General features: G+C 45.8%; 2 protein-coding genes and 1 non-coding gene across 5 annotated transcripts; 2 read left to right on the top strand and 1 right to left on the bottom strand.

Annotated features, from left to right (window-relative positions):
• The first annotated feature begins 10,594 nt into the window (after window positions 1-10,594).
• DAO (D-amino acid oxidase) lies at window positions 10,595-29,541 on the top strand. Of its 3 annotated transcripts, XM_015475491.3 has the most exons (12): window positions 10,595-10,785; window positions 13,986-14,106; window positions 14,623-14,825; window positions 16,816-16,930; window positions 17,938-18,014; window positions 19,068-19,133; window positions 20,771-20,825; window positions 22,306-22,410; window positions 23,316-23,398; window positions 25,152-25,269; window positions 25,926-26,024; window positions 27,175-29,541. In XM_015475491.3, exons 2-12 carry the CDS (start codon window positions 14,104-14,106, stop codon window positions 27,304-27,306), a joined length of 1,056 nt encoding a protein of 351 aa, XP_015330977.1. In that variant the 5' UTR covers window positions 10,595-10,785; window positions 13,986-14,103; the 3' UTR covers window positions 27,307-29,541. The 3 variants fall into 3 exon arrangements, with proteins under 3 accessions (XP_015330977.1, XP_015330978.1, NP_001193154.1); XM_015475492.3 differs by lacking the exon at window positions 13,986-14,106; NM_001206225.1 differs by lacking the exons at window positions 10,595-10,785; window positions 13,986-14,106 and having other exon boundaries at window positions 14,632-14,825; window positions 27,175-27,306.
• Window positions 29,542-32,519: 2,978 nt separating this feature from the next.
• On the bottom strand, window positions 32,520-105,554 carry SVOP (SV2 related protein). The gene is given in 16 exon segments (NM_001075441.1): window positions 32,520-34,156; window positions 35,818-35,907; window positions 37,936-38,017; window positions 38,955-39,066; window positions 40,330-40,437; window positions 45,648-45,724; window positions 49,590-49,663; window positions 50,723-50,851; window positions 52,807-52,932; window positions 54,306-54,369; window positions 68,188-68,312; window positions 75,811-75,882; window positions 79,276-79,374; window positions 81,050-81,135; window positions 83,666-83,826; window positions 105,335-105,554. Coding segments are annotated over 16 exon segments (1,647 nt in total). The 5' UTR covers window positions 105,370-105,554; the 3' UTR covers window positions 32,520-33,949.
• TRNAG-UCC (transfer RNA glycine (anticodon UCC)) lies at window positions 74,734-74,806 on the top strand. Its single transcript has one exon. It is a non-coding gene; the product is annotated as a tRNA-Gly (tRNA).
• Window positions 105,555-106,993: the final 1,439 nt, after the last annotated feature.

Below are 106,993 nucleotides of genomic sequence, written 5' to 3'. Positions count from 1 at the left end.
GAACCTCGAGGAGGGGTGTGCATAAATTCGTATGTTCGTTCATTCATTCGTTTATGAAATATTTATTGAGCACTTACTAAGTACCCCGCATGGAGTATTCGACAGTGAACAACACAGAATTGACCTGCCCTAGGGGATTTGATGAAGGTAAATTAAATTGCTAGAAACTCACTTTGCCCGTCTTTTTATATGAATTCCTACCATGTGTCCAGAAACCCAGCTAACACCTTGGGAAGTTAGGGAGAGCGTCTCCGAAAAGGGGGCATTTGCTCTCAGACCTGACGGATGAGCAGGATTAACGGGTGAGGGTGGGAGTTGACTGCTGGGCGTGACCTCCGGGGGACAGCCTGCACAGTGGCCGGAAACGGAAAGATTTCCATCAGCCGCTGGAGCCTAGGGATGGGGAAGAGGGAGTCAGGGTGCTCTCTAGAAAGCTCTGGCTAAGGCTTGGAGAATGGACTGTTGAACAGAGGCGTGAAGGGAGGCCAGGGATGGGCTGCTCTTGTTGTCCTGGGGGGAGGTGACCAGTATAGGGAGGGGAGAGAGAGACATGGAGGAAGATACTAAAAGGGTGGCTTGATTTAGCGTCAGTTTCACCCAAATCCCCTACTTCTCTTCTTTCACCCAGCCCCAGCACGCACGCATCTGCACATTTACTGGTCCAGTCCTTGCCCCGTGCATCTCACTGCCAAACCAGCAACACAGGCAGCCTGGGCGATACTCCCGCTCTTTCCCCTAGATCCAGGGGCTGGGACCTCCTCCATATTCCCTCAGTATCATTCTTCTCAACGGGGTTTGTGGCGGGTGGGGGGTGGTTAGGACTATTTTTTTTTTTTTTAATGTGACGTCTTAGTTCCCCCACCAGGGATGAACCCATGCCCCCTGCAGTGGAAGAAGGGAGTCTTAACTGGACTGCCAAGGAAGTCCTCCTCCCCTCTCCCCACTTTATTTTCTTTTTAAATTTGTGTGAATATTTTTGAATGTCTTGGCAGATGGGGAGAGCTGTTGGTGGTTCTGGCGTTTAGAGGGCAGGAGCTGGAAATGCTAAAAATGCCGAAAGTCCTGCAGTTCACTGGACAGTGCCCTCCACCCTTCCCAACTCCCAAGAAGAACTGCTCAATTCCCATAAGACTCCTGTGTGGGCGAAAGCACCGTTCATAATTATCTGACTCCATTTGATAAGTCAACACAAAGTATTTTTCACTGAATTTTCAGAAACGCAACTATGTTTAAACAGAGGGCAGAATATACTTTGTTTTGTTTGAGAGTTTTGTCAGGAGCTATTCACTATTTGGGAAACAGAGTTTATGGAGGGAAACATAACTCCTAATATTGGAGAAGCTGACCCAACACATTGGCATCTTGGTAGACAGACTGCTCTATTTATTTAGCACCTATTTTTAAATGTCAAGCATGAGACAAAATTATGGGCAGTATTCAATTGACTGATGACTATCTTACTTCTCAATTCTGAACACATTCATTTGAAAACAGATACACGTGGGACTTCCCTGGCAGTCCAGTGTTTAAGACCCTGAGCTTCCACTTCAGAGGGCACAAGTTTGATCCCTCGTGATTGAACTAGGATCCCACATGCCATGTGGCCTAGATAAATAAATAAATAAAAATTTAACAAACCCAGACACTTCTACACAACATTGTAAATTGACTATATTTCAAAAGAAGAAAAAAAAAATAAAAGACAGACATACTACTGAGACTTCCTGTGTCCTCCAGGGATGTTATTTCATCATAATGAATTTTCCTTATATGTTAGGGCATTATCAGTCAGTCCGGTTGCTCAGTCATGTCCGACTCTTTTCGACCCCATGGACTGCAGCACGCCAGGCTTCCCTGTCCATCACCAATGCCTGGAGCCTGCTCAAACTCATGTCCATTGAGTTGGTGATGCCATCCAACCATCTTACGCTGTGTATATATCTTACCCTCTGTATACATATACACAGTGAAATACTACTCAGCCATGAAAAAGAATGAAATAATGCTATTTGCAACAACACAGTTGCAAGTAGAGATTATCGTAGTGAAGTAAGTCAGAAAGACAAATACCATATGATATTACTTATATATGGAGTCTAAAATATGACACAAATGATGCAGTCTATGAAACAGAAAGGGAATCATGGACAGAGTGAATAGACTGGTGGTTGTCAAGGAGGAAGGGGTTGGGAGAGGGGTGGAGTGGGAGATGGGAGTTAGCAGATGTATGCTTTTATATAGAGAATGGGTGAACAACAAAGTCCTACTGTGTAGCACAGATATTCTGTATCCTATGATAAACTGTAATGGAAAAGAATATTTTAAAACAATGTATATATGTGTGTGTCTGTGTGTATGTGTGCACGTGTGTGTGTGTGCTCAGTCATGTCTGACTCTTTGAGACCCCATGGACTGTAGCCCACCAGTCTTCTCTGTCTATGGAATTTTCCAAGAATACTGACATGGGTTGCCTTTTCCTATTCCAGGGGATCTTCCTGATCTAGGAATCAAATCCTGAGTCTCTTGCATCTCCTGCATTGGTAAACGGATTCTTCACCACTGTGCTGCCTCTGAGGCCCATACATGTATATGTGTGTGTGTGTGTGTGTGTGTATAATTGAATCACTTTGTTGTACAGCAGAAATTAACACAACATTGTAAATCAACTATATACTACAATTAAAAAAAAAAACAAAAAACACCTAAACCTTAACTTTCTACCCTGGCCTTGCTTACCTCTCTACCCACACCCACTGATCCAGAGGCCATCCCCACCCATTCTCACTTCCTCTTACAGCTGAGGGGCCCTCTTCCCTCCCACATTAACTCTTGCCAGACACCACCTCCAAAAATCCCTCCCTGCTCCCTAGACTGGACTCAGCACTTTCCCAGGATGTCACATCTCCCCTCACCTACCCCCAGGCACATGGCAAGTTCTCTTAACATTGTCACAACTGTCTGTCTTGTCACATGTTTCTAAGAAAAACCTCAGGAACTGGGCTGGGACCAGGGTGAGAACCCAAAAGGTAAAGGGCAACCAAAACAACAACAACAAAAATTCAACCAAGAGAAAGACTACATACTTTTTTTCTTCTTTCCCACCTTTTTTGGCCACACTGCACGGCTTGTGGGATCTGTTTCCTGACCAGGGTTTGAACCCCGGGCCTTGGTGGTGAGAGCACAAGTCCTAACCACTGGACTACCAGGGAATATCAGAGAAAGGTTATAGTTTCAGGAATCAAACGTATGCCACAAATCTTCAATGAACAAAATGTCAGCGTTTTGAATGGGATGGGGACTGTATTACTGGGTTTTCCCGTTGCCTCAGGCTCCAATACGGCACTTTCACTGATCCTGTCTTCATCTGACCCTGTCTGTATTTAAAATTTTGATCATTCTGAACACTTCTATGAAAATCCAGCTCTGAAAAGACCTGTGGGCTTGTCTTGTGGCCTGTAAGGAGATGGGGCAGGGAGAAAAAAAAGTGAGAGCTCCCTGGTCTAGGCTTCAGGGAATCCCAGGAGCGGAGGAGGAGAACCTTGTGGAAGACCCAGCTCCAAAGTTTTCTTGCATCCAGTAGAGTCTTTTCCACTCAGTATCATAATTATTTTTTTCATCATACTTTACTTAATTATCATAAACCTTGTAGTCTCAGTTTTGCAACTATTATAAATAGCCAGTTAATGAGTTATTTGCTGTATGCTAGGTGGTAGGCAAAGTGATTTGCAAATGTGTTGGGGACAGGGGTTTTTTATGTGAATGTCCCCCATTAACCCCCCAGAGCCACCTCCTCCAGGAAGCCTTCCCTGACCTGAGTCCAGATTAGGTACCCCTTATCAAGGCTCCTGCAGCCTCTGCTTTGTCCCGGCTTGAACCCCTTTGCTTATTTCTCGTCACACGGTTGTGGTTCTCCTTTCATGGCTGAGGAAGCTGATGCACAGGGTGGTTTAGTCGCACGCCCGTGGTCACAGAGCTAGGGCGTGGTGAAGCTGGTTACTTGGACACTTGTTTTTCTACTTTAGAACTCAGACAAGAGACAGAGGTTCTTCCAGGATAGCCTAGGAGGGGAGAAGGGAAGAGAATGCTACTGATAATTCCATTTTCAGAGCAACTGACTTGCAATTCACAAGTATTAAATAACAAAGCTCTGGTACACTGAATCATGGCTCCCCAAAGATGTCCATGTGCACCTGTAATGTGTTACCTGATATGGTAAGACGGACTTTGCAACTGTGATTAAGTTAAGGGTGTTGAGGTAGAGAGATTATCCTGAGTTATCTGAGTGGGCCTGATACAAACCCAAAGATCTTTATAAGAAGGAGGAAGAAGGATCAGAGTGAGAAGTAGGAGATATGATAACACAAGAGGTTGGGGTGATGTGAGGAAGGCCATGAACCGAGGGATCAGGTGGCTGCTAGAAGCAGAAAAAGACCGAGGAGTGAATTCCCTCCTCATCATCTTCAGAAAGAACACAGACTTGCCATCATCTTGATTTTAGACTTCTGACCTCTGGTTATTGTTGTTCAGTCACTAAGTCGTGTCCAACTCTGCAACCCCCTGGACTGCAGCACACCAGGCTTCCCTGTCCTTTGCCATCTCCTGGAGCTTGCTCAAACTTATGTCCATTGAGTCGGTGATTCTATCTAACCTATTCTTCCTCTGTTGCCTGCTTCTCCTTTTGCCTTTAATCTTTCCCATCATCAGGGTCTTTTCCAATGAGTCAGCTCTTCACATCAGGTATCCGAAATGTTGGAGCTTCAGCTTCAGCATCAGCCCTTCCAGTGAATATGCAGGGTTGGTTTCCTTTAGGATTGACTGATTTGATCTCCTTACAGTCCTCTAGAAATACAAGAAAATAAATTCCTGTTGTTTTAAGCCACTGAGTTTCTAGTAATTGGTTGTAGGAGCTATAGAAAATGAATATAAAACAATACATATATACTGCATTAAAAAAAAAAAAAACAAAAACAGACCCCAAATGGAGTCACTTGTGCTGTTGACTTTTTTTAAAAAGGCACATCAGAGTTGTGAGTTACATTTTATTTGGGGCAAAATGAGGACTATTTAGCTCAAGGGACAGCATCTTGTATGGTTCTGAGAACTACTCCCAAGAGGTGGGGGGAAAGCCAGCACATACGTGATTTTGGTGAAGGGGAAGTACGTGCAATCAAGCACATATTTTTTTTGCGGAAGGTTTCTGCTGGTCATGAGGAGCAATCATCACCATGAAAGATTTCAGTGCTTTTCTAGGTATGAGGAAATGGAAGAACTGGGTCCATAAAATCAGCTCCTGAAAAAATCTATCTGAAGACCTGTTCCGTCAGGTTTTCCCAGAGCACAGAGGGTCTTATTTCTGCCCTCCACCCTGAACTCCTTTCAAGGGGTGTTGAAAGTCAGCAGCTGTTACAGTACATGATATAATCCTTATAGAGGTAGCAAGTCCTAATAGCAAGTGCCAATTTGTAGTTGACCAGGCTAAACCCCACATCAGCAAACCAAGACTTAATATCTAGCCTAATTGCAGTTACAACGTCCTCCAGGAACGTAGTCTTAACTGGTCACTCTGGAATTTTCTGGTCAGTACCAATGAGGTAATCTGCCACACAGCCCCCTTCTGTCCCTCATAGGTAGGTTTCCTAAGCCTGAAACAATTCATTCTTTTCCCCTTTCTGCTATAAAAGGCTTCCTTTTTGTCCAGCTCCTCAGAGCGTCTTTCTACTTGTTGGATGGCATTCTACCCATTTGTGAATCATTCGTGAATCATTCAATTAAGTCAATTAGATCTTAAAATTTTACTCAGTTAAAATTGTGTTATTTAACAACTATTAAAAAGTTATTAGAATGTCATAATACAATATGTTGCAGCCAATTCTTGGGCACTCTATCATTTTCACATTCACTCAATTCATTAGACAACAATTTACAGAGTGCCTATGCAACCCACTCCAGTATTCTTGACTGGAAAATTCCACGGACAGAGGAACCTGGCAGTCTATGGTCCATGGGGTTGCAAAGAGCTGGACATGACTGAGCATGCGTGCATCCTCCGCTGAGCACCAATCTGGGAATTTGGAGTCCTTCAGGGAACAAGCAGAGGACTCACTGTCCTTGGTGGAGTCCAATCAGGTGGGAGATAAAGCCAAACAGCTTGTGAGTGAATAGATTTGCCATAACACATGTTAACATATGCATATAATATATGACTACTTAAATACATCATTTTTAAGTGAATCAATTTCAGTAAAGTTCTTAGAACATGACATGTACAGATGAGTGTCAGATAAATAAAATATGATACCAACTAGTAAAAAAGAGTTTGAGAGAAGGACTTCCCTGGTGGTCCAGTAGTTAAGACGTCATCTTACGATGCAGGGGATGTGGGTTCAATCCCTGGGCGGGGAATTAAGATCCCACATGTCTCACTGCCAAAAAGCAAAACATAAAACAGAAGTAATACTGTAACAAGTTCTATAAAGACTTTAAAAATTGTCCACATCAAAAAAAAACCTTATAAGAAAGAAAGGGCTGGAGAGAGAAACAGAGCAGTCTTGGGGACATGGTGACGGAGGCGGCTGTTTAAGTGGTCAGGGAAACCTCTGGCCAGGGTGACATTTGAGCAGAGGAGTCACTCAGCGATTTCCCCCAGTTTGTCTGTTGTCATACAAGAGCTGTTAAAGCTTTTGGGGGCAGCAACATGGATGGATTCAAGAGATTATCAAGCTTTGTACGACAGACAAAGTTTTACATCCTGGCACTCCTGGTGATCCAGTGGCTAAGACTCCGCACTCCCCATGAAGGGGGCTCCGGGGTCGATCCGTGGTCCAGGAGCTAGATCCCATATGCCACAACTAAGACCTGATACAGCCAAACAAACAAACAAACACTAAGACCAAACTCCATGAAAAAAATTGTTGTATCTACATACAATGGCAACCTGCCTGAAACGGATTCTCCTGGTCTACAGTCCTATGGAAGGGTGTTCAAGATATGCCATATTGATAACAGAATGGGAGTAAAAAAAGCCTCATAATGTTTTAACATGTTAAAATGTTGTTTTAACATTTGGGGACATTCACGCAAAATGTTAATGGCCCGTATTCTTGGTGGTGGGATTAGTGGTGGGGAGTAACTAGTACTTTCTACCATCAGCGTTATACACATTTATAAGGGATATGATGATGCTAATACTTAGAAAAGTTCTAATAAAACTAATTTCATCTGAGAGAGTGTGTGTGGGTGTGTGAGGTTAACTGGTTATTCTGTAAATTCACCTTGCCCACAGAGTTCAACCTCCTGCAGAGAACTCTCCTGGCCAAGGATCCTTTTGCCCTGGCCTGAGTATATTTCAGAGCTGCTAGAAGTCCATGTTGTTATCAGCCAGCCAATGGGTCAGAAGAATCTTCAACAGCTCCAGCCACATAGACAGAAATTGCTTCCAAAGGTCCTTTGGGGGCCTCCTGGAGTCTCCTATCAGTATGATCAGTGAACTTTGGACTTCAGAGTAGTTTCTCAATGTCCTTGTGATCAGCAGACCAAGTAAGCCCTATACCCCTGCAGGAAGAAGCGCACTTCCCTCCTGCTCTCTGGCCTCAGTTTACCCAACCATAAAATGGGCAGATTCAACCAGCTCAGTGTCTTTCAACACTTTTTTTCTTTTTTAAAAAAACAGAACTCATACCCCCTTCTGATAAAGACAAAAATCTCACATCCTTTCTGGGGGATATAGTAAATACTGAATTTTCTTTTTGCCCACAGCCCAGGACTCTGAAGACATGGCCAGCCTCCCATGCTAGGGGGGTGGGAGGGGTGGGGAGCCCTGGGTGCCTAGTGCCTTTCTCAACTCTCAGTAAAACTCTCCAGGGTGGTGGCTGCATGTTCCAGCTCTGGATACAGACTGCCTGGGTGAGAGTCACTGGACATAACACAGGTGTCCTGTTTTTTTTTTTCCCCCGATGGCAGATTTTCTGGTACACACAGTAAAGAAAGAAAGCGAAGTCGCTCAGTCGTGTCCAACTCTTTGCAACCCCATGAACTGTAGCCTAGCAGGCTCCTCAGTCCATGGAATTTTCCGGGCAAGAGTACTGGAGTGGGTTGCCATTTCCTTCTCCAGGGGATCTTCCCAACCTAGGGATCGAACCTGGGTCTCCTGCATTGCAGGCAGACCCTTTACCGTCTGAGCCACCAGGAAAGTCCTACTAGAAAAATTATAAAAAAAAACTGTAACACTTATTTTTATTTGTTGGATCTGGGAACACTAGGCTGGGTTCAAATTTGAGCCTCTGCTTGTAGGCTGTGTTACTATGGGCAAGTTCTCTCTTCTCTCTTTCTCCCTCCCTCACTCCTGCCTTTCTCATACTTGCTCCTTTTTCCTTCCTTCCCTTCTTTCTTTTTATTCCCTCTCTCCCCACCACTTTCTTTTCCATGTCAAGTCCTTTCATCTTAATCTTAAATGTGCAGCTTGATGGCTTTTCCCGTATGCATTATTGTTGTTCAGTCGCTCAGTCATGTCCGACTCTTTGCGACCACATGGACTGCAGCACACCATGCCTCCCTGTCCATCACCAATTCCTGGAGCTTGCTCAAACTCATGTCGATCGAGTCGGTGATGCCATCCAACCATCTCATCCTCTGTCGCCCCCTTCTCCAGCCTTCACTCTTTCCCAGCATCAGGGTCTTTTTCAATGAGTCAGCTCTTCGCATCAGGTGGCCAAAGTATTGGAGCTTCAGCATCAGTCCTTCCAATGAATATGACACACTCCCACAACCACCACCCAGAAAGGGACATGCTTCTAGCATCCCAAGAAGAATTCCTTGTGCCCCAGAAGTAAGCGTGTTTCCCACACCCTCAATCGCCACCTACTACTTTCACCTGTTCTGCGTTGTGTGGGCCCTGCCCACCCTCTTCCACTAACAAATTGACTATGAGATTCACCCAGCTGTTGTGTGTGGCAGCATTGCATTTCCTCATTGCTGTGTAATATTCCATGGTGTGCATTGTCTGAAAACGTCACAGTTTGTTTACCCATTCTCTAGCTGATAGGCGTTTTGGTTGTTTCTGCTTTGGGGCTCTGAATGTTCTTGTACCGGCCTTTTGGGTGGAGTTTGTCTTCATTTCTCTTGGATATGTACGTAAAAGGAGGGTTGCTGGGTTTTAAGATAGACATATGTTTAGCTATAGTGGATACTGGGAGCAAGTTTTTGAATTTCAACTATGAAGAGAAAGTTGATCATGACCCTACTTACCCTAACCCTAACCCAACCCTAACCTACTATTAGGGTTGCTGCGAGATTAAATGAGATAATCTAGGCAAAATATTTAGAACTGGCACATTGAAATTCACAAAACCCAAATCATTGTTGGAATGGGGAGGGCACAAAGATATCTAGCTGACTTCTGCTAACTTTTAAGTGTTCCCACAATGAATTAGAGGCACAAGCAATTTCCTAAGGTTGTGAGATATAATAGTGATACATGGGACTTCCCAGTGGTTAAGAATCCACCTGCCAGTGCAGGGGACGTGGGTTCAATCCCTGGTCCAGGAGGATTCCACATTCCTTGGGGCAATTAAGGCCTAGAACCCATGCTCTGCAAGAAGACCAGCCACCGCAATGAGAAGCCTGCGCACCACAATTAGAGAGTAGCTCCCATTCACTGTGACTAGAGAAAGCCTGTGCGAAGCAACAAAGACCCAGTGCAGCCATAAATAAATAAATGTGACCCATGACATTTGTTTTAAAAATTCAAATAAAATGGAATCATATAAGTAAACGGCAGAGTTCACCCCATCTTCTTTATTATTCAAGAAAAATAGAATGCACTAGTCTTTTGCAGGCATTTTCTTATGTCATCTGCACATTGTTATTTGAGGGTGCTGAAGGTAGGGGGTTAGAGGTTGGACTTTCAAAGCCAACCCAAACGATGACTCATCTAGGGCTGGTTGGTCCCTGTCCCTGGGCCTCAGTCTCTCCATCTATACAATGAGGTGCCTGATGCTCTCGGGGCTCTAATAATCACTGCTCCAGGTCCATTTCTGGCAAAGGAGGGACCTGGCGTCCAGCCACACCTGTGTCTGGGATAGAGGAGCAAAGACCTACCCATCTTTTGGCCCTGAGTCTCATCCACCCAGCATCCCAGAGTGCATTAGGCTGGCTGGCTGGCCCCAGGAGCTCTTGTCCTGTACCTCTGACCTCCCCTCAGGGGCCGCCAGCCTGACCACTCCCCCACCCCCTCAGGCCAGATGCACAGTGGTTCAGCAAGCCGCCGTCCCCTCCCCCAGGGTGGCAACAGGAAGAGGGAAGAAAGAGGATCGTCTCCAGCTGGCCCAGGAGACAGATCTCCTTGTGCCCATCAGCCCTCCAAGAACCCCCCTTCTTCCTCCCTTCCTCTCCGAGGCCTGTCCACGGGGACTTGGGGTCAGCCAGAAAAGTCAGGCAACTTCTCAGGGACTGGAGCAAGGGGAGGTGAGGTCTCCCAACCTGGCCGGGATTCAGCCCCTGCGAGCTGCGGCGGGTGCCCAGCCCCACCCCTCGTGCCCTGTCCGTCCCTTCAGACTTTGACCCTGAGCTCCAGTCCGGGCCGAGGACAGGATGCCCCAGAATCGGGAGCCTCCCTTCAGGAGATAGGACCCTGGGCCCACAGCAGCTGCCTCTTTGCTGCAGAGATTTGGCACGCCAGGTGACTGGGGGCAGGGGTCGGGGCACAAAAGATCTGAGCGTCCCTCCGGTGTCGGCAGAGAAGGTCCACGCTAGAGCCCGACGCAGGGGACAACCTTGCAGGGACCACAGGTAAGTGCCTTCACCTCTCCAAGCCTCAGTGTCCTCATCTAGAACATAGGGATCATAACTCACCTCTTCCAGGGTTAACCTGGATATTAAAAGAGGTGATAACTACAGAGGGCTTAGCACAGAACTCGGCACGAAGCAAGTACTCAATAAAAGGTTAATTATTATTTGGGAGGCTGGGAGCGGTGGCCTGGTTATCCAGCATTGATAGTATATGTTTCATTTTAAAAATAAACTCTGAAACTTTATAAGAGGTAGCCATAGGGAGCTAATTATATTTATTCAGATAACTCACCTGTGACTTGATTTAAAAACAAAACAAGTCTTTCCTGTTTTTTACACATGTAGCCATCAAAGGCATGAGCTGCTGCAAGGTCTGTTTTAGGGACAAGGGAGGTTATAAGTAAACTATTAGAAGACTGGAAAGTAAACACACTGTCATATGCCAATTTCTTAATGGCTGCCTAAGAGATCTATGGTGCAGCCCAGGAAGCTCAGACAGAACTGGGTCCAGATCTAAACTCTGTGCCACACTGGCTATGTGACTTTAGGGGAGTGACTTCCTCTCTCTGAACCTCAGTCCCCAGTCTGTAGAACCTCTCAGAGCAGTTGCGAGGATAAAGTAAAAGGATGTCTGTACTGCTTCTGTGTGTGTCTGGCAAGTGGCATACGGCCAGAATTCCCTTCATGCTCCACGGATAGGTAGACATTATAATTATACACACACACACACACACACACAAATGTAATAACCCCAGCTGTTTGTGTCTTGCTGAATGTACACTCCAAGCATGTTTGGTTAAACTAACAGCATAAAGCAGAAAACAGCAACACTAATAGAAACATCAGTAACAATAAGAAAATGGTTGAAGGATAACAGAGCTGTGTGCAAACCGAGTCAAGGACCTAATTACCCACATGCATAAATGGTTTCACCCAAGGCTGGCTCTGTTAGATCCTACAGTCTGACTGCCGATTCTGATAAGGACCTTATCCATTTACGTTCCACTTTAATACATGCAGAAACACTCAGTTGCTGCAACTAGTATCAAATCTGACTCATTTATTCGATTGAGATAATTGATTTAGGACACATTTTCTGTGCCTACCACCAACACACTAAAAATTCCTACACTCATTGAATTTCATGTTTGGTTTTTTTTTATGCAGAAAAAAAAAAAAAAAAAACCAGAAGCTTTGGCTGTTATTCTTCACCTGCTTGATTTCATGTTTTTTAAATCGTGGGATTAACACATAGCCCTGTGAGTCAGGTCAGCCTGAGCTCTGCTTCTTACCAGCAGGTGCCTGAACCTCAGTAGCCTCATCTGTAAAATGGGCATGATGACAACCCTGAGGATTGTTAGAAGATTAAAGGAGATAATGCATGTTAAGTTCTTAGCACAATGAGTAACACATACTAAGAGTTGAAAAGCTCGCAGCTGCTACTGTTTCTCCACATTGCCAGGTTTTTCCTTTCACAGAGACTTTTTAACTCCAAAACTCTACAAATCTTTTGATCACAAATGTGTGAGTTTGGCTGAATGGACCCTCTTCTGTGAGCCTTAGTTTCTTCTTCTGCATGATGCTATCATGCTTATCTTTAAGATTTTAGACACTGGAGAAACTGAGCTCCATGCTATTACCTGTCTCTCTTTGCAATGGCCAGTAGGTTTTAGAACTTGCTCTGGGTCCTGCCTCATGTTCTTCTCTTGGGCATCTGCCTTCAATTCCAACCAGAGGCTTTGCCATCCCTGAGCAGCCTTGTTACTGGAGACATGCCACGTGACTGCTTTGGTCTGAAGTCCCTTTCTCCCTGCCCAGAGATCTCTCACTCAGTCAAGTGAAGTGACTTATCCAGGGTCACACAGAAGGTGTGTGCCAGGCTGCCCAACCCCCAGCCTGGGCTGTCACTGGCACCCCTCCACACCACAACACCTCCCTCATTACAGGGAATTTTGGAAAATACAGGAAAAGCCTCTATTCCAGGCTTCTTATTGTCAAGGTACGAAAGTGGTCAAATCTCCAGAGCCTATGTAGAGACAGAAAGCCCAGAGAGGGGAAGTAACTTGGCCAAGGTCACACAGCAAGCCAGCAGTGAAGCCAGATCTGACTCCCCTTGCTGTCTTTTCCTCCAGACCCAGTGTTCTTTCTCTTGTTATTCTCAAGGTGCTGGGGGACAGAAAGAGGTCACTGCAGATTGAGGCCAGGTCCCATACCAGGAACTTTCACCAGGCTAGTTATTCAATCTTCAGGCTGACCCAGGAGATGGGGGTTAACCCTATTTCACAGCTGAAGAGATTGGATCTCCTGAGGCAAGGGGTGGAGGAGACAGTGAGGGGGTCCCTGAGCAGGTCCCCCTGCCACCAAAACCAGGCTCGCGGCTGGAAGGAGAATCACCCAGAGGACAATGCTTTTCCGTTTTTTGGTTTTATCTCCAACTTGGCTGCGGAAACCCCAGCAGAGTCCAGTTCTTGTGGGCTGGAGCCATTTTCTCCTTTATAAAACTAGGCCATATTGAGAATGTCCTGCCGTTCAGGGCCTCGGGCCGCAGTTGCCAGGAGGCAAGGTCCGTGGGAGGAGAGTTGTGAGCAAAGAGGAGGGAAAGTTGAATTTGGCCCTTCTGGGCACAAAAAGTCCCCTTGTTCTGCCTTAGCAGGAGCCGGCAAAATATTTCCCTGCTGTGCACGGACCAAGCAGCTTCAAGGTCAAAAGCTGCTAGGTCTTCTAAATTTCTGAGGACACCCAGCAGCCCAGTATCCCCAGGGAGGCCTGGAGGTGATGCACTCTGAAGGTCTGAGTTCTGAGGCCAAAAAATGCATCCCAGATACTCACAGCTGCCAGCCTGGCACACAGTAGGTGTGCAGTAAATGTGTATCGAGTTTACTTGAATTAAAATGAAATCCTGGCAGCACCATTTACTGGCTGTGTGACCTTCTGTAAGATACTCCACCTCTCTGAGTCTTTGTTTCCTTATCTGTAGAATGGGATCAATAACACCAGCCCCTAACTCTTAATGTGGGAGATTTAGGTGCAGTGACGCACAAGAAGTGTTTAGCACAGGGCTGGCCCACAGTAGGTGCTCCAGAAATGTCAGGAAATCGCTTCTTTTGCCCTGGACACTGTGTTAAGCTTTTTACATCTGCTGCCTTGTGAAAACTTCCATCTACTCTCTGAGGCATGAATTCGTTTTCTCATTTCTCCAGAGAAAGAATTTGAGTCTTGAGAGGCATCTTACCCAAGGTCATGGCCAGCAGACAGCAGAGCTGAGACCTGAGATTTGAAGCCCACTGTCCTAACCACTGGACTTTCCTGGTAGCTCAGATGGTAAAGAGTCAGCCTGCAGTGTGCGAGGCCCGGGGTTCAATTCCAAGGTTGGCAAGATCCCCGCTGCCCCCGGAGAAGTGAATGACTACCCACTCCAGTATTCTTGCCTGGAGAATTCCACGGACAGAGGAGCCTTGAGGGCTACAGTTCATGGGGTTGCAAAGAGTCAGACACGATTTATAGACTAAACACACACACACACTATCCTAACCACTAGACTACCTAGCCAACAGCTGGGCTAGGCACTCTGCTGTGTACTTTTTATTCTCCCAGCCTGGGGACAGGATACTCGAGGAGGCTCCCCAGAGAAAGCTGCATCATTTACTGGCTGTGTGGCCTCAGGCAAGTGGCTTTGCCTCTCTGGGCCTCAGTTTTCCCCTGGGTAAGGGTCAACACAAGGCTCAAGTATAAAAAGGGCTGGGCAGTGTCAGGCATCTTCTAAGCCATCAGTGGATGGTGTTGATAACGATGAAGGTGACGGTGAGGGTGGCCCACCTCAACCCTTCCTTCCCGCAGGCTGGCACGATGCGCGTGGTCGTGATCGGAGCGGGCGTCATCGGGCTGTCCACCGCCCTCTGCATCCATGAGCGCTATCGCTCGGTCCTGAAGTCGCTGGATGTGATGGTCTATGCAGACCGCTTCACCCCACTCACCACCACCGACGTGGCTGCCGGCCTCTGGCAGCCCTACCTCTCGGAGCCCAGCAACCCACAGGAGGCGTGAGTGAGGGTCCTAGCGGGTGGTCGGGGCAGAGCCTGCAGAGAGGATGTCCCTTCTCAGGGTTCCTGTCCCCAAGAATGACTCTTCCTTGAGGCTTTGTCCTGACGTGCTGTAAAGACAATACTAGCACACATTAAGTCCTTGCTGTGTGCCAGACAGATGCTACACTTGACCGTGGCCGAAAGGCCAAGAGGCCATGTGTGTCAGACAGATGAAGGTTTTGTCTCCATCTCTTCCTTAAACTGGGTGGCAGTCAGTGCCCAGTGCATCCGGCTATCAGGAAGACGTCTAAGTGGGTGGACTGATGTTCAAGTTTAGCAAAGAAGTGGCAGAGGTCATTGTTTCAGTTTAGAAACTGCCGACTGCTTCAACACAGGAACCCTCAAATGAATACTGGCTCGATTAGAAGTTTCATCTTCATGCCCATAAATTATGAAACCAATATTCCTGATCAGTGGGTGGCATTTCAGGGGCCTGACCTCCTTCCATCTCATGGCTCTGTCATCCTGCTCGTGGCTTTCAATGTTGCCAGGAGCCAGTGAATGACTGTGGAAGGAGAGAGCATGAGGGCCACCAGGGAGGAGTCTTTAGAGTCCATTGGCCAGAATGCGGCCACATGGCTGCAGCCACCCCTAACTGCAAGGGAGTCTAGGAAACGTGGTCGAGCTGTGTGCCCAGGAGAAAGATAAAGCGTTTGGAAGCAGTGAGCGATGTCTGGGCGTTTATGGGGGGTGAAGTGGGTGGAGAATTCCCAGAGAGAGAGCCTGAACCACGGGACTCACAGTCCCTAAAGCAGTCAAAGCTTTCATTTAAACTGGCAGCTACATGATCCCAAGCTGGAAGTGGGCTCCAAATATTCGTAGTTGTGATGGAACATTCTTTTTTTGCTTTTTTTTGCCACTTAATTTTTTTAATTAAAGGATATTTGCTTTACAGAATTTTGCAGTTTTTCTGTCATACATCAACAAGAATCAGCCATAGGTACACCTGTGTCCCCTGCCTCCTGAACCTCCCTTCCATCTCCGTATCCATCTCTCCCTTCTAGATTGTCACAGGGCCTGTGTTTGAGTTCCCTGAGTCACACAGTAAATTCCCACTGGCTGTCTATTTTACATATGGTACTTAAATTTCCATGTTACTCTCTCCATACATCTCACTGTCTCCCTGCTCACCTTCTGCTGTGTCCTTCGGTCTGTTTTCTATGTCCGTTTCTCCATTTCTGCCCTGAAAATTGGAGCATTTTTAAAAAAAATTTTTAATTGAAGTATAGTTGATTACAATATTGTTTTAATTTCTGCTGTACAGCAAAGTGATTCAGTTATGTATTTATATAATCTATATATATTCTTTTTTGAAAGTATTCCTTTCCATTATGGCTTATCATAGGATACTGAGTATAGTGGGTGTGGTGCTCATGGTAAAGAACCTGCCTGCCAATGCAGATGACATAAGAGATGCGGGTTCGATCCCCAGGTCAGGAAGACCTCCTGGAGGAAAGCATGACAACCCACTCCAGTATTCTTGCCTGGAGAATCCCACGGACAGAGGGGTCTGGCAGGCTATGGTCCATAGCGTTGCAAAAAGTAGGACACAACTGAAGTGACTTAGCACGCGCATATGAGTATATTGTAGTTCCCCATGCCATACAGTAGGACTTTGCTGTTTATCCACTCTACATATAATAGCTTACATTTGCCACCCCCAGCCTCCCAGTCCACCCCTCCCCCAGCCCCTCTCCCTTGACAACCACAAGCCTGTTCTCTGTGGTGGTGGAGAATCCTTTGTCCCTCCTCTTCTCTGTTAATGTCGAAATATGAAAAAGGTTATGGGGGGTGACTAGCACTTGAGTCACTGCAGAGTGAATGGGGTGAATTTCTGGATTTGGACACACCCTACCAGCCTGAGAATGATCCTGTGCAAGCCGACCCTGGGAGCTCTCTTGTCCAGCTCAGGGCATTAGGTGACCAAGACTCTGGGGGATCCTTTCAGGCACTGGAACCAGCAGACCTTCAACTATCTCCTGAGCCTCATCGGTTCTCCCAATGCTGCAAACATGGGCCTGGCCCCGGTCTCAGGCTACAACCTCTTCCGTGAAGCTGTTCCGGTGAGTGAGACGTCTTTGGCCATGAACCGTACAGAGAGCAGAGTCTGGATCACAGATCAAGGCGTGCCCAGGCAGGGTGGGAGGAGGGGGAGGTCCTTCAAGGCCCTTAGGCAGACTCCTGCCTTCAAAACAGGTTTGCTTTAAGTTCTATCTTTGTGGGACTTCCCTGGTGATCCAGCGGTTAAGACTTCGCCTCCCAAAGCAGGAGGTGTGGGTTTGATCCCTGGTTGGGAAGCTAAGATACCACATGCCTCCTAGCCAAAAAACTACAACATAAAAGAGAAGCAATATTGTAACAAATTCAATAAAGACTTGAAAAAACAAACGGTTCCCATTAAAAAAAAAAAGTCTTGAAAAAAAGGAGAAAGAAATAACTAAAGTTTAAAAAAGTTCTATTTTTGCTTTAAAAATTATTTTTGTTTTCCATTTTATTATTAAACTGCCTTCTAAGAGTGATTATTAAAAAAAAGAGAGAGAGTGACTATTAACTCCATTATACAGACAAGAAAACTGAGTCTCAGAGAATTCAAGGTGGTCAGTGGTGAGGCCAAAATCTCCCCCTACTGGGTTGTCTGAGCCTTCCCTCTGCAACTTCCCACTCTCATCCCTTGGTGACCTTCACTGTCGCCCCTTTTTTTTCCTCCCCTATTTATGACCCTACCATATCATTCATCCTCAGCCTTATTCTTACCCTCACGTAGCACCATGGTTAAGAACGTGGACTATGAAGCCCCACTGTGTGGGTTCAAATCTCAGTGCCACTGTTTATTAGCTGGGTGACCACAGACAACTTATTTAAACTCTCTGAGCCTGAATGGGCCCATCTGTAAAATGGGACTAAAAATAGCATCTACCTCAATGGGTTGTTGTGAAGATTGAATGGATTGGTATGAGTAAAATGCTTGGCACAGTGCCTTACACATGGTAAACATTACGTAAGTCTTTGTTATTATCACTCTTGTTGATGTTCATCCATCTCTGTGCCGCCTTCTCTTCTTCCTCTAAAGGACCCTTACTGGAAGGATATAGTTCTGGGATTTCGGAAGCTGACTCTCAGAGAGCTAGACATGTTTCCTGATTACAGGTAAGATTATTGTCATGGGTGAAGGAGCTGAGGCCACACAATTCAGATAGACTTATAGGGAATATTGTTTAATTGCTAAGCTGTGTCTGACCCTTGTGACCTCATGGACTGAAGTCCTACAGGCTCCTCTGTCCATGAGATTTTCCAGGCAAGAATACTGGAATGAGTTGCCATTCCCTTCTCCAGGGGATCTTTCCAACCCAGGGATCCAACTCTGGCTTCCTGCATCGGAGGCAGATTCTTTACTGACTGATCTACCAGGGAAGCCCAAATTTCCTGTTCCATCCCAGGCCTAGAGCCCCTGGGACTCTGATCTCTCAGTGTTCTGTCCAACTCCTTCTGGAAACCCACCTCTCCAAACTGTGCCTTAGACTATGGAGGTAGGGAATATGGATACAGATCTCAAGCCCAGAAGTTCCATTTGTTGTTGCTAAGTCTTGTCTGACTCTTTTATGATCCCATGGACTGTAGCCTCCCAGGCTCCACTGTCCATGAGATTTTCCAGTCAAGAATACTGGAGTGGGTTGCCATTTCCCTCTCTAGGGGATCTTCCTGACTCAGGGATTGAACCCACATCTCCTGCATTGGCAGGTGGATTCTTTACCACCCAGCCACCAGGGAAGCCCCTGGAAGTTCCATACCACTATCCTGTTTTGTAGATGAGGAAACTGAGCTTCAGAAAGACCAAGTCACTTCCCCAGGTCACACAGCAAAGTGACCACAATAGGATTCCAACTCTGTCCAAACCCCTCTATTCTTTTCTCTACAGCATGATGCTTCTATGATCCTCTCCTCACCTCGCTCCATGTCTGAATCTTCTCTACAGATTCACATCCATTTCCACTTGCACGCCCCAATGTCAAGGAGAGCTTTTATAGAAAATATTTCCTTGCTTTGAGCTGAAAATCGCTTTCCCCTTGAATGTCACCTGATTGTCCCCACTCCACCCCTTTATGGGCCCAGAGAATGTGACAGCCACCCCTATTTGATAGCCTTCAAATACAGCTCTGATTCCAATCCTCTCTTCCCACATTTTGCTGCCTGTGACTCTAGCTATGGCTGGTTCAACACAAGCCTGATTCTGGAGGGGAGGAAGTATCTGCAGTGGCTGACTGAAAGGTGAGATTTGCAGCTTTATTTTGAAGAAAGCAGCTCCCAGGAACCAGGGTTGTAGTGAATGACAGTTCATGGGGTTTATCTTTGTACTGCGTGCATGCTCAGTCACTCAGTCATGTCTGACTCTTTGCGACCTCGTGGAGTGTATAGCCTGCCAGGCTCCTCTGTCCATGAGATTTCCCAGGCAAGAATACTGGAGCAGATTGCCATTTCCTTCTCCAGGGGATCTTTCCAACCCAGGGATTGAACCCGTATCTCCTGTGTCTCTTGCAGGCAGTTTCTTTACCCCTGCGCCACCTGGTAAGCCCTAAATGTTGATGAAAACCTTTAGGTTTGGTGGGAGCTATCCTTGGTCCTGACCACCTCTGTGCAGTAGGACAGTGCTTTCCACACCTGGTTGAAACCACTTGAGAAGCTTTTTACATGTGGTATTTATCGTCAGCCTCACCAAAATCTGTGATGTTAGTGTAATAGTTTTAAATATATTCTCCTAAGTTTTTCCAGATATATAGACACCATCATCGAGCATAAGTTGGCTTTTATTTTTATACCTCACATTTGTTTTTTGTCTGACTGCTCTGGCCAGTACCTCCAGAACAACACTAACGAATGCAGATGATAGTGGATGTCCCTGTCTTGCTCCTTTTGTTGATAAGAATCCTGTAGTATTCTCAATTAGCAAACATTAGCTTGAGAGGTATATCTGTATCTATATTCATCAACATTCATATTAAGGAAGATTCCATAAATTTCCTGTATGTTATTATCTTATTAATATTTAAAAATCTGGAATGGATGGTGACTTTCCTCAAATGACTTGGGAAGGTTTTAAAAATATAAATTTCGGGGCCCCACTTTATAGCTACTGATCAGATTCTCTGGGGTGGGGCTCAGAAATTTATATTTTAAAAAGTCCTCTGAGTGACTGTAATCATCAGCTAGGTTTGGAAATCATTGTATCAAAACATGGTTACATCTCCTAACCTTAGCACACTCATGGCTCCTGTCCAGCCTTTCCAGGGAAGAGTGTCCCCAGTTTTTCTACTGATATCTTGAGGAAACTATGAGGGTAAAGTAATTATGAGATTGTGCTTCAGCTTGTACAGTGTTTTACTTCCTATTCTCCTAATGTTTCTACTATATTCCTAATAGTGACATACATTTTTTTCCTCTGTGAAATTTAAGGGGAGAGGTGGGTGTCCCCAGCCCACCTCCTTCCTCACGCTCTGCTGCTGACAAAGGAGCATGCGGTATTGATCCAACGCTGCCTGTCCTCCACTCCGCATCTCATCCCCTTTGATAATACAGAGTAGCATCTCGGGTAGTAAGAGTTTCGGTTTCAATTGCGTTTCGGTCCCAATCCCATCACTGACTCATGCTACGACCTTCAACAAGGCCCTTCTCCCATCTCCATCTGCTCAACGAGGGGCGTGGACTGTCTCAGGTTTCCCAAGGGACATTTCAGAGGCTGTTGGTCCACCAAGGTGCTAATGAACCGACTGGACTATATAGTCATATTCTCAAGGAGCATCTTGTAGGACTAACATCCTCAAAAGGTTCTTTGGGAAATATCCGCCCCCTGCCCCCGCTGTCCTCAGAGAACTGAATGCTTGACTTTTGGATGTGTTTGATCATCCCAGGTTAACTGAGAGAGGAGTGAAATTCTTCCTGTGGAAGGTGGAGTCTTTTGAGGAGGTGAGCTGAAGGGCCGGAAGGGGCTGGGTGTGGGAGAGAGGAAAAGAAGGGAGGCCTTTGCTTCCTGTTACAGGGTTGGGGAAGGCCTTCTCAGGCTCCCAGGGTTCCTGTGAGGCCTGTCCCAGACTTTAGGCCTATTTTTAATCCCAGAAGGACTCAGGCATTCTGCCTTGATGTGGGTGGCAGAAGCAAAGGAACAGTAGAACCATGGTGGCCATGGTGGCCATTAGGGGCTAATCTGTGTCTGGGCCTCAGTGGAATTTAGGGCCAGAGAGCTGGCTGCCTCTTCTTGCTATCAGCCACAGCCCACTCCTCAAGATCTAGATGTTTGGCTGCTTCTTATCAACATCTGGGGTGATGCTGATACAAAACAAAGTGACTTAGGTCCAGAGTGACACCACCATCCGTAATAATGATAGTAGCATGCACCATTAGCAGGCCCTGGCTATGTACCAGGAGCTTTGCTGTATCACTCGGTCCCAGCACCCAGAAAAGTGCTTAGCACATGGGAGACTCTTGGTACTTGCATGCGTGCATACTTAGTCGTGTCCACAACTCTTTGCGATCCCATGGACTGTAGCCCACCAGGCTCCTCTGTCCATGGGATTTTCCAGTCAAGAATACTGGAGTGGGTTGCCCTTTCCTCCTCCAGGGAATCCCCTGGAGGAGGGTGTTGCAACCTGGGTCGAGGGGATCTTTCCAACCCAGGGATTGAACCCACGTCTCCTGCTTTGGCAGGTGGATTCTTTACCACTGAGCAACCAAGGAAGCCCCCTTGGTACCTACTAAAATAAAAGAGCATCTGCTCTAGGTCAAGCCCTGATGGGCACTTGGAATGCATACTTGAATTAGACACAGCTCTCATTCCCAAGGGGCTCAGAGTCCAGTGTGGCAAATACTAGCTTGTGAACAATACCAGTGTGTTTCAGGAGTGACCTGTAAGGAGAGTCACTGGGGCTGGGCTGGGAGTTTGGGTACCCATGATGCTACATCTTTGAGTTATGGAGCATCGAATACAAATGCATGGAGCTAGGGCTTCCAACGTGCCTTCTGCAGATGTCTTGGCAGAGAAGGAGGCAAGAGAATGAAATAAAAAGGAGGCAGAAGGAGGGAGAAAACTATCTCTGCATCCTTTCTGACTTCTTCTGGAAGGTTCCAAGAAGGTTTCCCCCTTCTGTAGTACTCCTTTCCAAACACATTACAGCATTTATATCACACTGGAACCAGCAGCCTATGAACAGATAGTACCAGCCCCAATTAATAGCTAAGGAAGCTGAACCTTGTGGAGGGGATGGGGCATTTCTGAGGTCACACAGTAGGTAAATGGCAGGGCAGTATTGGAGGCAGATCTATGGATTCCTCATTGAGCCCCACTCCCTAGCTGTTCCACAGGGAGCAGGGAGCTGCAGGGTGGAAGAAGCCAAGGGATCCTAGGGTCCTCAAGCCCTTTCAACCCACCTGCCCTGTTGATTGCTACCAGGTGGTAAGAGAAGGCGCCGATGTGATTATCAACTGCACTGGGGTGTGGGCTGGGGCGCTGCAACCAGATCCCCTGCTGCAGCCAGGCCGAGGGCAGATCATTAAGGTAAGTCTGAAGGTGAGGGATAAGCTATTGCTGATAGATTGGTTCTGCCTGCTTTTTTCATTTGTAAAGATAGAGGCTGAATCTGGAACTTCTGAGAGAGGAACCCCCACCCAGTCTTCAGGGAATTTGCATGTTAAAGAAACAAGAACCAAGAACACAACCCTCCCAAACATACTCTTTTTTTTGGCAGAGTTCTTAATAGTAAAGCATGTATATGTGTGTGTTTGTTCGTATATGGGAGCGGCATACACCGGTATCAAAATAAAAAGAGCGTATGTTTATGAAATGTCTGCTAAATGCCAAACACAGACCCAAGCACTTCATCGTGTTAATTAATTTGACCCTCACAGGAACCTTTTGAGATGGGTACTATCACATCACCATTACCATCTTACAGATGGGAAAACTGAGGCATGGAGGGATTAAGTAACACGTACAAGTCCATACATATCATAGTAATTAGTGGAACTGGTATTAGAACCCAGGCGCCTGAGTGTGTAAGCATTGTTCCACCCCACCTCTCACTGTGTACATCTGTCTATGTGTGAGGCATGCCTATTTGTGAGTATGTGTGCTTATGCGTGCCCATGTGAGCATACACGAGTGCGTTCATAGGTACGTGCGTTCCCAAGGTGAGCGAACATGTGTGTGCATTTACACATGTGTGTTGGGCTTCTCTGTGGATGAGAATGTGTGATGCTTTGGGGACCAGGGGTGACTCTCCATTAGGACAGCTCTTCCTGCAAAAGTAAGCAGTCAAGTGCAGACGTGGGACAGAGGGGTCATGGGAGGGCCAAGGGCTGACTGTGCCACTCCTGCCAGGACATGTGGTCATAAAGGGACCAGGGGAAGGGAGCCCACTGATCTGACTCTCCTGATGAGACTTCTCTGTCCTCAATCAACAGGTGGATGCGCCATGGTTGAAACACTTCGTTATCACCCATGACCCTGAGAGAGGCATCTACAAGTCTCCATACATCATCCCAGGGTAAAAAAAAACCTGACATTGTAGGGCGAAGGAGGGAGAGTACCTTCCTGCTCTTTTTATGCCCTGCTCCTTGGCCCAGGGCTCTTGCTTAATCTTTTCAGGTTTTTTTCCCTCCAATGTTTTTAAGTGAGGCTGAGCAAAAATTCAATCCCTGAGAAGGCAGGACTCAGCCTTACCTGGGCTCTATCTTGAACCTGATTTGGGACGACAGTAGCTATGAGACTGGAGACAAAGGTAGCGGATGCAGATGGCAGTGACACGAGCAGCGTTGTGAATGGCCATAAAGGGAGTGGTGGTGGGGCTGATGATGATAGTATTGTCGATGGAGGAATGGTGGGAGCAGGGATCAGTCCAGTTCAGTTGCTCAGTCGTATCCGACTCTTTGCGACCTCACAGACTGCAGCACGCCAGGCTTCCCTGTCCATCACCAACTCCTGGAGCTTGCTCAAACTCACATCCATTGAGTCGGTGATGCCATCCAACCATCTCGTCCTCTGTCGTCCCCTTTTCCTCCTGCCTTCAATCTTTCCCAGCATCAAGGTCATGTTATAGATGAGGAGACCAGTGTGGATGATGGATGGTAGTGAGTGGGAATTGGGGGTGGTAGTTGGTGCTGATGTAGATGACACTATTCATGTTGACTTTTAATAGTGTTGCAGGGACTTCCCTGGTGGTCCAGTGGCTAAGATTCTGTGCTCCCAATGCAAGGGGGTGGACTTTGATCCCTGGTTGGGGAACAAGATTCTGCATGCCACAACAAAGATCCCATGTGCTGACTGCCTCAATGGCAATTTTAGTGGTGTGGCAGAGATGATAGTGTTCATGCAATGCTAATGGTGGTGGCAGAGATGGTGAAAGGAGTTGATGGTGATGACATGTTAATGGTAGCAAGGAAGGCAGTAGCGAAGATGATGTTGTTGATGGAGAAGACAGTATTTTCCCCAATATTGCTGAGATGTCATTGACATATAACATTGTGTACGTTTAAGATGTACAACATGATGATGCGATCTATGTATGTACCGTGAAATGATTACCACAATAAGGTTAGTTGACACATTCATCACATCACAATTATAGTTTTGTGTATGTAAGCAGATACATACATATGTATGTAGGTCTTGGTGAGAACATTTAAGATCTACTCTCTTAGCAACACTCAAGGATATAATACAGTATTGTTGACTATCATTATCATGCTGTGCATTAGAAGGGATGACAATAAAGACAGTGATGCTAACGGTGAGGGTGGAGGTGGTGGCAGTTGACGGTGATGCCAATGGCAATTGTAGTGATGTTGGTGTTATTAGTAGGGATGATAATGTTTGGGGTTTTTTGAGTTTTTATATTTAATATTTTAGTTTTATTGAGTCTAGTTGATTTACAACATTGTGTTCGTTTCAGGGGTACAGCAAAGCGATTCAGTTATACTTACACATATATTCATTCTTTTTTAGGCTCTTTCCTCATTTATTTTAACACAGAATATTGAGCAGAGTTGCCTGTGCTACACAATAGGGCCTTCTTGGTTATCTATCTTATAGTGTGTGTATGTGTGTTCATTCCAAGCTCCTGATTTATGCCTTCCCCTCCATTTCCCCTTTGGTAACCATAAGTTTGTTTTCAATATCTGTGGGATTATAATGTTGATCTAGGTAAACACAGGAATAAGGGTGAGCATGGCAATGACTCCTCCCCCCTTATCTCAAAGGCTTCGTTTTCCTTCATCTTTGACCTTGTTCACTTTATCCAGGCTCCAGGCAATAACCCTTGGCGGCATCTTCCAGCTGGGGAACTGGAGTGAGACAAGTAATATCCCAGACCACAACACCATTTGGGAAGGCTGCTGCAGACTGGAGCCCACACTGAAGGTAAGGTGGGGAGAGATTCTTGCTCTAGACCAGGATCTAGCAGCTTGATGATCATAAGGAAACTTGAGGGGGGGAAGATACTGTGACTGGGACAATTGAGCAAAAGAATTCCAAGAAGGGACTGACAATGGAAGTCCTGCTGTGGGCCAATGAAACCCGTCCAGTCATGGCTAAGAGTAGCTCTCTCTTGAGGTGACATCCCACCCCCCAGACACCGTAGGCTGTCTTCGCATGGAGCAGATGTACTTGTTGCAGAAATCTGTTTTCACATTTGTCTGCCGGTGGTGACAGTGGTGACAGTGGTGAGGGTGGGGATGGAGTGGTTGGTGCTGGCGGAGAGGGAAGCACATGGGACTCCCCCGGCAGTCTGGTGCCTGGGACTCCACACTTCCACTGCAGGTGTGTGGGTTCTGTCCCTAGTCAGGGGACTAGGATCCTGCATGAAGTATGGCCTGGCCAAAAGAAAAACAAATCTGAACGTGGTGATAATGATGGGGATGAGACCATACTATGGTGGTGGCTGGTGGTGATGGTGGCTAATAAAAAACCATGACTGGTGGTGGTGGTGAGGTTCCAAAGCTGTCTCGACCACCTACAAATGGCAACAGGGGAAAAAAAAAAATCCAGAGTTGAATTACCAATGCTTTTTTTTCCAGGATGCAAAAATTATCGGTGAATGGTCTGGCTTCCGGCCAGTACGCCCCCAGGTTCGACTAGAAAGAGAACAGCTTCGCTTTGGATCGTCAAACACAGAGGTATGTTTTCTTGGCAAGGAAAGCAATACTCTCTCCTGACACCTAAGAATGCACTGGCATTCTGAGGACTAGTCATACTGACTTCAGGCAGGGGCCATAATGGCTAATAGCCCCTCCTCTATAAATGGGGAACTGAGGCCCAGCGATGGTAGAGGACATGCCCAAGGTCATACAGAGGGCAGTGCTCTCACCTGCTAAAGTCTGTGTGAAGTGGAAGGAAAAGGGGACGTTTATTGAGCATCTACTTTGTGTCCACAACAAGAACGACCCAATTGAATCTCCCCTACAGCTCTCTGGGACATGGACGGTTGTCCCCATGCTTCAGATGGCAAACTGGGGTTCCCAGACCTGGAATTCACTGGCCTCCATCACACCAGTGGTGAGGGCAAGGCTGGGAAGTAGTCTGAATTCGAGTCCAGTGCCATTTCTCAGATGTCCATATTGGGTTGCCCATCATCTCTTTAGGGCCCCCCTCATCTCCTCTTTCATGGGGTGGGAACTGGGCTTACCAAAAAAGTGAGAATTGTCTGGGGTTGAAGAAATCTGGGTCACCCTTCCTCCTTTATCCCGGTCATATGGTGTGTGTGTGTGTGTGTAGAACAGTTTTGTGTATATATGTGTGCAGAGAATTGTGTGTCCATCTGTAAGAGAAGTTGTCTGTGCAGGGGTGGGGTAGGGGAGTTATGGGGAGAGTCACATATAGAATGTAACTCCTTGTTAACGGTTTCAGCTTTGAAAAAGGCCTCTGGGGTCTAACCTCTCCCGAGTTCACCTGTACGGTACCCCTGCTTTTCTTTCCTCCCAAGGTGGGTAGGAGGTTCAGCTGTCAGGAGCAGTATGGGAATGAGGAAAGTGATATAGGGAACTTCAAATAATTTGATGTGGGGGTGAAGGAAATCTCTGATCAAGTTCTAGATGATTCAACTTTTTCTGTGCTGAGTGCTCAAAGCAGGTCCACTTCCTAAGTAGAAAAGTCTAGAATGTTGAACTCCAGTTCCCCAAACACCCGCCCCTTACTGCTCTTCCTGGGGTCTGCCATCCCACCATGGTACCAAGAGAAGTTCTGATACCATCAGGCTTGGCCCAGGATTCTTCAGGAAGCTCCTGAATCTTCCAGGGCAGCCCAGAACTTCTCTCTTGCCTCTCCCAGGTCATCCACAACTATGGCCATGGAGGCTTCGGGCTCACCATCCACTGGGGCTGTGCCCAAGAGGTGGCCAAGCTCTTTGGGAAAATTCTGGAAGAAAGGAATTTGCTCAGGATACCACCATCCCACCTCTAAGATGCCAGTGACCACCGCCTCGCCTCAATAGCTCCCTGCTCCTCTCAGTCACTAAAAACTGTGCTCTATCACTTGCCCCAGTCCACCCCACCCCTGACTTCTTTCTGCAAGAAGCACAAGGTGAGAGGAAACCACAAGGTCAATTCCAAGAAGTGAGTATGGCTCTTCCGGTGGCTGAGGTATCTCTCTTGAGTCCACTTATATGGTGTCATTGCTTCCTTTTTCCTCCTAAGGTGGGTAGCAGAATCTATTAACATAGGTGGGCCACCTGTCTGGAGCAGGACAGCAGACATTAAGAAGTACAGCCAGAACTGTTACCCAATGCATTCGCAGAGGAAGGAACGCTCAGAAAATCCAAGTGGTGAGACAGCTCTGAGTGAGGAGGGTTGAGGAAGCTTTGAGTGAGGAAGCTCTGAGTGAGGAAGCTCTGAGTGAGGAGGGTATGAAGAAGTTCAGTGTGAGGGAGGGCGTGAGGAAGCTCTGAGTGAGGAGGATGTGAGGAAGCTCTGAGTGAGGAGGGTGTGAGGAAGCTCTGAGTGAGGAAGCTGAGTGAGGAAGCTCTGAGTGAGGAAGTTCTGAGTGAGGAGGGTATGAGGAAGTTCAGTGTGAGGGAGGGTGTGAGGAAGCTCTGAGTGAGGAGGGTATGAGGAAGCTCTGAGTGAGATGGGTTGAGGAAGCTTTGAGTGAGGAAGCTCTAAGTGAGGAAGCTCTGAGTGAGGAGGGTATGAAGAAGTTCAGTGTGAGGGAGGGCGTGAGGAAGCTCTGAGTGAGGAGGATGTGAGGAAGCTCTGAGTGAGGAGGGTGTGAGGAAGCTCTGAGTGAGGAAGCTGAGTGAGGAAGCTCTGAGTGAGGAAGCTCTGAGTGAGGAGGGTATGAGGAAGTTCAGTGTGAGGGAGGGTGTGAGGAAGCTCTGAGTGAGGAGGGTATGAGGAAGTTCAGTGTGATGGAGGGTGTGAGGAAGCTCTTAGTGAGGAGGGTATGAGGAAGTTCAGTGTGATGGAGGGTGTGAGGAAGCTCTGAGTGAGGAGGGTATGAGGAAGTTCAGTGTGAGGGAGGGTGTGAGGAAGTGCTCAGTGAGGAGGGTTGAGGAAGTGCCGAGTGAGGGAGGATGAGGAAGCTCTGAGTCAGGGAAAATGTGAAGAAATGCTGAGTAAGGAAGGATGTGAGGAAGCGCTGAGGAAGGGAGCTTGTGAAAAAATGCTGTGTGAGGGAGGGTCTGAGGAAGCCCTGAGTGAGGAAGCTCTGAGTGAGGAGGCTCTGAGTGAGGAGGGTTAAGGAAGCAGTGAGTGAGGAGGGTATGAAGAAACACTGAGTGAGGAGGGTATGAGGATGGCTGAGGGAGGGACGGTGTGAGGAAGCGCTGCATGAAGAGGGAGAGTGAAAGTGGGAGTGTTTCCCAGTTTCCCAACACTCAGGAAGCTCTGAGTGTTGGAGGGTAGAAGTGCTGAGTGCGGGAGCTCTGAGTGTGGTAGGCGTGAGGCACCTTTGAGTATGGCAGGGTGTGCGGTAGCTCTGAGGGAGGGAGCTCTATGTTAGGGAGTGGAAGCTCTAGGGAGGAGGCTCTGAGTGAGGAAGGTTGTAGAGGCTGTTAGTGAGGGAGAGGGTGTGGAAAGCCTGAGTGTGGGGAGTCCTGAGTAAGGGTTAATGTGATGCAGCTCTGAGCGAGTGAGGATGTCCCAACCTTGGTGCAGTAAGGCCACAGAAGGCACTTGAGGGAGCGCTGTAACAGATTTCATGGCAGGAGGAGGCCAAAGAGGTGAGACATTGAACAACATGTAACGCCTGTTCCACACCCATGCTAGAACCATGCCATCTTGATTACTTGTAGCTTTGTAGTAAGTTTTAAAATCCCAGCTGGGATTTTTGATAGGGATTTTGTTAAATTTATGAGGTCAATTTTAGGAGTTCTGATATGGACACCTTAACAGTTTTAAATCTTCAGATTCATGGTCATGGAATGTCTCTATTTTTTAGATCTTTGATTTATTTCAGGATTGTTTTATAGTTTGTAAATGTCTTGGACTCTTGTTAAATTTATTCTGTTTTATCCATTTTGATGCTATTGCAAGTCAAATTGTTTAATTCAGGAAGTGCTCTGTTTTCTGGCATGTAGGGACAGGAATATTTGAAGTGGTTCATCATCAAATATTCTTGATTAATGGAGAATGATTATATGTGATGTATCTAGATGTTCAAATGTCAAGGAATCAGAATACAGTAAAATACCAACAGTGACTAAGTCTGACTGTAATCATGGAATCTGGACTGTAATCATGAGGAGCCAGAAGGGACTTCAGAATGTTCTAGAGCTTTGGGATTGGCCTCCTGTGTGCCTCCCATAGCACTCTGCATTCCTCCATTAATGCCCGTATGGCTCTGTGTCCCACTGTGTAGTGTTTTCTCCACACTACACTATGAGTTCATGAAGGATCATGTCTTAATTCTTTTCTGCATCCTCAGTGCTGAATATCATACCAATATATGGTGGATATTCCATATGCCACGACATAAGGCGTAACAGTTACAATGAACAGACCTGAGAGTTTACCTATGCGTTGCTACGGGTTCCAGGCATACCGGTAATGTCGTGACCAAAGCTGCCATGTTTGTACCTCTTGAGCCCACCCCTCCCTGACCCAAGCAATTGGACCAATGCTGAACTGGACCCATCAACTTCCTCTCTTGACATTTTGAAAGTGGGACACTGATCAGCTGAGTCAGCTATGTTTGCAGAGCTGAACCCTGGTGAGTGGAAGCCATATGCAAGGTTAGGTACATGCAGCAGCCACGAGGGGGCAGAAGGAAGCCAGTCTGCAGAGAGGGACAGAAACCAGGGCCTCAGATTTGGAGAGGGCTGCCTCCAGCCCAGTGGCTATTTTGCAGTTCCATTTATTTCAGAGAACTTTCCAAGGCTGCAAACGGGTCGCCCATCAACCATACCTGGCCTACAGATGAATTTTATTAGACTCACACATTTAAAATTTTTTAACAATCCAACACACTAAAGTTAAAAAAAATTTTTTTTTGATCTAGCATTCAATATTTTGGAGATTTCACATAAGAATCCAGATTCTTGTCTTGAAAATCAGGTGACCTCATGATACAACAATATCAGCTGGAGCTGAGTAGCAGCCACTGCCTTTGGACAGGGCTCATGTCCTGTACTCTGCCACAATCTTCCTCTCTTCCTGTTGTTCCTTACACTTCTGTTTCCCATATTTATATTCCCCAGGAAATTAACTACTGTTCCCAGTCTTATTTTAAAGTTTTAGTTAAAGTTGTTCTGTTCCTTGCAACTGTAACAGCCTTCATGAGAACTCTATGTCAAGGTTTCTCTTGGCTATCTCCCATCCCACCATCACTGCCTTCCTTCTCTGTACTAACAGAATCTCAATTTTGTGTTCAAGAGTCTCTGGGTATCCCTTGATCCAGTGGGAGGTAGGCCCTTCCTTCCCCAACTAGGGGAGAGCTCATGCTGGGATTGGCATGTGACCCAGGTCTGACTAATGCAAAGCAATAGTAAATCTGTAGGACTTCTCTTTCCAGCCAAAACAACAGACTCTTTAGAAAGAAAACCTGTTGTGACTGCTCCTTCCCCATTCTACCTCTTTTGAAAAAAAAACTTGATGCCTGGCACATTGGCAACCATTTTGCCACCATGAGGTTTCACACTTTGGGTCAATGGCTGACATGCAGAAGAAGGTTGGGAGGGAAAACAAACAAAAAAAAAGCTGGGTCCTTGATGACACTGTTGAGCTACGGAACCTTCCCTGGAACTGTCTGACTCTGGGCTTGTTGTTAAATGAACAATTAATATTCTAAAGGGTTAAACTACTATTGGTTGGTTTTGCTGTTACTGACAGCTCAAGGTTATTCTAGTCCTTTGATGTTTATTGTCATAACCAAGGAAGACTTCTGATATCATCTTTCAAGGCTCTATGTTGCTTGCTGCTGCTAAGTCGCTTCAGTTGTGTCCGACTCTGTGCGACCCAATGGATGGCAGCCCACCAGGCTCCCCCGTCCCTGAGATTCTCCAGGCAAGAACACTGGAGTGGGTTGCCATTTTCTTCTCCAATGCATGAAAGTGAAAAGTGAAAGTGAAGTTGCTCAGTCGTGTCCGACCCTCAGTGACCCCATGGACTGCAGCCTTCCAGGCTCCTCTGTCCATGGGAGTTTCCAGGCAAGAGTACTGGAGTGGGGTGCCATTGCCTTCTCCGTTGCTTACCATTGTTTAAAAATAATACATATCCATATTCAAAGTCCATCTCTAAGATACTCTTTTTTTCTCACTGCCAACACATCTTATGTATGTATTCCTGAGCATACTTGAAGTAAGGGAAAGAAAGAAACCATGTAATCCTGGCTACATTGAACATTCTTTACCATTTTCTAGTCTTTCCTAACACTGAGAGAGACAGATGACATTTCCATTAATGGAAAGGGAAGCATTTGGATGGCTCAAAATTAGACACAAAGGTTTTCAGCTAAAGGTCTCATGTGTTTCAGAGGCTTGCACAATGTTTGCGGCAGCTCTTATTTCATTCAATAATATCGATTTTATAAAAGGGCATGCAATTTAGAAAACCAAGAGTGTTCACCTTTCATTTTCTCGAGAAAACCCACAATTACCAGCTTCTTTACTCCAGCCCCTGGAATACATCTACGCCCACCAAGTTCTCCTTCCACACTATAGTCCCCAGTTACTCCAGGTTATTTGAGGGTGAAGAGAGTGGACTTTCTCATCTGGCAGTGTCTGCTCAGCTGGAAGGCAAAAAAGACAAGCAAAGGTTCTTTGTTACCCAGCAGAGCTCAGCAGACCAGAAATAACTAGAGCTTTAGCCACTCGTGGTCCAAAGAAATGTGGGTGACAGAGAGAGGAAGCTCTGCCAAACTGCCCCCTCTGACTGCCTGGGCCTCGGGGGTGCTGCAGACCGTACATCCAGGGACATGGGATCATTTGCATTTGATCTAGAGCCTGGGCCTGAAGAAGCTGACCACTGTGATCTCTACACCATTAGCAGAGAGTGTTGCTTCCAAACAGACTCAAAGTCAGCAGCCAACTGTGCACCTTTTCCCCCTTATTGGAAAGATCATCATATTAAAGCATACAAAAGCATCAAACTTACCCTGAATGGACAAAGCTGGCAAGACCGTTAAGTTGAACCATCCCTAGGACATTATGACAGACAGACAAACTTAAACCCTTTCAATGTCCATCACCAACATGTTTTAATAAAGATGAACGTACACATTTGGCTTCCTCGAAATGTTCACTTCAAGCAGACATCTCCAAGCAGAAGGTCAGCCTTCTCTGGCCTTTGATGGGATCTGTAAGCTTCCGCCCTCCTTCCCTAGGTTTCTGCCTCATGATAGGGAAAAGGCTCATAGAAACCAAACCCCGGCATGGATGTCGTCTGCTGAGAACAGCATCTGCCCTTCCTCTGGAGGCCAACCCCCAAACCTGGTTGACCTCCTTGCTCTTTCTTTGGAAATGCACATTTCATACATCTGGGATTCCCATTCCTCCTCTGCACAGCGTCTCTGCCATGTGGTCCATCACCGGAACCCAAGGAGTTGCCTCTATGGAAAGACCAAGCCAGCCCTTGACTGCAGGGGTGGCAGAGAATCCAGGGAGGAAGGGATCCTGGTCCCCTGACCCTGATGGGAGTGGGTGGTTGGGGGAGCCTCTTTCTGCTTCCCTAGTCACATACCACACTCAACTCCCAAATGCTGAAACCTGACTTAACTGTTTTCTTGCCCCAAGAGTCACCAGTCAGCCCGACTGAGGAGGCGGCCAGAAAAGAAGCCCCCCGGAGTGGCCTTTTCTACTTCCGAAGGGGAGGCCCCTGCTTCAGCTGTGGGCTTGGTTCTCACTTCTGTTTCACCTCCACCCCCAATTCCTGGAGGTAACAACTCTCTGAGGTTGTCATCTGGTGCAAGCCTAGCTGTTCTAGTGGTCACATTTGGATCCCCTGGAATCAGAGACAGTGACTCCAAGAAGGGGCCAGGTAGAAGCATGCAAGAGACTCAAGTTCAAATGCATGTCCATCTTCCAGAGTCTCTGCTACTCAAGCCCTGGGGATGCAAACTAAGGGGCCCTTTCCCCAGGAGCATTTCTCAGACCCAAGAAAAAGCTGCTCAGGCCACACCCAGGTCCCTTGCTTTCAAAGAAGAAAGCCTGGGGCTGGGGATGCAGGAGAAACCTAAGAACAGATTCAGTGGGTGGCTGGCACGTGTCATCTTACTGGACGGCAGATCCCACATGGGTCCGTCCGGGCCGGGACTGTATCTACAAAGATCTTTTGGTCGTTGTTCACCAAGGGTGTGACCGGCTGACTCTGGATGGTGTCCGGCTGACTACTGGTGTCACTGGGCACTCCTGAGGTGGCAGTTTTCCCATGCAGATCCATAGGTTATTAACAGACCTCCACACACACAGAGAACCCCCCAAAGCAAAGGCCTTCCCATTCCTGGGTGGATCTCGATGAATATGAGCAAACAGTCAAGACACAAAACCTTGTTGGTCTGGGTGGTACCCTTGGATGAGTTCTTGATGTGGGCAGTGACGATTGGTGCCCCCACTGGGCTCCACCAGCTCCTCATGCTCTACAGCCTCAAAGACCAGTGCAGCCCCCATCGGTCACTACTCCTGAGAGCCCGAGTTCGACCTGGCGACACCTGTGCCGTGTGCCCCTCGGCCAACCATCTCCTGCCCCCATTCCCGGTGGCTGGACTCCTGCAGTCCGCGGCCTTTGGTCTCGATAGGCAAAAAGCAGGAGGCCAGGGCAGCCAGGAGGCAGCAGCCACTGTAAACGGCCAGCGTCAGGTACACGGATGATTCCAGCATCACCTGGGGGAGGGAGACACACGCTGGTGAGAGTGTCCCTAACGACACACAGGCACTGCCAATCATACAGATGATACTAGAATGCCAGGTCCTCCTGTGAGCCCTCTTTGTCACCGGACTCCCACGGAGTCCTCATGACAGCTTTATGAGGTACATACTCCAACCCCACTTTGCAGAAGGAAAAACTGAGGCTCAAAAAGGATTAAGGAACATACCCGAGTTCACACAAAGACCAAGGATGGGGCTGGGATTTGAACCCATATCCTATCAGACTCGAGAGTCTGGTTTTTTTTTTTTGGCCACACCAGGAGACATGTGGGATCTTAGTTCCCTGATGAGGGATCAAACCCATGCTCCTTGCATTGGAAGTGTGGAGTCTTAACCACCAGACCACCAGAGAAGTCCTTCAAGAGTCTGTTTATTTCCTCTCAAAACAGTACATCTGCTGGCTTCCTATCTTCATGACCCAGGCAAATCACGCAGCAGGCCTAAACCTCATTTCTTCAGCTGCCAAACGGGTAGGAGGGCAGAGGTCACCTCCCAGTGAGAAGATGCCTCACTTGGCACCACGCAGGCACTGGGCAAGCTGTCAACCAGTGCTAGTTACTAGTGTTCTACAATGTTCAAACACAACGGTATCGGGACAGAACAACTTGGCCAAAACACATATTAGGATTCTATTTACACAGAAGATTCAGAAGAGAAAAAATTCACGCAGACAGAATGCATACCAGTGGTTGCCAGGGGCTGGAGGGGCTGGAGCTGGGAAGTACTTGTTTAATGGATACGGAGGTTTATTTGGGGGCAAGGAAAATGCTTTGGAACTGGATCAAGGTGGTGGTTCCCGACATCATGAAAGTGCTACAGGCCAGTGAATCATTCACTTTCTTTTTAAAATTTTTTTTATTTGGCTGCACCACGTGGCTTGTGGTATCTTAGTTCCCCAACCAGAGATCGAACCTGGGCCCTGGCATTAGAAATGCCAAGTCCTTGGAGAAGGAAATGGCAACCCACTCCAGTATTCTTGCCTAGGAAATCTCATGGACAGCCGAGCCTGGCAGGCTGCAGTCCACAAAAAAAAAAAAAAAAAAGAAATGCCAAGTCCTCACCACAGGATTGACAAGGGAAGTCCTCAAATTAAAATGGTTAATTTGATGTTACGTGACTTTTACCTCAATTTTTAAAAATATTATTAAAAACTGGAAAAAAATGAATTGGATATTAAAAAAGCAAAAAGACTCCAATAAAATAAGACTCCCCCCAAATAGACAGAAATGCTTCAAGATACAAAGACCTGAAAAAAACTGCAAGGACATTGAATCATCCAAATCAGAAACTGGGAACTGGGACATTAGTTTCCCTCTAAGGCGTGGTGGCCTGTTTATTCTAATCCAAACTGTCCTTGGCCAAATCATCAGAAAGACCGGAGTTTGACTCCCAGCTCCTCTACCTCCCAGCTGTGTGACCTTGGACAAGTCCCGTGACTCTTCTGAGCCTCGGTTTCCTCATTTGCATACAATATGGCTGCTTTCGTAGGGCGATTGCTAACGCGAGATCAGGTCATGCACACACACCAAAGGCCAAGCAGAGGCTCAGCGTCTGGTAACGGCTTGCCACCACTGGCCTTGGTCACGCCCCCCCTCTGTATTTGGGGTGACACCTACCTGAGCAATGAACGGGGTGATGAGGGCGCCCACCCTCGCCATGCCGCTGCAGGTGCCCAGGCCCAGCGCTCGGGTCGCCGTGGGGTAGACCTGAAACACAGCCGCCCAAGTGGCTGCCTTGAGAAAATGCAGGCCCCTCCCTCCTCACTGGCTCAGGAATGGTGGAATTCACCCTATGGGCGGGCCTGAGTTAGGGTCAATCCTGCGAGGGCGGGGTGGGGAGTCTCACCCCAAAGGGGCCAGGAAACTCCACTAAGAAGGCAGGAAGCCAACCTGGCGGTGGGAACCTAGGAACGGGGTCCTCTCTGCCCTGCGTGCTGTGCATTTTCAGTCACTCAGTCACGTCTGACTCTTTGCGACCCCATGGACTGCAGCCCACCAGGCTCCTCTGTCCCAGGGATTTTCCAGGCAAGAATGCTGGAGTGAGTTGCCATTTCCTCCAGGGCATTTTTCCGACCCAGGGACTGAACCAGGGTCTCCTGAATTGGCAGGCAATTTCTTTACTGCTGAACCATCTGAGAAGCCTCTGCCCTGGGTGGTTATAGCTAAATAAATAAGTATGAAATTCCTATTTTTTTTTCCTATCATAGAGAATTTCAAGCACAGACTAAAGTAGAATGATGGAATCAATCATCTAGGACCAAGCACAGTGGCCTGTGTTGGGTTTTTTGTTTTTGCTTTTTAAAAATTTTTTGGCCACACTTCACAGCATGTGGGCTCTTAGTTCCCAGACCAGGGATCAAACCTGTGCCCCTGCACTTGAAGCACAGAGTCTTAACCCCTGGACTGCCAGGAAAGTCCTGCCTGTGTTAGTTTCAATCACATTCATTTCCTTTCCCTCCTAAATTACGATAAGGCAAATCCTAGAGGGGATATAGTTTTATCCACTAGCTATTTCTGTATATGCCACTTTGAAGATTTTTCTTTTTCCTCGTAGAAAAAGACTGCGGACATCTCTGATGTCCATATTTGGTCTTCTCCAGTGTGTGATTTTTAATGGCTGCATAGAATTCTATCATTTGGATCAATCATCCTTCATTTAACTAATTCTTCCTTGGGCCTAGCCAGCTGGAATAGCTTAAGCTAGGAGTCAGCAAACTTTTTCTTAAAGGGACAGAGAGTAAATAATCTGAGCTCTGGGGGCCAGCTGGTCTCCAGCAACTACTCAGCTCCTATAACACAAAAGCAGTTGTGGACAACAGTACAGGAAGGGCTGTGGCTTGTTCTGACAATGCTTTATTAATGAACACTGACACATGAATTCCATATAATTTTCACATGTCAAGAAATATCGTTTTGATCTGGCATTCAACTGTTTAAAAACATAAAAACCACTCTTAACTCTTGGACTAGACAAGAACAGGCAGCAGGTTGAATATGGCCCATAGTTTGCTGATCCCTGGTATTTGCCATTGTAGACACCGGGCCTCCCAATCCCTGCAGGCCCAGCAGCCTTCTCCTGATTCCCTTCTGCGAGCCTCCAGTAATCAATCCACAAGCCTCTGATGAGGGGACACTAGGCCAGACGAGAGTCAAAGCGAAGGAGACCCAGGCCCTGTCCACAGGGAGCCTTAGTAGGAGTCTCCTTGGGGGACAGGCCATGTGGCAGGACTAAAAATACCAAAGCGGGGCACAGGCAGTGAGGGTAAAATGAAGTCAGGGGAGGGGGGATATCCTGGAGGGCTTCCTGGAGGAGGCAGGGTTGGTGCTGGGCCTGGAAGGTGGTGTGGAGGTATCAGGACTTAGGATGATGACTCAGAGTGAGGGCTCTGGAGAGCTGTGCAGACCTGAGCTGGGGGAGGGGGGTCCTTCTCTCAGCATAGCATCTGATACATAGTCTTCTTTCCCTCCCTTTGCCCCTATCTAAAATAAGGTGAGATAAAATAAAATAAATATAAAACGAATAACCCATCATCCCTGAGTGTGGGAAAACAGACACGCTGTCACATGGAGTGTAAGTTCAGGCAATATTTTAGAGGGTGGTGTGCTTTTTCAGTCTTTCTCAAGGACAAATTTCAGTCAGAGGAGCCCAGGCTTCGTGTTTGTGGAAGTAGAGCTTCCCCCTCCATCTGCCCCCTCCCCACCACTGCTCCCAGGCATCCCTTCCCACCCTCCTACCTCAGGTGTGTAAACGTAGGCTGCTTGGAAGCCTCCAGAAATAAATGCTCTTGCAATGAAGAGTAACAGAGTGAGCATATTTCTAGGAAGAGGAAAAAAAAAAAAAGCAGATGAGCAAGTATTAACTTTTTTTTTTCTGACAGTTTCTTTCAGTAGTCTTCTCTGCCCAGGTAGAATTTACGCCCTAGGAATTGGCAAAGCCCACCTTACCCAACACACATTCAGGGAGGCATGCAGACACACACCCCAGTGGTCTCTCTGAAGGCCGGCTTTTATAAGTTTATCGTTCTCCAAAGTTCCAGGCTGAGATGGAAACATCAGTGGTGCCCAGGGTGGGGGTGAGGTTGGGGACAAGTGATATAAATCATCCAAAGTCCAGGTAGGACCTAGTGGGGACAGGAATTGAGCTAGGAACCAGCTGAACCAGAGATAGTAAACTTCTCTTCAGTATTTTGAGAACAATCCTGATCCCCAACCCCCTGTTCCACTGTTCCCACAATGTCTTTGAATATCAGCATTCCCAGATCTAATCTACATCTCCAGACTGTTCACAGATCTCTCATCTGCAGGTTGGTCTGGGGTCTCTCCAAGGTCAGCACAGGCCAGTTCTACCTTTGGAAGCTCTTGATAGATGGAAAAAATGGAGCAATGCAAAAGCAGATTATAAAACAGGACCTTGTAATAGTGCCATGGAACAAATGAACCCTTAAAACCCATATATGAATTAAACAGCTAAATGCATGCGCTCACTGGGAGATGATGTCAAACGTCTAAATGTGACGGTGACGGAGCAAACTTTGGACCAAAGTGCCCTCCTACCCTCACCTCCATCAGAGGCCCCAGCTTTAAGCAGGGGGCAGTTATGAGGCAGCCAACAGACTCAGTCCTAGTGAGGGGTTGGAGGGATCTTTCAGATGACCCCCAGAGGGTGTAATCCACAGCCCGCAGGTCCAAAGAGCCACTGACCACCGGCTGAGAAATAAGCCAGCTGGCCACAGAGAGCTGGTGCCATGACCTACCTTCCAACACAGATAAACAGCAGGAGGCTGCAAAAGGAGAAGACGACGAAACACAGGGCCATGGTCTTCTTGCGGCCCAGGCGGTCAATGATCCAGAGAGTCACCAGGACACCTGCAAGGGAGCAGGGTGCCAGGGAGGCGGCGTCCGACCCGGCCCCGCAACCCCCACCTCCCGGTCTGTACTCCCCTCCCCTCGAGAGCGGGCTAGGCCTCACGACCCACTTCTAACGACTAGAACATGGCCGAAGTGATGCAATGTCACTTCTCTTTTTTGAGCCAAAAAATTATATATGGGGAATTCGCTGGAGGCCTAGTGGTTAGGACTCGTGCTTTTGCTGTGGAGGGTGTGGGTTCAAACCCTGGCTGGGGAACTAAGATCCCACAAACCACATGGAATAGGCAGAAATTATTTTATATCAATATTTGATTATGATAAAAAGACTTACAAAAGTGTAAAAACAATCACTTAAAATTGTACTTTCCGTAAATGTCATTAATGTTGCTAGACGTCGACAGTCTGCTTTAAAACGCGTTGAGTTATTCAGAAACAAAAGTGATTCCTCCTGGGAAATTGAATGAGGGGTGGGAGGCGCTAGGCTAGTAGACTATGGTTTCATTATAATCCCTAGTACAATTGTTTTTTCCATGTGTGTGATTACTGTGATGAAATGCTTTAAAATAATGATATTTTAATAAAGCGAGAATGGCCTACAATTCAGAGTGCGTGTACAGGCACAATAAAAAGCTGGTGCTTAAATTTTTTAAAAAATGCAGTGCATTATATGTCTCCAGTTCAGTTCAGTTCAGTTGCTCAGTCATGTCCAACTCTTTGCAACCCCATGGATGGCAGCATGCCAGGCTTTCCTGTCCATCAGCAACTCCCAGAGCCTACTCAAATTCATCACGTCGGTTATATGTCTCCTACAAAGTATATCTGTGAATCTTGGGCAGGGATTAAGATTATAGCTTTTTAAAATTAACTTTATGCCAGAAGTGACCTCCCTAGTGACAAGTGGACATATGTCCGTAAGACTGGTGTAGGACTGACAATCCCTGGTCGTCCAGTGGTTAGAATTCAGCACTTTTACTGCCATGGGCTCATGTTCAATCCCTGGTTGGGGAACTAAGATCCCACATCCCGTGAGGTGCAGCCAAAAAAAAAAAAAAGATGACGGAAAAAGATAGATCACCTTTGCTTTCTGTGACGCATACAGTAAAATGTCAGCCCCTTCACCATTCTTGACAACTTGTAGCTACGGTTTGAAAACAAATCCCCGGCTTTTTTTAGAAATGGGATTTGCTTCCAGCTGGCATGAGGTTACAGCCACGTTCCCAGGCTGCACTGTCCCAGCCCCACCCGGCGCAGGTCCCTCACCTGGGAACTCAGACAGGGTGGTCCACAGCAGGTCCATGTAGTCCTCCTCACTCAGGTACTCGCAGGCCAGGCTGCACTTTGCCTCTACTGCCTTCTTCCGGCTGGAGACTGGGAGGTGGAGAGAGAGAGAAAGAGGAAGAGGCACCCACAGTGTTGAATTGCGTCCTCCCATTCCCCATGTCTCGTTCCTTGGGTTACGATTCGGCTGGGATGCTGCGGAAGGTGCGCAGGCTCAGGACTCAGACCAACTCAGGGTGCCTCCCTCCCACCAGCAGTGTCAGAGCTCCATCTCTTTAAGCCCCAGCTTCCTGACAATCTGGGGGCTAATAAACCCTCAGGGGTAAAATGATTGAGAGGCTGGAAGCAGGCTGTGTACATGAATGTGCTTAGACCAGAACTGGGGCTTCCCAGGCAGCACAGTTGTAAAGAATCCACCTGCCAGTGCAGGAGAGGTAGGAGATGTGGGTTCAATCCCTGGGTCGGGAAGATCCCCTGGAGGAGGAAATGGCAACCCCCTCCAGTATTCTTGCCTGAGAAATCCCGTGGGCAGGGGAGCCTGGCGGGCTGCAGTCCATGTTAGCACAGGGCACACAACTGAAGTGACTTAGCACACACCCTGGCTAATTTACTCACCTCTTTCAAGTCTTCCTTTAAATCCCACCTGCTCACTGAGGCCATCTTGACCACCCCGTTTAAAACTCTGACTAACCCATGGCCCCTTCCTCTGCCCCACACTCCTGACCTCCCTTACCTTGTGTGATTTTTTGCCCTCATGTCGTCTGTCAGGAAATAGAGTGAAGGACTTCGAAATGGCATAGCATCCTGTCCTGTGAATCCTTACAGGTCACCTCACCGTTCACATCCTCAAGCTCTTTCACAACTCCACATGGTACAATACTAACACTAATGCCAATGATTCTTGTCCACAAAAATGCAAGCTGCGTCTGGCAGTGATGCAATCGATTATAGGCCTCCACACACTGTGCTAACCTGGGAAGGGAGGGGCTGCAGAAACAAGGGAGGAGTCGTCAAGACACACTTGTGCAGCCTGGTTTCTCTCAAGGAATACACATCAGAACATCTTTTGAGTTCTGTAGGCACTAAGGTCCCCTCCCGGAAGGAGGGTGGCACCTCCAGACTGAGCACAAGATTCCTGGGACATCACCCAGTTACCTCAGTTCAGTTCAGTTCAGTTCATTTCAGTCGCTCAGTCGTGTCCGGCTCTTTGCAACCCCATGAATCGCAGCACACCAGGCCTCCCTGTCCATCACAACTCCCGGAGTCCACTCAGACTCACGTCCATCGAGTCAGTGATGCCATCCAGCCATCTCATCCTCTGTCGTCCCCTTCTCCTGCCCCCAATCCCTCCCAACATCAGAGTCTTTTCCAATGAGTCAACTCTTCGCATGAGGTGGCCAAAGTACTGGAGTTTCAGCTTTAGCATCATTCCTTCCAAAGAAATCCCAGGGCTGAGCTCCTTTAGAATGGACTGGTTGGATCTCCTTGCAGTCCAAGGGACTCTCAAGAGTCTTCTCCAACACCATAGTTCAAAAGCATCAATTCTTCGGCACTCAGCCTTCTTCACAGTCCAACTCTCACATCCATACATGACCACTGGAAAAACCATAGCCTTGACTAGACGGACCTTTGTTGGCAAAGTAATGTCTCTGCTTTTCAATATGCTATCTAGGTTAGTCATAACTTTCCTTCCAAGGAGTAAGCATCTTTTAATTTCATGGCTGCAGTCACCATCTGCAGTGATTTTGGAGCCCAGAAGAATAAAGTCTGACACTGTTTCCACTGTTTCCCCATCTATTTCCCATGAAGTGATAGGACCAGATGCCATGATCTTCGTTTTCTGAATGTTGAGCTTTAAGCCAACTTTTTCACTCTCCACTTTCACTTTCATCAAGAGGCTTTTTAGATCCTCTTCACTTTCTGCCATAAGGGTGGTGTCATCTGAATATCTGAGGTTATTGATCTTTCTCCCGGCAATCTTGATTCCAGCTTGTGCTTCTTCCAGCCCAGCGTTTCTCATGATGTACTCTGCATATAAGTTAAATAAGCAGGGTGACAATATACAGCCTTGACGTACTCCTTTTCCTATTTGGAACCAGTCTGTTGTTCCATGTCCAGTTCTAACTGTTGCTTCCTGACCTGCATATAGGTTTCTCAAGAAGCAGGTCAGATGGTCTGGTATTCCCATCTCTTTCAGAATTTTCCACAGTTTATTGTGATCCACACAGTCAAAGGCTTTGGCATAGTCAATAAAGCAGAAATAGATGTTTTTCTGGAACTCTCTTGCTTTTTCCATGATCCAGCGGATGTTGGCAATTTGGTCTCTGGTTCCTCTGCCTTTTCTAAAACCAGCTTGAACATCCGGAAGTTCATGGGTCATGTATTGCTGAAGCCTGTCTTGGAGAATTTTGAGCATTACTTTACTAGCGTATGAGATGAGTGCGATTGTGTGGTAGTTTGAGCATTCTTTGGCATTGCCTTTCTTTGGGACTGGAATGAAAACGGACCTTTTCCAGTCCTGTGGCCACTGTTGAGTTTTTCAAATTTGCTGGCATATTGAGTGCAGCACTTTCACAGCATCATCTTTCAGGATTTGAAATAGCTCAACTGGAATTCCATCACCTCTATTAGCTTTGTTCGTAGTGATGCTTTCTAAGGCCCACTTGACTTCACATTCCAGATGTCTGGCTCTAGGTGAGTGATCACACCATCGTGATTATCTTGGTCATGAAGATCTTTTTTGTACAGTTCTTCTGTGTATTCCTGCCATCTCTTCTTAATATCTTCTGCTTCTGTTAGCTCCATACCATATCTGTCCTTTATCAAGCCCATCTTTGCATGAAATGTTCCCTTGGTATCTCTAATTTTCTTGAAGAGATCTCTAGTCTTTCCCATTCTGTTGTTTTCCTCTATTTCTTTGCACTGATCGCTGAGGAAGGCTTTCTTATCTCTTCTTGCTTTTCTTTGGAACTCTGCATTCAGATGCTTATATCTTTCCTTTTCTCCTTTGCTTTTCACAGCTATTTGTAAGGCCTCCTCAGACAGCCATTTTGCTTTTTTGCATTTCTTTTCCATGGGGATGGTCCTGATCCCTGTCTCCTGTACAATGTCACGAACCTCCGTCCATAGTTCATCCGGCACTCTATCAGATCTAGTCCCTTAAATCTATTTCTCACTTCCACTGTATAATCATAAGGACAGAATGTGGTCCACTGGAGAAGGGAATGGCAAGCCACTTCAGTATTCTTGCCTTGAGAACCCCATGAACAGTATGAAAAGGCAAAATGATAGGATACTGAAAGAGGAACTCCCCAGGTCAGTAGGTGCCCAATATGCTACTGGAGATCAGTGGAGAAATAACTCCAGAAAGAATGAAGGGATGAAGCCAAAGCAAAAACAATACCCAGTTGTGGATGTGACTGTGATAGAAGCAAGGTCCGATGCTGTAAAGAGCAATACTGCATAGAAACCTGGAATGTTAGGTCCATGAATCAAGGCAAATTGTAAGTGGTCAAACAGGAGATGGCAAGAGTGAACATTGACGTTCTAGGAATCAGGGAACTAAAATGGAACAGAATGGGTGAATTTAACTCAGATGACCATTATATCTACTACTGTGCGCAGGAATCCCTTAGAAGGAATGGAGTAGCCCTCATGGTCAACAAGAGTCCAAAATGCAGTACTTGGATGCAATCTCAAAAACAACAGAATGATCTCTGTTCATTTCCAAGGCAAACCATTCAATATCACAGTAATCCAAGTCTATGCCCCAACCAGTAACGCTGAAGAAGCTGAAGTTGAATGGTTCTATGAAGACCTACAAGACCTTTTAGAACTAACACCCAAAAAAGATGTCCTTTTCATTATAGGGGACTGGAATGCAAAAGTAGGAAGTCAAGAAACACCTGAAGTAACAGGCAAATTTGGCCTTGGAATATGGAATGAAGCAGGGCAAAGACTAATAGAGTTTTGCCAAGAAAATGCACTGGTCATAGCAAACACCCTCTTCCAACAACACAAGAGAAGACTCTACACATGGACATCACCAGATGGTCAACACCGAAATCAGATTGATTATATTCTTTGCAGCCAAAGATGGAGAAGCTCTATACAGTCAACAAAAACAAGACCAGGAGCTGACTATGGTTCAGATCATGAACTCCTGGATACTGCCAAATTCAGACTGAAATTGAAGAAAGTAGGGAAAACCACTAGACCATTCAGGTGTGACCTAAATCAAACCCAGTTACCTTACCACCAACCAATCAGAAGAAAGCCACACAACCTGCAGCTCTCCTCCACCACCACCAAATTCTGCCTATAAAACCTCCCCCCAAACCATCGGGGAGTTCAGGATTTTTGAGCATGAGTCAACAACCCATTCTCCTTGCCTGGCCTTGCAACACACCTTTCTCTGCTCCAAACTCCAGCGATTTGGTTTGTTTGGCTTCACTGTGAGTCAGGCACATGAACTTGTATTCCATCACGGGCGCAAAGGATTTAGGCTTAAATCAATACTAAACCCCGAATTTATAACTGAACTGCTTCCTCAGGGCAATTCATTTAAGACTCTCTCACACTCCCCCAGCAAGATGGGACTCTGCTATCCCATTAATAATACCAATTCTCATACCAACAAACAAAACAATTAACTCAGATTAAGAACGCGTCATTTGAAAAAGATAACTGGACAAATCCTGCAAACAGACAAGAACTCCATCCCTTTGTCTCCCATCCTGAGTTCAAAGCCCAGACATCTATATATAGATTTTCCTTGTTATTCATTCCTCTTGTCCAGTGGGTCCCATCTCCAGCTCCACAATAGAATCACCTGGGGAGCTTTAAAAACCGACTCCGGCCTGGGCCACACCCCCAAAGATGCTGATTAAATTGCCCGAGGCATTGTTTAAATGGCATGGCCTTGTTTAAAAGCTCCCCCAGGTGATTCTGTTGTGCAGCCAGGATTGAGCTCCAACCTAGTTCTCAGACTTAACACACACACAGGATGGGTCCACAGGGTCACGGCCGTAACACTCAGGGATGGACTTCAGGGACCTCTTCAGGGGATGTAAGAGGATTCTGCTCTAAGGTCATGTCTAGCATGATAAGATTGTCCAGGTTTCTACAGAAGATCTCAGAAACCACAACCCAGCTCTTTCATATTTAGATTTTGCAGAAACTTGCTTCCGGGAGTCTGTGCAAGGCCAGGCCCTGTGAGGGCAGGACCCGGGCTGGGAGTGTGTGTATGACCTTGTGTGTTGGGTGGAGGGTGTGAACTGCTAGAGGGCTGTGATACTCACTGCTACAGACATCTCCTGCTTGGAAGAGCTCGGTGGTGAGCAGGACTAATCCGTAGTAAGAAAACGCATTGGAAAACCTGCCAGGAAGCAAGCAAGAAGCATAAGAAATGATGGGAGAAATGCAAGCCCCCATTCCCATTCCATTGCGAAGGACTTCCACCTATAGCAGCAGAGACTAGGCTTTGGGCTCAGGCCATACTGGGCCTTTGGGGGTTTTCCTGGACTGCTTGAGCAAGAAGCTGGCGGGTACAAAACATACTGATGGACTAAAAGGAAGTGATCCTGTGTCCTTTGAAAGATCAAGAAAATTGAATTATAGGGACTTCCCTGGCAGTCCAGTGGTTAAGATAAATGCAGGGGGCATGAGTTTGCTCCCTGATCAGGGGACTAAGATCCCACATGCTGCACAGCGCAGCCAAAAAAAAAAAAAAATTCAAAACACCAAAGAACTGAATTATATCACAAACAAGCCACCCCCAAGCTGTTCACTCAACTGGCAAAAGGAGGGGGGAAAAGATGGGGAAACCAAAATTTGGTAGAAAACAGTCATTTTGACAGATGTCAACAGACGTTAGAGCTTTTGGGTTGAGCTGAATAGGGAAGAGAAGGGAGATATATTTAATAATATAGGTATTCCCCACTTTCTGAAAGCTTGCTTCGCTATGTCACTTTTACGAAATCTATATTAGTACCTGTTTTTGCTCACCGAAAGATATCCCAAGAGGATTTTCACTTTACAAAAATAGGAGGGAAAGCAAAAATAGCATCCAGTGTTTATTTTATAGAGGCAACTCTCGCCCCAAGCAGCGACAGTGGCGCCACCAAGCTCCTTCCCCGAGAACTACGCTCAGCATCAGCATCAAGCTGCCATTAGCTTTTTAAAAAAATTACTTTACTGAAGTATAGTTGATTTACAATGTTGCATTAATTTCTGCTGTGCAGCCAAGTGATTCAGTTATACATAAAACTACACTCCTTTTCAGATTCAAGCTGAGAGAGCTTTCATTGGAACACTCTACTTTTGTAACATTTTAATTTACTTATTTTTAATTGAAGGATAATTGCTTTACAATATTGTGTTGGTTTCTGCCATATATCAACATGAATCAGCCTTAGGTATACACATGCTCCCTCCCTCTTAAACCTCCCTCCCGCCTCCCACCCGATCCCACCCCTCTAGGTGGTCACAGAGCCCCAGTTTGAACTCCCTGGGTCATACGGCCAATTCCCACTGGCCACCCATCTTACATACGGTAGCGTATATGTTTCCGTGTTCTCTCTCCATTCATCCCACCCACTCCTTCCCCAGTCTGTGTCCACAAGCCTATTCCCTATGTCTGCATCCCCACTGCTGCCCTACAAATAGGTTCATCAATACCGTCTTTCTAGATTCCGTGTATGCGCGTTAGTATATGATATTTGTTTTTCTTTTTCTGACTTACTTCACTCTGTATAATAGGTTCTAGGTTCATCTACCTCATTAAGGGAAAATAAAAGTCACTCAGTCATCTCCAGCTCTTTGCGACCCCATGGAATTCTCCAGGACAGAATACTGTTCCCTTCCCCAGGGGATCTTCTCAACCCAGGGATCGAACCCAGGTCTCCTGCATTATAGTCATTAGAACTGACTCAAATGTGGAATACTCTACTTTTGAATAGCAGGGGTGAGGAAACTACAGAGCTCTGTCTCTGTGTTCAACGGAATCACTTCACCAAGCATTTATTAAACACCTGCTCTGTGCCCAGTCAAGTATGGAGTCTGCAGACTTCATGGGCATTTCAGATCAGAATGATGCAGTTAAATTCCAACTGTCCCAGGAACCAGAGTTCTCAAGTCTGTAGGGTCAGAATATCGTGTCCTATAGTATAGCTACGTGGGAGCTCAGTCATTATCAGAAGCCGATGATCAATGTCCTCGCCTTACAATATGTGCTCCCAAATGTGATTTCTATAGTATTCTAAAATTAGGCTGTAATCAATTGCTTAGGATTTAAGTAGTGTCCATCCAACAGAATCACATGCACTCAAAGATAGATACTCTCAGTTCTGTTTCCCCACCTTTTAAAATATCCTGCCAGCTCCATACGTGGACTGGGCACACAGCAGGTGTTAAAGCCTTGGTGAGCTGATTCAGTTCTTGGCGGACATTAGGGCAGAGCTGGAACCTGGTGCTGTATATCATCAAAGCTTTCCCCCCACCCCCTGCTACACTCCACCCCTCTACTCCGCTGCAACTGCCCTTTTTGAGGACACTCCCCTGCTCATTAGCACCTCTGCTCAAAGGTGAATAGGAAAAGTGAGAACTGGTGAAAACAGGTCACAAAGCCTCACCCGGGCTAATTTTCTGCACTGTTAACGCTGTAGAAATTACACAGTTGGAAGAGTTGAGAGAATGGCTGAAATTTGACTAGCTGTGGGGTGAAAGGTGAGTACTCACTACAAATGCCCTCCAGTCAATGCCATGGTTGTTATTTAAGAAAAACTGGAACTAGATAAAAATTGAAAGTTCTGAGAATGCCCATGTTGATCAAATCAGGGGTTCCCAAAATATGGGCCCTGTGCTGGGTGGTACCCAAGGTAATATAAATGGAGAGTGGGCTGGATACAGCAAGAGTAATATAAATGGAGAGTGGATTGGATACAGCAAAAGAATCTCTTTGTGAAAAAAAGATTCCCCTAAGTTTCCTTTTGATTCTTTAATCATATCTCAGTCTTACTTATGTGCTAACAAGTCCCTAACACCTCTCCTCTCTGTCTGTCTCTTAAGCACAGAGGCTTCGTGCCTCCCGCCTTGGTAAACCATCAATTTAGCTGCTTTTTACCATATAGTCATCCCTCAGGATCCGTGGGGGATGGGTTCCAGGGCCCCTGCGGACACCAGAATCTTTGGATGCTCAAGTCCATTATATACAATGATGCCGTGTGTGCACATAACCTACACGTGTGTGCACATAACCTACACATGTGTGTGCACATAACCGACACGTGTGTGTGCGTACGTGCGCAGTGGCGTCTGACTCTTTGCAGGCCCATGGACTATAGCCCACCAGGCTCCTCTGTCCATGGAATTTTTCAGGCAAGAATACTGGAGTGGGTTGCCATTTCCTCCTCCAGGGGATCTTCCTGACCCAGGGATCGAACCCTGGACTCCTGCATTGCCTCTTTACCACTGAGCCACCTGGGAATCCCACATATTCTCCTGTATACTTCAAATCATCTCTGGATTACTTATAATACCATATACAATGTAAGTGCTGTGTAAAGGATTGTAACTACAATGTAAATGCTATGTAAATAGTTGCCAATGCACAGCAATTTCAAGTTTTGCTTTTTAGAACTTCCTGGAATTTTTTTTTTTCTATTACTTTTCATCTATAGTTGGCTGAATCCTTGAGTGAAGCCTGCGGCTAGGGAGGGCTGACCATATTTATCTTTAAAAGCGACTTCTGTCTATGGTCTGCAATTACAGTTTTTCCTTAAAGCAGTTATACACAGTTTCCTTTTAAAAGACATTTATCTGTCCTGCTGTATAGCACAGGCAATTACAGTCAGTGTCCTGGGATAAACCACAACAAAAAGAAGATAAAAAGAATGTATACATGTATACACATGTGTATAAATATATCAAAAGAATATTAAAAGAATGTATACATATATATGTATAATTGAGTCACTTTGCTATACAGCAGAAATTAACACAGCATTGTAAGTCAACTATACTTCAATTTTTAAAAAATTAGCAGAGTAAAAAGTGAGTCAAATAAAAGAAGACTAAGCAAACAAGAGTACAGGGGATACCTGAATAACACAGAGGTCAGGAAAGTGATGCTCAGTTTTGCAAATGTTGCCCAAGATGGAAGAGTTTTCACTGCATCGAGTTCAAACAAAACCGCAAACAGGGTGCAGATGAGAGGGACCCAGGCATGAACAAACAGCTCTTACCATATAAACCACAGCAACAAGGTTGTCCATCTAAAATGGGGTGTGAAAAGGTCCCTCATTTTGCCTCGGTCTTCCTGTTTCAAGACAAAGAATGCCATTTACTCTCTTCCCCTGCAGATGTGTGGGCAGTGGCCATGTACCTACCCCAGAAGGAAATATCCACCCCCCCAAAAAAATACTCGTTCCCAGGTACTCTGGAACACAGGGAGGCCCCTGTGGCAGCCGCTCCTTTCCAGAGAGAAGCCCACCACTGGAACATCCAGTCTTGTCACTTTCACTTTGCAACACACATTGGAAATTACTGTATACTTTCTCCATCCAGAGCATCTTCATACAGAAGGGAGTGGGGAGAACGCAGTCTCTCCCTAAAGGCAACTAAATGAACCTCCTGCCCCCCAGGCTCTTTGGGAGGCCCCCCTGCCCCACCCCTGTGCTTCCCAAAGCAAATCTGGGGTATGTCCTTGGCTTCCATGCTGTCAGACCCAGCCTAATACTTCCTCTAGAGCTGGCGAAATTCCATTCAGTTCTTTTCACCCAACATAGAAACAATCAGAAATATAATTTTATTTTAAAAAATAATTTCCTCGTAAGCTCTTGTTGTTTGCTTAAGGGTATTTGTGATGTTTGTATAAGCTGCAGGGTTGATTCTTGAGGGCGGGGACTGCAGCCTTCAAATCTTGCTCCTTTTCCCCCCTTGCACCTGGGTAGGTTAGGTGCTCAGCTGCTTGTACTGTGGTGGACTCCCTGACGGTATTGCCGTGGGGAGCGATGCACCGTCCATTAAGGACGTCTACACGGGCGCGGTGTAGTGCCCTGGATATAAGTCTATCACGACACTTCTTAATGTGGTTTTATTGTCGAGCAACCACATCTGCTAATCAGACTTCCTGGGTGCTCAAAGATAAAATCGAAGCAAGAGTAGTTACAGGACCCATGAGGGGACATTATAGGACATTTCTCTAGTCACTGGCTAAACGCTCCAGGTGGCACTTTTAAGACTTGGCAATGAAAATACACAGATTGAAGTTGCCAAATTCCCCTCGCGGGCCCTGTCCACTGCAGCCCCACCCTCTCACTACACAAGCTCCCCAGCTCGCATGGAAACAGGTGCGGTCTGTCCGCCTGGCACTGACCTGTCTGGAAATGATGAGTTTCCCCAGAGGCATGGGAGCTCCGTTTTCCGTGGCTATTCTCTTTAAGGTGGCGATGGCCTTCTCCTGGTTCCCGGACAGCACATCATACCTCGCACTCTCCGGCAGCCACTATGGGGACAGGAGACAGAGATGTGGTCGGTTGCAGTGGAACACAACCCTTGGTCCCAACCACACGCTCTCACCTGTGTGTGAAGTCCTTAAGGCCGGAGGCTCTGGGGCCAGAAGCCCGGCTTCAGGTCCCAGTGCTGCCATTGATTTAATGGCTTTGTGACTTTAAACAATAACTTGACCTCTCTGTGCCTCCATTTCCTCATCCATCAAATGGGGATAATAATAGATCCCCCCTCTTAGGATTGTTGAGAGGATCAGATGGGATTATCCTAAGTGCTCAGCACAGTGCTGGGAATGGTTGATATAGCTGCCACTGTGGTTGTTGCTATGACTATAATTTGGTGCTTCTGAGTTCCAGGTGATGGCTGAATTAAGACTGCTGCCAAAAAAAGTTTCACCTCTCTCAACACCATCATCATTACCTCTACCTCTCAAGAAACTACACCTCACCTGTGTTTAGCATCATCTTGAAAACTCAATCTAAGAGATAGAAAGAAACCAGAAATACCTTTAGGCCTAATAGAGTCCCAACCTCACGTGACTAGATAAAGGTATCTCCATAAAACAAAGTAACAGTCATCTGTGAAATAAGAGTGTATGAGACTTGGAGTCAGAAGATCTGGTTCAAGTGATTTCTGTTACTTATTAGTTGTGTTTTTTGACAAGTCAATCAACCTCTCTGGGCCTCAGTTTCCTCATCAGTAAAATGAGAATGTAGCAGAGATTAAAATTCATGCTTCCCTTTCCATAGTATAGAGTTGTCTTCAGATATGGCTACCCAGTCAGAAACTACATTTCCCAGCACCTCTTGCACCTAGGCAAGGCCATGTGACATGCTTTCACCAATGGCGTATAAGCAGAATATTCCTGGCCAAGTTATGCCCTTCTTCAGTCTATGTGTGCTGCTGCTGCTAAGTCGCTTCAGTCATGTCCGATTGTGCGACCCCATAGACGGCAGCCCACCAGGCTTCCCCATCCCTGGGATTCTCCAGGCAAGAACACTGGAGTGGGTTGCCATTTCCTTCTCCAATGCATGAAAGTGAAAAGTGAAAGTGAAGTTGCTCAGTTGTGTCCGACTCTAGCGACCCCATGGACTACAGCCTACCAGGCTCCTCCGTCCATGGGATTTTCCAGGCAAAAGTACTGGAGTGGGGTGCCATTGCCTTCTCCGATATGTGTAGAAGATCCCAAAGGCTTCCCTGGTGGCTCATCAGTAAAGGATCCACCTGCCGTTGGATCCACCCAGGAGACATGGGTTCTGTCTCTGGGTCAGGAAGAGCCCTTGGAGAAGGAAAAGGCAACCCACTCAAGTATTTTTGCCCAGAAAATCCCATAGATGGAGGAGCCTGGCAGGCTACAGTCCATGGGGTTGCAAAGTGTTGGACGTGAGTTGGTGACTAAACAACAATGGAAGATTCCAAAGCCCTACACAAGAGCAGAGCTACGAGCTAGAAGGAAGCTGGGCCCAGAATCACACTTGTCAAACAGAAGCACCCATTCTGGACTGTTCTGTGAATGAGAAATAAACTCCTAGCGTGTTAAGTTACTGAATATGCAGGCTTTTCTTGTTACAGAAGCATCCAGCCATGCTTGAAGCCAGATATTTAAAATTCTATCATATGGGTTGAATTGGGTTTTGTCACTTGCAACTGAAGAATACGAGCTGTTCCAAACACACTCCCCTTAAGTGTAGATCCTGCATGGGGGGATGGAGCAAGAGATCTCCCACCCCCTTGATATCTCCCTCAAGGACATCCCAGCAGAGTCTGTCTGGAGGAAACCTGACGCCCTATACCGGGCCTACCCCTGGCCCTGTTCCTTTGTCTCATTTCCTGATCAAGAGAAATAATCTTAAAGTGGCTTTGGTGCCCTCCTCCACACCCTCCCCACTGAAATACAGTGAATGGCAAGAGACCAAAAGCAAAGGCTGAGGTCCCTCAAAGGATACCTACAAAACACAGGACCGCAAAGAGGAGGAGTGGGACAGCTGAGAGGATGAGCAGCCAGCGCCAGCCCAGGCTGGGCATCACAAACACAGCCAGGACGACCTCGAACACTGTCCCGATGGCCCAGAACACCTGGCAGGGGAGAACGGGGGTCAGTCACGGTGCAGCTCTGGTCCACACAGTGTGCAATTCCAGGGCCGCTGTAGACAAGGTTCTCCATGTGGGTGAGAGGATCCTTGAGGTCAGGAAGGTAAGAATGGCCGTCCCTTTTCCTGTGGTCCATATGGGTGGGCCAGGGCCTCCACGCCACCCACATTATAATATTTGCATGGCACCCACTGGAGTGTGCACTGTGGCAGCTCTAGTTACGGAGATCAAAACAATCAATATTGTGTGAGGCCAACAGAGAAGTGGACACATTGGTTTTTGTCTACTGATATTCACCTTCCTTGCCCAAGAGTGCCCTGGTCTCCTTTATCAGAACTGTCACTCCCGTGGAGCTGAACATCTTCTGTCTGCTTCTCTGAGTCACTCCATGCTTTTCCACCTGCTCTTTGTATGGACCTCATCCACAGATTCCCTGTCCTCTGGCTTTACATTGGGTGCAGCCAATGGGGGAACCCCATAGGAGATGAGAGCAAAGACAGACCGGGGTGTTTACTCCACCAGGATGGGCATGGGCTGGCTGCACCCTTCAGCTGAAGGTCCTCAGAAAGGACAGGGAGCAGGCAATGAGGGCCACTCAGGGTTCAGGATCAGCAGCAGATGCATTTCAGTATTTAGACTGGTTCATCCATACCAGTGTGGACCAGCTGACCACCACCAGTCAGGACCGTTGGGCAGTGGGGTCAGTGTGATCAATACTATCATGTGAAAAAAAAATACTATCTTGTGGTCATGGTGATTAGGAAGGATTCTGACTCAGTGTCCAGCAGGGACAAATAGAATTACCACTGCATGGAGGAGGGCCATTAGGCAGTTGCAAATTTGTCCTGAGGGCTTCCAGATGGTAGTTGGAAAACAGGTCATAGGACCCTGGCAGAGGGAGGGCTTGAGAGGGACTGACTGGTCCAGGAGATTTTTAAGGCAGTCTACTGGTCACAGAGGTGGCCGTGAATGGGGATCTCACATATGACACGAGTGAGTCTGGATACAAACAGAGGTAATGAATGATGACGGGTGAAGGGCAGGGGTTTGGTCCACTCAAGCTACACTATTCAAAACCAACTCTCAGATAAAAGTCATTTCTAGTTCAGGAAGGATGTTCTACCTGCCTGCCACCAGTTTTTTTTTTTCCAGGAATGGCAGACTGATTTTGCTTGTTGTTGGAGGAATTTATGCATATTGCCAAACCACCATGTTGAAATCAACATAACTGATTCATTTTAATCCGTGCGTATTGCATTTTTCTTAAATTCCACATTCTTCATCCTGTGGCTCAAGACACAGGAAATCTGCTGCTCAGAGACCAAGTATTCTTCAGACTCCCAGACCGTCCTCCTTACCTCAATCAGCAAAATACATTTAGCTCTGGCTTTCATGGGAAGGAACTCAGCATACAGTGTGACCCTGGGAAAGCAAAAGAGAGAGAGGGAATTAATGTCAGGGCTGAGTGGGCAGATTGCTGTGGTTTTCTGGATTTTTTCAGCCAAAGAAAAAGTCAATGTCATTTAGTCTTACTTCTCAGTGTATTTCAGTAAGTCTCTCCCTGTTTTGGTGTTCTCTCTCTTTGATCTCTCCATCTCTCTGCTTGAAACCCTAGCTGAGACCATAAGAATACTGAACCCAGCACTTCTTTGGCGGTCCAGTAGGTTAGACGCCATGCTTCCACTGCCGGGAGCATGGGTTCTGTCCCTGGTGAGGGGACTAAGATCCTGCATGCCACATGGCCAAAAAAAAAATCTCTGTGCCCTGTTTTTATTGAATATATAAATAGTATTTCTGAGCTACTTTAATAGTATTTCCATGTCATTTATCCTCTTACACACATATATTCCACCATATTCATGGGCCATATTTTCCTTAATAATAGCTACCTGTTATTGAGGACCTACCATATGCCAAATGTTTTCCTAGATGACCTACATGAATTATCTCACTCAATAAACGACAAACATGGAGAATCAACAGGGTAGGTAATTATAATTCCCACTGTGTGTGTGTGTGTGTATCTTTAGCTCCTATTTTCATCTCTGTATCTGCGTCGAGTGAGTGAAGACTCTTTGCAACTGTATAGTCCATGGAATTCGCCAGGCCAGAATAATGGAGTGGGTAGCTGTTGCATCCTCCAGGGGATCTTCCCAATCCAGTGATCAAACCCAGGTCTCCTGCATTGTGGGCAGATTCTTTACCAGCTGAGCCACCAGGGAAGCCCAAGAATACTGAAGTGTGTAGCCTACCCCTTCTCCAGTGGATCTTCCCAACCCAGGAATCGAACCAGGGTCTCCTGCATTGCAGGTGGATTCTTTACCTACTGAGCTACCAGGGAAGCCGGTCAGATAAGTTGTTATTTGACTAGGATCACATAGCTAGTAAATTAGCAAGTAGAAGAGCCATACTTTTAATCCAGGTCTGTCTATATTATGCACCCCTTCATTCACTTCCCTATTTAGGTGGTTTCACAATTATAAACAATACTTCAACAAGCATCTCTCATCTTAAATCTTTGTTCACATGTGTTTTCCTTAGGATGGATTCTTATAGTAGAATTTGAGTCAAAGGGTATGCATATTTTAAGGCTTTCAATAAATATTACCAAAGTGGTTCCCAAAAATGTTGTTTCAATTTATATTCTTCCTACAAATACCTCTCTCAACACAAACCATTAGGAATTTCATTAACTCAGCTTTGAGAATGGAGACCAATTGCCGGCATTGTAAAAGATGACAGTGATTATCATGAATGACTTTGAAATTTTATTAATATTCTCCAAGTGGTGTTCCTGTATTATTTTTAAAAATCAATAATAGTGAAATAAGAAGTGTGTTTACATTTTTCTCTACCAAATTAAAGTCAAGTTACTAACCATGAAAAAATGTGCTATAGTATATTCTGAGGACAAAGCTAATCCTTAGATGTCAAGGATTTGTTTGGACATGCTATAGTGAACGGGAGAAGGCAATGGCACCCCACTCCAGTACTCTTGCCTGGAAAATCCCATGGATGGAGGAGCCTGGAAGGCTGCAGTCCATGGGGTCGCTGAGGTTCGGGCACGACTGAACGACTTCACTTTCACTTTTCACTTTCCTGCATTGGAGAGGGAAATGGCAACCCACTCCAGTGTTCTTGCCTGGAGAATCCCAGGGACGGGGGAGCCTGGTGGGCTACCATCTATGGGGTTGCACAGAGTCGGACACAACTGAAGTGACTTAGCAGCAGCAGCTATAATGAACTTAGAGCATGCAACCTTTTTATTTTAGGTATATAAGTGGTACACGAATGCATTCTCATTGTGAATAATCTAGCAATACGCAAGAATACAAAGTATCTGAAGAATCTTCCTCTTCCCACTTCCCCCTGCTTCCATTCCCCTGCCCCAAAGCCATGACTAATAGCTGTTTGCTTTGCAAACTTCCAGCCCCTTCTCTATGTAAATGAACATATAAATTTAAAACAACATTTTCCCAAAGAAGACATAACAGATGGTAACAGGCACATGAAAAGATGTTCAACATCACAAATCATCAGGGAAATGCAAATCAAAACCACCAGGAACTATCACCTCACACCTGTCAGAATGGTCATTATCAAAAAGACAACAAATAACAAGCATTGAGGAGGATGCGGAGAGAAAAGAACCCTCATGCAGCGTTGGTGGCAGTGTAAATTGGTGCAGTCACTATAGTAAACATTATGGGGGTGCCTCAAAAATTAAAAAGAGAACTATCATATGATCCAGCAATTCCACTCCTGGGTATTGATCTGAAAAAATGAAAACACTGATTCAAAAAGATATATGCACCTCTGTGTTCACCGCAGCATTATTTACAATAGGCAAGGTTCAGAAGCAACCTGTGTCCAACAACAGACAAATGGATAAGGAAGATGTGGCTATAAACATATATATATACACATACACACATACATTTATATATACACAATAGAATATTAAACACTAAAAAAGAATTAAATCTTATCATTTGCAACAACATGGATGAACCTGGAGTGCTATACTAAGAGAAGTCAGTCAGACAGAGAAAGACAAATGCTGTGTGTTTCACTTATATGTGAGATCTCAAAAACAGAACAAGTAAATAAACATAGCAAGCAGAAATAGAGTCATAGATACACAACAGACAGGTGGTTGCGGGGGCAAAGCGACAACCAGGTGACGGACGTGAAGAGGTAAAAACTTCCAGCTGCAAAATAAATGAGTCATGGGTATGAAATGCACGCTGTGAGGTCTATACGCTGGGATTAATTACATAATAATAGTAGTAATTGGGCTTTCCATGGGGGCACTAGTGGTAAAGAATCTGCCTGCCAACTCAGGAGATGGCAGAGACGTGGGTTTGATCCCTGGGTCGGGAAGACCTCCTGGAGGAGGAAATGATTACCCGCTCCAGTATTCTTGCCTGAAACATTCCATAGACAGAGGAGCCTGGTGGGCCACAGTCCATGGAGCAACAAACTCAGACATGTGCTGAGTTCATGTGCTCAGACACGACTGAGCACAATAGTAATAATAAATTTAACCACGACATCTTTTTTCTTCCCTTCCCTTCTCCTTCCTTCGCACACATGCAGTGTATGGCCAGTGTTCCATTCATACAAATGGCCCCATTCTTACCACTTCTGGCTATGCCAGCCCAACTCGCAACTGTCAGCACCTGTAAGTCTCCCCGGAGTTCTTTCCCTGGTCATTAAAGCTTGCTTTGCCAACCCGTGTGGCAGACCAGAAGTGCCAAGGAATTTAACTTCCCAGGAGCAGCTCTCAACAAACCACAGTTCGCTCGTCTCTTGACCAGGACAATCTGGAGAATGTGTTGCAGTCTCCCAGAGGAAAGTCCTTGCTCCTGAGTGCCTATGTCAGGATCTGCTCCTGATAAGACAGTTTGGAAGTCTTTCCATAATAATCTATATCGATCTACCAGATTATTTTTTAACAGCTGCAATCCTATCGATGAACTTAGATTGTTTTCAATTTCTTGTTTTCGTAGCCTATGCCACAAGGAACATCTCTTCTTGTAATTGTGCCCCGCATCTGACCATTATTTATAGCAGTTCATTATGAAAAAGAGTAATTTGGGATTCATTCAAAGTAGGGGGATTACTGCAATCAGGTTAAAGACTCAAAGAACGAGCAATGAAATTAGCAACGCCAATAAGCAAATGATACAGACGTGAATAAATCCCCTCTGCGAGTAATTGCATTTTTGGCACTTGGCAGTTAGAGATTTGCCATTTGGATCACACGCTTGGAGAGAAATGACCTGGGATCTCCATCTGGCATTTCTGCTTGGTCTTTGGGGAAAGAGCAGTGTCAAGGTCAGATGTGTGAGCAAGCTGATTCTAGACAACAAATCTAAGGAAACTTCTGAGGCAGGTCTCAAGGTAGCACAGATGGGCAGCTACCTGGGGTATTTGTCTTTAAGAGTGGCTAGAACAGTCAGTAGGATGCCAGGTGGGGCAGGCTTCCAGCTCATAGGTTAAGTAGTGTTTCTGCTGAGATACACAGCGCCCTCTACTGGAAATAATAAACCATCTCCCCGGGCGCCAGCCTGCATCTTCTATACTTTTTTGTGAGGCATGATGTGACTGGTGGTGGAAGTAAACTCCGATGCTGTAAAGAACAATATTGCATAGGAACCTGGAATGTTAGGCCCATGAATCAAGGTAAATTGGAAGTGGTCAATTTACCTTGAGATGGCAAGAGGAATAGGTGATCTAAAATGGACTGGAATGGGTGAATTTAACTCAGACGACCGTTATATCTACTACTGTGGGCAAGAATCCCTTAGAAGAAATGGAGTAGCCCTCATAGTCAACAAAGAGTCCAAAATGCAGTACTTGGATGCAATCTCAAAAATGACAGAATGATCTCTGTTCATTTCCAAGGCAAACCATTTAGTATCACAGTAATCCAAATCTATGCCCCAACAAGTAATGCTGAAGAAGCTGAAGTTGAACGGTTCTATGAAGACCTACAAGACCTTCTAGAACTAACACCCCAAAAAGATGTCCTTTTCATTATAGCAGACTGGAATGCAAAAGTAGGAAGTCAAGAGATACCTGGAGTAACATTTTGTACTCCAAGGCAAATTCGGCAAATGAATTTGGGCAAAGGCTAACAGAGTTTTGCCAAGAGAACGCACTGGTCATAACAAACACCCTCTTCCAATAACACAAGAGAAGACTCTACACAAGGACATCACCAGATGGTCAATACCGAAATCAGGTTGATTACATTCTTTGCAGCTGAAGATGGAGAAGCTCTATACAGTCAGCAACAAGACGGGGAGCTGACTGTGGCTCAGATCACAAACTCCTTATTGCCAAATTCAGACTTAAATTGAAAAAGGAGGGAAAACCACTAGACCATTCAGGTATGACCTAAATCAAATCACTTACGATTATACATTGGAAGTGACAAATAGATTCAAGGGATTACATCTGATAGAGTGCCTGAAGAACTATGGACAGATGTTCCTGACACTGTACAAGAGGCAGGGATCACCCCCAAGAAAAAGAAATGCAAAAAGGCAAACTGGCTGTCTGAGGAGGCCTTACAAATAACTAGGAAAAGAAGAGAAGCAAAAAGCAAAGGAGAAAAGGAAAGATACACCCATTTGAATGCAGAGTTCCAAATATCAGGGAGAGATAAGAAAGCCTTCCTTAGTGATCAATGCAAAGAAATAGAGGAAAACAATAGAATGGGAAAGACTAGAGATCTCTTGAAGAAAATTAGAGATACCAAGGGAACATTTCATGCAAAGATGGGCACAATAAAGGAGAGAAATGGTATGGACCTAACAGAAGCAGAAGATATTAAGAAAAGGTGGCAAAAATACACAGAACAACTACACAAAAAAGATCTTCATGACCAAGATAACCACGATGGTGTGATCACTCACCTAGAGCCAGACATCCTGGAATGCAATGTCAAGTGGGCCTTAGGAAGCATCACTACGAACAAAGCTAGTGGAGGTGATGGAATTCCAGTTGAGCTATTTCAAATCCTGAAAGATGATGCTGTGAAAGTGCTGCACTCAATATGTCAGCAAATCTGGAAAACTCAGCAGTGGCCACAGGACTGGAAAAGGGCAGTTTTCATTCCAATCCCAAAGAAGGGCAATGCCAAAAAAAGTTCAAACTACCACACAATGGCACTCATTTCACAAGCTAGCAAAGTAATGCTCAAAATTCTCCAAGCTAGTCTTCAAGAGTACATGAACCGAGAACTTCCAGATGTTCAAGCTGGATTTAGAAAAGGCAGAGGAACCAGAGATCAAATTGCCAACATCCGTTGGATCATAGAAAAAGCAAGAGAATTCCAGAAAAACATCTACTTCTGCTTCACTGACTATACTAAAGCCTTTGACTGTGTGGATCATGAGAAACTGGAAAATTCTTAAAGAGATGGGAATACCAGACCACCTTACCTTGCCTCCTGAGAAATCTGTATGCAGGCCAAGAAGCAATAGTTAGAACTGGAACAACAGACTGGTTCCAAATTGGGAAAGGAGTACTTCAAGACTGTATATTGTTACCCTGCCTATTTAACATTGTGTGAAATGCTGGGCTGGATGAAACACAAGCTGGAATCAAGATTGCCGCGAGAAATATCAATAATCTCAGATATGCAGATGACACCACCCTTATGGATGACACCACCCTTACGGCAGAAAATGAAGAAGAACTAAACAGCCTCTTGATGAAAGTGAAAGAGGAGACTGAAAAAGTTGGCTTAAAACTCAACATTCAGAAAACTAAGATCATGGCATCTGGTCCCATTACTTCATGGCAAATAAATGGGGAAACAATGGAAACAGTGACAGACTTTATTTTTTGGGGGCTCCAAAATCACTGCAGATGGTGACTACAGCCATGAAATTAAAAGACGTGTGCTCCTTAGAAGAAAAGCTATGACCAACCTAGACAGCATATTAAAAAGCAGAGGCATTACTATGCTGACAAAGGTCCGCCTAGTCAAAGCTATGGTTTTTCCAGTAGTCATGTATGGATGTGAGAGTTGGACCATAAAGAAAGCTGAGAACCGAAGAATTGATGCTTTTGAACTGTGGTGCTGGAGAAGACTCTTGAGAGTCCCTTGGACTGCAGGGAGATCCAACCAGTCCATCCTAAAGGAAATCAGTCCTGAATATTCATTGGAAGGACTGATGCTGAAGCTGAAACTCCAATACTTTGGCCACCTGATGCGAAGAACTGACTCATTTGAAAAGACCCTGATGCTGGGAAAGATGGAAGGTGGGAGGAAAAGGGGACGACAGAGGATGAGATGGTTGGATGGCATCACCGACTTGGATGGACATGAGTTTGAGCAAGCTCTGGGAGTTGGTGATGGACGGGGAAGCCTGGCGTGCTGCAGTCCACGGGGTCGCAAAGAGTTGGATACAACTGAACAACTGAACTTAGTTACTTAGTATGTGCAACTATTTTTGCCTGGAAAATTCCATGGACAGAGGAGCCTGGAGGGCTACAGTCCACGGGGTCTTAAAGAGTCAGACACGACTGAGTGGCTGAGCAATTAGAGGTGATTATTGTTTTGGGGTTCCTATGTACATTTTTCTAAAGTTTCTAAAACAAAAATGTACTGTTTCCTGCCTCTCCTCTTCACATCAGTATTTAAAACACTGAACCACCTCCTTCTCAGGCTCAGTGGATGGCCCTATGCAAGAAAATGGAAAGTGAACAAATAATTCTTTCTTCAGCCTCCCAACACCAAACCCTAAGAGAACAATCCACGTTGCTTTGCCTTTCTTCCTGTTAAAATAGATCTTCCCACATCCAACTTTTCTTATTTAGACACTATTTAGTTTTCATTTAGTGTTAGCTAGAAATATCACTTCTCTTTTCTGGAACATAGACATGTCTTCGAGATTTATTTCTACTCATTAGCACTTAAGCCTGTTTAAAATTTAAGCAAAACAAAAAACTTTAAAATGTCAACAGCACCAAAAAAATGAACACCCTAAAACTACTACTGGATTCCACTATCCTGTCACTTGGTTTTCGTTGTAAAATAAACTGCTTAGTGGCCTAAATGAGTAAACATTCATTATTTTCCCCCAAAATGTATTGTTTGTAATGATAAAGTTACATGTAACTCTTTTGCTTGGATTAAAGCCTCTTCTTCTTGTGGCTATGTAAATTGGTACAGCCAGTATGGAGAACAGTATGGAGTCTCCTTAAAAAAAAACTAAAAATAGAGTTATCATACGATCCTGTAATACCACTCTGGGGCATATATTCAGAGAAAACCATACTCTGGAAAGACAATACACCTCAGTGTTGACTGAAGCACTGTTCACAACAGCTAAGACATGGGAATAACCTAACTGTCCATCAACAAAGAAATGGATAAAGAAGATGTGGTATATTTATGCAACAGACTATCACTCAACCGCAAACAAAGAATGAAATCATGTCATATGCAGCAACAGGAAGGGACCTAGAGATTACCATACTAAGTGGAGGAAGCCAGAGGGAAAAAGATAAATATCGTGTGATACCGCTTATATGTGGAAACCAGAAAAAAGGTGCAAGTGAACTTATATAAAACGAAACAGAAATAGACCCAGAGACAGAAAAGAAACTTCTGGTTACCGAAGGGGAAGGCGGGGGAGAGGTTTATGGAACAGAAATGAGTCAGTTATGGCCATGCTAGCCTAGCCAGTGCCCGGCCAACTCAGCAGCTGACAAAAGACACAAGAGTAAGTCTTGCAGAGCTGGGAACCATCAAAAGACCAAACTGCAGAATCATGGGTTAAATCTATTGTCATTTTAAGCCTAAGGATTGGTGTAGTTTGTTACAAAGCAAAAGGAAAGTACATTCCACTTAATAACCACCTGTCCTTAGGCAAATCCCTCAGGATCTCTGAGCCTCAGTTTTCTTATCTGTTAAATGGGGATAGTAGGGTTGTTTGATGGACAAGAAGAGGTAGTGTGAAAAGAGGGCTTAGCATGGCTCCCCGTGCTAGGGAAGCACTCCACTCATTATTATCAGCATCACTATCAATGTTACTGTCGTTGTTATCATCAAGGACCCATGTGAGCATTTGGGGGAAGCAAGAAGAGAAACAAGAAATAAAAGGGAGAGGAGTTAGAAAGGCAAAAATTAGGGCAGAGGGATGGGCTCCTTATTAACAATATAATTTCTATATGAACTGATGGGTGTCAGCTAAACATACTGTGTTAATCATTTGCAAGATATAGAAGTCATTATGCTGCATACTTTAAACGGTTGTTTTGTTGTTGTTTAGCGGAGAAGGCAATGGCACCCCACTCCAGTACTCTTGCCTGGAAAATCCCATGGACGGAGGGGCCTGGTGGGCTGCAGTCCATGGGGTCGCTGGGAGTCGGACACGACTGAGTGACTTCACTTTCACTTTTCACTTTCATGCGTTGGAGAAGGAAATGGCAGCCCACTCCGGTGTTCTTGCCTGGAGAATCCCAAGGACGGGGGAGCCTGGTGGGCTGCCGTCTATGGGGTCGCACAGAGTCGGACACGACTGAAGCAACTTAGCAGCAGCAGCAGCAGCGGCTGAGTTACGTCCGACTCTTTTTCGATCCCATGGACTATAGCCCGCCAGGCTCCTCTGTCCACAGGATTTCCCAAGCAAGAATACTGGAGTGGGTTGCCATTTCCTTCTCCAGGGGATTTTTGCAACCCAGGGATTAAAGCCCACAGCCTATAAGTGCTGTATGTCAATTCCATCTCAATAAAACTAAGAGAAAAACATCTTTTCAATTAAAAAAATTATAATAATATAATTTGCATTTATACTAAATACAGAGTATATTATAAGGATTTCTGATTGTTGAACTTTTAAAAATAATATAGCAAAATCTTCCTCACTTGATTTTGTGAAGTGGCACAACTGGGTAAAGTCCTTCTAAAGGAATGGAAACTCTTAGTTACATTTAATTACACAAAAATATCTTCAACTAAATGTTTCCAAATAATGAACTTAGGAGAGCCATTTTTATAACTAGATAAGAGCTTTGCATAATAAAGGCATGATTATTTTATGTAAAAAGCTGGCATGAAAGTGCTTGGGAATCAACTGAGTCTCCCGGATAGCTAAAATATTTCTTCTCTAACTTTTTTTTTGACCTCGCCACACGTAATGCAGGATCTTAGCTTCCTAGCCAGGGATCGAACCAGTGTCCCCTGCGGTGGAAATGCAGTCTTAAACCCTGGACCTCCAGGGAAGACCCTCTTCTGTAATTTTGTGTGTGTGGTTTTTATTTGCTCTCCTTTTGCTAACCATGTGATCTGACACATGCTACTGCTAAAAAGCCTAGTTTCCTTACCTGGAGCATTAATGGAGGTCGTCATATCTATGCCTTAAGGTTTCGCAAGTTTAGAATGGTCATGTGTTTGGAATGTAGTAATAGCTCAATAAACAGACAGACATGCTATTGCAGCATTAAATAAATGAACAGCTAAATGGGGAGGCAAGACGTTTGGGGAGCGGGGGAAGGGAGCAGACAGGCAAACTTAGAACCGTCAAGATATCCAGTAAGGGGGTAAAGGCCCTCCCAGCTGCTCTGTGTCCTTAATTTTATTCCCTTGGTGTCCTGTCCTCCCTGGCTGAAGATCTCTTCCCTTTGCAGTTTCCGGAGGTGGTTTTTTCTCTCCTCCAGTGACTCAGCCATTGGAATCTCATCAGCTTATAGCCTTCCACAGGTTCCTGAGAATTTATTTCGCTGATAGCACCTTTTTCTTGCTTTCCAGCACCATTCGAGATTTATTTCTTATACCTTCTGTATTACTTCCAGAAAATGTGGAAGATGACCCAGAAAAGAGCACTTCTCATGGCACCATCTTCAACTGGAATCACTGGGGATGTTCATAAGCCCCAGTTCCTTTCCCTACCCTCCTATGGCCAGAAAATCCAGGGTGGGGATGTGAGGAGGCTGGACCTGCTGCCATCTCCCCAAGCATCCCTGGGAGAGGAATTTCACATGTTCCTCCGTGAGCTCATCCCTTCTAGCCACGAGGGGGAAACGGTCCCAAAGTCAATGAATGGCTCACGAACAGGGCAGTGGCTGGAACAGCAGGAATTCCTGGAGTTGGGCCAGAAGTGGAACAGACTGACCACAAGCCCCTGCCAGCCCAGGTTAACAGGTTTGGCGTAACGGCCTCTGCTTTAAGCTCCAGTGGTTCTTAAGTTCATTCCCGATCCAGGAGTCCGTGTCAAATACCTACTCTGCACAGTCCTGGAGGATCGATGATGAATAATAAACCAGGGAAGGGCTGAGAGGAGCTGAGAGCCTCTAAGTGGGAGAAAGGGCTTCCCAGGAGGTGCTAGTGCTAAGAACCTGCCTGCCAATGCAGGAGATGTAAGAGAAGCAGGTTCAGCCGCAGAGTTGGGAAGATCCCCCGGAGAGGACACAGCAACCCACTCCAGTATTCTTGCCTGGAGAATCCCATGGACAGGGGAGCCTGGCAGGCTATAGTCCATAGGGTCGCAAAGAGTCACGACTGAAGTGACCTAGCACACACGCACGCAAGCACATCGGAGGGTCCAGGGGAGGGACTGTAACGGATGTACCGCCTGGACTCCCCCTTCAGGGCTGAGGCACACAGTCCCTCTGGCACGACCAGGAATGTTGCCTGCTAAGAGCTCAGGGTTGAGCCCCGTGCAGGAAATGCCTTGGCCCAAAGTAGCTAACTTCCCCCAAGGTCACCCCCTCCCTCCTTGAGGGCAGCCCACATCCAAGGTGGCTGATGTGAATGGACAAAGGTCCAGCCCCCATCCTCAGTATGGAACAATCTAAAGAGCCATCGCAGCTTCTGAACCCTAAGGGTCAGCTGAGGCCCCTACCAGCTGTTACAACCACATTGCAACTTAGCTTCTCCCTCTGCCCAGCCCTGATTTTCTGACTCCTTTACAGGTGTTATCTTGGTGGCCTCTTGCACACATATCTCGATTTCTGTCTGTTTCCCAGGATGTCAGCCTGAAACAGGGACCATGTCTGTTTGGCTCACTGCTGTACCCCCAGTACCTAGCACTGGCCTGTGTCATAACAGGAGCTCAAGAAAATACCGGTTGAGGGGATTCCTTGGTGGTCCAGTGGTTAACACTTGGGCTTTCACTGCTGTGAACTTGGATTTGATCCCTGGGAGGGGAACTAAGATCCCACAAGCTACGTGGTACAGGGGGAAAAAGAATTGGTTGAATGAATGAATAAAACTAAAAAGAAACTCCCTGGTTCCTGTGCAAGATTTTCCTAAATTACTGCAACAGGATTCCTTACTTCCAACCTATCCAACCCATCACTGCCAGCTTAATTCTTTTAAAGTACCTCTCCTGCTCGAAAACTTTCAGTGGCTTTCCACTTGTCTGCAGACAATCCCTTTGACCTGACATTCAAGACCTTGTATAAGCTTGCCCTAGTCTATCAGGGCTTCCTAAATGGCTCAGTGGTAAAGAATCTGCCTACCAAGCTGGAGGTGAGGGTCGTTCCCTGGGTGGGGAAGAATCCCTGCAGTAGGAAATGGGAACCCACTCCAGTATTCTTGCCTGGGAAATCCCATGGACACAGGAGCCTGGTGGGCTACAGTCCACGGGGTGGCAAAGAGTCGGACATGACTTAGCGACTAAACAGTAGCAGCCACCTGATCTACATGGCCCATCTCAGGGTTTTCGATTCTCGAATTTCTCAGCCTTACAAGCTAACTGAATTGGACCACTAGCCTTCCTCAGACTCAGCTATGGCTTCCTCTTTTCACGAAATTCCTTTCTTATGAGATATCCTACATATTCCCCATCTCCTTGGGTCTCTCTAAATCCTTTTAATTGTTCATAGCAAGGCAGTGGAAATCAATGGTTAGAGCCCAGGCTCTGGAGATAGAGGGTGTGGGTTCCGATTGCAACCCTACCTCCTGTAACTGTGTCATCTGGGGCAAGTTACCTCACCTCTCTGTAACCTTAGCTTCTTTATCTGTAAAATAGGATTAATAATAGAATCCACCTCATAGGGAAATTGGGGAGATTAAATGAGACAGTCTGGGCAAACTGCTTAGAACAGCACCTGCCCCTTAATATCGGCTATTAATCACCATCCTTTAGAGTGGGGTCAACACTTTTTTGACAAAGGTCTGGACAGTAAATACTTCAGGTTTGCAAGCCACAGAGTTTCTACTGAGACTACTCAACTCTGTTGCTGAAGCACCAAAACAGGCGTAGATAATACGTCAGTACATGGTGCGGTTGTGTTCCAATAAAACTTCATTTAGAGATCCAGTTGGCAGTTCAGATTTGGTCCAGCTGCCACAAGCTGCCAATCTCTGCTTCAGAACTCCCCAGTCTGCCAGGAAACGGTGACATCTTCCTACAATCCTGACTACTCTCAGTATCTTAATAAGAGTAACAACAAAATAACACATAACTTAGAAAATAATTAGTCCCACCCACTTCCCTGATAGTTCGGTTGGTAAAGAATCTGCCTGCAATGCAGGGGACCCTGGTTCGATTCCTGGGTCAGGAAGATCCACTGGAGAAGGGATAGGCTACCCACTCCAGTATTCTTGGGCTTCCCTTGTGGCTCAGCTGGTAAAGAATCTGCCTGCAATATGGAAGACATGAGTTCAATCCCTGGGTTGGGAAGATCTCCTGGAGAAGGGAAAGACTACCCACTCCAGTACTCTGGCCTGGAGAATTCCATGGACTGTATAGTTCAAGGGGTCACAAAGAGTCAGACATGAATGAGCGCCTTTGACTTTCACTTTGACTTCCTGCCTTGGGGTCAAGTTAGAAATAGGTAAAAGGGAGCAGGCAGGGTAGTTAAAAGCATGGATGTTACACGCGGACAGATTCCAGGTCTTAGTTCCAACTGCACCCTGTGTGACTTGATTTCACCCACTGAGCCTGTTTTCTCAGCTGTAAAATGGGAATTGCACTAATTCAATACCCCCACACATCTTCTGGGGTTGCTGCACCATATCCAGGAGAAATGTCCTGTCAATGCTAGATCTACCGTTTTGATTATTATTTCACGTCTATGTCCTTCCAGCTATCGTGTTGCTTTTGCTGTTGTTAATCATTACAATATTGACAATCACACTCTTCTCTGGCTCCATCAGAGTCCCTGGGTAGCAGCAGCCCTCGTGTATGTACCATCTTTGCATCCTTCCGAGCCCATGAACATAGCTGCCTGGCTGCCTGGCTGGGTGGCCAGAGCTGGGGCTTTACTTACGACTGGGGGACCCCTCCGATCCCGAAGCCCACCAGGCCCCGGAGCACCAGGATCCAGCTGTACACGGGCGCAAACGCACTGAGGATGCCGTAGTACAGGGTCCAGAGCACGCTGATCTTCAGTCCCTGCGGAGAAGGAAGACACTCAGTCATGGGGCTTCTCAGCATCTCCAGGTCACACGCCCCTGCACGTGTTCAAGGTCACCGTAGGGTCTCGGTAAAGGGTAATCCACACAGCCAAAGGGATGCAAGGTGGTCTCTGGGTGGTGGTGCCAACTCTCAGGGGGAGTGTGGGAAAACTGTGGGGTGTTCTTAGCAGCCCCAGTGATTGGCAGTTAATAGACAGGTCCCAGGGATTCCTGGTGGTCCACTGGTTAAGACTCTGTACTTCCACTTCAGGAGGTACAGGGTTCAATTCCTGGTCAGAGAACTAAGATCTCACATGCTGTGTGGTGCAGCCAAAAAATTTTTTTAAGTAATAGACAGGTCCTAGAGATGCTAGATGTCCCACAGCACCTGAGACATGAAGACTTACCTCACACAAGCTTGAATCGAACTTCCCACCAGATACTAAACCATGCAGTTGATCACTGTTTATGACTATCTGTACCTGGACCTTCATTCTGGTTTACATATAAACAGGATTTTGGAAGGTGGGTCACACCCTCCAAAAAAATTCCTGAGGGTAGTTTTTCAGGAAAGCAACGTCTAGATACATCAAAGTAAGATACACTTTATCTGGAATTTTACAGAATTATCTTTTCAGAAACCCATGTTGCCAGTGAAAATGCTATGTGTGATATTTGAGTGACTGAGTGTGAATACAGCATCCGTCTGCATTCATGGGACTTCTATGTGCATCTATGAATAGATCTGAATCTTATTTCGAAATGTCAGATATATAAAGAAAAAGCATCAAGATTTCATTAAATCCAAACTTATTTATAATTGGGGCAAATATGAACTCCTTTCAGGATCTAGGCAGAGTAGTATGTGAATATTTGCATATTGAAAGGAAATTTATTAATTACTTCTTTAAAAAAGGTTCTCCCTTGTGGCCTAGTTAAGATATTATAACTGACTTCTTTTTAAAAGCTGCGTAAGTGGGAATTCCCTGACGGCTCAATGGTAAAGAATCCGCCTGCCAATGCAGGAGGCACAGGTTTGACGCCTGATCCAGGAAGATCTCACACGCCATGGAGCAATTAATTCCGGGCACCGTAACTGTTGAGCCTGTGCTCTAGAGCCTGGGAGCTGCACCTACTGAGCCCACAGCCAAAATTACTGAAGGCTGAACACTCTAGAGACGGCGCTCTACAACAAAAGAAGCCATGGCAACGCAAAGCCTGGGCACTGCAGGCTGGAGAGTAGCCCCTGCTGGCTGCAACTAGAGAAAAGCCCATCTAACAACAAAGACCCAGCACAGCCAAAAAAAAATAAATTAAATTGAAAAAACTGTATAAGTGACTAGGCTATTTTATCTTTGAAATTATTTCTGGATTATTGGGGGCACTACAAAAATTTTATAATTTTTTTTTAAATAAAGGGGACATTGTAAGGAATTCCCTGGCAGTTCAGCAGTTAGGACCTGGCGCTTTCTCTGCTGTGGCCTAGGTTTTTGATCCCTGATCTCGAAGCTAAGATCCCACAAGCCACACGGCACAGCCGGAAAAAAAAAAAAAAGATGTTGTATTTTATGGGGTTGAGAATCGCCTAGGAACACAAAATTGCAGGAGAAACCTGGCATATATTCCTGGAATGTTAATTACGCTTAGAGATGGAGAAAAAAATTAAGAGCGAATATAATTGAAAAGGGCATTTTTTATAACACAACCAGCTCCAGAAGTGTTCTGGAGTAGAATGCAAATGTAACGTGAATATTAGACCTGCCACATGAGGTCTGGGCAGACTGCCCTGTCAGGGAGTGTTTAACAGGAGGATTGCTACGTGATGTTTCTCGTAAGTCCTTTGTTCCTTATCAAGTGGAGCAGCAAGCTGCTCCCAGGAACTGAGGTCATTATGTGAGACAGGCTTGAATCTCCTTTAGTAAACATTCTCTTTACGACAAAACTGCTTAGTCTTGATCCCCTTTCTTGAGATATGGATTGTCTCCTGGTCTTGTGACCATTATTAATCCCTTGTTCCCTTGGTAACAGTTGCTGTACATCTGGTTTTCTGATCTTTATCATTGTTGAAAGAAATTTCTTGTACAACAGCCTATATATTCTCACAGAAAGACCATTAAAGCACCTTTGCTCCATCAGAGCTTGGGTCCCCGTGTCTTTCTGTCTTTTTTCTTTCTCTCTCTCTCTGGCTAATTCTCTGGAGCATAGAAACCCGTCGTGCTCACTCTCCTGCCCGGGCTTCCTCGAGAAGGCACCCTGTGCTTTCACCCCCTCAAGAAGGTGCCCTGTGCCTTCGTGAGCGATGCAAGCCCTGTGTTAACGGCTTTATTGGTTCTCTGCATAAACCAGAGAATATCAGCCTCTTTCTCTCTTTCACTTTCTTATCGTCGACTCCAGACCACCAGGTCCCAGTCCATTAAAGGACCCCAACACTGCCCTTTGCAGCACCCTTCCTAGATCTGCAGGATAGAGTTCACCCTTCTGTTTGCCACCCTCTCTGTACCCCCCTACCCCTCAACCCTTGCTTCAGGGAGAAAGTGTGAGACATTCTAATTTTAGCTTTAAAATGAAAATGAATTAAAAGAGACTAGAGAGAAGGCAATGGCACCCCACTCCAGTACTCTTGCCTGGAAAATCCCATGGATGGAGGAGCCTGGTAGGCTGTAGTCCATGGGGTCGCTAAGAGTCAGACACGACTGAGTGACTTCCCTTTCACTTTTCACTTTCATTCATTGGAGAAGGAAATGGCAACCCACTCCAGTGTTCTTGCCTGGAGAATCCCAAGGACGGGGGAGCCTGGTGGGCTGCCGTCTCTGGGGTCGCACAGAGTCGGACGTGACTGAAGCGACTTAGCAGCAGCAGAGAGGGGATTTGGAAGTCTACCACACGTGACCTGTCTTTTGGAAAACAATTTTAGGTTGTAAAGAGAATGTTTTAAATGACTTTGCACCACTTTGCAAGAATGTGATTAACTTTTCATTTTAATCTTCACTCTTCTGATTATGCTTAAAAGGAAGTGTCTGTGGGATGCCGGTCTGTCTTAACACCGTTTAAAAATTTTTTTTCTTTTATATTGGAGTATAGCTGGTTTACAATGTTGTGATAGTTTCAGGTGAACAGCAAAGGGGCTCAGTCACTCATACACGTGTATCCATTCTCCCCCAGACTCCCCTCCCATCCAGGCTGCCACATAACATTGCGCAGAGCTCCTTGTGCTATACAGCAGGACTTTGTTGGCTATCCATTTTAAATATAGAAGTGTGTACATGTCCAGCCCAAACTCTCTAAGTATCCCTCCCCCCCGATCCTTCCACCCTGGTAACCATCTTTAACATCTTTTTAAACATCTGCTAATCTTATTCTTTAACAGAGACAGCAATGAGGCAACCATACCAGCTAGGATTTTATAACACTGTTTTCTTTGCATTTATTTTTGCAGGTATTTCTTACTTAGGGCAATTGCTATTGATTTCCCATTTAAGACTTTAAATCAAGTTTCCTTTTCAAAAAACATGCATCTAGGGATGTTTTTAATATTGATATAAAGACAGATATTAAGTACATAAGAGAATATGTGGGGCAGGAATGAGTAAAGTCTAGGAAGATCTGGATCTATTGCAATAAAGAATAATAAATAAAAAAGCAACCTTTCTGCTCCCGTTTCTAAACCCAGGGCCACACAACTAAACAACAACAACAACAGGGATACTGGTACCCGCCACAGACTTAGTTCCTTTCTTCCGACTTGACCTCACTTACTAGGGACTTTTTTTTTTTTTTAATTGAAGAATAATTGCTTTACAGAATTTTTTTGGTTTCTGCCAAACATCAACATGAAGCAGCCATAGGTATACGTATGTCCCCTCACTGGGGATCTTCTTCCTTGGAACCTGAGAAGTCTTGAATCAGAAATAAGACATCATTAGTGGCAGAGAACCAAATTATGGGCTTCCCTTGTAGCTCAGCTGGTAAAGAATCCACCTGCAATGCAGGAGACCCCGGTTCAACTCCTGGGTGGGGAAGATCCACTGGCGAAGAAGGGATAGGCTACCCATTCCAGTATTCTTGGGCTTCCCTGGTGGCTCAGCTGGTAAAGAATCCGCCTGCAATGCAGGAGACCTGGGTTTGATCCCTGGGTTGGGAAGCAATGTGGGAGACCTGGGTTCAATTCCTGAGTTGGGAAGATCCCTTGGAGAAGGGAGAGGCTACCCACTCCAGTATTCCGGCCTGGAGAATTCCACGGACTGTATATCCATGGGGTCGAAAACAGTCGGACACAACTGAGAGACTTTCACTTTCAGCGGCAGAGAAAATAAAAGAACAGAAGGAAAACAAAGCAGGAGAAGAAGAGTGGGGAGAGAGGAGGGCACCCAGACTGACACACGGGAGCTATGCCTCCCTCCCGGGGCTGCCTGGCAGCCGTGCTGCCCCGCTGAGGTCACCAGATGCCCTCATGCCAGGCAGCAAAGACAGGCAGGCCGACTGGTCCTGTCGGGTCACAGCAGAGTGCAGCTGGCCCTGCATCTGCCCACTGATGCCAGCGCTTTCCAGTTGCCCAGAGAACAAGGACTCAGCAGCCATTTGGAGGGACCGTCATGGCATTGCAAAGGGGTGAGCACTGCCAGCAAGCCCCATCCAAGCACTGCTGAGGGCCTCTGCGGAAACGTCCTCTGGGTTCTCATTAACTGCTGTCGCTCTGCCTAACATCTGTTCTGCCTTTTAGATTGCTACCCCTCCCCCCTTTCCTTCCCTCCTTCCTTCCCTATTTATTAAGCAGCCCCTGTATACCCGGCTCTGGAGATAGAAGGCATAGATATTATGCACTCATTAATTTGCTCATTCAATGATTTATTTCACAATAAGCAGGTATTGAATGCCTGCACCCCACTCCAGTGTTCTTGCCTGGAGAATCCCAGGGATGGGGAGCCTGGTGGGCTGCCGTCTGTGGGGTTGCACAGAGTCGGACATGACTGAAGCGACTTAGCAGCAGCAGCAGCAGCAGTATGTCAGACCCTTAGGGATACTGATAATATACTGCTCATTCATTCAATACACAGGTATTGAACGCCGACTGTGTGTGCCGCACTAGAGGTACTGAAATGTGTCATTCATTTATTCACTCACTGGTTCACTGTGCAGGTACTGAGTACCTCTTGTGGGCCTGGCATTCATCCTTTGACTTTGCACATATTGATGGCCTACTGGTTGCTAAACACTTGGTTTTGTCCTGCGTGACAGCAGCCCACAGGACAGCCAGAGGCTCTGACTTCACGGAACTTTCATTTGCATTTTTGAAATCCCTGCCTCATCGTGATGCTGAGTTCTTACCATGCCCTACGGAAAGAGGTTGTTATTTTCATGTCCTCTTTAAAAACTGCACATTGAGGGCCAAAGGAGATGAGTGATTTGTCCAGGATCAGCTCCCTATTACCCCCGGTAGAGAACATACAGGCCTGATGCAGGCGGAATGCAGTGAAGACAGGGGACCTGGGTGAATGAAAGAGAACTTGCCCCGCCCTGCCAGCCTCAGCTCCAGCCAAAAGCTACCATCACAGAACGTGGGTTCTAAGCCACCAGATTACCCAGCTTTCCAAAAACCCACAACTCTTTTTACTTTTATGCAAAATATGGCCATTTTGAAACAGAGGCAACTGATTCAAAAATCCCATTAAGCACTGCATGGGATAAATTAAACACATTTGGGGGCCACCTTTGGCTCATGGCCAACCTGTTTGGAATCCATAGCCTGGAAAGGTTTCAAGCTCCCGCTCTAAGAAGCTGAAAGCCTAGCTGTCACTTGGATGCCAGGCCTGCAACCCCAGCTCCAGAGAAGTACACTGATCTCATTGCCAGGAGCACTGCTCAGTCACCTGCAGGGTTGCCTGACCCAAGCCCCTGGTACTCTCCAATCATGCTCGAGTATAGTGAAAATATTCACAGGAAAACCCGAGCATGTTCAGAACACTGAAATGAGAGGCCTGGTGCCTGCCAGCCACCCCTTTTTATTCCTTAAAGCTGACATGGTCCTAGAGCCTTTGAACTAGACAATGACCTGATCCCATTCTAAATTTTCTTGAGTCCCAATCAATAGTAGTTACCACCGATCACAGGCTAACCATGCATCAGTAAATACTGTTCTAAATGTATTATATACACATTCTTATTTAATCGTCCCAATGGTCCTGTGAGTTCCTACTGTTGTCAATCCTATTTTGCAGATGGGAAAACTGAGGCTTAGAGAGGGAGAGCAGCTTGCCCAAAGTTACCTCGCTCGACAGGGGGCTCTATGATATGAACTCAGGTGCGTGTGTCTCCATACCCACGAAGCCACGCACCCACGGTCACCCTTCCTTTCCATGACTGCCACAAGTCCCCAGGCTGTAGAAACTTCTGTAGGGATCAAAGTGGCCCACTGAGGGAATTCCCTGGTGGTCCAGTGGTTAAGACTCTGTGCTTCCAATGCAGGGGGCCCAGGTTCGATCCCTGGTTGGAGAACTAAGATTCCACATGCTGCACCAGGGAACTAAGATCCCACTTCTCAGTGCAGCAAAAAAAAAAAAAAAAAAAAGGTCGACTTAAAAAGAAGCGGCCCACTGAGTCTCCTGCAAAGTCACGCAGCAGAGGCTCTCACAGAAACCTCTCAGCTGGGCCAAGGCAGATCAAGCAGCTAGGAGGAGCTTCTTCGAGCTTGCCAAGGCTCGCCAGCTGTCTGGTTCGCCCTCTAGTCCTAGAGGAGTTCTGGGGAAGCTTTATAATTAGAGCCGCATCCATCCTTCCTGATATTGGGCCAGAGTTCCATGCTGGGGAGGAGAAGGCTCTACAATCTGGGGGCACTTTCTCTCCCTCTCTCCAGTCACACCAGCTTTGTGTTGGGTGTGGGAGTTAGCAAGCTGGTCAGAAGAGCTGGAGGCACCCCCTACAGGTCGCCCCCCAGGCTTCATCTGTTTAAGAGTAGATGAATGTTCAACTGATCTACTAAATTCTGGCATTCTATTCAGTAATGTCTCCCAGTAGCCCAGGTCAGGGTGAAGGATGTGAGCTCTGGAGCCAGATACACCTTCATCTTAGCACTGGCCTGGCCATATTTATTGGCACCATGAGCTTGGTGAATAACAGGTAATGGGAACTGAGGAAACATTTCCTCTGAACCAGGGACTTTCTGTACAAGGGTCATTTACTCCCCATAGGAGCCCTATGGGGAAGAATATTACTCTCCCATTTACAGATGAGGGAACTGAGGCACAGAAGGGTTAAGCACCAAGGGGATGGGGCTAGCACCACCACCAGCATCTTTTACGTTCTGAAACACACATGCTTGGGCCCCCTAGGGAGGTGTGATTTTTTTTCAAGAATCCACAACCTCATAGCAATGTCTTTCTTTGCCCTTCAATGTAGCTCTGAATTAAACTTCCACCAAAAAAAAAAGTTCAGTTGGCACAAGTTTTGTTGTTGTCAAGGAGATAACCCAGAGAACACAAGCTTAGGGGAAGTCGCCTTACTGTTTTTCTGCCATACTGGTCTGAGATGTTTCCCCAGAGGGTGGAGCTGGACATCATGCCGACAAAGACCACCTGTGGGGGCAAAGACAGCTTCTGTTAGACAGTGACACGGAGCATCGCAGAGAAAGGCAACACCGAAGTGAGCTTGCAGAGTCACACTCTTAGCAATAAGAATGAACCAAGTGTTACAGCTTCCCAGGTACCGCTAGGGGTAGAGAACCCACCTGCCAAAGCAGGAGACATGGGTCTGATCCCTGGGTTGGAAAGATCCCCTGAAGAAGGAAATGGCAACCCATTCCAATGTTCTTGCCTGGAGAATTTCTTAACAGTCCATAGTGTGGCAAAGAGTTGGACTTGACTGAAGCTCCTCAGCAAGCAAGCATTTCTGAGATCTTGTTAAGATGCAAACACTAGTCTGTGTGCTTCCTGTTACTGTTTAAGTCTCCCAACAACCCTGCGGGGTGGGTGCTGCCGTTATCCCCATTTCAAACATGAGGAAACGGAGCCTCAGAGAGGTGAGGTCATGTGGCCAAGTCCACAGGTGTTAGTCGTGCAGTCTGGGCTGGAGTCAGGCTGCCTGGCTGCACAGCTAGTTTTTTCCAGTTTCCTACAGAACCCAAGAAATGTCTTATGGCTAAGAAAATATTAAAGGTTGCAAGGAACTGAATACAGGAGACAGGAGGTTAGGATGGGAGCTGGAAGCCATGAGCAAGAGAAAGCATCCATGGAGCGCTCACTGTGTGCTGGGCAAAATTCTGGTTCCCTTGTTAGTCCTTGATCAGAGCTGAAGAGGTATGACTACTCATACCCATTTTATAGATAGGTAGCTTGAGGCTTAGAAGGGTTAAGGGGACTTCCCTGGAGGTCCAGCAGTTAAGACTCTGTACTTCCAATGCAGGAGGTGCAGATTCCATTCCTGGTTGGGGAACTCAAGATCCATGTGCCACATGGTACGGCCAAAAAGTTTTTAAAAAGAAAAAGAAGGGTTTTAGAAATCTGCTCTGATCCCAGGGAGGAGAGGGTAAAGACAGGTCTTAAGCCCAAGCAGGCTGACTAGAGCTTTCTTCACTGTTCTATCCTTTTGGAGCACTCACCAAGCGTCAGAGACCACACTGAATGTTCTCTACATTTGTTGCTATTGTTCAGTCGCTCAGTCATGTCCCACTCTTTGTGACCCCGTCGGACTGCAGCACACCAGGCTCCCCTGTCCTTCACCATCTCCTGAGGTTGCTGAAACTCATGGCCATTGAGTCAGTGATGCCATCCAACCATCTCTTCCTCTGTCGTCCCCTTCTCCTCCTGTCCTCACTCTTTCCCAGCATCAGGGTCTTTTCCAGTGAGTCAGCCCTTCACAAGAGGTGGCCAAAGTATTGGAACTTTTTACATACGTCTTACCAAATGTTTCCAGGAGCCCCACGAGGTGGGTGCTATTATTATCCCATTTTTCAGATAAGTCAACTAACTGAGGCCCAGAGATAGGAACAGCATTGCCTAGTGTGGGCTGAACCCAAAAGCATTCCTCCAGGCACGTCCTAGAGCCGTGGGCTCCAATCAGGCTACACAGAGGCATTCCAAGGGAAAGCAAATTTGGATAATTTTAAAGGAATTAATTTCCACACCCTCAACTTCCATAGAAACTCTTTCCCGAGAACAGGTTAGGGGGTCTCACCTGTTCCCGGCTCCCCTTCTCAACCACCCTGCCCCCACTTCTTCATACTCTGCCCCCCGTTGTACTCATAGCCATCGCTTTGAAGTTAAACCCTCTAGGCTGCCTCCAAAAGGATACCAATGACACAGATACAAATCCATTCGCAAGTCATCTTGATTCCAATTCCATTTTATTATTTTTAACCAAATTGCAGGAGAGGCTAATCAAGCTGTCAGCAAATTAGATCACTAAAAATAATTTTTCATGAACGACTGCTGTGTGCTCTTCAGCACGCAACTTGGAAGTTGCTGAAAAGAATCAAGTGGCGTTAGTTTACTGAGTTATCATAAAACTCCTTCAGTTCCTCCAGCAAAACTTTTTATATGTGAACAAAACCTTTCATATTCATGTCTATTCAGTAAAAATGAAAAATAGAAATAGCATTACAACTGAACCCTGTCTCATTTTGGCAACAGGCTTTCAAATTGTAGCACTGGAGAACACTCTTGAGAGTCCCTTGAACAGCAAAGAGATCAAGCCAGTCAGTCCTACAGGAAATTAACCCTGAATGCTCATTGGAAGGACTGATTCTGAAGCTGAAGCTCCAATACTTTGGCCACCTGATTGAAGAACTGACTCATTTGAAAAGACCCTGATGCTGGGAAAGATTGAAGGCAGGAGGAGAAGGGGACGACAGAGGATGAGATGGTTGGATGGCATCACCAACTCAATGGACATGAGTTTGAGTAAACTCTGGGAGACAGTGGAGGACAGAGGAGCCTGACATGCTGCAGTCCATGGGGGTCACAAAGAGTCAGACACAACTTAGTGATTGAACAACAATTCAAGAATATGCGACATAGTTGAGAAACACTCCATACTCCTCATCAAGAGGTGCGTTCCTGATAAAAGTGACTTATGTTTAGCAATTATTTATCAAAATTAATTATATCTTGTTTTGATCTGTTGTTTACTATTAAAAATTTTCATGGTTAACTTACTGCAGGAGAAACATCTTAAATCTTAGAGCGTTATGATCTCAAAAAATTAAAAACGATAATTGAAAATGTCACAAAAATTATAATGGGGTGACTGATGAAACTTTCAAGCCTAGTAAAATCTTACATTGCTTGCTTTGTAGCTCATCTGGTAAAGAATCCACCTGCAATGTGGGAGACCTGGGTTCGATCCCTGGTTGGGAAGATCCCCTGGAGAAGGGAAAGCCTACCCACTCCAGTATTCTGGCCTAGAGAATGCCATGGACTGTATAGTCCATGGGGTTGCAAAGAGTCGGACACGACTGAGCAGCCTTCACTTTCACAACCTTACATTAAGATAAAACTATATGGAGAAACTGAATGAAAATACCAGTTCAAGAAGAAAACAAGACAAGAATGAAGGGTTCTGCTTCATGCTCCTCCAAGCCTTAGCTCCAGGGAGCACCAGTTCCTACAGTTTACTGAACAGGTACTATGCTGTTTCCAACCCTGAAGTCACCTTCATGTGGAAGGAACTGGTGTCTCCTTTTTGGAAAAGCGAGGCTTATAAGGTTTATGTGATCCGATCAGGTGGGCTCCAAGTTCCCTGCAATTGAGCAGGATATCTGGGGCCCCCAGATGTGGTTAGAGTTGGCTGCAGACCTGCCAGGATACATGCGATGGAGAAGGGACGCTGAGGTCCTGGTGATTCCACTGAGGGTTTAATTCCTGTCTGCTGAGCCCTCGGCAGCAGCAGGAGGAAGTGGGGGGCATCCTGCAGAACACCCCCCTGGGGGACCAGAACTGAGCACGAGAGGAGAGGGCCACTGGGCTGCCTACCGAGGTCAGCAACGCCACCTGCCAGCTGGGCAGCCGCCACTCGCAGTGCAGCTGCGGCGCAAGGATGCTCAGAATCATCATCTCCATGGCGTCGGCCATCTGCAGGGAGCAAGCAAACACGTGAGGCCAGGATGCTGCCTGGATCGGGACGGCTGGCCCCTCACTAAAAATTCTCATGGTAACTTACTGCAGGAGAGAAGAATTTAAACCTTAGAGCCTTATGATCTCAGAAAATTTAAAACGATAATTTAAAATGTCACAAGTCCACAGTCCCAAGCGAGTGCATAAAAAAATCCCTTCGGACTCTCCTGGTGGTCCAGTGGTTAAGACTCCCCCTTTCACTGCAGGGGGCATGGCTTCAATCCCTAGGCCAGGAAGTTCTGTGTGCCACGTAGTATGGCCCCCCCAAAATTTTAAAATAAAATAAATCAATTAATTAAAAAAAGAAAAAAGAGAGAGACTCCCTCTTCTACCTTCTGCTGAGTGCCCAATCACCCATCAAAACACACTGAAAGCTCCAGAAGTTAAAACAGTGTGGTACCACACAGGAACTGATGACTAGACATTTGACATTCTTTGGGCATGTTTTCCCACATTTGAAAAAAAATTTAGGGACACTCCCTGAATGGAGTGGGAAAGTAGCATATTTTGAAAATCAGAAAAACATTTTTTTTTTTTTTAGAAAAACATTTTTTAGAGGTAGAGAGACAGTGATCTTTTTCTCTTGTAGCTCAGTTAAAAGCTAGTTTCTCTTTGGTCATTGTTCATGTAGAATTGTCAGTATAATTAACATTAAAAAGTGTGATCTTTTTAATTTAATTAAAACATACTAGGGAGCCTCAGTAATGAAACACTGTGGTACCTTTACAGGATTAAACAGGCAGAGAAGTGGAACAGAAATGAGAGTCCAGAAGTAAACCCACGTGGCCCCGGGAATGTGGTGGATGATAAAAGCCACTTTGCAAATTAGTGGAGGAAATGAGGTGGGGAAATTGATGACTGTTTGGAAAAACAGGTAGTTAAATCTCAGTTTTGCACTATTCATAAAAATCCATTTCACTTGTATTAATGGTCTAGATTAATGGCAGAGGATGAGATGGTTAGACAGCATCACCAACTCAATGAATATGAATTTGAGCAAACTCTGGAAGGTAGTGGGGATTCCCAGGTGGCACTGGTGGTAAGGAATCCAGCTGTCAACGTAGGAGATATAAGAGACTCAGGTTCAATCCCTGGGTCAGGAAGATCCCCTGGAGGAGGGCACGGCAACCCACTCCAGTGTTCTTGGCTGGAGAATCCCATGGACAGAGGAACCTGGTGGGCTGCAGTCTATGGGGTTGCAGAGTCGGACAGGATTTAGCAACTGAACAATGACAGTGATCTAGATACATCATTTGCTCTAGGTAGATCTGGCAAGGTTAATAAGGAATCACAAGCCCCTTGAAGAAGGCACATTTTGATCTGTGCATGTTCTTCTAGGGTGAGTCGCACAGATGACATTAGAATCTTAGAGTAGCCCTGAGCCTCAAAAGGTTGAGAACCACTTAATTAACCAGAAGCTTCAACTCCTCTTTGAGGGCAATTGTCAACCACACCCAACTCCCTCTAGGCTCAGACTTCATTATCACCCAAGGTCACTCAAACTTTGTCGATTGACGTAAAGACTGTAAGAGGAGGGAACCTTGTCCTCCCTTGTAGAGCATGGAAACCCAGTTGAGCAGCATGGCGTTCCTTGGAGACTGAAGATGACGTCATCGTCCCCAGAGATACTTACCCAAGCCAAGCCGGTGAGAACAGACAGCTTCCATTGAAATTTTCCAAAACCAATGGCTTCCACCGCATCTTCCACCATGAAAGTATCTGGGAGGAGAAAGGGGAGGGGAAGGAAGGAGTCAGAGCATTTTGTACTTGTCTTAGTTCCAGGGGGCGGATCTAGAGGGATCGCTGGCCAAGCTCTTTAAAGCAGTGCATGCTGCTTCTAGAACTTATCCTAGGAAAACCTTCTGGCAAGTGTGAAGTGTGCTGCAAAGTCCAATACAACGTGGTTTCTACAAAGGGAATAAGTGGACAGCCCAGAATGTCTATTGACAAGGAACTGGTTAAATTATTTTATGTATTATATATGAATGTTTATATATCTACATCCTAAAATACAACCCACCTATTAAAAAACGTGCAGATATAGAAAGATGCATACAATATATTGTGATTTAATTTTTAGAAAACAAAGTAAGGTGGAGCAGAGGAAGTCAGATTGAATGCCCATAGCCCGTCAATAGGATCGTGTGTCAGTACTCACTTTTTTGTGCATTTTGATCATATCCCAGTGCTTTCCAAATAAACACATGGTATTTGTGTGCTCAGAAAAAATTGAGGATGCAATTTAGAAGCTCACAAGTGGCTTTGAGAAAGACTAAAAGACAAATACAATGCGCTGTGCTAGAATTGATTCCTGTAACACCACTGCTGGGAAAACTGGGGAAATCTGAATAAAGTCTGGAGTTTCATGGAGGGTAATGCAGCAGTCTCAATTTCTTGGTTTTGACAAGTATGTCATGATTAGGTACGATACTAACTTTATGGGAAGCTGCATGAAGAGTATACCAAAAAAAAAAAAAATAAATAATGAACAAACAAAAAAGATTTTAAAAAAGAAAAAAAGAGTTTACGAGCACTCTCTGTGCCATCTTTGCAACTTTTCTGTACTTTTAAAATATTCCAAGACAAAAAATAAAAATTAACTGAAAAATAAAAATACTAAAGGAGCATGCTGGGTGGCCGTCCTGTGGGGGTGCCTCTGAGGATCTTATCTGCCCCTGCTGGGAGTTGTCATCTTATTGGAATTTCAATCATGAGCCTCTTACATCAAACATCATTTTCTCCTGAAGTATAAGCTGGTGTTCTCATACCAGCAGGGTCTGATTTCCTTCAATAATATTGAGGAGAAAGCAGAGTGAGTCCTGGAACGGCCTCAGTAATAAGAACAGTAATAGTAATAATAAAATTATATGTTTACTGGGAGCTCAGCGTGTGTCAGGCACTGCCCTAAGAGAGTGGTCCCCATCCTTTTTGGCAACAGTGACCTGTTTCATGGAAGACAATTTTTCCATAGACAGGGGCAGCTTTGGGGATCATGCAAGCACATTAGATCTATTGTGCACTTTGTTTTGTAGTGACCTCAGAGTATTCCGCCTTGACTTCATGGCTAGGTTCCCGCTCATATGAGAATCTAACGCCACTGCTGATCTGACAGGAGGCGGAGCTCAGGTAGCAACGGGAGCGATGGGGAGCGGCTGTAAAGACAGCGGAAGCCTGCTCACCCACCACTCACTTCCAGCTGTGCGGCCAGGTTCCTAACAGGCCACGGACTGGAACCAGGGGTTGGGGACCCAGGCTGTAAGAGCTTGCTGTACATAATCTCACTGAGTCCCTGTGACACCTACTAGTTAAAGGCTCAGTCTTAGCCCCATTTTTTAGAGGGGGACATGGACTTGCCCAGTGTCAATACAGCTGGGACACTGCAGATCTGGGAATTTAGCCCAGATCAGCCTGAACCCGAAGCCACTGCTTCTAACCTCTGCCTTCACTCCCACTCCAGTCATTGCCTCCTTAGATCTGCCAACAACAGGCCTCGGGCTCAAGCTGTTAATCCTCTCTCTGATTGGGAATCTGGGCCCTTTGAGGAACGAACAGAATGTTTTCATGCATCAGCATTATCAGGTGGTAAGGGGAGACCAGGTCCCCTATGAGCACTTCAAGTCTCCTTTAACCATCTCTACTCAGAGGGAGCACAAGGTCACAGGTAGGGATGTGGTCTCTGAGGCCAGATTTCCTGGGTGTAAATCCAGCTTGGCTAAGTTCTAACTGTGTGACCCTGGGCAAGATATGTAACCTTTCTGTGCTTCTGTGGCCTCTCCTGCAAAATGGGGAATATGACTGTAATAGTTCCAATTGGAACTGTTGTGAAGATGAAGTGGGTAACATATGTAGCATGCTTAGAACCGTGCCTGGCACAGAGTCAACCCTCAGCCTCATCTGTGGCTCTGATCACTGTAGTCATCTTTACAGTCACCATCACCACCATCAGCACCATCACCATCACCAGCAGCACCATCTCCTCGTCACCACCACCATCAGCCTCACCATCATCATTGTGGCTGCCATCCTCGGCCAAGTGTTAGTCGATGATGCTGACTGTCAGGGATGGTGATGCACCCTCGCCTGCTGAGAAAGCCATGCATGTCCAGCCCACACTGCCAGTGTCACCCTGGGGCCTCCAGGCCCTCCTACCAGCCCCTTCACAAGACCCTTCTGAGTGCCACCTGGAGAGGCAACTCTGGAGCCTCAGAGCCCCTGACTATGGCCTGCCCCAACTGCAGGGTCCCCTCACCGTCAGTGGGATTGGCAAACTCCTTGGGCACGGCCGCCCCATCGTCCAGCTCCACGGCCTCTAGGCCTGCACGGACCCCTTCAATCTGGACCTCATGCTCTCCCGAAGCCGTGTCGTCCTCTGACCTTGCACTCTCGCCTGTACGACGGAATTTCACCACCCTAGAGGAGAGAGCAAATCTGGTCATGATGGCTAGAACTCCTCCTCGACGACCTTGCGGTATAGTTGTGCCCAAGACAGGTGAAAAGCCTTCACTTGTGGTCCAGAGAGTTCTCTCATGGTCCATGAATGGGTGAAAGAGGTAGAGGCTAGCATTTCTGTTGAGTTGGGCTGTGGGGAGAGTGACAACTTTAACAGTTATGTATCAGGGCTGTCTAGTACAGTTGGACAGGTTGGGCACTGCACAACTCCAGGGGGAGCCCTATTCACATAGTAAGCCATGTGAATGAGGATATCTTTGTTCTAGACCTAAATACCGTTTGGAAACATATGTGTTTCAGAATTTATACTCATTGTCTATATCTAATGTAAATAACCATTCAACTTCAGCTTCTTCAGCGTTACTGGTTGGGGCATAGGTTTGGATTACTGTGATATTGAATGGTTTGCCTAGGGAACATTTCATGCAAAGATGGGCTCGATAAAGGTCAGAAATGGTATGGACTTAACAGAAGCAGAAGATATTAAGAAGAGGTGGCAAGAATACACAGAAGAACTGTACAAAAAAGAGCTTCACGACCCAGATAATCACGATGGTGTGATCACTCACCTAGAGCCAGACATCCTGGAATGTGAAGTCAAGTGGGCCTTAGAAAGCATCACTATGAACAAAGCTAGTGGAGGTGATGGAATCCCAGTTGAGCTGTTTCAAATCCTAAAAGACGATGCTGTGAAAGTGCTGCACTCAATATGTCAGCAAATTTGGAAAACTCAGCAGTGGCCACAGGACTGGAAAAGGTCAGTTTTCATTCCAATCCCAAAGAAAGGCAATGCCAAAGAACACTCAAACTACCACACAATTGCACTCATCTCACACGCTAGTAAAGTAATGCTCAAAATTCTCCAAGCCAGGCTTCAGCAATACGTGAACTGTGAACTTCCTGATGTTCAAGCTGGTTTTAGAAAAGGCAGAGGAACCAGAGATCAAATTGCCAACATCCGCTGGATCATGGAAAAAGCAAGAGAGTTCCAGAAAAACATCTATTTCTGCTTTATTGACTATGCCAAAGCCTTTGACTGTGTGGATCACAACAAACTGTGGAAAATTTTGAAAGAGATGGGAATACCAGACCATCTGACCTGCCTCTTGAGAAACCTATATGCAGGTCAGGAAGCAACAGTTAGAACTGGACATGGAACAACAGACTGGTTCCAAATAGGAAAAGGGGTATGTCAAGGCTATATATTGTCACCCTGCTTATTTAACTTTTATGCAGAGTACATCATGAGAAACGCTGGGCTGGAAGAAGCACAAGCTGGAATCAAGATTGCCGGGAGAAATATCAATAACCTCAGATATGCAGATGACACCACCCTTATGGCAGAAAGTGAAGAGGAAATAAAAAGCCTCTTGATGAAAGTGAAAGTGGAGAGTGAAAAAGTTGGCTTAAAGCTCAACATTTAGAAAATGAAGATCATGGCATCTGGTCCTATCACTTCATGGGAAATAGATGGGGAAACAGTGGAAACAGTGTCAGACTTTACTTTTGGGGGCTCCAAAATCACTGCAGATGGTGACTGCAGCCATGAAATTAAAAGACGCTTACTCCTCGGAAGGAAAGTTATGACCAACCTAGATAGCATATTGAAAAGCAGAGACATTACTTTGCCAACAAAGGTCCGTCTGGTCAAGGCTATGGTTTTTCCAGGGGTCATGTATGGATGTGAAAGTTGGACTGTGAAGAAAGCTGAGCACCGAAGAATTGATGCTTTTGAACTATGGTGTTGGAGAAGACTCTTGAGAGTCCCTTGGACTGCAAAGAGATCCAACCAGTCCATCCTAAAGGAGATCAGCCCTGGGCGTTCTTTGGAAGGACTGAGGCTAAAACTGAAACTCCAATACTTTGGCCACCTCATGCGAAGAGTTGACTCACTGGAAAAGACTCTGATGCTGGGAGGGATTGGGGGCAGGAGGAGAAGGGGACGACAGAGGATGAGATGGCTGGATGGCATCACCAACTCGATGGACATGAGTTTGAGTAAACTCCGGGAGTTGGTGATGGACAGGGAGGCCTGGCGTGCTGCAATTCATGGGGTTGCAAGGAGTCGGACACAACTGAGCGACTGAAGTGAACTGAATGTTAAGTAACAATTTGGCCACATAAGGATTGCTTTATGCTTACAAAAAGCTGCCCACACAGTATTTTTTTTTAATTTAAAGTGAATATCAAAATTTTAAAATTAGAAGAATTCACAAAGAAATCCAGATTCCTGATGTCTCTTTAAATAGAGTATCTGGCCATCTGGGACCCACATTCTAATAAGGGAGCAACATGGCTAGAGCAGAGCAGTGTGGCCCTTGTATATGGGCCACTCGACCGGCAGATGACCGACAGTCTCATCCTCTCCAAATGACTTCCAGTCCTTACGGTCTCTTGCCATTTTTCTTTACTCTTAACTCTGTGTTCCTCTCACTTGGCACTTTGTTCCCTTGCCCCCATAGGCATTTGAGTTTGAGACCCCATGGACTTCACTCTCAATACAATGCATTCCTTCACACTGTGCTGTTTCTTGTGACTCGGGGAAATGCCTTGATTTCTTTGAGCAGCAACTTATTTATTTGAGACCCAGGCAAAAACATAACAACCTGTCTCCTTCTAGCTTCCTTATCCCAAAACAAAACTCCTGCTTTCTGCCAGCCCTGTGATGGCTTGCAAGGTCACGGCAGTAACAGAAGAGATGAGTCCCTACCTTCCCAGGAGACAGCCATATGGAATGAGTGATGCCCATTCCTCCCTGGGTTTTGAAAAAAGAAGTCTGGGATGCCAAGGGCATGAAGGGCAGAGGGCTGATGAGGGCGTGCATGAGTGCTCAGTCACTCCATTGTCTCTGACTCTTTGCCACCCTATGGACACCCACCAGGCTCCCCTGTCCATAGGATTTCCCAGGCAAGAATACTGGAGTGGGTTGCCATTTCTTCTTCCAGGGGATTTTCCCAACCCAGGGATTGAACCTGCATCTCCTGCAACTCCTGCATAGGCTGGCGGATTCTTTACCACAGGAAGCCCGATGATGAGGGACTGGAGGGCAAATTTGGGCAACATTTTTAAAAGGTAAAAACGGATAAATTTCTACGTTAAAAAAAAATTGCTATCATCATTATCAATTAACTATTGCCTTATTCCTCACATTTCACCAAGAATAATTCTATGCTCTGGCATAGAAAGCGTAAGTCTCCAGATTCCAGAAGCCTGGGGGAACATTTCTTGCTTGTGAATTGGGAGAAAAGGCAGATGATACCACAGCATTTTGTAAATACCGGAAACACCATTCGATGGCGAGGTTGAACTGGGAAAGCTCCAGCTGTCAAGCTCGTCTTGGGCTGGAAATACGGGGCAGAGTACAGCGCGCACAGGGTCTGCAGGCAGAGCGGCTGGGACTGAACTTTGGAGCAATCATTCCACCACCAGCCGCCAGCTCCACCACGCTCCCCTCTCCACCAGGCCCCCCTCTCCGCCACGCCCCCCCAACCGCCCAGCAACTTCTGTGCCGCGTTCTAGATGTTGTTCTCCATGCACTCGCTCTGCACAGCAGCCCTGTTGTTCGTCGTTTAGTCGCTCAGTCATGTCTGCCTCTTTGCAACCCTACGGACTGTCGCCCACCAGGCTCCTCTGTCCGTGGGATCTCCAGGCAAGAATACTGGAGTGGGTAGCCATTTCCTTCTCCAGGGGATCTTCCCGACCCAGGGATCACACCCATGTCTCCTGCTTGGCAGGTGGATCCTTTACCACTTAGCCACCAGGGAAGCACAACAGCTCTATGAGGTTGGTATTTTTATAACCATTGTACAGACAAGAAAACGGAGGCCCCAGCAGTCATGGGATTTATCCATGGGCAGAGAGCTAAAAAGGCATGGAGCCAGGGATCATTCTTAGGTCTGTCGGGTCAAAACCTTGTGTTTCTGGCCAAAGACAGGATACCAGTCAAACCCTTCCACTCCTCCCCATCTACTCCATTCCTCCCCCACAAAATCTTTTATTTTGAAATATTTAAAGCAGATGAAAATAGATAGATAACAATGAGAGAACTATCTTTGCTTCTTCTCCAGCTTAAGGACTAGACCCTACTAGAAGGTTGAACTATATGAAATTGCCAACATTTGATTATAATTCATTTGAAGCCACCAGGTCTCTTTTCCAATCTCCATCTCTCAATACAGCTTGAAAGAACCGAGGCTTTAGCCTGGATGTCAGTGGTAAAGAATCTGCCTACCAATGCAGGAGACACGGGTTTGAGTCCTTGGTTGGGAAGATCCTCTGGAGAAGGAGAGGGCAACTCACTCCAGTATTCTTGCCTGGGAAATCCCATGGCAGGGGAGCCTGGCAGGCCACAGTCTAGTGGGTCACAAAGAGTCGGATACAACTTAGCAACTAAACAACAGCAGCTTTGCAGGGGGTGGTGCTGATGGAGACTATGGGGAAGCTCTGAAGCCAGTGCCTACAAACTGAGTCTCAAACAAGCCCCCAAGACCATCCTGATGTGTAGCATTTGCCAATATCTGTGGGGTAAATAACTCCCACCACGACCCGCGTTAAGCTCTCAACAGTTAAATAAAAGGCTCTGAGATTTCCTGAATATCTAACCATCAGATCTGCTCGCTAGAGCCACTCTGAGCAGCCTCCAGCATAACCACTGTAAGGTCCTCGAGTCACTGTCAGAAGCTACAACATGGATGAACCTTGAAACGTGATGCTGAGTGAAAGCAGCCAGACACAGAGAGTCACATATGCGTGATCCCATTTACGTGAAGCAACTTCAGAGAGACAGAAAGCAGATCAGCGGTTGCCAGGGGCTGGGGAAGGAGGGAGAGGGAGTGACTGTCTAATGGCACAGAATTCCCTTTTGGGGATGATGAAAGTGGTCTGGAATTAGACAGAAGGGAAGGTTGTGCAACATTGTGAACGTACGTCCATGATGACAGGAGCACTATTCACGACAGCCCAAAGGTGACAACACCCCAGTGTCCGTCAGCGGACAAGTGGGCTAGCAAAATACAGTCTATACACACAGTGGACTATTATTCAGCTTCAGAAAGGGAGGGAAGGGGGAACTCCCCAGCAGTCCAGTGGTTAGGACTCCTTGCTTCCACTGCAGGGGACATGGGTTCAATCCCTGGCTGGGGAACTAAAATCTGGCATGCTGTGCAGTGTGACCAAAATAAATAAATAAAAATTATTTATTTATAATTTATAAAAAATAACTAATAAAATTAAAATGGCTTTATAAAAAGAGGTGTATACTAGGGTGAAGATTCGATAAAATTAATCATTTTTTTTTAAAAAGGGAAAAGTGAAAGTATTTATCGCTCAGTTCTGTCCAGCTCTTTTGCAACCCCATGGACTGCAACCCACCAGGCTCCTCTGTCCATGGGACTTCCCAGGCAAGAATACTGGACTGGGTTGCCATTTCCTTCTCCAGGGGATCTTCCTGACTCAGGGATCGAACTCGTATCTTCTTCAGGAGATCATGCATTGGCAGGCAGGTTCTTTACCACTGAGCCACTTGGGAGGTCCAAAAAAAAAAAAAGGGAAGGGAAGGGGAAATTCCGTGGTTGCCTAGCGGTTAGGGCTCTGTGCTTTCATAGCTGAGGGCCTTCGATCCCTGGTCAGGGAACCAAGATCCCACAAGCTGTGCACCAAAAAAAAAAACAAAAAAAAAACAGGAACTGGAAAGAAAGGAAATTCTACACATTACATAACATGGATGAGACTTGAAGACATTATGCTAAGTGAGATATGCCAGTCACAAAAGACAAACACTGCATGACTCCACTTAGACACTTAGCGCAGTCAGACTCAGAGATGGAAAGCACAAGGGTGGCTCCCAGGGGCTAGAGAGGAAGACACAGGGACTTCGTGTTTAACAGGCACAGAGTTTCAGTTTGGGCAGATGAAAACTGTCCTGGAGATGGATGGTATTGATGGTTGCACAATGCAAAGGCACTTAATGCCACAGGCCTGTACTCTTAAAAATGGTTCAGTTCAGTTCAGTTCAGTCGCTCAGTTGTGTCCGACTCTGTGACCCCATGAATCGCAGCACGCCAGGCCTCCCTGTCCATCACCAACTCCCGGAGTTCACCCAGACTCACGTCCATCGAGTCTGATGCCATCCAGCCATCTCATCCTCTGTCGTCCCCTTCTCCTCCTGCCCCCAATCCCTCCCAGCATCACAGTCTTTTCCAATGAGTCAACTCTTCACAGGAGGTGGCCAAAGTACTGGAGTTTGAGCTTTAGCATCATTCCTTCCAAAGAAATCCCAGGGCTGATCTCCTTCAGAATGGACTGGTTGGATCTCCTTGCAGTCCAAGGGACTCTCAACAGTCTTCTCCAACACCACAGTTCAAAAGCATCAATTCTTTGGCGCTCAGCCTTCTTCACAGTCCAACTCTCACATCCATACATGACCACAGGAAAAACCATAGCCTTGACTAGACGAACCTTTGTTGGCAAAGTAATGTCTCTGCTTTTCAATATGCTATCTAGGTTGGTCATAACTTTCCTTCCAAGGGGTAAGCGTCTTTTAATTTCATGGCTGCAGTCACCATCTGCAGTGATTTTGGAGCCCCAAAAAATAAAGTCTGACGCTGTTTCCACTGTTTCCCCATCTATTTCCCATGAAGTGATGGGACCGGATGCCATGATCTTCGTTTTCTGAATGTTGAGCTTTAAGCCAACTTTTTCACTCTCCACTTTCACTTTCATCAAGAGGCTTTTGAGTTCCTCTTCACTTTCTGCCATAAGGGTGGTGTCATCTGCATATCTGAGGTTATTACAATGGTGAATTTTACCTTATTTTGCCATGCCCCTCTCTCCCCTAAACCCCCAATCCCTCAACCCTTAGCACCGTGGTGGATGTCACCTCTTAGTGAAATTTATCAGAGAAAGACAAACACTGTATATTATCATTTATATGTGGAATCTAAAAATGAAATATACTAGTGAATTTAACAAAAAAGAAACAGGACCTGTGGACATAGAGAACAAACTAGTGGGTACCAGTGGGAAGGGTGAAAGGGTTAGGGGCAAGATAGGGGTAGGGGATTAAGAGATATGAACTACTGTGTATAAAATAGATATATTGTGCAGTACAGGGAATACAGCCAATATTTTATAATAACATAGATGGAGCCTAATCTTTAGAAATTGTGAATCACTATGTTTTAAACCTGAAACCAACATAATATTGTAAATCAACTTTTTGTTGATCAGTCATCAAGTCGTGTCACTCTCTGCGACCTCATGGACTGCAGCATGCTAGGCCTCCCTGTCCTTCACCATCTCCCAGAATTTGCCCAAGTTCATGTCCATAGAATCAGTGATGCCATCCAACCATCTCATCCTCTGTTGTCCTCTTCTCCTTATATAAGTATTATATATAAATGTATAAGTATGTAATTATTTATATATGTATGTATTTACAAGTATTTACATATATAAATACAAAAATGCATGTGGATATACACATACAACTTTTTATACCTCAATAAAAATTTCATGTATATATCCACACAGTTTTGTATTTTAAATGTAAATGATTATAAATACATACATATATAAATATTATAGCTATAAACATAATTTTATGTCAGTATATAAATTAATCTTTGTAAATATAAATATGTATTTATATATAATATTATGCATGTGGATGCATATACTGCTACACAGATATTCTGTACATTGCAAGAAAAGCTGTAAATGAAATGAACTGGGTGCAGTGAGAGGCTGGGGGTGTGTGAGGTAGGGAGACATTTCAACTCTGTAACCCACTGAGGGGTGATGCAAAGTGGGTTCCAGGAAGGAAGCAACAAAGAGTAGGACTCTCGCTCCCCTGGAAGCAACCCCCCAACTCAAAACTACAAACAGTCCCCCGAGGCATTAATAGAAGACAGAATGTAGAGGATTACTAGGTGAAGGAAGGAAATGACCATTTACGTGCATTATCAATTCCTTTTCATGGGTGAAGGGAAGGTCCGTGGCTCGCCCTTGACTCTGAGGGTAACATTACAGAAAATGGCCATGTGGTCTGACACTCTCCCTGTCGTCACGCCTTCTCCTCTAGGACCACCCAGGGCTCTGTGCTTCCTTCTTTGAATAGTAGCTTCCACTGCAACCTTCTGGGAAGGTAAGCAGTGATATGGGCTCCCCAGGTGGCTCAGTGGTAAAGAATCCGCCTGCCAATGCAGGAGTCGCAGGAGATGCAGGTTCGATCTCTGGGTCAGGAAGATCCCCTGGAGAAGGAAATGGCAATCTGCCCAGTATTCTTGCCTGGAAAATCCCATGGACAGAGGAGCCTGGAGGGCTACAGTCCATGGGGTCGCAAAGAGTCGGACACGACTGAGCACCCATGCAAGCTGCGGTATCTTTCCAATTTTTTAGTGCTTTGAGCACCAGCTGGCCATGTGTCAGGCCCAGTGTTTGCACTTTGCATCATTAAATTATTTATTCCCACTTTCATTGTCCCCATTTTGCAGAGGAGGACACTCAAGCACAAGGGGCTGGGAGCTTGCCCAAGGTCACCCAGTAAGTGTCTAGGCTTTGGCGAAGCTGTCTGATTTCAGCATCCCCACTTCCAGCCTCTCTGTATTCTCTTCTGGTGCTAGCATCTCTTTGCAGCTTTGCTGCAAATAATATAAAACCAGAAATAATCACCAGGAGAAGAGTAATTAAATAGATGATGGAACAGCCACTAAAGAAAATGCTTTTTAAAAAGTGAAAAAACATTTTATTGGGACTTCCCTGTTGGTCCGGACTCTGCACTTCCACTTCAGGGAGTGCGGGTTCCATCCCTGGTCAGGGAACTAAGATCCTGGAGGCTGCATGGTGCGGCCAAAAAAAAAAAAAAAAGAGTTTTTGTTTTTTTTTTTAATTTGTGTTGATCTGTGTCACAATAGGTGAGAGTGGAAACAACTTAAGTGGCTATCAGTGGCTGAATGGATAAACAAACTGTGGTCTATCCATACGACCGAGTATTATTCAGTGTTAAAAAGGATGGAAATTCTGACCCATGTTACAACATGGATGTACTTTGAAGACACTGTGCTAAGTGAAATAAAACCAACACCAAAGGGCAATTACTGTACTAGTCCGCCTATCTAAATGGGCTTACAGTAGTCAAAGTCACAGAGAGAGAAAGTAGAACAGTGGTCACCAAGCTCTGGGGTTGGGGGGACAGAGGGGATTGGGGAGTTAGTGTTTAATGGGCAGAGTTTCAGTTGAGGAAGATGCGAAAATTCTGGAGATGGGTGGTAGTGAAGCTGACACAACACTGAATGTAGTTCATACCATTAACCGCACAATTGTTGAAATGGCAAATTTTATAGCGACTATTTTCACACAATAAACACACATAATGAACAGACCCACACACAAGTTGGTTGCAAGAACTCACAGGAAAAGACTGTTGGGGCTCATTTGTTTTTGGCCACACAGCTTGTGGGATCCTAGTTCCCAGACCAGGGATCAAATCCAGGGACGTGGCAGTGAAAGCCACTGGACTGCCAGGGAATTCCTGCCGGGGCTCACTATCAAATGTGCTGGACTACAGTCCCATGATCTATGTTCTTGGTACTAAGATTTAAGTATGGTCTCGAACCAGAGACCCAGCCTCCCCAGGGACCTGTTAGAAATGCTGAGTCTCAGGTCCTGACCGAGATCTACTAAATCAACATCTGCAGTGTAACCAGGTCCCCAGGGAATTCATGTACATGAATTCATGTGCATGTTCAAGTGTGCTCAAGAATATTTTTGCTTCTGCCATCGAACATTCTGGAAGGATACTTAAGAAGCCTGAGACTGGTTGGTTTTTGGGAAGGAGGACGGATGGGGATGGGGAGTTTTGAGGGAAAGAAATTTTACTTTTCATTTTGGATCCCTCTGTAATATGTAAATTTTTAAACCTGCACATCTATTAACTTAAATAATCAACATAAATCACAATAGCGACTATTCACAGAACGCTTGTCAATCTGTAACATTAGCTAAGCATGTTACAGACACGTTCATCTGTGAAGCGGGATGAAGACAGGCTTGCAGGAACGTCGTGAAGATAAACTGAGCTCGATGAACAGAAAACTGTGGAGGCTTTGTGTCAATATTGGCTTCCCTCCAACCCAGCTGCGTTCAGGTCACCTTTGTACCTTGAGCATGGAGGACACTGACCTTTGTGAAATTTGACTTTGAGAAATGGCTTAGCTCCCTGGCGCTTTAAGCCAGGATCTGTTCACATTCCTTCTCTGGCAATCCACTAGAAGCCAGGGCCCTTTATTTATTAAAACTTGTCTTAAGACGGATGTAAAGAGAGACCTCTGACATTAAATTACACTCAGAAAGCCAGACGACATTTTGAATCAGATGGGTTCCTAAAAGCAGTTATCAGTGACATGAGCCAAGATTTTCCAAGGGGAAAAAAAGCGTAATATGAAAGAAAAAGAAAATAGCAGTGGCATATGTTAACTATATGAGGGCTTTGAAACAAGCTGGCTCACAACTTCTTGGCATTTGTTGTGTATATATAGCATATAATTTACCAAAATAGCAGGGAACATTTGTTTTACATAATTTTTCTATTGAAAGAAGAGAAGAGCTTGAGGAAATAACTGTCAACCCAAAGATTTTGCTTGAACCATCATGTAATTCACCTCAGTACCTTAAATTAGGGTCTGAGACGCGATTAGGGTAAGGAAGTTTTTTTTTTTCTATTTTCATCTGAGCTTCTGGGTATTTATCCCCTGAGTTCACGAATCTATCAGACTGAAAAAAGAAGCTTGTGCCTAATTGTGATTATGACAGGGTAGCATTTCAAGTTGTGCCTAAAGATGGGGGCAGGGGGAGGTGCGATGTCATAGAAAGGAGTGCCCAACTCTGCAAACAGACTGATTTGGGTTTGAATTTCCTGTCCCCACTACTCGGCAGCTCTGAGGTTAGGTTACTTGACTTCTCTGGGTCTCAGTTTCCTGCTGGTAGAATGGAGATGGTGATTCCCATCTCACAGGGTTGCCATGGAGATTAAAGGAGTCAACAGAGAGCATCTCAAAAGAGTCTGGCAACCTTCCTCAGTATTTTATTTATTTGGTCATGCCACGCAGCGTGCGGCATCTTAGTTCCCTGACCAGGGATCGAACCTGTGCCCCCTACACTGGAAGAGCACAGTGTTAACCACTGGACCACCAAGGAAGTCCCTATTCTTCAGTATTTTAATAAGTGTTTATTGAGTGCTGACTGTGTGCTGAAGGGGGATGAAATAAACCTGCCCTCCTGAAATGGATTCCCTGTTGAGAAGATGGTTAATATACAAGTAAACAAGAAATCATTATACGTTTGCAAATGAATGAATCTTGAGAGGGAAACAAATAGGGTGCCAAGATAAAGAACAATTGGAGGGAAGCGTAGTCGGATAGACTTGCCTGAGGTCTGGGGACCAGGAGAGTCCCACAGAGATGGGGGAGGACAAAGACCCAGGGAGTAGGACCAAGGAGTAGAGGTTGGAGAGACAGGCTGAATTATACAGAGACCACAGGGTTTTCCATGTTCTCCTGAGATCAATGGGATGCCCCTGAAAGGTTTACAAGTAGGGTGAGATGGGGGAAGGTGATCAGAGTTGATTTTGAGATCATTCAGGCATATTTTGCTATAAGAGGATGAACAGATTGTGGGCAGTGTTTTAAAATACTGGAGAAGGAAATGGCAACCCACTCCAGTATTCTTGCCTGGAAAATCCCATTGAGTCAAACTTACATTTATTTATTTTTTGACCGTGCGGCACGTGGGCTCTTAGCTCCCCAACCAGGGAATGAATCCGAGACCCTGCATTGGATGGGCACAATCTTAACCACTGGACTGCCAGGGAAGTTCCTAAAATATTGGTTTTATTATCATTTAGGTGTGGCAAACAGATCAGGAGATGACTGCCAACTGAAGACTTTAGACTCTGTTATACTCACAGATTCCAAGAAGAGGGGGCATGCCACATTTGGAGGGGGCGGGTAGCCAAATGGGGAAACACTGGGATCAGTAAGGAGGAAAGTGAAAGTGAAAGCCGCTCGGTCGTTTCCAACTCTTTGTGACCCCATGGACTATACAGTCCATGGAATTCTCCAGGCCAGAATACTAGAGTGGGTAGCCATTCCCTCCTCCAGTCGATCTTCCCAATCCAGTGATTAAACCCAGGTCTCCCACGATACAGGTGGATTCTTTACCAGCTGAGACACTAGGGAAGCCCAAGAATACTGGAGCAGGTAGCCTATCCCTTCTCCAGCAGATCTTCCCGACCCAGGAGTCAAACTGGGGAGGCAAGGGTGAGGATCAAATCTGGGGCAGAGTCTTTACTGTGGTTTCCACAGGAAGGAACAGGTGAGGCAGGGCAAGCAGGTTGAGAATCAGCTAGTTTGAGTCATTTCTCCAGGCTCTGAGCATAGGGACTGTCTCCAGTTGTCTGGTATTTGGCCCTGGTGCGATTAGTGCAGGTGGACAGTGGCTTTGGATTGGTTGGTTTGCACACGAAAGGTCCACTGGCAGGCGACTTATTTACTACTTAACCCTGGGAGGGCAGAGACCTCCAGAATCTGCAAGGCCCTAAAAGGTCAAAACATCAGAAAACAGAAAATAAAAAGTATGATTAATGCACAAAGATTAACACATGACAAGCATGCAGTGAGGACATTCTGTGTCAGGCCACATTCTTGTCCCCATGGAGTTTACAGTCTTTTACCAAAAGTATCCTGAAGCTGCAGGAAGGGGCACAAGCCACAGTCCCTACATGACTAATATGAGAAAAGTGAGGTGTAAAGAGAGGTCTGAAGATGCTCTGGAAATAGAGTGACTGAAAAATGTCTTGTCTAAACTAAAGCACTGGAGAAGGCAATGGCACCCTTGCCTGGAAAATCCCATGGACAGAGGAGCCTGGTAGGCTGCAGTCCATGGGGTCGCTAAGAGTCAGACACGACTGAGCGACTTCCCTTTCACTTTTCACTTTCACGCATTGGAGAAGGAAATGGCAACCCACTCCAGTGTTCTTGCCTGGAGAATCCCAGGGACAGGGGAGCCTGGCGGGCTGCCATCTATGGGGTCGCACAGAGTCGAACACGACTGAAGTGACTTAGCAGCAGCAGCAGCAGCAAACTAAAGTGCTTTAGAGAAGCGGTTCTCAATGGGGTGACACTGGCAATGTCTGGAGATAGTTTTGATTGTCACATCTTGGAGGGGGGAGCGAATATGATGAAACAAGGCTATGTCTGATCTTTCCATGGGGACTCAGTGCTTTAGCTGCTAAAGCTTAATAATGGTGGCCCCTGCAGTCAAGGAGAACGATTAAGCTGATGAACAGGTTTTTCTGATTTTTTTAATGCATACAGTTTTTACTTAATCTTGTGGCCTGATCTCCCCTAAAATCCAGTATCGGATGGAATCGAGGCAATGTCCCGTGAACTTGGGATCCATCAGACCCCTGGTGTGTGAAGCTCTCATACAACTAAGTGAAGACAGACACTAAGCAATAAACAAGCAAATTTTATGGTATGTTGGAAGGTAATGTGTGATTTAAAAAAAGGAAAAGCAGGGATTTCCCTGACAGTCCAGTGGTTGGGACTACGTCTTCCAATGCAGGGGGTGCAAGTTTGACCCGTGGTCAGGGAGCAAAGATCCCATATTGCCTCACGGTCAAAAAAACAAAACCTAAAACAGACCCAATACTGTTAACAAATTCAGTAAAGACTTTAAAAATGGTCCACATTAAAAAAAAAATCTTAAAAAGGAAAAGCTGAAGATGGTATTGGAGGATGGGGGAAGAGGGCTATGATTTTTTTCAACTACAGTAAAATACACATAAGATAACATTTGTCATTTTAAGCATTTTTAAAGGGTACAGTTCAGTGGGCATTAAGTATATTCACAATATTGCACAATCATTATCACTGTTCATCCACAGAACTCTTTTCATCTTGTAAAAACGGACAGTGTACACAGATCCCCCTTCTCCCCTTCCCCAGCCTCTGGCAACTACCATTCTACTTTATGTCTCTATGAATTTGATTGCTTTAGAAACCTCACAGACTGGAATCATACAGTAGCTGTCCTTTGGCAACTGGCTTATTTCACATAGCGTAATGTCTTCAAGGTTTATCTGTGTTGTAGCATGTTTCAGGAGTCCCTTCCTTTCTGAAAGCTACATAATATTCCATCATATGGATAGACCACATTTGTTTATCTACTCATCATGAAGGGGACTTAGGTGTCTTTCATCTTTTGGCTATTGCGAATAATGCTGCTATGAACATGGCTTTACAAATATCTCTTCAGTATTCTGCTTTCAACTCTTTTGTGGGTATATACCCAGAAGTGAAATTGCTGGGTCCTATGGTAATTCTTCATTTTTTGAGGAGCCTCCATACTGTGTTCTGTGGAGGCTGCCCCATTTTTCATTCTCTCCAATAGTCAGTGTATAAGAATTCCATTTTCTCCATATCCTCAGCAAGACTTGTTGTTTTTATTTATTTTTGATAGTAGCCATCCAAGAAGCCGGTGTGCTGCAGTTTGTGGGGTTGCAAAGAGTCGGACACAACTGAGCAACTGAACACCAACAAAAATCCTAATGGCAGTAAGAGAGGGCTACAGATTTTAAGGAGGTGATGAGGGTAGGCTTGGGTGAGATGGTGGCATTTGAGATCTGAGTAAAGCAGATACCTAGGAGAAGAGCTTTCTGGGTAGAGAGAACAGTGGGTGCTGGAGCAGGAACCCACCTGGTGTGTTTAAGGAGCAACAAGGGGACCATGGGCTTCCCTGGTAGCTCAGATAGTAAAGAATCTGTCTGCAATTTAGGAGACCAGGGTTCCACCCCCCGGGTCGAGAAGATTCCCTGGAAAAGAGAATGGCAACCCACCCCAGTATTCTTGCCTGGATAATTCCATGGACAGAGGAGCCTGGCAGGCTACATTCTATGGGGTTGCAAAGAATCAGACACAACTGAGCAACTAACACACACACACACACACACGCACACACCCAGGAACCAGAATGGCTGCATGAGGGGGTGAAAGAGTAGAGAAGACAAGGTGAAACGGGAGCCCTAGGAGGGTTTTGGAACAGAAGAGGCTTGTGAGTTGACTTCTAAAGAATCCCTCTGGGTACTTTCCCTGGTGGTCCAGTGGCTAAGACTTCACGCTCCCAAGGCAGAGGGGCCCCTGAGTTCAATCCCTGGTCAGGGAACTAGACCCCATATGCTGCAACTAAAGATCGTGCATGCCGCAACTAAGACCCAGCACAGCCAAATAAATAAATAATATTTTTTTAAAAGAATACATTTGGTTGCTGTGTTGAGAATGTGCTGCAGGGAGACAAGGGCAGGACCGGGAAGACCAGCAAGATAACCCCTGGAATCCACCCAAGGTCAGAGATGACGGGAACTTGAATCAAGGGGTAGCAGTGGAGCTGGAGAGAAGTGGTAGGAGTTTCAGTTCAGTTCAGTTCAGTCGCTCAGTCGTGTCCGACTCTTCTGGACCCCATGAATTGCAGCACGCCAGGCCTCCCTGTCCATCACCAACTCCCAGAGTTCACTCAGAATCACGTCCATCGAGTCAGTGATGCCAGCCAGCCATCTCATCCTCTGTCGTCCCCTTCTCCTCCTGCCCCCAGTCCCTCCCAGCATCAGAGTCTTTTCCAATGAGTCAACTCTTCTCATGAGGTGGCCAAAGTACTGGAGTTTCAGCCTCAGCATCAGTCCTTCCAATGAACACCCAGGGCTGATCTCCTTCAGAATGGACTGGTTGGATCTCCTTGCAGTCTAAGGGACTCTCAAGAGTCTTCTCCAACACTACAGTTCAAAAGCATCAATTCTTCAGTGCTCAGCCTTCTTCACAGTCCAACTCTCACATCCATACATGACCACTGGAAAAACCATAGCCTTGACTAGATGGACCTTTGTTGGTAAAGTAATGTCTCTGCTTTTGAATATACTATCTAGGTTGGTCATAACTTTTCTTCCAAGGAGTAAGCGTCTTTTAATTTCATGGCTGCAGTCACCATCTGCAGTGATTTTGGAGCCCAAAAAAATAAAGTCTGACACTGTTTCCACTGTTTCCCCATCTATTTCCCATGAAGTGATGGGACCAGATGCCATGATCTACGTTTTCTGATTGTTGAGCTTTAAGCCAACTTTTTCACTCTCTACTTTCACTTTCATCAAGAGGCTTTTGAGTTCTTCTTCACTGTCTGCCATAAGGGTGTGTAATCTGCATATCTGAGGTTATTGATATTTCTCCTGGCAATCTTGACTCCAGCTTGTGCTTCTTCCAGCCCAGCGTTTCTCATGATGTACTCTGCATGTAAGTTAAATAAGCAAGGTGACAATATACAGCCTTGACGTACTCCTTTTCCTATTTGGAACCAGTCTGTTGTTCCATGTCCAGTTCTAACTGTTGCTTCCTGACCTGCATACAGGTTTCTCAAGAGGCAAGTCAGGTGGTCTGGTATTCCCGTCTCTTTCAGAATTTTCCACAGTTTATTGTGATCGACACAGTCAAAGGCTTTGGCATAGTCAATAAAGCAGAAATAGATGTTTAGATGGAGCTTAAAGGCAGGACCAAGAGAATTTCCTGACGGATTTCCTCAGTGAAATCTGAGGGAAGGAGGAGTCAAAATGGACTCCAAATGGGGTGGATGGAGTCACCGTCAACTGGGAGAGGCTGAAAGAGGAGCGGAGTGCAGGAGGGATCAGACTTCAAGTTCGGACGTGTGCTTCCGTTAGCTTTCATCAGGACATTTCAGGATTCTGAAAAGGAGACTGTGGCTTCCAGGTGCTTTGCTACTTGAACAAGCTGGAGGATGAGGGGGAAATGTCCAGAGTGAAAGAAGACAAATAACGCTGGTACCAACCGGTGGAGCCCTTACGTGGAGCCGGGCACTGTGCTGGGGCTTCCCAGTGGTGACTTGCCTGACCCTGACAACCGCCCCGCCATGCAGATATCGCTATTACCCCAGCGTTACAGATGAGCACCCAACCGTGGGGAGATGAAGTCACTAGGCCAGGGTCACCCAGATGGGAAGTGGCAGAGCCAGAGTTTGAACCCAGATCTGCCTGACTCAGAGCCCGCACTTATACCCCAGAAGCCCCAGAGGAGTCAGAAGATTCATTGAGCTGATGGACTTAAGCTCAATCTTTATTTTTTTAATATTTATTTTTATGTTATTTATTGAGCTGTTCCAGGTCTTAGTTGCAGCATGCGGCATCTTGACTTGCAGCATGCAAACTCCTAGTTGTGGCATGTGGGATCTAGTTCCCTGACCAGGGATCAAACCTAGGCCCCCTAGGTTTGGGAGCTTAGAGTCTTATCCACTGGACCACCAGGGAAGTCCCTAAGCTCGATCTTAAAAGACAGGGTTAGTAAGAAAGGAGAGAGTGGATCGAGCAAACACAAGATAAATGTCCAATTTCTTGTCCTTACTACAGGGTCCGGTGTGGCCTGGTCCCTGCCATCCTCTGCAGCCTTCCCTCTAGTCACTTGCTCGACTCCACTGGCCTGATTTTGAGCTCTTCCCCTCATGCAGTTCCCACTATTGGAAATCTCCGTCCTATCTCTTCTCCTGGCTGAATTCTACACGTCTGGGGGTTCAACTCCAATGTCACTTCCTCCAAGAAGCCTTCTCTGATCTGCCTCTCTGCCATCTAGAACTAGACTTGTCGCATCTTCTACATTTGTGGAGAAAAGGGAACCCTCCTGTGCTGCTGGCAGGAATATAAACTGGTGCAGCCACTATGGAGAACAGTATGGAGTTTCCTTAGAAAACTAAAAATAGAGTTACCATATGATCCAGCAATCCCACTCTTGGGCATATATTCAGAGAAAACCATAATTCAAAAAGATAGATGCACCCCAGTGTTCATAGCAGCACTATTTATAACAGCCAAGAAGACATGGAAACAATTTAAGTGTCTGTCCATCGACAGATGAATGGATAAAGGAGATGTGGGGTATACACACAAGACAGAATACTACTCAGGCATTAAAAAAGAAGGAAATAATGCTAATTGCATTTGCAGCAAGGTGGATTATCATACTAGAGATGATCATACTAACTGAAGTAAGTAGCCCTTAGACAATTCTCATAATTATTGTGAAACTGTGTGTTCAATATTTGCTTCTCCCATCAGACCAGTGCTGTCCAATAGAACCTTCTGCAGTTCCAAAAGTGCTCTGGGCCCAGGCTGTCACAATGGGGCTAAAGCAGCCGTGAACCACATGCAGCTACTGGGCATTTGAAATGCAACCAATGCAATGAAGGAACTGATTTTTCAAACATGACCTATTTTACCTACAAATCATATTTTATAATGTGTGTGCACGTGTCACTTCAGTCGTGTCCGACTCTTCGCGCCTCTATGGCCTGTAGCCCTCCAGGCTCCTCTGTCCATGGGATTCTCTAGGCAAGAATACTGGAGTGGGCTGCCATGCCCTTCTCCAGGGGATCTTTCTGACGCAGGGGTTGAACCCTTGTCTCTTGTGTCTCCTGCACTGGTAGGTGGGTTCTTTACCATTAGCCTGGGAAGCCCACTGTGTATTATACATGGACATTATTTCATATACCAACTACATAATTTAAGTTTAAATAGCCACATGTGGCTAGTGGCTACTGTATTGGACACTGAAGCTCTAGCTGCGAGCTCCTCGAGGGCAAAGACCATATATCTTATTTGGTTATAGAATTCCCCGATCTAGGATGATGCTCAGGAAAACTGTTAATGAATGAATGAATCAATGAATGGATGAACCAATCAATCAATGTAGTCTGCATAATTTGTTTTCATGAAAATCATCCTAGAAAGGGGAGATGCAGGAAAATCTGACTTGCACAAGACCTCACAATAAGGCCAAACTAGATACAAAATCCAGCCTTCTGAATCTCCTGTACGTAGTGCTGTGCCTGAGTGGACAGCAGCTGACAGGTGGAGGTTGTCTGTGGTCTCACATGAGCCATCGTGGAGCTGTTCACGAAGGTACCTCCAAGTCCTGGGAAGGACTGTTTCTTAGACATCCTCACCCCCTTCCCCCTCCCCTGACCCTGTAAACAACTTAGTGGCTTGTAATCTATTAACACTTGGCTTCCCGCGAGACTGAGCCTGTTCCAAGGTCCACTCTTGCCAATCCTCTACAAGGCACTCTGATTTTTAAAAACCCCATATTTCTCTCAGGCAGTCTGTTGCCGGCAGTCTGTGAATAATATACACAGGGTGTGGTTTAAAAAACACCTATGTCGTGATGTGAAATCCACTCAGATTTACACAGCCGTTCCTTTTTTTTTTTTTTTTAAATAGACAAATGTTAACATGTTTCCGGGATAATTTTGACCTCGTTCAAATGTAATTTGGGGGTTGCGGATTACATTCTGGGGGAATCCAGCAGAAAGAGTTATACGGATTTTGTTTTTACAAACTTTTTTTTAGACATCTTCATAATCATAATTTTATAAATTATTTTTCAGATGTTCATATGTATTGATGTCTCTATCTGCCAGGCATTTGGCACACATGACCTCACATGATCTTCCCAATAAGCCTTTGAATCAAGTACTATTATGATTCCCATTTTATGGCTAAGGAAATTGAGTTTCAGAAAGGTTAAGTCACTTGTGCAAAGTCACACAGCCAGGAAGTGGCACAGTAGGGATTTGAAGCCTAGTCTGTCTTATTCAAGAGCCAATGCTCTTAGCTAGCACTCAATGGGGCCTCTCTAATAGATATTACATGTATTTATGTGTGTAAAAATCAGGAAAATAATCAAGAAACTTAACACTGGGGCTTGGGAAGAGAGAGACTTATTCTTGTGCTTCTTTTTGGACTTTATTCTATGTATATACTATTATTAGTATAAAAACTAAATTAATTTAAGCTTAAGTAAAATCCTCTTACTAGGGTTTACTTTTTTCTAATGAAGGAAGGACTTGTCACTCCAGTGTATGTCTATCTATTAGTAGATTAAATATACATGAATCTTTGAGTAATTTGCAAAGTTCACATGCCCTGACAGCATTTGAAAATTTAGTAAAACTGCAGTTCCAACATGTATCCTTATCCTGAATTCCAAATTTCATATTTTAGTTTCTGGATTATTTTTTTATTTTGGGGTAATAGGTTGGCTTTTAAACATATTTATTTTCAATGAAAATAAATGTTTTCCTTGAGAGATCTACACTCAGGTACATACATTTTTATGGATTCATAGATCGACTTTGGATATTATAACTGGGCATCTTTCAGCATTTGTGAAATAATGCCGTGTTACATAAGACAGGCCATTTGCAGATCAATTAATAAAAGCGTAAAAGTAAACATTTCATTAATTAAAATTTTTAATGCAAATTAATTTTACACTGAATGAGAAGTAGACATCTCAATACCCTTCAGTACTCAGAGCCTCAGAGAGCTGTAGCAGTCACACTAAAAGTCACTTGGGAGAATTCCTCAGTGGTTTAGAGAGAGAGAGAGAGAGAGAGAGAGAGAGAATTTTAAGTCAAGAAAATATACATACTAACAATAATGTATCCTTTCAACAATTCCAAAGGAGTGTCTGCTTTTACCATCCAAGTGACCAATGCTTCTAAAAATTAAAACAAAAACCCCATTAATGTTCTTTTTGTTGCTGCATCTCCTACTCTTGGAATTTGCTTAACAAATCGCCATCAGCTTGAGGTTGGAGAATTTTGAATGCCCCTTTATGAGCCCTTTCCATTGCTTGACCGTATTTCCCCAAGATTTTCAGAGCCAATTTGGAATCGTTAAAAAATTCCAGTCCTCTAAGCAGTGTATTCCTGAGTTCCCAAGGATAGCCGCTGACAGTGAGCCTCACTTAGCTAGCTGTTATAAAAACCTTTCATTCAGAAGAAGGCAAGAGGTTTCAGCAAAGATACACAGCCCTCTCATTCACACACTTCATAAACATCGGGGACTTCGCTGAAGCCTCCTCTCTAGGAAGGAATCCCAGCTTTTCAGAAACCGGCTTGCAACATCAGTTATCATTCCCTTCTAAAAGACCTTGCAGGAAAATTCGGAATTTCACAGCATAGGAGAAGGGCTGGAAAGGACCCATGTCATTGCACGGACTCATAAATTCACTCCACATTTCCAAACAGCAGCTAATGCTTTCTTAAAACACAGACCCTCCCAATCCCTTTAGGAGGAAGAGCAATTCCAGGGGGAAATATTACACGCTTAGGTCCCCGTTTAGATTCTGACGGATCTGAAAAAAAAAAAAAAAAAAAAACCGGACTGAGTCAGAGATAACAGAGGCTGAGCCGATGGGGTTGGGAAAATGGCTTGTCTCCTCCAGGCCTGAGTCTCTCTCCCTAACCGTTCCCTTTAAATTCAGGAAGGCATGCCGAGATGCTCCCCTGCAGGTTTTCTCTCTCTCTTTTTTTTTTAAAAAGAAAAGCCTGTCTGCCTCTGACTCGCCCCCAAGATACTCACGGCAGCTGCCTGAGCTGGAATAAGTCCTCCTCCATGTCCGCGCTGCGCCAGGACGAGCCCTGTTCATGGCCCTTACATGGTGGTGGTGGATGACGAGCGCGCGCTCGGGGGCTTCAGCGTTAGGATGCCGGACCCGCGCGGCTGCCTCCCTCGGTGGCAGCTGTTCAGGGGAGGGAGCCGCCAGGGACCAGCCCACGAGACAAAGCCGCCGCCGCCAGGAGACCGCGGCGAGAGTGGGCGGAGAGGAGGCGGCGGAGGGCAGAGAGAGATGCGCGGGGAGAGGGGGCGGGGAGAGCCCTTCTGGTTAGCGAAATTTACAGGCTCTCTGGGGCTGGTGGTGATGCTCTGGGGTGCCGACAGGGCGCCCGCCAGCCTGTGAAATGGCCGTTTGGGTACCAATGAGGGCTCTTAGGTTGACGATGCCTCTCTGAAGGTTTGTTGTGTATAGGGATTCATTTAAGGTTGCCTTCGATATTCTTGAAAACCAGGCGGCTGTCACAAATGCAGAGAATGAAAAACAAAATTTCCATGCGTTGAAGCACTGTTTATTGAGCACCTGCTGTCCGCCAGGGCGTTCCTGGTGGCTCAGGGGTAAAGCATCCGCCCGCCAAAGCTGGGTTTGATCACTGGGTGGGGAAGATCCCCTGGAGTAAGGAAATGGCAGCCCACTCCAGCGTTCTTGCCTGGGAAATCCCACGGACAGAGGAGCCTGGCCGGCTGCAGTCCTTGAGGTCTCAAAAGAGTCAGACGCGACTTAACCACTAAACAGCCAAGGTGATAGTCACTGGGTAAATGGTAAGAGATTAAGTTAGACATGACATTGTCATCACGGAGATGAGATCTTGTGAAATGAATCAAGAAAAAAAAAATTGGGTAAGTTGAGTAGGAGAAAAGTCAAAGATCACCTGTTTATTTAAGGAGCATTTGTGAGTGATCTGTGCAGTTCTGGGGAATCAAAGATGAATAAAACCCAATTCCTGCCTTCAAATTCCTCTTTATCTTGTTCAGTGAGACCCCTCCCTCTTCCACTAGAATGTCTGCCCCCGCTCTGCCTCTGTAAGCTCCGTAAAGGTTTCTGATGTACCCCCAAGGGCCTGGAATAATAAAACTTTATTTATGGACACTGAAATTGAAATTTAATATTCCTCACTACACTCAACCCCAGGGCTTTGCTGTTGTGAGCACTCAATAAATGCTTGTTAAACTGAAAACAGACATCTTTCAAGTGAGGAGATTCAGTATCTTTTTTAAGCCATGAAGAGTTGGGATAATAATTTATATCAGAGCTGGCAAGTTGGAGGGTTATTGGTAAAGGCGTTAACTCACCCCGGTTTGCTCAGGACTTGAGTTATAGCACTGAAAGCTCTGTGTCCTGGAAAGTGCTGGGTCAGAAGCAAACCTTGACAATTGGTTGCTCTACAACTGTAAGCCAGAGAAGGGTTTTCATGCCTAAAGGGTTTTGAGTACCCTTAGGTGCAAGATTTCAAACTATAAGACTCTTTACATAAAACTATAAGACTCACAGGAGTAAGTCTTCATGACCTTCAATTAGACAATGGTTTCATAGACACGACCTCAAAAAGCACAAGAGACAAAAGAAAAAAAAAAAAACAGATATGCTGGGCTATATCAAAGTTAAAATCTCTTATGCTGCAAATA

This window comes from Bos taurus, chromosome 17 (assembly GCF_002263795.3).
Source record: "Bos taurus isolate L1 Dominette 01449 registration number 42190680 breed Hereford chromosome 17, ARS-UCD2.0, whole genome shotgun sequence".
In the NCBI taxonomy this organism is placed as follows: Eukaryota; Metazoa; Chordata; class Mammalia; order Artiodactyla; family Bovidae; genus Bos; species Bos taurus.
Note: the sequence above shows the minus strand (reverse complement) of the source record. Positions and strands in the feature narration are given on the sequence as shown.

Bases quoted from the DNA above. Each gene is read 5' to 3' on its own strand.
- DAO (XM_015475491.3), top strand. The intron at 19,134-20,770 runs GTGAGATTTGCA...TGATCATCCCAG, and splicing joins CTGCAGTGGCTGACTGAAAG to GTTAACTGAGAGAGGAGTGA. The intron at 26,025-27,174 runs GTATGTTTTCTT...TGCCTCTCCCAG, and splicing joins TTGGATCGTCAAACACAGAG to GTCATCCACAACTATGGCCA.